The following is a 121896-nucleotide window of genomic DNA, read 5'->3' on the forward strand; positions in this document are numbered from 1 at the left end:
TGTAGCGTGAACTTCATGCATGAGCTCATGCAGGTCTTTCTTGTCCTTTTTTAGGGATGCTCAAAGACCCTTAAATTGGAGAGGGTTTTACTGTGCGTCCTTCTCAACAACCTAAAAACACGCATAACTGAACATGACTTGGTTGGAATATAATATTTTAACAGCAAAAATACAGCCCTCCATTCTACTCAAAAACAATTTATTCCACCTAATGCCTCTCACCTTTCCCTAATTGGGCTCTGAGAGCACAATCTTCCAGAGTAATACACTGCTTTCCAGTGATATACTGTAGTGGTGTTAGTACCTGGTTTAAACCAAGATATGTGAAACATTTCTTTACTTCTACCTCTCAATACCAACACACTGGTATCATTCCCATTCCTGTTTTTTGCTGTTTAATCATATTTTTTTATGTTGATAGACGTTAGCTGACATTTTTTCTAGTTATGAACCGTTTCTGATGATCACTGACAAGCACGACCGTCCTCTGTTTGAATTGGAATGAAAGAAGCTAGCTGTTGTCTCGCGTGTACAGGTATGTGTTCATCTTAAAGTCAAAGTGCTAATGACAAGCTAACTGGATGGCTATTAACATAACACAGCAACTCTGATTACATCGGACACAGAGAGTGGGAGGAACAAAAAGACGATTTTATTTTATTTTTGTCTGACTTTGATCCAGGCAGTGTGGGTTCAGTTTGCATTGACTGATGGTGTATACTGTATGTGCCCTGTGACTGACTGGCAACCAGTTCAGGGTAAAATCTGTCTTTTGCCCAAAGTTAGCCAAGACAGGCTCAGGCAATTCCCAGGCCCTAGGGAGGATAAGTGGCTTGGGAAATGGATGGATGGATAGATGGATAGTTTCAGCTCCATTTTTTCTATTTTTAGTAGTCATAGGGAGCTATTTTCATCACAAGCAAGTTGCACGGGGTAGGACCCAAATGCAGGATTCTGAGGCAGTGACTTGACTAGACTTGGCTGTGGTGGCATAGGAATGTTGGGATGTGGTAATGAAGCAAATCACTCACAAGGAGCTTGTAAACTCAGGCTGACTCACACAACGAATTGGAAACTAGTGACACCACACATGAGTCTTAAATACGTGGCATAATAAATACCAATGAGGGCACAGGTGAGGACCTGCTGCCAGAACCAGCTGGGCGCATGACAGTTGCGACGACAACGCTTGTGACCGGGCCGCGGTGGCTCATTGTGGTGCCGGGCCGCAGCGTTGTCGCCGCTCCGGCTACGGTTATACATACTGTCGGGGACTCTGTCATTAGTTAGAAGTGATCCGCATATCATCTAAATATGACTCGAAACAATAGGGTAATATTGCCCCGATCACTTCACTCAATTGTGAGATGTTCTCTTCTTCAAAAAGAGCTTCTGTGTCAGAAGGGGGGTCGGAAAAATCCAGAAATCTATGTTGTTCGTCTCCCATAGAAGGTGGCACAGCATCTTCTCAATGGCCGTAAATGACATAGCAGGCAATTTGGCTACTACTTGGATGTCGAGCGAGACTTCCGCAACTTTGCGCATGAATGACCTGCTCTCTGCTCATATTTATTTTTTCATATAGACATTGAAGTGAATAATATCATATGTAATTTTCATAACAACATCTATTTTGCAATGTATATAGGGATCTCAGTGGGACTTTAAATGAGAAGCTTGAAGAATTGAGGATCATACATTAAGGACATGCCCTGCGATTGGCTGGCAACCAGTTCAAGGTGTATCACGCCTCCTACCCAATGACAGCTGGGATTAACTCCTGCACTCCCGCAACCCTTGTGAGGATAAGCAGCTAAGAAAACGGATGGATGGATGGAAGCTGTTTGTGAAATGTGTGCTCGAATGCTATGTTTACAGACATCCTGTGACACAGTTTATCCCAAATCTTTTGTGAGTCACTGTAACAAAGTAAATTTTGCGCTTTGCCACTTTTACTTTAGAGACGTTTGTGATTGGGGATTTACGTCATATAATTTCATTGCATTAATTGAGAAGCTTTTAAAAGCATTTTTTCTGACTGGAAATGCTGTAATAAGGCGTTTTAGGACACATACATGAATATGATGTAACAAATATTTTTTCTGTATTTTTCAGCATGATCCCAAGCGTCCACTTCAATCTCGATGTAATAATCAAACAAGATGCAGGAAATTGAACATTGTATGACATAACAGCACTCTATTTGCTTTAATGACATTTTTTTTCCTTCTCCATTCTTCATAAATGATTCATCTTTGCCAAATGGAAAGCGTTTGCCATGAAGCCCCCATTTTTCCCTGCGTCTGTGTTTCTGTTCGCCATTTAGTTGCAATCATGTCAGACTTTTTGGTGTCCTGCCGCATTTGATTGGCGTCGAGCGAAACACCGAGACGCCACACCTCCTCCAAGAAAGGTCAGACGAGTGAGGCTGCCGTCGCAACGCTAGGTTTGAAAGCTGGCCAACGGAGGCTATAGGAGGTAATCAGAGCAAAAATATCTCCTCCTCCTCCTCTTCCTCCTCTTTCTCTTCAAACCTCCATTAGACCAACCAGCATCTCTATGGGAAAATTGATTTTCCCTTTCCACTCCTTTTTTCATCTTCCAAGGTTCCATTTTAAGAGCAGTTGGAGAAAATGAGAATAGTTAGGTCACACTTCACTTTTAGTACTTCCCCACATTGGTCGAGATCCCATCTCCAGCATTAGCGAACATTCACAGAGGTCTGCAGGATTTTTTTTCCCAATTTAGTTTTGTCCTTTTCTTTCTTTCTTCTTCTTCTTTATTTTTTTACACAGCTGCCTAATCCTTTCTTTCCTCATTTTTCATTCACACTCTCCTCCCGCTTGTAGACCCCCACCGCTAGAACCCAGTTCTGGATCAATGTGCCATTGATTTTCCTATCAATGAACATTAGTATGGATCAGACTGCAGCTTGCTACCCCAAGTTACTAACGCACACACACATACCCACACACACACACACACACACACACACTAAAAAAGTCTGATTTTTTTGCCATTTTTACTTTTATTTTCTTTTTGAACACCTGCAACACAAAACAAAGATAATTACCATATAATCCAAGCATTAAATTTAAAAAAAAAAATTAAAAATGGCCTATTTTTGCCCTTTTTTAACATTAAAACATTACAACATAAGATACAAGATAAATAGATAATGTCCTATATATTTTTTCAGTTAACTAATTGATTAATCAGATCAGTTTTTTTATCCTGCCAATTATCGGACTGAGCATCAACCTTAAAAAAAATCCATACCAGTCGGGCCCTGATATACACATATACATATTCACATACATGCATACACAAGTCTGTTACCCCCCTAGACTGCATCACTGCACGGTACAACAAAGAGCCCAAGATATAAAACAGGGTGGTCTTGACAAAGGAGAGGTTCTGGTTGAAAGAACAGCAGCCAATCAATAGAAGCCATGACAGAGCGGCTACGAAATGAAATCAGACTTTCTGTTTGTTTCTACGCACAGGTAAAAACTCTCGGGTCAAGCGGCAGCGTGTCGATTCACCGTGGAATAATCCGGCGTGATGGCTGCGCAGCCTCGATAATGGCGGCTAATCATGACAGTGATTGGGATGTGCGGCGCCCTCTCGTTACGTTCCTTACTGACTCTCGCACACATTTTGTGTTTCTTCTGTCACCCTATAATGGGCTCTCAGTCAGGTGAAGAGTGGCACTTCTTTTGTATGGTCACTCCACACCAGTTGACCATTTTTGTGTTATAGTCTTCCTTTAGTGCAACATTTAATGAAGAATCATACAATAATTCTACACTGTTATAGTCACTAGTAGAAAACAGAGTTACACACATTTGTAGAGTGGCCCTCTTGAGGATGGAATAAGATTCCATACAAAAGGAACATTATAATTAGTAAACAAAGCCATTCTTATGAGATTTTTTTTTCATACAAAATGAAAATTGTTGTAATTATAACTACATTTAGAATTGATTGATCCATTTGGGTGTGTTCTTTTATAGCGTTTTATATAAACCCTATTTCCATTGCACTTGGGACATCAATAAAAACAGATTACAATGATTTGAAATCCTTTTTAAACAATGCTCAATTCATCAATATCATAAACTGATAGTTATTATATATGTATTCAATCATTTTAAAATTGATGCCTGCAACATGTTCCAAAAACCTACGATGGACACGTTGGCCACCGTGTTGTTACCTTTGACTCAATAAACATTTGGAAATTGAGCGCAGTAATTGCTGAAGCGTTATAAATGGAATTCTTTCCCATTCGTGTACTATGTATAATTTCATTTGCTCAACAGTTCAGGGTCTCCATTGTCATATTTTGAGCTTCATAACATGCCGCACATTATCAGTTGACCAATCTGGTGCTGTTTTTTACTACAAAGTCACGCTGTTGTAATGCATGCGGAATGTGGCTTGGGGTTGTCATTGGTGAAACAAGCAGAGACATCTGAAACCTGTATGTATATTTCAGCATTAATGGTGCCTTCACTGACGTGCAAGTTAGCCCTTCCGTGGGCATGAGCGTACCATCACAGCTGCTGGTTTTTGAATATTGCACCGATAACAATTCTTTTCCTCTTTGACCCGGAGGACATGACATACTATATATGATTTCCAAAAACAAGTTGAAACGTGGGCTCGTCAAACCACAGCACACTTTTTTCACTCTGTGTCAGTGCTGATCAGAGGAGTTCAGGCCTCGAGATGTCTCCGGGTGTTTTTTGTAAATTTGCATGGTAGAGCTTTAACCTGCATTTGTAATGTAGATACAGCGAAGAACTATGTTAACGGGCAATGGTTTTCTGAAATGTTCCTGAGCCAATGTGGCAAGATCCTTTACACAATTATGGCAGATTTTTAGCGCAGTTCCGCTTCATGAATCGAAGATCACGGGCATTCAGCCTTCCCGTTTTCATACAGAAATTTTTCCAGATTCTCTGAAATCTTTTGATAATACGTATCATGGAGCACAGATGATAATATGCCGAAAGTCCTCGAATGTATACGGATGCATTCATTGCACCACACGCCATCCGTGCTTGTGAACAACTGAGCCTTTCTGGGATGCTCCTTTTATTCCCATTCGTGACACCTGTTTTCAATTAACCCCCTCACCTGTCTAATTTGTTGGTGTTTTTGTGGTATTCTTCTCCTTTCTTCACCAGCCTATTGGCTCTGTCCCAGCTTTTTTGGAACATGTTGTAGGCATCAAATTTAAAATGACAAAATATTGGAGGGGGGGAGGTTGGGGTTGATGACAGTTATGAGTTTTAACATTAAATATCTTTATGTTGTTTATTCAATTGAATATTAATTGAAAAGGATATTCAAATGATTGGGATGTATGTATTCTATTTTCATTTTAGGTTTTATACAAAGTTCTTCCTTCATAGAAATTGAGCTTTATACAAAAGTAATTCATTGTAGTTTGTAAAACATCATTTTTCTTTTAGAGCATGCATGTTATTATACTTTAATTTGGTTTCTCACTAAACGTAATTGGGAAAATTGTGGAGGATTTATTTATTTGAAAGGATTTTTTTTCTCATTTGAACCAAATGTAACTTTTGGGACAGAGTCCTGTTGGAAGTAGGCATGGGTTGGTCCTTTTGAGCGTCTTGAAGAATTTCATTGAAAAGTAAAAACAAATTGTGATTGGTAGAAAACAGACCTTTGTAGAAATGGACTTCTTGAGATGAAGAGTTGAGAGGGATTCATACAAAATGAACCACACTAATTAGCACACAATATAGCTTTATTTTCAAACAATTTGCTAGATAAAATCCATTCCACTCTTTTCTTTATACAATCAGAATTATAGTAACACTTTCACAATGCGTATTCATTCACACCTCAGAAAAAAATTTCATTTTGCTGTCTCCCATTGTGTGAATATAAAATGGCTGCCTCACCTGGCAGATCAGCTCACCGATCCCTCTGGTGTGTTGCAACAGAATAATGGGGCTCTCTGCAGCTTGAGTGACAAACATGAGCCAAAAAAAAAAAAAAACAAACTCACAGATGCTCTGATCCATTTGTGTTAGTTTTCTTGGAAAGGCCAAATTGAGCAATAGAAAAAAAATCCTGTGTATCCCAAAATGTCAGAATCCTCAGAAAATATGTAATAAATAATGAGAACTAATTTGTGACATATAATATGAAATATATTTTTGCATTGTAAGTTTGAAAAACATTACAATGCTTTTTTCTGTTGAAAATAGATATTACCTTTTTAATGGATGCCAACTGCCAGTAATTCAAATGCTCATGCCAGTAAAATTGATTTTATAAAGGAAATTCTGTGGCTCATGTCTTCATTGTTGTTGATCAAACATGATAAAAAAATGACCTGTAAACATACTATCTAGGATTAGTCCTTTTCAGCTTGTTCACATGGCAGTTTACCCTAATTTGATAAAACTGAATAAAATGAAATATACCACAAACAGTCCAAAACACACTCCCTGAGATTGCTGCTTTTGAGATCGTCTGTACGAGAATTTAAAAGGATTTCATGCCAGAAGTCAGGATTTGTAATTTGCTAAAAAAAAAAAAAACAGATGTGCATTATAGAAAATTAATCCTTTTGATTTAATTCTGCCTAAAATGGTGTTGTTTTGAGAAACCCAAGTGAATTGGTGGGAAAGTAACGCAGGCACTTTCCACCTAACATTGTTTTCTCGAAAACCTGACAGGATTTTTTTATGTTTAAAAAAGTAATTTACTTAAAATTGATTATGTGGAATCCTCCCTTTGAGTCTATTCTTATGAACGTTTTTAATTATTTTATAACAGTGTGGTTACTTGATAACATCCCCCCTAAACCCTAACCCCATCCCGCACAAGGCACTCTCAACACAAACCTAATATGACCTTAATTTTTTCCACATGATTTCTTCCTAAATTGTCACAATGTCTCAGCGTCCTCTTGGAGGCGTAGCTGCCCCAAATGGTCATGTGACGTCAATTTGCTGCTTACGTCGAGCCAAGGAAGGCATTGATGGAACAAAGGAACATCCTTCTTTGGGAGTGCACTCATGGAAGTTGATCCAGTTTTAAAAACGCCTCCCACCCAAAACCCCTCCTTTAGTAGAAAGAAACCAGGAAGCCTCGGGCCGTCCGTCGCAGTGCCTGAATGTAAACTGTTCAGAATTTGGGTTTGGTGATCGTTCACTCGGTGTAATGGCCTGTGTGTGTGCGTGTGAGAGAGAAGTGATAAAAAACAACCACACTGCAAAACTGCAACGTTTATCCCGAGTCTTCGAAGCCTTAACATACCTGGTAGTAAATCATCTTAAATATAAAATTGTATAAATTTTTGAGTGTATACGCCACAATAATAAAAAAGTGTTCATTGTGTAATTGTCACAGGGGTAAATGTGTCAGCGACATCTACTTCAAATATGAAGGGAGGTTATACAATTATAAAGTTGGAAAGTCAGAAATTAAGTGTATGAAAAATGTGTATAAATAGTTCCACGGGAGAAAACATCTCAGATAAGTGGTTGTCAAAGTTTGTACTGTACCACTTAAAAAATGTGAATCTGTCAAATTACCAACATAATGGCCGACATTAAAATGCACTCGAGACAAAATACAGAAGTTTAAGTCTAAAAAGGACGTTGACTGTAATTAAAATATTATATCGATGACATAGTATCCTAACATACAAACATAAATCATCATGTTAATCACACACTGAAACATTGCACATGAATCGAATTACTTTTTAAAGTTCCACTTTGCATTCTAGCGAAGGTTATCACGCGTGGAGGGGAAGTAGTTGAACAAAGCAGCTGTTAGAATTTCATAATCTTAATCATTAGAACACTTTTACCGACTGAATTTAACTTTAGCTTCATCAAGACTACACAAACCGTAAACTAATAAATAAATAAATAAATGCGTGCAACATGCTGCCAGCTGCAGGCAAAGTGAGAAACATCACATGGCGTCTACCCGGTAAAAATAAATAAATAAATAAATAAAAATAAACGAGCAAACACTCGTGACAGACTGAACATTTATTCCGGGGATGCAAACCACAGCGGCGGCGTGTCGTTCCGCTGGCACTCGGTCGCTCTCAGTGGGGACAACAACCGAGGCTTCGTTGAGTGTGTGGCCGAGACTCGAGTTGCTTTCGGCGGCCGCGGGGGACAGCAGCGGCCGGCAGGAAGCTGCTTTTCCCCGGCAGAGAGTTACAGGAACAGCCGCTGCCTCTGCTCTGCTGCGGGCTCCGGGAAAAACACGGACACTCTCACTCACTCACACACACACACACACACACACACACACACACACACACACACCACACACACACACACACACACACACACACACACGCGCGCGCGCGCAACCAATATTATATATAAAAAACCTATATATAGAATATGTCACCAGCGCCCCCCCCCTCCAACCGTCATATAATTTTGAAACCTTAAAAATGGACTGTAGTAAAACTGTAGACTACCTAACAAACCTGAAATTTCGGCGTGCTAGAATATATATGCAGTAAATTCTTGAATAATTCATAACGTAAATGTAATGTACAAAACAATATACATGTATTTCATATACATATTGGACAGCGTAAATAGTAGGTTTTATCGTGCACAAAGACTTGACAGGTTAGATACAGCCTTATAATTATGATGACTTTCTCAGCGACATCATTTCCACTTTTAAAACATTTTCACCATTGATGATTTATTTGAGAGTCTGACAAAATGTCCTGTTTGTTAATACTGTTTGTTAATAGCAATCGCATTGGACCCAAAAGGCTATGGTCTCCACGGGGCAATTTCTTGTTGAGTGACTTCATCTAGAATTATTGTGCCCCATTTTAATAATCCCAAACTTAAACAGAATAAACATGAACCTTGCATGTGTCTTTCATCAACTCAAAAAAAAAAAAAAAAAAAAGAAGGAATGGGGGTCGGGGTGTTGGCAAATTTACAATAATAGACAAGCCACAGAGTACTTCCAGTACTCCTCATCCACAAAGCTTCACACGGTTTATTCGTTGCGGGCTTTCTTTGTTCCCTGTGAGCTCATCGCGCGCCCCAACACTTCCACCAAGCGGCCGCGGAGCTGAACTGCACGTCACCGCGCGCGAATTGAACCCCCCCCCTCAACCTCCAAAAAGCCACACACAATTCCTTATGCAACTTTGAACATCAAAAGTTGATACGAAAGTATTCACACACGAACACAGGGAAATCTTTTTAAAAATATTTCAGCTCCACTCATTTTTATTTATATTAATATACACGATAAACTGTTAAACTGTATTTATATTCTAAAGTGTGATAACGGCTCCCCATTCTACATTCACAGTTCAAATATTACTATCCATACATACTATGAATACGAAGAAGATATTCACACAGTTCATACTTGATGTATCATAAATTCATCAACATGTCGTTATTCGCCAATTAGATTTTATGAGTTGTTTTCATATCTTTTCATCAATAACGCGGCTGGGTCACTGAAATTCCATTTGGAAATCAATTTATTTTACTAATGTGATTATTTCAATTTGTACCAGTCGAGATGGATCATAAGGTCATAATTGTTCCTAAAAGTAAAAAAAATGTCAAGTCATGTTTTTCCAAACGTTCAATTCCAAACTCTCTTTGCAGTTTGGTGTCCCAATTGAAGTTTAGGATTTGCAACATGTTTACTGAAGACACTAATGACATTTTTGGGTGTATATGATTTTTTAACCTGATGTTTAATGTCTTTTTCCTTGAAAACTTAAACAAATGCATCTTAGTGTTATCAGAGTTCTTTTCTTTTTCGAGCGTTTCCCAAAGTTCCTTTTTTTTTCTCTTTTTCTGTTGTTCTGTCTCCGTCACCGAATGGAATCTGTGAGCTGAAGTGCCAGAATGTGGCCGAGATTTTGCATTCCCACAAAACAGACAAAAAAAAATATTTCCTGAAAAGTCAAGAAATAATAAATACGTATTTTTCAAATGTGTATGAATTCGTTAAAGTGTCACAAGTCTCTACCGTTATTACAATAATATGAGTGTAATATGGATTTACGTTAATGAGCATACTTGGGGTCATTTGTGCACGTGTACCTTCAGAGTCTGAAGGGTAGCACGAGTTTTCTGAACTACAGTAATTTTTCTTTACCATTATGCAAAACATATCTTTCAGTTTGCAGCCACCATTTGCTCTGTGCCAATCGGGACTGATTTAATATGAAGCCCTTAAATGCCCACATATCAATAAAATTTTGAAAATAGGATTTGAACTGTTTCAGCATGGCAGACACATGGCAGACAGACTCTTGTAAAACCGAAGCGACATGGAAAAAGATCCTAAATCACGTTTTTATAAACAATTCTCGTCCGGCGTTCATCTTATTGTGTGAAAATAACTCATATGGTTGTACAAATATTGTATCATAACTGCAGTACACTTACATTTGATCAGACAGCAACAACTTTGCCTCTTTTTTTCTCCCTGCTTTGATTAAATTTAAATGTCCTTCTTTTCCTCTCGAATGATGTTGCTTGTTTTTGTCTATTATCTATTTGTCCATTTGCGTGTCCTTGAGCAAGACACTGACCCACACGTGACCTCCGGCAGGGTGTCCCCGTGCCATAATCCCATTATGACGTAGAATGTCGCCGAACCCCACCCGAAAGGCTCGCAGTCCCCGCCGAACCCCACCCGAAAGGCTCGCAGTCCCCCAAAGCACCACAAAGAGACGTTTTAATTAGTCCTAACCTCGTTAATGAGGCCTTGACAGACAAGATGGTAATTACGACGTCATAATCACTGGCCCTGCTCGACTCTTTCAAAATCACGTTTCATGCAGCGAGCGCTTTGCACTCAATGCAGCGCGCCCCCGCACACGCGCGCGCACACACACGCACACACACACACACACACACACACACACACACACACACACACAAATGTTGCACTTTCTTTACCAATTTTTTTTTCTTTTGGCCGATATGATGGAATTATTTCCGTGGCGTATTAGTATATGTGTCAGTTTATCTTACTTCCGGGATTGTTCTCATGGGTTCTCATGTTCTCATTTATTGAATAAGAACTAAATCTGACAGATTGTTTCTCTTAATTCGGTTACTCTTAGAGGTATAAAATATTAGAAACACAACCGGTACGCTTAAATAATACACTGAAAAGATATGTATTTTGGAAATTAAGATTTTTTTTTAATCATTGTTGACAAGAGTAGCTTTTGTGGTTAATCTGTCTGATCAAAAATGAAATGGGTACAATACAACTGATAGAGGATTTTTTTTATTCAACGTGACACAGTATAGTTGATTCTATTATGTAGTTGGTGGAAACAATTTGCTCTTTTTTTTGCAATTGCACTTTACCTTCATCATCAGGGGACACAATAGGCTTGCATCTCATTTTTGGGTGTGAGAGTTGGCCAGTCATATTTTTTTCATCAATTGTGTCTTTTGCACTCACAACACGGTTTTAAGTATGATGAAGAACATTTCGACTTAAAATTGCGATGTAATGCATAGTAGGAACAATGTTATACCCGTGCCTGTTTATTTTTCTTCGACTGCCGGAGAAAAATTCCTCGTGTGTTTTTACATACTTGGACATTAAAGCTGATTATGATCCTGATTATTATTAATCAGTCATATTTGCGGGCGCGTTGGATCCGTAGAAAGCAGCCCGAGAGGACGTGGAAATAAAACACACGTACGCAGGCGAAAATTGGACTTTGGCCAAACCTCAGAGCTACAAAACACCAACAACAACTGTCAATCTTAAGAGTGGAATAAACCATCATTACATCCCGCACATTCTGTAAGTATTTCTATTTTCTCTCCAGCTGGTTAAACATGTGAAATACTCACCGGACTAGGGGATTTCCATTTTGAAGCTTGTCTTCGTGTTTTGCACATTTCACACTGAATGCTAAATGTAGGACATTTAGGCGAGTGGTGGCGGCTGCCGCAACCTGATTGGGCTCTGCATAGTGGATCAGTTCTTCTCCCGAGCCCTTTTATCATCACTTTTTGACAGCAAGACCCACCTCGTTCCTCACTGTCCTTCAACATATTACTTTTTTAAAAAAATTAAATACAAATCTTGTCAGGTCCAAAAGTACAATAGTTGCCTCCTGTCCAATCAAATGTCATGGACACAGGGGACGCCATTCACCACTCATCGGAGCCATTTAAGAAAATAGTATACTTTATGTATATATTTGCGTTTTTATTGGTTTTATACAGTATGTTCATTAACCTGGCTGCTGTCAACGCCATTGCACTGGCAGATACGTGTTTGTGTACCATCAATGAAACGGTGCAATGCCCATTAAAAAAACACGTTAAATTATTACCTCTATGATCGTGAAATATGACCATATACTCGTATACGTTCATCTTCAAAAGAAATACTTAAATGCAATTGATTCTTTCAAGCGGGGACCCAATCGACATTAGGTTTTAGATTTCTTGTGTTCAGGCAAATGTTTATTTTTTTCTTCTGTAAAGAGGACTTCTCTTTGACAGTTTTGGCTGAACTGTATATACCAACAAACAAACAAACAACGCAACAGACAAACAAAGGTGTCCGGATAAAAAAAATCAAAGATCTCATAATTTGATGATAATTTAAAACTACAGTACGGAGGCTACGTCCAAATCAAAGAGCATTTATAATCAAGATTTTGTCTGTTGCATTGCGGGTGTCCTTAATTAAGTGTCTTTTGTTTTTGTCGGTACTGTATACTCCATACTGTTTTTATCCCCCTGAAGAGTTGCAAGACTATGGCCTTCCCCTTTTCTTCGTCACTTCTCCTTAAACTCTCAAGTCCAGTATTGTCGTTTTTTTTTTTTTTTTTGCATGAAAGCTCTTGCAGCCTCGAATTCCCCGGCATGTGATCGCCCCCCATCAGCCCCACGCCCGCTCCCTGATGTCAGCTGATCCGTCACGTGTCCCAGTGGCCCCGCCCTCTTGCAAAATGGAGTTGTCGGCTTCAGTGCAGCTCGGGCTCCGCTCTCTCGGCGAAGCGTCCGCTGTGGACCACGTCGCCTTCCCGGCACTGGTGGACGTATGCTTCCGCTCTCTGCTCTCCTCCGGCCGGGACGCGGGCTTGCTGGGTGAGCTGCGCGACTCCCTTTGTGTCCCACCGGGAGCCCCCTCGATCACGTTCAGATGTGTGCCGAATCTGCATTGCGACCGACTTGCTTTGCGTTCACGTGTTTCCAACCAGGAAGTCGGTGTTAACAGCCACAATGTTAGGAGTCCAAACGAGCAACAGACCATTTTTAGTCGCTGGTAGCAAAATGTTTTCAATCCACACAAAGCACCACCTCCCCGTTCCCCCCTGCCATTTGGGCGATGCAGCTGAGGGCTCCATTCACATGCAAATCCTGATTGATTTCCATTCTCGACGTCGATCAGTACAAGGGGAGCTCCGACCTGCATTAATGCTGCACACCCGTCTGTTGTTGTTGACGGCAAGTCTACTTCTGGTTTGTGCCCCCTCTCCAGAAAAGCCCGAACTGACGCAGGTCGAGCCGGTCCTGCTGAAGGGGATCCACGCTGCGACCACCACATTCATCCTGGAAGCGGTCAGACAAAACGCAGATGAGTCCACAATAAGGTAAACAACACGCAGGGTGAGTCATACGAGAGCAGATACATTTATAAAATATGCCACACACACACAAAGGGGGCCAGCGACTCCACCTGATTTTTTTTTTTTTTTTTTTTTTGGTTGTGCAACTCGTTCTGGGAACCTGTTTTAATTTGTGTTGTCTGCAGGCATGTGCGTACACAAATCCTGAGTGGTGCTCAAGCACCTGCCCTTTTGCCCTTGCTAAAAAAGTGACCCAGTTTTCTTTATTCATCAGCATTTCAGAAACAACAAAAACCAAATAAACATGACCCTCTCTGTCATCAACTCTACTCCGTATTTTGATATTTGAGTTTCATTTATTTGAGTCCTTGGTCAGAATTGTACATATGGTCCCATTTTAATTTATTTGGGGTTAATCAGAAGCACTTTAAATGCTGGCAGGTGTGTGTTTACCAGTGATGAAAGTCCTCCGGATTTTCACAGAATTCTGGATTTTTACATTTTCATGAAAATTGCTGTGGAAAATTGAGGAAAAATTGCCTAAAATTAATCCGGATATTATTTGACAACATTGAACGAACATGCGTTTGAGTTCGTTTTACTTTCACGAGCGTAGCCATGTTGAGGCACTATCACTACTAACAGTAATGCCCCTCCCCTCGCATTCTGTCAAGACGCCCCAATTTTTTGTGGTCTTGACATTAATTTACGTTTATTTCATAAACGTTGTGAAACTAAACGACCCTGCTCCAAAACAACTGTTATTCACCCGGAAACAGGAAATGCAAGTTATCCGTACTGAGCATGTATGGAGCATGTTCAGAACTGCTTCACGTAATGCGAGTGCATTTACGTCGAAAGTCATCAATATCATGAGCCATGTCAAAGGAAATTCAGTTACACCAGGGGTGCACGTTGCGTCGATCGCGAGGCAGTGTGATGGCGTGCCCCCTGCCCAAAAAAGACACTGTCATCCACCTCGTTGCTTGATTCAGGTGTGGCCAATACGTCGAACGCATGCACATAAAGGCACGTTCTAGAAAGCCGGCCTCCTATTAACGGCAGTCTCATGGTGCCCCCCCCCCCCTCACAATACATCATGATTGCCGACAGGAATGTTCCAATGTATCGCGAGCTTGTTGCCACGAATGCCGATTATGTTGAACTAAACTTTCAGCATTTTCAAAACATTGCGAGTATAGACCGTTCGTGTTTATTCCTTGACTGGCCAGTCCATTTAACTTTTCTTCAGATAAAGTTTGTCAGATTTATTGATGAAAAATTTTAAATACCGTTTTATATCATGTTCTACTACTATCAGTTGAAATTGGAAATTATCATTTCTGAGTTTGAAATTTTAGTTTTCTATTCTAGTTATGTATTTGTTTATTTTATTTTAAATTTACAGTTATGTTACATTAATCCAGTAAGTTATTTTAAGGCCATCCCTAATCAGACCCGCAACTTAATCTGCGAGCATGACTGACCGCACCCGTACATTTTTCAAATGTGAGTGACTGTGTGTAAGTAAATTTCTTTCGGCTTGTCCCATTAGGGGTCGCCATAGTGCGTCATCTCAGATGAAACGCTCATATTTCTTTGGCACAATTTTTACCCCGGATGCCCTTCCTATATCTATATCTCCAAATATTAAAGGCAACTGATTATACTATTAGTATTACTAGATCTATATCTAAGATAGTGAGCAATGTGGTCAAGTGTATCAGTACAACGCGACGTAACAAGTTTGAGACTTAAACGTTAATAGTAATTATTACATATCAACTTCTTTAACTTGTTTTTCTGTATGGTGTAGAAATTCTAGGATATATTTTTGTGTATATTCTATATCTTTACTATAATCTGTATAATGTGGGGAAAAGGATACTTTTAGATGTGTTTTTACTGAATAGTTCACTTCATTCATTTGTCTTGAGATAAGATGTCATAATTTCATGACAAATGTGATTTTGTGCTATCCAGTGATAGGGGAATGGGGGGAAAAAAATCTGGGCTTGGCTTTGGGGAACTTCTGCCCAATATTTTTTTTTGTTCAGGACTTTGAAATTTTACTTTAAGTTTTTGTCTGAATTTTGTTCACAGATATCAACAGAATGCACCGCAGCCATCCATTTTTTTCAAAACTTTCCAGTGGGGGGGGCATGCCCCCGTACCCCCCTAGTGCTCGCATTTGTATTTTCAGGAATTTTCACCAAAGTCCACTTTCATCTCTAGTTGACCCTGTTTAACATGCCTTTGAATCCTTAATTCAGAACTATCAGATCTATAATGGCAGTGTGTGCATTTATCTCCACGCAATCTGTTTTTTTTTTTCTTCCTCTCAATTTTTTTTCAATTGTGTTGTACAGGTTATGTTATCTTGTAGTGAAAAAAGTTATAAAAGGATTTATCTTTGTCTGTGTTTTTTAATATCACAAAAACCTGCTATTTGAACTGGGGTGTGTAGACTTCTTTTATCCGCTGCAACTTCCCTACAATTCTTTTTTTCACAGTTGTATTATTGACAATGTTGATTGTGTCAACAACTAAATACACACGTAAAACTATAAGCTAGTGTTTTGTTGTTCTTAATTGTTTGAAAAGTCTTGGTGAAGGGGGCTTTTTTTTTTCTTGTGCACCTGATCCCCAAAATGTCTGTGCACTTGCCTGGTGGTGTGACTAGTCCATTTAACGTGAACCAGATTGTCACACTAAATGTACATTTTTTTCTGGCTGAAAGTGGTGAAAAACTGCGCTTTAAGATGTCAAGTACTGTATTCATTTTTTTTTTTTTAAATGTTGGTTCCGCCATTTGTAGCGCCTGCCTCGAGGAGCTGTCTTTCAGTTCAGAAAGAATAAAAATCTTCTATAGCTGCTATCAGGTGACGAGCACAACGCAAACATTTTCTCATCATGGCCTTGAAAAACTTCCATTTTATTGTTTTCTTTTATTCACAGGAACACAAAAAGGAGTTGGAGCATTTGTTAGCAAGGTAAGCCTTGGAAAGATCCATCCAGCGGTTTTTTTTTTATCATACTGCATATCCTCATTAATGGTCAGAGATGAGCTCCAGTTTGACCCGGTCAAAGTTGGGCGGGTGGCGCCGTGGACTCATCGCTGGTTTATCGCAGGATGGGACTGGCGGGACAAAAGAGCAAATGATTGCTTTGGTAAATAAATGGGGCAGAATTACAGCATCCAGATGGGAACACTGGTATCCTCCTTGTAATAGTGTAGCCTTGAAAATAACACAAAAAAAGTTGATTGCTGCTTAAATGTGCACCATTTTATCTGTCTGTCTCTTTCACTTAATCTGTCCGTCCAACCATTCACTCATATTTCCATCGAGCATAGCATACAAACCATCCCAGGACCAGGAGGAAAAAGCTAGTGAACCCTTGGATTCAATAACCTTTTGACCCTCCTTTGACAAAAATGTTGTGTAGTAGTTGCACATAAGATGTACACAACACTCAGGATGAATGTCGGACTATTCTTCTTTACAAAATAGTTGCAGATTCTCGGGATGTGTGCTGTGAATAGATCTCTTTCGGTCATATCATAGCATCTTAATCGGGTTTAGGTTCAGACTTTGACATGGCCACACCAAAATGCGGATCTTCTTCTTCTAGTTATTATGTTGTTTATTTGCATCTGTGTTTTTGGATCATTGTCTACTGCAAATGCCCATCCCCTTTTGAGCTTCAGCTGTAGGAGAGAGGGCCTGAAGTTTTTCTGCAAAATGTCTTTATAAACGTGTGAATGCATTTTCTCATTGATTATAACAAACTGTCCAGGGAGCAAAGAACGTCCATACAATGAACCTTCCTCCACCATGCTTCACAATCGGTGTAAAGTTTTGATGTTTCTGTGCCATTTTTACTCCGCAAAGCTGTTGTGTGTTCCTCCCAAACAATTCAACTTTGTTTTAATCTGTTTTTTTTTTTTTTTTACCCATTTCAACAATTTTACCAGTAGTGTTGTATAACATCCAAGTGCTCTTTAGCTAGCTTCATACATGATCAGTGTTGTTGTTTTTTTTTACAACAACTGTTTCCTCATTTGCTTTTTTCTCCCCTGACCTCCATTCTTGTTTCATTAAATGTGTGGTTTTTTTAATCTCACTGAAGATTCTGCGCCGGCTCTTGCAGTCATTTTTACAGGACGGCCACATTGTGCTAAACATATACATATATAGTTTAACTATGGTCTGATGAACATCAAGACTTTTAGAGATAGTTTTGTAACCGTTTCTATCTTTATACAAGTCAACAATCCTTAACTGAGGGCTTTCTGAGGGAGGCATGGTTAACATTGGACAAGAGAAAATTCTAGATTGGTGTGTGTTTACTAGTGGATATAGCACCTTAAAGACACCTCGAGTCTTGTCTCATTTGAGCGGACTCTAGTTTGGCTCACGCCTGATTGATTAGTTTTTGGAGAATCTGCAGCTGAGACGTTCACTTTCTTTTTCCTTCCATTCCTGTGTATGTCATTTTCCATAAAAATATGAAAACATGTCATTTTTGTGCTGTTAGTTTAAGCAGGGCTTTGTTCATCGATGTGATGTAGATCAAGCCATCTTTTATGACATTTATGCAGAAATGTATATTATACGTTTTCCTCAATTTGTAGCTTGATTGAAATGTGAGGGGAATTGTTTCAATATTTTCTATGTTGTATCATCCCCATTTACCCCATTATTAAATCTTTTTTAATTATGTCTATAGGTGGCATCAATCAATAAGAATACAAGTACTGCTCAGTAATACAAATGGAGTGTGACCGCATATTATGTATTTGTATATTTTCATAGCATTGGAAGGCAACCGGCTCACATTACGGACGTGTCATGGCGCCTGCAATATCACGTGAAGGTACACGACGACATACTTTGACTCATCGCTCAAGAAAAAGAATTTGAAGTCATTATATGCTTGAAATCTATCGTGACGGTTTTTTTTTTCAACTGCAGAACGGACAGGTCGATAAGGTCAATGAGCCTTTCTACTTATTGTCCCTCAACACGGAGGTAAAAACTTCCATCTAGTGTGTTTTGCTTATTTTGACGTGAATAATGTGATGTTGATGTTTCTCTCTTTTTTTTTTTTAAGAATGTAGGTGGTCGCGAGGATATCAACTTTACCTGCACAATGGAACAGTTACAGGTAGACGTGAAAGAACAAAGCAGTCCACCTTAAACCTTGGACTTGTCACGTCCCTGATTGCACCTTTGTTGCCGATTTCCGTCGCTTCTCGTCAACCTTTCACACGTCAAGTGATGCATCAGCGTATTATTATTTTTTTACAGGACATGGTTGGTAAACTGAAGGACGCAGCTAAGAGCGCTGAGAAAGCCAGTCAGATGTGAGGAAGAGGAGGATCAAGTGTTTGAGTTTTTTTTCCACAAGAAATAAAATCAATAATTGTGACGTGTCTCCGTGTGATTTCATCTGAATTTGTGCTTTGAGAAAACCGAAACAATGGCGGTGGAGGGGAAAGTTTGACAAACTTGGATTTGTGGAAGATATTTAACCTCCTTCGTCCTTTTTCAATCGTCATTCTCTTGCTGTCTGTGGAAGTTGGTGCGCAAGGTTCAGCAGCAAACGGCACTGCGGTTGTCCGAACCTGAGACCAAATCCTGCAAAAACACTGCAACAATACACTCGGACCTTGTTGCGCAAAGTGGATCCCCAGCTCCAATTGATTCGTATTGCGGAATATTAAAAATATTTCGGCAGATCGGCCTGGTCACTAAAAAGTGCGTCACGCGCCCGACTGCAAACCATTTCAAACGCCCTTAAATGTGTCACGCGGGAGTTAAATAACACACAAAATGCCCAATGATTCGTTCACAAGCGTGCTATAACTAGCGCATAGTTTTTTAAAAAAAATCTCGCTCTTGGGAAAAAAAAAAAAGAACCAGCCGACAGTAATTTCCGAGCCTCCTTAAGCAGGAGATCACGTGAGCCAGGCGGGGCGGTCCGAGTGCAAGCCATTTTGGGGACGGTGTCGGTTTCTACGGAGCGCGCGCGCGCACGTAAACGCGGACACGCCGCTTGCCACTCAGGAGGAGGCTCTAAGTGGGCTTTTGGAGGCAAAGTTGTGGGGGCCAAGTGTCGGACCGGAGCGAGCCCACGCCGGAGGACTTTGGGCCGCGGTGCCAGTGGCGATCGGACACACTCGCGAAGTGCCACGGGCGCCCACGGAAGGCGGCGTCGGCGTCCCCCCAGTGTGAAATGCGCTCGCCTCGGCCACTGACAGCGTCTGCAGCCTGCTTCAAGATGGCGGCTGGGCTGCGATTCATTCGCTGCTGATTCGCCTCCCAACTTTCATTGTCTGTCCGCCCCCAGCCGCAGCCAGCCGAGCCCGGCACGCAGGTACGTGCTCCCGGCATCACTGAGGCTGCGAAGCGGTGCCGGCTGCGGTTCTACCGTGGCTCTTTGTGTGACTCTTCCTCCCCGAGCTCCGCTGCAATCTAGCGGCGGATGTTGAGCTTTCGCCCCGACGTGGAGCTCCTGTGTGTCTGTGCACTTTCTCGCGATCTCTCGGTGGAAAGGGGTTCCCGGCTCGGGTTCCGAATCTACCGAAGCCCGACGCACACACAGGCTTCCTCGGCGGGTCGCTGAGCTTTGCGTCCGTGCGGCCGGATAGCGGCTCGGGCTTTTTGTGTGTTTTTTTTTGTTCGACTAACGTGGCCGCTTGCGGGTGAAGCACCGCGGAGTCGGCGGAGAAGTGAGCACGAGCAAGAGGTCCGGAGGCTTGGAAGCATCCGAATTTGCTCGGAGCCTCCTCATTTTATAGAATCGTCACGTTATGGAGCTTATTCACGCGGTGTGGTCACCTTTGAGCATGTTTGTGACATTTTTGGAGAGTTATGAACTTAACTTGAATGGCTCGCCTGTGCACGCCAGGCTGCACGGTTCGTTCCGTTTGGAGCTTCGAACGTTTCGGATCCAAGTGCTTTTGGGTTATTAACCCCCAAGCTACAGACGCCTCATGTACCGATAGGTCGGCTTATCTTTGGATTTTGGAAACTAAAGGAATAAAATTGCTTGCGTGTGTTTTCCCCATTTGGAGTTGTGTAACTCGGACGCACCAAGCGCGTCTCGTTAGTTGCTGTTCGGTGTGTTTCGGAAAAAGTCACTTTTAATCTCTTCTGCTGCTCCTGGAGACATGAAAGGTGAAGCTTCTTGCCATTGCGGTCGTGGAGGCTGTCACGCACAACTACTGTATATATTACTCGTGGATCAGCACAGCAATTGTCTTTGCTTTTTTCTTGCTCCCAATCCTTGATTTTTGTGCTTTTTGTCTGCTCTTTTTGAGAGGACAAGAAAACTTACAAGCCTGCAGTCGGTCCAGTCTAAATGCTTTCTAAATTTCGCAACGCACTATTTTTTTTATTCGTTGTGTTCACCCAAACCTAGGATCAAGTCCACGCGTGACTCTTTAGAAATGCCAATGTAAAAAAACAAATGTCAATATAATTTGCTGTCGACAAATATGGTCTGCATCTTTTTTTTTTTTTTTTTAATTTTTCGCACAATATAACAGATTTTCCCTCAAGTGATTTCTTGGTTGTCAAACAGGCAGGCAGGCTTTTGAGTGAACGTTTATGTCTTTGTTCTTTATCTGTCTCGATCTGAAAAAGTTGTGAAATTAGAGGGTTCCTTGGATTGGACTGTGTACGTCATATGTGTATAACCTACTTTATAACCAATACGCCAAAAACGTTCCTCTCTTATGAGACTTACTAAAGAATCGTTTTACTGTTTTTCTTTTAATTTTCGTTGTTCGGCAAAACGTGCGAAAATAGATTTAATTTACTTAACGAGCACAGCAGCAGCAACGACAACAATAAAATGCGCCTCCTGTCATTTGCAAGTCTTCCTAAAAATGACGCTCGTCCATATATGCGTCAAACGCAGCGTTTAGGAGACAACGTGGGTTCTCTTTTTTTTTTTTTTTTTTTTTTTTCCCCCCCCATTCCCCCTGTACAAAATGGCAGCCGCGTAGTCTGCGTGCTGCGCACGGAGTCCACGTCGGAGCTTCAGTGGATGAGTGCGCGGGGAGGGACCACTGCGCCCCACTCGCATTCCCCCATCGCTCCTATCCATCTTTTATTTTATTTTGACCAGAACGTCCTCTACGTTGTTATTCCACCCATGCGGGAATAGTGGTTGCCATAGAAACACAGAGCCCCCCCACACACCTGACGTGGGAAGCGCCCTCTTTCACGCTACGTATTGCATTATATAAAAAAGCGACTGCATAGACTTGAGGTCGGGTTAGTAGTTCGACATTTATTTCCCTCACGTTCTGATTGCAAATCAGGTTTTAAAAAAAATCTATTTGCCTTGAAATTTTGACGTTTCGTTTTTTGAAATAAAAAAAAACCAATACATGCACTTCCAGAAAGTGTATTTTACTCGTGTTACATTTGACCGCTTGTCCTTCCACACTTAAAAAAAAAAAAAAAAAAAAAAGTTGCCGTAAATGAATGACGCGCCGATGCCTTTGAGCTCGAGATTTATGACGTTTCTGATCAAATTAGCATAAAAGATGATGTTGCTTTAACACAAGTTAAGCAAACAGCTGCAGCATTCCTTCCAAATGGCGCGCTGACTGCTGTTGTTGTTCTCATCGTCGTCTTTTCATCAGCCCCCCTTTTGCTCATCATGCATCGGACGACCAGGATCAAGATCACTGAGCTAAACCCTCACCTCATGTGCGTCCTGTGCGGGGGTTACTTCATAGATGCCACCACCATCATCGAATGTCTGCACTCATGTGAGCACCGCGCGCACTATCAATTCCTTTTGAATCGGAAACTACAAGACGTGGGGGTTGTTTTTTTTTTTTTTTTTGTATGTGTGTCTTGTAGTTTGCAAAATGTGCATTGTCCGTTACCTTGAAACCAGCAAATATTGTCCCATCTGCGACGTGCAAGTCCACAAAACCAAACCTCTGCTCAACATTAGGTGAGAAGAATCTTCACAATCCGCTTTAGATTCGTTTGAAATGAGAAAAAATACGTCAGTCTGTTGATTTCTTGTGTGCAGGTCAGACAAAACTCTCCAAGACATCGTTTATAAACTGGTCCCAGGCCTGTTTAAAAGTAAGAACGTCATGTTGAACTCGCTCTGCAGGTTGCTTTTTATTTTTTAAATAAAAAAAAAAAAGCTCTTGTCTTGATGCTGTTCTGTGTTTATTTGTAATTAGGATGTTGCAATGTTTTGTTCTAATTGCTACAACATCACAGGAATTTGATTGAACAAATTGTAACTTATTTTTCCTTGTGTAGATGAAATGAAGAGGAGAAGAGACTTTTATGCTGAACACCCTGTTGAAGGTGAGAGACTTGTGTTGAAAATCAACAACAGCAAAAAAAAAAAAAAAAGTGACGGCCTAACTGGAGACATTTCTGAGAATATGATTGGCTAATATTTCCTTCACATGGGCTCCTATTTTTTATTTATTTTCAGCATTGTTTTATAGCTTCAAACTCTTTCGTTTGTGTGTGTGTGTGTGTGTGTGTGTCAAATTGAATTTATTGGAAGATCAGTTGCTCACAATTAAAATGCTACAGTAACATTTCTTACTTTGGAGATGTTTCCCTGTTTTTATTATGTGTAACCATCTGACATGATCACATTTAGTACTTATTTTTCATAGTGCCCCGACAACAGTCCTTTAGACTGACTTAAGTCAAATGTGTTAAAATAACATGTTGTATTGTTTTTGAGGAGGAGATGGGAAAATTATGGAAGTTTACCACATTTTGATCATGTTAAAATGGTTTGCATGCACAATGAAATGAAGTCGTTATTTTTTTCAGTCCTAACACTTAGTGCATTGTTTTGCCATTCCAGTATTATTACCATCCTTAGATTTTGTGATCCTGTCATCATAATCTTGGATGACTTTGCCATCACTGCAAAATTTTGATGAAGCAAAAACTTGCAATTTTTCCCAAGAAAACAAATCCAGATCTTTTTGGCTCCCAAGCAAATTAAACTTCCCAATTTTTGTGTCTGACTTTTCGCTTGGCAGGTTCAAACGGCTCCAACGAAGACCGAGGTGAAGTCGCAGATGAGGACAAGAGAATCATCACGGACGACGAAATCATCAGCCTCTCCATTGAGTTCTCTGACCAGAGTGCCAGGCAAGCCGCTTTTGAAATCTCCCTCTGCAGTTGTTCATGTTGACCACATTTAATCTCACGCTGGATCCGGACAAGGCAATTTAGGCTGTCCAAACAGAAAAGTCTGTTTATAAAATGGTGGGGAGCGATTCTAAATGTGAACATTTGTGTGCAGACTGACAGGCGGACTTGAAGACAAGCATTCAAGCAAAGATCAGGTATGTGAATATCTCTCCAGTTTCCCACTTGGCAGTGAATTTGTTGACTGTTTTTGTTCCCATCATTAACTGGACCCTCCAAAATAGTGAATAAAAACCCAAACATTATTTTTTTGGTTAGAATCAGAAATCAAGTAAGAAATGATGAAATTTAAATACATTTTTTTTTTTTGGTACAGTATGTGGGAACACCACAATGTTGAGGTAATGACAAATGTTGACACTTTTATAGATTACAACTTTATTCAAAAATCCTGATAAATGAATCCCGTGTTAAAATGTTCAAAAGTCATTATACTTTTATGTATGCAAATGTGTCACTATGAGTCTAACCTTTTTTTCCCCTCCAAAATCTCAAACAAACTGACAAGTTAGCATTTTGAGGTTGTATATCGCCAATTATGTCACGTTTGAGACTAAAATGGCACAATTCCGTCATCTCTCCGTGTCATTGCCCAGATGGCAAATAAAAGGTATTTGCAGTGTCCGGCAGCAATGACCATCATGCATCTGCGGAAGTTCCTGCGCAGCAAAATGGACATCCCCAATGCTTACCAGGTCTTTGAGTTCATTCACTTTTCGAAAAGCTTCGCCACTGTTGAAAAGATGACAATCATAATTTCTTCTTTGTTTCTAGGTAGAGGTCATGTATGAAGATGAACCCCTGAAGGATTACTACACGTTAATGGACATAGCGTACATCTACACTTGGAGAAGGGTGAGAGAAATTCATCCAATTTGCAGCCCCTTTTTGATCTCTATTTGCTTTTGGGAATATCAAAAAGGGATTTTGTTAGGAATGTTTATTTGCTGCCAAGTTCCAAAGTCACAGTTGACTTGCATGGAAGGTTGTAAATTTAATCCAATAATAACAACAACAACAACAAAAACAACAGAAATAACTGGGAGAGGAAAAGAAATTTGGTCTTTTTAAGCTTACATTTCAGGAATAATAATAAATATACATTTCACTTATGTAGGACATTTTTGGTGTCAGCTTGCAATGATCAATGATTAATAATTCTATTTTGTAAAGTCTAATTACAATGTGGTGTAAAGCGCCAATTTAATGTTTGTACGAATAAAAAAAAAAAAATGTCCCAAATGTTACTTAAAACTACCCCCTGTCCCCACTGAATCTTTCTGGTGTGTTTGTATGTTATATAATTCTCGTGTATCTGTGCATTTTGTAGTTATTTGTCTAAAGTGCCAACACACACACACACCACACACACACACAATTTGAGATTATATATATATATATATATTATATATATATATATATTATTATAAGAAAAAATATTTACATGGAGCAAAAGCACCTCCCCATCAATTAAATGGCGTGTCTATATAAGAAAACATTTATGCGTAACCAACTATTTGTTTCCAATTATTTAAATATAAATCAAACATTTAAAAGTAATTTAAATTGTTCTTTCCCCCCAGCACACACTTAAGTTTGTGATGTTATGGTTTTGCACCATTTAGGATTTTAAGGTCTGTATTTAAAAAGAAGCTGTTTTGAATGAATGTCATGGGACTTTCACCCTGGAAGAAAATGATGAACAGAAAAAAAATCCACTCCTTTGATTATTTTTTTTTTTTTTAGGACACTTGAAACTCGTTTTCAAAATTGTTTTGGTGTTTTAGTTTGTGGTAGTACAGTTCTTCTGTGACATTTTATAGTTAAAAAATGATTTCAAATAATTGTCATCCTAAATTTAAGTCTGAAGATAAAAAATGCCAAAAGGGAATAAAAATAACGCTTTCAAATATTGTCTATTAGATTTTCTTTCGAATAAATTGTTTTAATTTGAATGACAGCACTTTCAGTATATTTTTTCATTTAAAAAGTGTATTGAAATAACTGTGCCAGTTAAGTTTTAACCCCAAAGGGGAAATCTATTCTGCGCTGAAATAAATTAATTCCAACTTTTTAGCTGATTTAAAATGTGTGAAACAATTATTTTCATGAAGAGGGAAAAATACCCCACATTGTAATCATCTGCATCTGTTTTATCTAATCAAATTATTTTTTGACATTCATTTGTCACATAATTGGAATTTCTGATTTCAGATTTTCTCTTGTCCCTCAGCTCATTTTCTCCTGTTTTGCCAAAAATAAAACTTAAGTCTGGAATTTCTTTATATTGTGTTTTTGTGGACTCGTAAAAATCTGCTGATTATTAGATTGCCTTTTTTTTGGGGGGGGGGGGCTTACCTTTGGAGCAAGTTGCAGAAACTTGTCTCTCTGATGAAACGTGTTGTGCGGTCCACAGACGGGCCCACTCCCTCTCCAGTACAGGGTCCGCCCCAACTGTAAGAAGCTGAAGGCGAGCCATGCCCAGCAAGGGGCCCCCCAGCGGCCCGGACAGGAGAGCGACTCGGCCAGCGACAAAGCCGGGAGCCCCACGGGGGCCGCGTCCACGTCCAAGTGGTCGTCCTTGCCAAGCCCTGGCGACCAGGCGCTGAGGTCCTCTCGGGGCCCCCCCAGCAGCGTCAACTGCAGCCAGGCCCCGCAGGCCCCGTCGACATCCAGCCGCCCTTTCGCGCAGCCCCGCAAGATCTCACTGAACGGCTCAGCGACGTCGTCAGGATAACGCAGCATCATACCAAGCCAACGTAGCTCTATTGCATCCTGTCTCCGTTTTGAAGTTTTATGATTGTCATTTGTGTAGCACACTGAAGGCATTTCAAAATGTAAAAGTATCCAGGAAGTTGCGTTAAACATTATTCAAAAATGTTGAAGATTGAGAGGACAACGTCAAGCATTTACTCCACTTTTTTCGATGTATTTTTATTTACAACGAAAACAAAAGTGTAATTTTATTTGAGTCCTTGTCCCCAAACCAAACTATTTTCAATGCATGCTCATGTCTTTTTTCATCTTCTGGAGCAGACGTCACATTTCGTTATTTTTACGAGGACAATTGACACTTTTGAAGCGTTTTCTAGAAGCTACGTGTACATAGAAAAATACAGTAATGCCTTTTCAATCAAAAAGAAAAAAAAAACGCGCTCCGGTTCTGCCACGTTTCATGCTCAATGAGGTCACGTCTCCCGTGTTTTCCGTTCGTGTTGATTGGCTCGATTGTAAGGACAACTTATTGTATTGTTACTGTTGCACAGTATAAAACATCTAAATAAAACTTTTACACTTAATCATTGGGTCGTCATTGTTTTGCTTAACGTATTTTTTTAAACTTGTTTTTTTGTCACATCCGTTGAGCACTTATTTTCTTAAAATATTTCGTTTTGTAATGACTCGTGGGAGTCATGAAAAAAAGCAATTGTTAACGTTTATTAAACTCTGTATTTTGCAATCTCTTTCGTTAAAGCAATATCGGAAAAAACTGAATTCAAAATAACAAAAATGTCAAGTTGAATTTTGCAATTTTTTTTTGCTGTTCTGGACTAAAACGTTTCCTATCCTGCACGATTACTGTCATCATGCAGCGACAAGACAAACTAGCTTTGATCGACGTTAACATACTAGTTAACAAAGAAAAGTGGAGCTAAATTAAAGCCATAAATTCAGCAGGAGCAAAACGTTGCTGTGGTACGATTTTGTCTTCAAGTCGACTTGGCTTTTCTTGCAGCATTCGTGTTGCGGTTGGCTCTGAAATGACAAAAAAAAAACAAAAACAAAACAGCATTCAATTGTTAAGTTATCCTTGTTCGAATGAAGCATTTATATACTTTTTGTTCATAGGGAGACGTTTGCAAATCTCACGTCAAGTACTGTGGGCTGGTGTTCACGTGGTTTCGGCGATGACGTCTGCTCTTTGGCAGGCATCTTTTTATTCCTCCTTGTTGTGCCTGCTGGTCGTCGTGCTGTCGGTAGAGGGCGCCCGCGCGTTCTCGTCAAGCTCTGCCTTCAAAACAAACAGAATCCAAAATAGTTTCCCCGCAACTGGCTTGCTGCCATTGTGGATTGCAAACATGCACGTCGTAAACGAAATGTGTATTTTTTGGTGCTGTTGAATAACTTAAAATATTATTCTAAAACTTATTTAGGTATGTAAATGGGAGTCCTATTAGGAAAATGCAATTACATTATCTATTTTAGTCAGCGATCACAAGAGGCGAAATAACCCCCGAAACGCCTCAAATTATGAAATTGAAGGATAATACAAGTTGTGGTGTGCACACATATTATTATCTTGCATTAAGACTTATTAAAGTAGTATTTACCCCGAAATCAAACACACACACACCACACACACACACACACACACAACACACACACACACACACACAGAGCAAGAGCAACAACTTTGTGCAAATGGGCGACCTTTGGAGAGGCGTTCTAGCGTTGCCATGGGAACACTTGCCAACAAACAGCAGCTCCTCGATGTGCAGACTCACCTCCGTGTCAACCGAAAAGATCCCCAAGAAAAGCCGTCGGAGACTTGTTTGTGTGAGTTTTTCGTTTGACTAAAGAGCCCAAAAACACACACGCAAAAAATTTTTGTCTTCACGCTTGACAAGCATACGCTCGACATGCCGACGCGTGGTGGCTTTTCTCTTTGTCATAAAATCAAAAAAGTGTGCTGACGCTAAGCACCAGTGGACTTGTTGCGCTTCGACGTCGCGTTCGTCAACCGTTTTCAAACCACGAGCCAGCAATTGAGGCATAAAAAAAAGTAAAAGCGAGCAAGGCGAGCTGCTCAATAACGTCACTCATGTTTGGATCAGTGCACACAGGTTTGAAAACTGTTGTGGAAATCCTCCTGGTTGGCGGCTGGCACGATGACTCAAAGGCAGATCGTCCAAGGTGAGACGCCCCCCCCCCCCCCCTGTCGTAAAATTATTGTGTTTCCGATTGTGTTTGTGTGCCGCAGTTTTTGAGCAGTATAATAAATCAAGAATGCAGTTCGTACAAACAGTTGCAGATCTGGCTGACCGGCCCCAAAACATTGAAATCCTCCAAAGAGCAGGTAGGGAGCTGTGTTCCTGTGCAACATGAGAGCAGTGACTGAGTCCGCAGCACTGCCCCCCTCGTTCCGCCTCCCCCGCAGGCGTCATGTCCATGCTGCGGCCACTGATGCTGGATGTGGTTCCTGGCATCCAGCAGAAAGCGGCCTTGGCCCTGGGACGCCTGGCGGTGCACAACGCTGACCTGGCCGACAATTTGGTCAAGGAAGACATCCTGCCGCAGCTCATCCGCTCGCTTACCATCCAGAATGTGAGTTGGGTCAGATTCTCAAATGCATAGCTTGCTGGCAACGACCTGAAAGGTCCTGCACATCACCCCACTCAATGTCACCTCACACACTTTTTACATTTGCCAAGGTCAAATTTAAATTGAAAAAGAAAAAATGCAAGTCACCTAATTGTTAGAATGCCCTTACTACATTGACAGAGATTGATTAAAATTTGCAAGAAATTTCAAAATGCTGAAAAAAATACCAAAGGTACTTGTAAACTTAACTTATTTTATATAATTGCTGAATTAGCATTTGTGAGACAGTCATTTAATCTTACACTCGTTGGATAAAACATGAGAAAGATAACAAAATATGTGAGCCAATTGTAGAAAAAAATACAAGTAATGCAGCAAAAGATTAGAGCACAATTTTATTGTCATTAAAAAATAAAAGGGCAGTAAATTTGGGGGGTTCAAAAAGAAAAAGATATTTTGAGTACTCAAGAGTAACTACTCAAATTGGTATTGATCTGAAAAAAAAAATGTTTTCGAACATCCCTAGCCCTATATTTATTCTGTGCATTTTGTAATGCTGAAAGCCTTATTTTATATATCTGTGTTTATTTACAGAGATTGTACAAGAAAGCAGCTGCGTTTGTGCTGCGTGCGGTGTCCAAACACTCTCCCGAGCTGGCCCAGGCAGTGGTCGCCAGCGGAGGGGTGGACGCACTCGTTCTGTGCCTGGAGGACTTTGACCCCGGAGTGAAGGAAGCTGCCGCATTGGCCCTGGGCTTCATTGCGCGACATAACGACGGTAAAGATTACAATTTAAGTCATGAGGCTGAGAAATCATTTTAACGTTGCCTGTGCATCGGTTTCTAGCCTTGTCCCAGTCCATCGTGGATGCAGGCGCAGTCCCCATGCTTGTGTTATGCCTCTTGGAGCCTGAGATCGCCCTAAAACGCACCGCGGCCTCTGTGCTCAGCGATATCTCCAAACACACACCAGAACTGGCCCAAATTGTTGTGGAAGCTGGCGCCATTGCACATTTGGCGCAGATGATCCTCAACCCAGACACCAAACTCAGGGTAAGGACCTTGGAGGAATCTTCTTATTCTTCTTCTTTTCCTTTCGGCTTGTCCCAATTAGGAGTCGCCACAGCATATCATCTTTTTCCATCCAAGCCTCTCTAACACCCAGAGTCTTCATGTCCTCCCTCACAACATCCATCAACCTTTTCTTTGGACATCCTTCAACCTTTTCTTTGTTCTTCCTCTCGCTCTTTTGCCTGGGAGCTCCGTCCTCAGCACCCCTCTACCAATATCCTCACTCTCTCACCTCTAGGGATGCTTGTTTGTAAAACTCTTGATGATGTTCTCTTGCCCTGGTGGGCACATCTTCTGAACAAACTAAACTTGAAAACCAACATTTTATGAACATATCTAAAATCATTGAAAAATGAAAAAGAGGTAAATAAAGCACTTTTTATGTGTAGGCCAACAAAATGAGACGGTGAACTAGTTTTCAGTCTCAGTGTTTTTTTGCAGGTGTGCAAGACCCAAAAATAAACACATTGGCCTTATGAAACAGAATACTACAGTTTCCAACATATTATACAGTGGTAACATTAAACCGGAACCTCAGAGTTTGAACGTTTCGGTTATTGTAGAAATGTAAATAGTAGGTAGTGTTGCCAAAGGAGTGACGAGCATCACAAAACAAAGGCCACAAATAATAAAAGAAATGGAGAAGCTATTGGATGATTATGCAATCAAATCACGCAGGGTGAGTTTGGAATAACACTCACTTCTTCCTTCTCAAGTCATCGCACCGCCACCAAAAAGCGAAATGATGCACATTTAAGTTGTTTTAAGTTTGTGCATTTTTTATTGTTTAAATGCAGGCTGTACATGATTTTACATAAATAGGAATTAACACGGGAATGTATTATTCAATTGTTGTGAACGGATCAAACCAATTTACATTATTTCCTTTGGAAAAAATGTTTCAGAGGTTGTACAACTCTTTCATTATAACACCAATGACAGTTTCAACTTAAAATACTGTGTAACAAGACACAGAACATCTAACATTAAAATTATTAGGATGAATACGCTGATCACATCTTTTGCAAATAAGAACACTTCCCAGTGGCGAGTATTCCAAATATGACATGACGCAAATTATGTTCTTAATGGCCCGCGCCTGGCGGCCATACTGCGATTTCTGTGTAGCACTAGCATATATGTAGTATTACTTATGTGTGCACTTAAGTGTATTGATCCAAATATCGGTATTATTGATACCAAGTCAGGATCAGTATCAGATCAATACTAGCATGAAAATATCAATACAGTAGACTTAGTTTCGGGCTTGTAAGGAGTATTTACTGTTACGCACTTATCGTTTCTGTCTCAGCATGGAGCAGGTCCAATTTGCTCCTCACCCCGCTTGCATTTTGATGTTGTGCAGGCATAATATAATGTTGGGACCTTGATGTTGAGTGATACATTAATCTAATTGAAATTGTTTCTAAATTAATAAAGTTACTGGAAATGTTTAAGAGAAAAAATCCAGGCATGACATTGAATAGGGAAAAATGGTCTTGTTACTGTTTTCTTAGTTTCATCAAAAACGTATTTTATCCTTGCCAATATACTTTCTCTTAATTCTGCCCTAGGTTTCAGGGATTTTAATAATAGTAATAATCATAACCCTAAAATAAAAGTAAGAAAAAGTAAGAAAAATAATGAAGAAAATCTCACAAAAATACTTAAAGGATGTAAAATTTGAGATTCAGCAGTTTGACAATGCATGTACCTTTAAAAAGTATCAGTATTGGTGATAATGGTCATGTCTTTACTTTGTATCGAATCGATACCAAAATATGCAGTGTATCACACCATCAGACAAGAGGGTGCAGTTTCTGTTACTTTTACAAAGTCAATTCCAATGACGTTGCCACATTGTGTTAAACATAAATAAAATCAGAATACAATGATTTGCAAATCAACCCAATATTAATTAGTTACAGTACAAAGATGAGATATTTAATGTTAAAATTGGTAAACTTTGTTGTTTTTATCAAATAATCATTCACTCAGAATTTTATGGTTGCAACACATTCCAAAAAAGCTGTAACAGGTGGCAACAACGACTGAGAAAGTTGAGGATTGATCAGGAATATCCCACAGGTGAACGGGCTTATTGGGAACAGGTAGGGGCCATCATTGGGCATAAAATTGGACATGTATTTCTTGTGGATTCTGAGGAAGCACAGCCTTCCACAAGAGCTGCTGAAACAGTTCTACAGAGCAGTCATCCAATCAGTACTCTGTACCTCCATCAGTCTGGTTTGGGGCTGCCAAAAAAAAAGGACAAACTCTAACTTCAACGGACAATCAAAATCGCTGAACGGATTGATCACCTATCTCTCAAGTGACACTGCATCAAAAAATGAAAGGATATCACCACATGGGCTCAAGAGCACTTCAGAAAACAAATGTCAGTAATTAAAGTTCAGCGCTTCATGCGTTACCGCAACTTAAAACTCAACTATGCAAACCAAAAGCCATTTATCAACAACATTCAGAAATGGCACGAGCTTCTCTGGGTCTGAGGTCATCTAAGATGGAATGATGCAAAGTGGAAAAGTGTTCTGTGGTCCAACAAGTCCACATTTCAAATTGATTTCGGAAATCGGGGACGTCAGGTTCTCCGGATCCAAGAGGAAAAGAACAATCCAGACTGTTTAGGACGCAAAGTTCAGAAGCTAGCATCTGTGATGGTAAGAGGCTATGTTAGTGCCAATGGTATGGGTAACTTAGACATCTGTCAGGGCACCATTAATGCTACAGGCTTTGGAGAAACACATGCTGCCATCCAAGCAGCATCTTTTTCATGAACACCCCTGGTTATTTCAGAGACGATGCCAAACCACATCCTGCACATGTTAAAACTGTGGCTTTGTACAAAAAGTCTGCAGTCCAGACCTGTCTCCTATTTAAAACGCGGCGCATTATGAAGCGCAACACAGACCCTGGACAGTTGGAACAGCTGAAGTTGTACATCAAGCAAGAATGAAAGAATTCCACCTACAAAGCTTCAACAATTAGTGTCGTCAGTTCTCAAATGTTTATTTGAATGTTGTAAAAGAAAGGTGATGGAACAGAGTAGTACATATGACCCCAGCCCAGTTTTTTTTCAAACGTGTTACTGCCAGAAAATCTGATGATTATTTGCTAAAAACAATCAGTTTGAACATTAAATACCTTGTCAGTGTAGCGTATTCAATTAAATATAGGTGGAAAATGATTTGCAAATCATTGTGTAGTATCATGTTTTTATTTAACACAAGGTTCTAACGTCATTTGAATTGGGTTTGTACAAATTGTAACTGGACGTGGAGGAGAAAATGTCGACTCTTATTGGGAGTTTGTGACATGTAGCCTGACTGATTAGCACATCCGCCCATAAAGTTCTGAGGACCGGCTTCAAGTCCACAATTCCTTGTGTGGAGTTTGCATGTTCTCCCCATGCTTGTGTGTGTTTTCTCCTCCCGTTACTGCGGTTTTCCACCCACACCCCCACCTCTCGCCCAAAGATAGCTAGGATAGCCTCCAGCATGCCCGTAACCGTAGTTAGCTTTTTTTGGTTTGTTCTTTAATGTTTGGGAACCAACACTTAGGACCAAGGATATGCACAGACATTTTTGGGGACAGGTGGGTCAAGTCCAAAAAAACCCATAACAAAGCGGAAAAAAAAAACCTCCGATTGCCAAAATGAATCACACAATTAAAACAAGATGAACACAATTGACACAGTCAATAAATCTACTTACAAAACAGGTAAAGGTAAAGTAGAGTGTCTGCACACACCTGATGAAATGGCAACAACTTGCACTGTGGATCAGCGAGGGCCGGAATTCTCACAAGAAGTCAAAATACCAATCTGATTTGAAAATCATTTTGGGGGAATTCATGAAAAATTGGGTAGGTTCTGTTAACGTTTTAAATATGGATGACGAAAGGGGCTCCAAGGTAAAAGGGTGCTGTTTTTCATCCAGGCCCACGGGAGCTGGTGCTGCAGCACCACTACGGGTTTTATCTCTCCATGTGCCTGATGAGGCCCACATCCAAGCCTGAACCAACTATGTCTCCAATGTATGTTGCCAGGTTTTTATTATGAGAGTGAGCAACTCAAGTCAGAGGCTGTGTTACGGGAAACAGTTGGACTTCTCATTCTGACTTGGAAAGAAGTAGACTGCCCCAAATGAGATGATGGGAGGTAAATGAGTTGCCGCCCTCATTAAGAAAAAACTGTTTTTGTCTCTACAGAGGCAGGTATTCTCTGCTCTAGGTCAAATTAGCAAACACTCGGTCTGCCTGGCAGAAATGGTGATCGAGGCTGACGTCTTCCCCGCAGCCATGATGTGCCTCAGGGATCCAGACGAGTGTGTGAAAAATAATGTCACCATTCTGATGAGAGAGGTGGTCAAACATACTCCTGAGGTACTGCACACTGTTGGCACTCAAGCACCAACACATACAAAAACCCCACACGAACTAGACGTTTCACTGTTTTTGTAGCTGTCCCAGGTCATCGTAAACTGCGGCGGCACATCTGAAGTGATCACCTACCTTGGCGAGTGCCGTGGAAGTCTGAGGTTGCCTGGGATCATGATGCTGGGATATGTGGCAGCCCACAGTGAGAACCTGGCTATGGCTGTCATTCTCTCCCAAGTACGTGTGCTGTGTTTCGTTGGGCTCTGAGTGCGAGTCACAGAGCAGCTGAGTAATGGTTTGTTTCCTGCCACCCTTGCAGGGATTGTTGCAGCTGGCTCTTTGTCTGTCGGAGGAGACACAACATCACATCAAGGCCGTCACAGCCTGGTGCATAGGCCAGATAGGACATCACACGCCGGTGCATGCCAAGGCTGTCGCAACCGCCAACCTGTTGCCCAAGTTGCTGCAACTCTACATGGATGCCAACAGCTCAGAAGACCTGCAGAACAAAGTCTGGTTTTAAGAAATGTTCCTATCCTTTGGTGCTCTCCTTATCAACTTTTAGATTTGAATACACAAAAATCCTTTGCTTTAGAGTAAGAAAGCTCTGAAGATGATCCTACAGAAGTGTACCTTCCTGCCGGCGCTTGAATCACTCCTCTACGATGCACCGAGCAACATCATCAAACATGTCGTCTGCCAGTTCAGCAAGGTGAGTCGGCCAAAGCCACTGGAAACCAGCTATTACCGAGGCCCACGACTATGGAATCTCATTTCTGTGCTTCTCTAATATCGTAGGTGCTACCTCATGACAGTCAGGCTCGCCGTCAATTCGTGACCAGCGGAGGGTTAAAGAAAGTGCAAGAGATCCAGGCGGAGCCAGGATCTGTCCTGCAGGAACACATTAATTCCATCAATAGCTGCTTCCCAGAGGAGATAGTCAGGTACTCACACTTGTCCTTTAGGAGAGTTCAAACTAAACTAAAATGCACAGTGCACAAATAAAGTTACATATTTCAATTTATATATGAAGGGTTCAGACGCAAAAGAAGATATATCCATTTTTATTTCTGTAGATTCTTTGATTTCTATAATATCTAAATGTATATTGTATTTATATAATATATAAGTATATATTTTTATAAATGTATTTTTGTTGTTTCTGTGATTCTTTGATTCTTTAATTAATATAATATCAAATTGTATATTTTATGTACATGATATATAAATCAAAGAATCAACAGAAACAAAAATGGATACATCTGCTTTTGCGTCTGAACTCTTCATATGATATTGTGAATGGTTGTTTGTTTCTCTGTGGCCTATGATTCGCTGGATAGTGTTATAATCGAGTGGTCTTGGTTAAGTGTTTCTGTACATCTGGATTGTTCTTTGTTCAAATCACCAGCTACAAATTAATATTTGGTGAGAGACATTGACGATGCAAAACTTCCTGTGTTGGTTTGAAGAAAGAACTCATTTAATAACTTTCCAGGAAAAGGTAATATTCATTTGGTTGTTACTCAATCCGGTGACTGTCACTAAAGATGAAAACACACACGGGAACAGATGACTGAGATGATACTTTTATTTGTTTTGAAATACTGATGAAAAAAAAAGGCAGCACCATAAAAACCCAACAAAATCCTTGAGCAACACCTGGGATCTGTGTGCGCATTTACCTTAAGGAATTGAGAAATCATGCTAAAATGCGTATATAAACAAAGATGTTTTTCAAAAAATATATTTTTTGTTTGCTTTTGCAGGTACTACTCTCCTGGCTACTCAGAGGTGTTGTTGGAACGCTTGGAGAACTTTAAATTATCCTGAGACCGCTGGAATCCCAATGCAATGTTACTTTAATTATGCTTCAAATGTTCAGTATCTCGCTGGATGTATTATGAATAACAATGAAGACTACCATGAAAATGTCGTAGACCTGCATGGACATGACAATCTTGTAAATTTATACCTGTAGAGTAGGATAAATGTTAAATAACAAATAAAATGTTGCCATCAATTCGCATTAATTGAACAACATTAGAAATGTTCCCTTCATGATGTTTGCAAAGGTTGTGCGGCTTTCAGGCACTGTGATTAAGCAATGCAGTGCCTCCAGGCGGTCGGGATTGCTCAATGCAGCTCGGGTGCTCTGCGCCAGTGCGCGTGCACAGCAGCTGTGGGACACATGGCGAGCTGCTCTTTGTCAATTGTCTCGCATCCAGATCCACGCTTGCTCCCCACTTTGTTTCGTCGTCCTGGCCCACGGAGCCGACCAGCTGGCATCTCCGCCTCTGCTTTAAACAAGATATTTTAAAATCCTCATTCATTCACAACCATCTCTTGAAACGTGCTCTATGAAACGATCACGCTTGGCATGGCTGTGTTGAATGATAAAAATAATAATTGGGATATATTTCTCAACAATCACAAGGATAAGCGGACAAGAAAACGCACGGATGGATTGAAATTATAGACTGGTTTAATCTAGTTAAATGAGACCATGGTAACTGAACCCATTGACACTAAATAAAAAAATGTTTATTGGCGTTACAGTATTTGAAAAAATAAACTTATTGGTCTGAGCCTCTCAGGGAACACAAAGTACACCACCATCATGCAATGCATTTATAGTTATACTGAAATCTACACAATAATGAAAAAAAAACAACCCCTCCTCCCCCCATCTTAATCACTATCCATCCATTTTCTTAGCCGCTTATCCTCAACAAGGGACACGGAGTGCTGGAACTTATCCCAGCTGTCAACGGGCAGGAGGTTGGGTACACCCTGCACTGGTTGCCAGCCCATCATAGGGAACTCTTAATGACTAATGCAGTCAAATTTAGTAAAATTTATCTCCCTGACTAACGAGTGACACTATTTTCGAAAGAGGATAGTACAGTATAGCGTAGTAAGTAGTATATAGCCTACTAGAAAGTCAGTATCTTTACTGTTAGATTTTGAGTTAAAGAAGTCGATTTATACAGTATATATATATATATATATATATATATATATATATATATATATACATATATATATATATGTATGTATACAGAGAGAGAGAAAGAGAGAGAGAGAGAGAGAGAGACGGTGATACTGGTCACAGTATGCTATAACTAAGTTAGAATACTTTGAACGTATATCACCAATTTCGTAATGTTTGGTTTCTAGCCATCCATTTTCTGAGGCGTTTATCTTTACAAGGGTTGCGGGAGGGCAAGAGGCGGAATATACTCTGAACCGGTTGCCAGCCAATCGCAGGGCACATTGAGACATTCACAATCACACTTAATAGCGATTTTAGAGTCTCAAATCGATGCATGTTTTTTGTAAATGGGAGGAAACCGGAGTGCCCCGAGAAAACCCACGCACGCAGGCACGGGGAGAACATGCAAATTCCACACAGGCGGCGCCGGGATTTGAAACCCGGTCTTCAGAACGGTGAGGTCAACGCTCCAACAGTTGCGCAACGTGCTGCCATCATGTTTGGTTTCCCATTATTACGATTATCAGTATCTTACAACAGTAATTTTATTTTCCATATCGGGATAAGTATTATTTTAAAGCGTTTAAGAAAAAAAAAAGGACCCACTGGAAACCGCACAAAAGACGTAAATTTCTGTGATATATAGTTTATTAGTAGTACGGACCGCCACGGCCCCAAAAACGCAACCAAAAAACAAAACATGTTTTTTGTCAATTAATATTTTCCAAAAATAGACCCCCGCCCCCACAACACACTTTATTTACTACTCAGAATTGACCTAAAATGGGCGACGGAGGGAGACACGGTGACCCAACTGGCGTTGGCCTCACAGTGATGAGGACCGGGATACAAATCCCATCCCGCTTGTGTGGAGTTGGCATGTTCTCCCCGTGCTTGCGTGGATTTTGTCTGGGCACTCCGGTTTCCTCCCACATCCCAAAAACATGAATTCATTAGAGACTCTAAATTACCCCAAGGTGTGATTGTACCCAATACTGCCTCCTGTCCGATGACGGATGGGATAGGCTCCAGCACTCCCAAGACCCTAGTGAGGATAAGCGGCTCAGAAAATGGATGGATGGGTGGGTGTAGGAGTATATTAAAAAAAAATATCTTTGAATTGGCTCTATTTGCTGTTTGTGTAATTACTGGGTAGTTTACTTTGTTTTTCTTTTCAGAGCACTGCTGCTCACAGTCATTCGCATTTACTGAAAAGCTAAACAATTACAAAATATACTGTATACACAACGAACGCTGTCCAACACCAATGAAGATTTTTAGGGGGTGGTAAAATAACACCAGTTCTCCAAACCTGTTAAAACGTCAAGACTGGCTTTTTGTATTATTATTGTATTATAGTAGCATTGACTGCGTGGACCTGTGCACAAAGTTCAGGTTTTGACCTCTCCTCAATTTGAATTGTGACAGAATAAATAAACCAATACCATCAGATGATAAATATCCCAAATACATTTTGGAAAGGATTTTCATGTCTTCCGATGAAGAAAATCAGTTTAATGATGAGTATGCACAAGACTAAATTTGCAGTTTTAGTTTGTATCCAAATTGAGTGAAAAAAAATGAAGAATGGAAATTGCACAATATTAGTCAAGCAGAACAAGTGCTTTAATTGGTTTAAGTGAATGCTTAATGGAATGCAGATTGTATCATCACCACGAAATGTTAACAATAAACAATTTTTTTAGGGGGGGGCATGATGCCACTGAAATTTCACAGACCACTGACAGCACCGATCACATTCACACAATCACACACACACACACACACACACACACACACACCACACACACACACACACACACAACACACACACACACACACCACACACACACACACACACACACACACACAATGTACGGACAAATAGCAGCAAGTTGCCTGGGCCTGCTTTTCATATTTTTGCACCAAGCTGGTTGAATTTGTATTTGACTCCTCAAAAATGTGCAATCTCGAAGCCAAAAGAATAAAGGACTATTGAGGTCTCTCACTTGCCTGAGCTTCAGTTATTTGAATCTTTTGAAAAATTTGAAACACTGAAACTCAACTCTTACATAATCTGCCAATTTAAGACAGGTCACATGATGTAACTTGTTTTTTTTTTTTTAAAAAAAAAAAACACTTCTGGCAGGTGTAGAAGAGCATCCACAGGAATAGGAAAAAAAATTGCATTTGAAGTTGCAGCAACAGACTGCTGAAGCATGACACGGACGTTAATATAGTTAATAATAAACTACAAAAACTTAATCGTCTCCCAGCATGCACCGTTATCTTCACCGGTTTAAAAGGCAGCCTCCAGTGCCAAGAGCAGACTTAAAGGTGATTTTCCTCCCATTCTCCATTCATTTTGAGGAAACCTCATTTGACAACAAATTTATGCATAACAAGCTTATAGGAGGGCATTTAAAACTTCAAACTAAATACACATTTTCCTGCATGAAACGCTTTGGGGGGGAAAAAAATAGAAAACAGAAGTCAGTGTGAGAAACAAAAAGCCCACACAACAATGTGATGTAAATGGCTGACAAGCCTCCTGAGAAGGGCAAAACTGCCTGTAAGAAGCACATCCTCGCCCATGCACACAGGTCAAAGGGCACAGCCACCAGAGGAGGGAGACAATCACAAGGACCAGGAGGACTTAACCACCGTTGCAAATGTCAACAGTTTGTTTTTGTTTCTTGAACATCATCATCATCATCGAAATGGTTTTACAATTCAAAACATGAACAAGAAGACTACACAATGAGCGCATTGGGAAGGTTGTGGATACAGGGCAGTCATCAATGGCAAACACCCTACTATGAAAATGACATTTGACATTTATTTAAAAAAAAAAAAAAAAAAAAGATTACAAAATATAAAATTAAATAATTTTCAGAGTATAAAGGCACACATCTTGCACAGTGTAATAATGAAAACAGTTAAAGCATGGTGAGGTACTACATGACATAATGACAGAGAACAGCTCACACATCAAAAGTGTTGGGACACAAAAAGAAACCTAACCAGACAACACTAACTAGAGAAAAGGAAATTTAGTCCTGTGACATGCAATTTTTAAATTCCTTTTTAGCACAGAGTATTTTACAAATTCAAGCATAATTATTCATTTACCACAGCACCATCATTCGTCCCTGTGGATGACTTTTTTTTTTTTTTTTTTAAATACAACTATGTTTCATGACTAAAATTGAATGTAAAAATATAAATGTTAATATAATCTGATATCTACACAAACTTATTGTGATGGAAACCTTTTCCCACACAGGTTAAAATGGATCGAAGAGGATTTTACTTGCTTTAGTTATACAGAAGTACTACACGTCACGCGCAAAACCACTTGTCTCAATTAAACACAAACACATAACACATGTATATTGCATTTCCCTTCTTAAGATCGCATCAAATAATTGGGGTTGATGTTCGTAACATTTGGTTCCTTTCCCTGTGTCCAAAATATACAAAAACTCTCCAACACAAATGGGACTGGCTCCGACATCATTTTGCCACAACGATGTTGAAGAAACGGGGTTATTGTACCACAAATATGGGGCTGCTACACTCTTCAGCGTACTTAGACACAAGTGGGCATCCAGTATTGGCCACCATTGGATGCAGGAAGTACAGTAAATGTTCATCTTGCAACTACTGACTGGGCAAGGTTCCTTTTTAAGATATTTTGTAAACAAAATGCGTCAGATATTGCAGTAACACTTTTTCTCTGGCTGCAGCTCATGTCAAAGCAAGAGTAAGGGGAACAATCTATTTTCAGATCATGATTCTGTTTTGTCGAGAAATCTGAAAGTCTGCCTGAAAATGGTGAGTAAAAACAAAGGAAAAAAGGAGAAATGTGACAGTGCTGCACAAATGACTAGAGAGCACTGAAAAAGTGAAAGTGTGTGCGTGTGCGACCCATAAAGACAACTGGTTGTTTGTCATCTTTACAAACCAACCTCTAATTCCGTCAATTGAATGTTTTTGTTGCATTAAAAAAAGACCATTTGGAAGCAATGCTACAACCAATGATCAAAGAAGCCTTCATGGAAAAAGTTGCATTTACCTTGAGGATGCAACCAGAGCAAGCTTGATTTTTTATTCCAATAGATGCTAGGCAGCATTGTGGTATACTGTATATAAATCTACGATCACAGCAGGAAAAGTTATTTTCTCCATCCTTTGTTTCAGTTTAATACTTTTGTGGTTGATCTCCAATTGGAGGCAAGTCCCTGCAGGTTTTCCACACATTTAAAGGATTATTCTTAATTTAAACAAATGTAATAAAACATCAAATGTTTGTTACGGACTGTAATGACCAGAAAGTGCAGTAATTCTCTCTCTCACTCTCTCTCTCTCTCTCTCTCTCTCTCATTCTCTCTTTTTTTTTAAATTTTATTTTAATTTTCTTAAACGTAAGGTGCTGATGGCAAAAGCCTGTTCGTGGATGCTGCTGACTCTGAAGAGTCTGCTACAGCAAAAGTTACTTTTACGATGTGGATAGACGCACACGACACCTGTATCATTCCCTGTCCCCATAACGTTAAAGATAGTTCCCTAGGTCAAAATTTATTCAGTCCTGGACAACAAAAATGACAAAAGAGGGCGTGGCATGGGGAGAAGTGCTATATCAATGTATGACAAGAGCATGAAGTAAAAGGGCATCCATTGACCAAAAGAATGTAGGACTCAGCAGGAATGTGGGGGCTGGTGGCTGTTTTCACTGAATACCTACTGGAAGACTTGTTCCCTACTCTCTAAAGCACAGCATAACACTTCATGCTTCATATTACCTTGCTTGTAGCTCTCACCTGAGTTCTGTGCTGCATTAGACTGCCCAATCTCACCATAAGTGACACCCCCTATGGCCCCCAACCCCAGCTGATATAAGGGTGAGTCTAACACAAGCACTGAAATGAACTGTACGAGGTGCAAGGAGCAATACAAAAGCCACATTTCTACCAAAATGACAAGGCAGAGGACTAAATACACATTTGGGAGGAGGGGAAACGCTTGCTTTTGACAAGTGTAGTCAAAAGGCAAACAAGAAAACAAAAGTAAAACTCAAGGAGAGGGTGAATTTAAACGAACAATGTTTTAGCTGCTGCAGGGTGTAGCACCCCAATGTAAGAGGAAGGCAAAACAGGGAGAGGTTAGGAGATGGGTAAGGGCGAGCCATCCAAAGACATCACAGCACCGTCACTCTCTCCATTATGGTTCGTATCCACCCAACAACCCACTGCACAAATCCTCTTCCCGTGAGCTTTAGCACCTCCACTTCCCGGTGCTTGTAGGGGCTATGACAGAATAGTTGCGATGAAGTCATAAAACCTCTTGGAGTACTGCTCAGGATTCACTGTCGAAATTTCGGCTCCTGCCTGCACAGACAAAATAACGCATTTCGCATCCATCAGCTTCATTTGGGATTGCTTTGCATTCACCTATAAGCATTGTTTTGCTTTTCCACACATTTCTGAAATAAAGTTCATCTTCTTGTAACAAGCATACGATAAAAAAAAAATGCAGCTTCTTACGCCATGTTTGACTGTTTTTGCGGCATGGGCAGCCTTCTTCTTGGCATCATAATGTTGCAGGATGTCAATGATGGCCATGAAGTAAACCTCTTTCCTGGGAGCACCTGGAGGAAAAAAAAACAAGTCCTGATCAGTCCATGTCCACCAGAGGGAGCTCGAGCTACGGTATTGTCACAGAACAGCACACTGGGCCTTACTTTCACTGCTTTTGATGGCGTACACGTCAATATTGGGATCAAACTCTCCTGGGGAGAGGGGCTTAGTGCTGTCCAAGGTGTTGCTCGGACTGTCAGGAGGGGTACCGATGGCCCCCCCGTCACTCTCACCGCCCTCATCCTCAACCTCATTGTCCTCGCTCTCCACCTCTTCCTGCTCTGCTCGTTCCACATCGTGGATCCCCACCAGCAGACTGTAATCCATGAGTTTCAGCTGTGCCAGGAACTGGAGAAGTTGGAAAGGGGGTGGTCAAAGCAAGCAAGAAGTGAAAGGAGGCAGTAGCGGTTCGGGAGGGAGAATGTTTTCACTAAGAGGATGACAGTGTTTTATCAGACAATATTACAGTATTACCCCCTGGCACAAACGAAGGAATCACTATGTTTGACCATGATCATTTAGAGATATAATTTTGGAGAAAAAAAGGGAAATCACAGAAACTCCAATCCCCCCCCAAAAATAGCACCCTTGTTCCTTAAGAACAAGGGCAAGAGTGAGAGACTACACAAAAAAAAAGAAAATCGTGAGTCAAAATATCCTTTCGAACATCTAAAAGAAAAAAATATGGAAGCGCTTACCTCTGACAAAAAATATATGGGCTCAGCTTGTAATTTTCAGTTCTAAAACAAACACCTACGTCACACAATCTATTAGTCAACTCTTATATAAGAGTACACATTGGCGAGCTGTGAATGAATTATGACTCCAACATGAGAGATGTCAGATGAAATGAGACTACTGTACAGTGGAACCTTTGAGTTCATACAAAATTCGTTCTTGTGTTCAGTCAGATTTGTTCAACCTCCAAAACATTTTTTCCATGGGAAATAATGTAAATGAGTTTAATCTGTTCTAACCTTCAAATAGTAAATTCATGTTTTAACTTTAATTTATGAAAAACACGCACACCCTGTATTTATATAATAAAAAATGCAATCAAATGTGCATCATTTACCTTCTGGGTCACGGTGTGTTGGCATAAGTGGATACATGTGGAGAGAGGGAATAAGGAAGTGTTACACCGAAGTCACCTGCCATGACTTTACAGGGTAATTCTCCAGTGGCTTCGCCATTTCTTCTATTATCTGTGACCTTTGCTTTGTAATGCCAGTCACACCTTTAGCAAAACTAGCTACCTTTAATTACATTTTTTTCTTTCGGCTAGTTGAAATAGTCAATGCAACCCTATCCGGGCACAAGCCAGTGCAATCTGTAGGTCGGTCCCAAGCCCGGATAAATGCAGAGAGTTGCGTCAGGAAGGGCATCCAGCATAAAACTGTGCCTAACAAATATGAGCATTCATCTAAAGCAGGGGTCACCAACGCGGTGTCCACAGGCGAATGGTAGCCCGCGAGGACCATATAAGGCGCCTGCGAGGTATGTTCTAAAAATGGGACTATGACAGGAAAAGCTCAGGAGTTGGTTGACATGATGATGAGGGGAAAGGTTGATATATTGTGCATCCAAGAGTGTAGCTGGAAAGGTAGTAAGGCTAGAGGTTTAGGAGCAGGCTTTATTTCATTTTACGATGGTGTAGATTGGAAGAGAAATGGAATCGGAGTTATTTTAAAAGAACAGCTGGCTAAGCATGTCTTGAAGTTGAAAAGAGTATCAGATCAAATGAGGCTGAAATTTGAAATTGAGGGTGTTATGTATAATGTGATTAGCGGCTATGCCCCACAGGTAGGATGTGACCTAGAGTTGAAAGAGAAATTCTGTAAGGAACTAGATGAATTAGTTCTAAGCATCCCAGACACAGAGACAGAAAGAGTTGCGATTGGTGCAGATTGTAATGGACATGTTGGTGAAGGAAACAGGGGTGGTGAAGAAGTGATGGGTAAGTACGGCATCCAGGAAAGGAACTTTGAGGGACAGATGGTGGTGGACTTTGCAAAAAGGATGGAAATGGCAGTAGTGAACACTTTTTTTCCAGAAGAGGCAGGAACATAGAGTGACCTACAAGAGCAGAGGTTGAAGCACGCAGGCGGCCGATATTTTATGCAGACCAGGTAATTTGAAGGAGATTACTGACTGTAGGGTGGTGGTAGGGGAAAGTGTAGCTCAACAGCATATGATGGTGATGAGTAGGATGACTCTGGTGGTGGGTAGGAAGATTAAGAGGACAAAGGTGGAGCAGAGAATATAATTATCATATATGTGCTTCCAATAAACAAATGCTTTGCTCTGCTCTAGATAACTTGGGAGCCGCCTATCAGGAGATAGCAAGAACAAAAACATCTAATCATCAGAACTGTTAAAACCAGGGGCAGCTGCTGCCTGTTAAAGAAATTATGACCACACATGTACTCAGCATTTCTTCCACACACATGCACACACATGGACAAACGAGTACACTTTGTTTCCAACTGTTTTGCTTGCCGTTGGTAATTGCTTTTCTTTGGGCTGGACCAACATCGCCAATGAACCCAGATTTTTTGTTTGGGGCCATCATGTGTAAAAAGTTGGGCAAAAAAGGCAAAGATACTCCCGGTGCACAAACACAGATCACCAATATGCATCAGCTAAGCAGAAACAATATGGTGCAGGGAACAAAACACGGGCGTAGTAAAGTCAAAATGTCGTAGGTTGAGTACATTGTAACTTGAGGACTTGCTGTAGTACATATGGGCAGAAACGGGAGTCAAAATCTGTGGCTAAACTGTAAGAATCCACCAAAAGGAAACAGGATTTAGATATAGATAAGCCTAAAGAAAGCTGACCTTAACATTTTTACAAAAAAGGTTACAGTGGGCTAAGGAAAAAATATCATAGAGTATGGATGACAGGATAATCATGACACTGCACTAGGCTGGTACTTCTGTGTGCCGTTATTCCAAAGAGCTTTGTTAAGATTTATGAAGAAGCTTTATGAAAACATGCCAATTTCCACAGTCATCTATGATATTCGGCTGTGTATCCAGTAAAGGAACAGAAGAGATGAAGTCTTTACATCTTCAATGCAGAAGTTTCCATGAAATTTTAAAGACTGGTCTGATTACATCAATTGAAAGGATGGCTGGCGAAGACATTTTGGAAGACAATAAAGGATCATGCCATTGAGCAAAAACCGTAAAAAAGGTGTTCAAGACAATGTCAGCGTCATGGTGTGCAAATAGTGAAGATCTCAACTGAACTGAAAATCTGTGGTGAAAATGAAAGAAAATGGCATGGCAGTGAAAGCTTAGCTAGTAGAAGCAGCAATCAGAGGAAGTTGAAGCCAGATTGACGAAGAATACTCTGTCACTGGTTCAGTCCACACCTCAGAGACTGCAAGCTGTTATAAAAGTCAGAGGTGGTGCAACTTAGTCCTGTATTATTTATTTTTATGATTCCAGAATGTTTTCTTCAAAATCGAGCAATTCTATATATCGCTTCCCCTCTAATTGTACAAAAGAGAAACAATTGACAACTATTCTTTTTTTGTTTCTTAAAGCCAGAAGGGCAACATTTTGAATACCAACTTTTTTGTGGCACACCTGTGGTCTTTTTTCCCCTCCAAATGAATGAACATCCTCCAGGAAATGTGATTCCATATATTTTTTTAGTTTTTACTGCCAATGAAAATACCAGGTTATATCACATGATCAAAGAAAGGCAGGATGAGTTGATCAAATTATAGTGTACATGGCAGCATTTGAGTAAATAAAGTGTTGAGGGGTTCTTAATTAGCAATTAAAAACCATAAGGCGAAATCACTTGGGTGGAAATTTCCAGAGCATGCGTGATACAATGGGTAATTTGTTCTATTATGAATAATACTAAATACATACAATATACCAGTACATACACTACATTACATTACATTTCAAAACATTGTTTCTCCAATAGGAATGCCAGGAGTAACATTTGCTTTTCATTGCACTGAGTCCAGGATTGCCAGCTGCTGTGCAAAAGGGTCAGTGGCTGACTAATTTTTCCACAGTTGTCCAGTACAGCATTGTGTAACAGTGGAGATTAGGCCTCAACAAGTTCCTGGTTCGCTAACATTCAGTAAGTGGAAGACATACCTCAACATCTTTCCGAAGCTTCTCCAAAAACATTTTCTTATTCTCATCATTGACGCAGATCTTCTGACCATCATTGATGAAGTCATTATCCTTGTAGGTAGGGAGCTCTTTAGCCTAAACATTACAATGGGAGATTAGTAGTCATATTGGCAACAGTTTGAATCAGGCAGTGGAGAAAACTGGGCAAAAACATGCCAGAATATTGGTGCTATGAAATGGGTCTCTTTTTTGGAAGTGACACAGATACGGTGCCTTGATATGTATATATACTCTTCAGACTTTTAACCACTTTACAACCACAAATTCAAATGTTTTTTCAATAGAAATTTTGGATGTACGAACACAAAGTGGCACATAATTGTAAAGTGTCAGGGAAAGTATACAGTTTCCAAAATTTCAAGTGAATATGAATCTGAAATAAGTGGTATGCATTTGTGTTCAGCTCCTCCAGCGTCAATGTCATGTAGATGCACCTTTTGGCACAAGTCTAGCTCCAAGTTTGTATGTCTCTACCATCTTTGCACATTTAGACACTGGAACTTCATCAATTTTCAAGTCTTGCCACAGATGCTCAAAAGGATTTAGGTCTCGACTTTGACATATGAATATTCACGGATCATTCTAAACCGTTCCATTTGTAGCTATGGCTTTTTGTTTACGGTAATTATCTTGCTGTAAGATGAATCTCCTTCCCAGTATGAAAACCTTTGCAGTCTTGGCAACAAGTTTTCTTCCAGGATTGTCCTGTATTTAGCTCCTTCCTTCTTTTCATCAACTCTGACCAGCTTCTATGTCCCTGATGAAGAAAACCGTCCATAGTATGATGTTGCCAGCACCATGTTTCACAATTGGGGATGGTCTGGTTATATTTCTGGCCCCAGTAGCACTTTGCAATCACGGTCCAAAAATCAATTTTGGTCTCATTTGACAAAAGCACCTTCTTGCACAGGTTTGTGGTTCCTCCTACATGTCTTGAATTTCTGCATTTTATCCAGCGCGAGCTTGGACCTCTTGGCTCTTGCTGTGACTAATGCTCTTTTCCCTCAGTCTGTCAATTTAGAACAGCCATGTATTTGTAGCTTTGCACTTGAGCAATACCTTTTTTCGTTTGTGAATAATAGATTGAAAAGTGCAGTGTGTCCTCAGTTTGGGGTTTATTTATTTTTGAATAAACTGTTTAAAACTTCTCCACTAATACCTCCCTGATATGTCTTGTGAGTTCCTTGGTCTTCATGATGCTGTTGTTCACTTGTGTTCTCTAACTCACCACTGAGGCCTTCACAAAACAAAATACATACTGAGAGGAAATTATAAATCTATTTACTAGTTTGGTAATTTCGGCAATGATTACAGTGGAGCATTGTTTTTAGGGATATAGGTGTCCAGGGGGATGAATACTAATCGCCACAGTACATTTCAGATATACTGTATATTTGCCTAGAATTTGAGGGAAAAAAAAACATTTTTGTTCCACTTCACAATTATGTGCTACTTTGTGTTGGTCTATCACTTCAAATCAATAAAACACATTCTAGTCTGTCATAAAATCTGAAAAGATTCAAGGCGTATTAATTATTAAAGATATTATAAAAGTAATGATTGATTTAAAAGTCATCATATGAACTTAAAATAAATTATTAAATTAGACACCAGCATCACTATTACTGTTTTGTTTTCCCCAGTTTATGAAAGACAGCACCGTCTATAGAATACTGAAGAGGACATTCCATACTTAACATGGGTATTTTAAGATATACATTTCTTTTTGAAACACTGTTAAGTCAAAACAGAATTTAAAATCTATCCGCAGCATGTTGAAACACCCAGTATCAGTATAACTGAGGCGTTTGAACCAGAGGATTGTGAGATTTGCCCATCAGTCTAGGTAACAAGTACAGGCAGTCTGTCCAAACCAAGCCCAACCTCTTTTCAAGACACACTATTATCAATTGTGTAATTGAGTGCATAAAGCATGCTGCATGCACACAGGAATGTACAGACCCATCTGATGCAGTATTGAGATGGGATCAGATTTCCCGTCTTTTTTCATTTAAAATAAACATGAAAGACAGGTCTCTTCATATATTACCATCATAGTTTTGTGTTTTAAGATTTTTAAAGCATCTGGTAGATCCATACATTGTTTTTCTTATTAAACTCAAAGCCAAGAAACGCCTTTGTCTTCAGTGGGCTGGAGTAATTATAACAGCTGATTTTAAACATAACTCCTAAGTCAGCATTTAAGATAACCACTCATTAAGGGCTGAAATATTGGGGTAATGATATTCAAAATCAAGGAGAGCAGTGATCAGCGATCAATGAGGAAAGGAAGCGGGGCGGGTGGGGGGGGAAATCAGCAGCAGTTTGGCTACTACAGTGTTTCTATGACAGCAGAAGAAGAGAAGCAACAGTCAACAATGAAGCAGACTTTGTAGTCGTAGAAATTGCTCAGACGTGACACACATACATACAATTATAGACTATATACAATTATAAATTATACCTTTACACAGAATAGCACAGAAAACATCTTACGAAAAGGACATCTGAACACACATATGCAGACATGGACATCAAATGGGCAATTAAAAAAATGGCTGCATACTTGACAATGTGTGTCATTTGTTCGCTCCCTAGCACATTATCAATGCGTCTAATTTTAGTCTGTAGCCTGAACCTCATATTAAGAGCTAATACTGTTTGTACTGCAGACATAAAAGTATCATAGAGATTTAAAAAATACTTTGTACATTAGTATCATTTACCTATAAAAATCCGAGTTCCGTGTAGCACATAGACTCACACTAGTCACAATGTAGTGCATTAAAACGTAAGTCAAGCTCTTACTATATTAACTCCGTATTATTTCATTTGATCACTGAGTGTTTGCATATAAAATGCATACAGTGGAACCTCTAAAATCAAAGGCATCTGGAGTGAAATTGGAAAATGATCTAAATTTTTAAGAAAAATGTCATACACCTTTAAAACTGTGCAAAACTTATTAGACCCACGATAACACAAAACATTTACATCTTATGAAAACATCAGTACCTGAGCATCAAAAGGATTCATTCTGAGCATTTAGCAAAAAAAAGACCACCTTCAACAAGGGGTATTAAGAGAAGAAACAGAGAAAAAGTAGTTGAGGCATGCCACTGCAAATGCATTTGTATTGTAATTTGGATTATAGGTTTTATGAATAGCAGAGTAAGCGCTTTCATACTTATATACCTTATTAATGGTTAATCCGTAACCCTTACCCCAACTCTAAACCCTCACCCTAACATTGAATCAAAACACGTGTGTTAATGGCACATTGACCCTGAAACAGGTTTCCTATTCAAACAAAGTAGAACCTTGGAATTCAAAAGTTGTGGTAGTTGTACAAATTAGTTTTTGACCAAAATAGCAGCGAAGGAGCAAACCAGAGCGGATCTAAGTACACAAGCTATGGAAATACGGTGCATGTTTGTTGCGGCTCTTGCTAGCAAGCATTGTAAGCCAAGTCAACTATTTCGATGATCCTAAAGAATTAAAATGTAATAAAAGGCAGCTATCGTTTCCAAAGGAGTGACTAGCATTACAAAGGAAAGGCCACAGATGATAAAATAAAAGGAGACCCTACCAGAGAATTACACTGTCAAATAATGGAGGGGTGACTTCGACACTTCCTCCTTCCCTCGAGTCCCTCCGATGCCATCGCACCGCCACCAAAAAGGTAAATGATACACATTTAAGTTGCTTTAGGTTTCTGCATTTTTTTGTCTAAATGCAGGATGTACATGTTTTTGCATAAATAGAAATTTACCATTTGGAGGTTGGGAATGGATTAAACTCATTCCATCTCACTCATCTCATAGGAAAAAAATGTTTCGGAAGTTGAATAATTTCTGCCAACTTGTGTTAAAATTCCAAGGATCCACTTTATTTCCCCATCTACAATGTAGTTTGACCTCAGAGGTTCCACTATATTGCTCTTGAGCTCATACAAACTCAGCATGGGAAAAAAAAAAATGTTTCTTACTAGCAGCACGTTCGGAACCATTTCATAAAACTGTATGCTGTTCTGTATTCTCTCAAACTGTGAGGTGGTAAACAGTGCCTTTAGTCCTGAGAAGGTAGAGGACATACAGAATACAATCCAGAGTCTCTGCATTTTGGTCAGATGAACAGCACATGCTGTACTTAGAAGAAAACTTGTCTACTTTGAATCATCTCTTGAATATCCTTTTAACTACACTACTAAAGGCAGCTACTTGTCGAGTGCCAATCTTTCTCCCCCATGGAGCAAAGTGGTTGGGCAACAGAGGCACTGATCTCGTAAATCTCATCAGTGCTTTAATGCTTTTAAGGCACATTTTCTGCACCCTAGCATCATCTCTATGACTCTCTAAGACAGACAACACATTTCTGTGTCGTCTGAATGAAAAAAAAAAAAAAACTTTTGTCTGCAATGTAGTCTACATGCTTATCTCATTCAAGATATATCACACCATACAGTTTGACCTAACTGTGGGCATACTATTCATACTTTTTCTCTTCCATATTACAATTGGTGCCATTGATTGAATGAGCTCACTGAAAAACTGGAAAAAGGAAATGTGAGCAACGTATGACCTTTTAAAACCAGTACACCAAGGCAAAAAAAAGGAATTTTGGTCAGGAAAAAAACTACAAAGGAAAACTGGTTAGATAGATCATGCCTGGTATATCAGCCCTGGTTGTCTTACATCTCTTACGTGTTTCATGGCGCAGTAAAAGCGCGTAGCGATCCGCAGTGTTTGCAACCTTTGCTGAACGTTACCAGATTTGGGCCGCAGGGGCACATCCTCTGGTGGGGGCGGCTGCTAGAAAGAAGGGGAGCGAGGAAGGGGCGGTCAGGGTGGAGGAAAGGAGAGAAGAAAGGAGAGAGGAAGGAAGTTGGAAGTAAAGGCCAAGTATTTCAAATGTAAATGAACACAAGTTCTTTTTTCCCTTTAAAAATTGGAATAAAGTTGGAGAAGGTATGAATGTGACAAACCTTTTTGGCCAGTCAAACGTTAGGGAGTTTTAGACAGCTGGCTCGGCCACAATGCATCAAATTCCATTTCATTCTATCCATCAATAATAATAACCTGTAGTAAAAATCTGTAATCCCCCACTTAACATGTTGAGAATCATCATTACTCCTTTCCAATGCACAATTGTTTTGTTGAAAAAGGCTCCTTTCAGAAGCTGACCAAGAAAGGAGTCAGAATGGCAGGGCTGCTCTCAGGAGATGTGAATTGAAGCAAAGCAGAGCAATCAAAAAACTAGAAAATCTTCAGGTTTGCTTGTGGGTGTACAATTAAGCTTAAAGGTGGTCATATATTGTCAAGACAGTCCACTCAGCAGTCACATCTTATCCAAGGCAAACCTATGCTAAGATATCAGGCACTGCAAGAGTGAAGTGAGGGCATAGAGATAGAGGTGTTCCAAATACAAATATTGCGATTTTAATTAATTACCGTAATTTCCAGCCTATAACCCATGACTTTTTTTCCACATGCTTTCAACCCTGCGGTTTTAGCGGTGATACGGGTAATTTGTGCATTTTTTCTAACGCCCACACGGGGGCACTCGAGCGGAAAAAGTAAGAGTGAGACCGGTGTAATAAATGTGCCGAGGAAGTGACTTTTACAAGTCCGGCTCTGTTAGCGCTGTGCTAGCATGTTACTGCCGTGTCTTGGTGATTTTTACCGGTATGTTTTTTTTTTTTTTTTTTAAATCACCCCTGTTAGCGTGGCACTAGCGTTAAACTCTGTGTCTTTCTTTGTAAATATCTTGTTTAAATGTGGGCGTATGTATGTACCAAATGGTATTTCCTTTACAAATGTACTGGGTGAGGTTTAAACCAGGTGCGCTCTGTAGGCCGGGAATTACGAGACTGTCACTGACAAAATGCTGTCATGACCTACTCCGTCAAGGATAGGTTAAGCGAAATCTACGTGATATAAGGGGTGAAAAACATTGTGAACGGAATGAGCCTGGTGTTCACAAGTTGAAATGTGTTACAATTACAAAAAGATGCAGAAGAACTTAGTATATACCATGCAAATGCATGCACGAAAGGGAGACAGTCATGCAGTAAGAAAAGATCCCTGCCATGCTTGCTGTATGAGTATTTGAAGCCATGTTAAAATGCACACTGCAACTGTTTAGATTTCATTAGTTGCACACAATAAGAGTGTGTAGGTGTCCACACTTGAAAGGTTCTGATGTTAAAACTCTCACACACAACCAAGAGTGCTTGAGTGAGTACCTGGACCAGGGTGAACCACCACGTGGTGGTTCCATTCTTTAGTATGAAAAGACATGTAACATAAAATTAAACAGTAAAACTAAAGTCAAGTAAAAGTACAAATGCAGAGTCTCAGAGGACCAGAAACTATCTTCAGCTTTATGTGTAGGAACTAGTTTGACCCCCCCTCCCATATTGAATGAAGGAGGCCAAAAAGAGAAAAAAAATGAAGTACATTACATTCCTGACCACTGCTGAGACCTCAAATAGTTATACAAATTCTGACAAATAAAACAATCCAGTACTTTACAAACAAAACACTGTAGCTGTAGCAGCAGCAGTGGACAAAATATATCCTTCACCTGGGTGGATACTCTTGCAGGCTTTTATGGCTTGACGTTGTACAAGAGCACTGTAATCCAAGTGCCAATGGGTGCTTAAGTAGAATGTATTAAAAGGTAAAACAAATACAGTACTACATTCCCCTCAAAGATGCAAGGGTGCTATTTGGTTACTAAAACAGTTGTGGTCAAAACATGTTGATTCACGATAAATCCTCAGAAGTGTATTTTATCTGACAAGGCTAAATTTAGCTCATGGAGTCCCCAAAGTCTGACACACCTCACTGCATCTCATCCAACTCCATAATGCACTGCAATTCAGACACAATAAATCCAAATACCAAGTCTAAAATCAGTAAACACGGCCTTAAACAAACATCTCTATTTAAACTTTCTGAAACTGTTGGTAAGGCCCTCCCGTGGATAAATGCTGCAGCAATTAATATTATACGAGGTTCTACTCAAGAGTGGCTAAAATTGGTCTGCATCAAGCAGAGGTTGGTGATAATGCATTACATTTACTTGGGTAACATTTTGGATAAATTGTACTTGAGTAGTTTGAATACAATAGTTTTTGCATTTAAAGTATTTGAGCATTCATGTGAAGAATTGCCCCTCCTCGACCGGGTCACCTTAACGTGGTGGAGGGTTTTGAGTGTCCCAATGATCCTAGGAGCTGAGTTGTCTGGGGCTTCATTCCCCTGGTAGGGTCACCCATGGCAAAATGTTCCTAGGTGAGCGACCAGACAAAGTATGACTCCAAAACCCCAATGACTAGTACAAAAATTGGATCTTGGTTTCCCTTGCCCGGACGCGGGAGGTGGGGCTCGAAGGCGAGCGCATGGTGGCCAGGCCTGCACCCATGGGGCTCGGTTGGGCACAGCCCGAAAGGGTAACATGGGTCCCCCTTCCCATGGGCTCACCACCTGTCAGAGGAGTCATACGGGTCAGGTGAGATGTGAGCTAGGCGATGGCCAAAGGCAGGGACTTTGGCGATCTGATCCCCGGCCACAGAAGGTAGCTCTCGGGACATGCAATGTCACCTCTTTGGCAGGGAAGGAGCCCAAGTTAGTGCGTGTTCCGACGAGAATTAGTCGGACTCTCCTCTGCGCACTGCTTGGGCTCTGGCACCACTCCTCTTGAGAGGGGTTGGACTCCACTCTGGAGTTGCCCACGGGGAGAGACGGTGAGTAGCCGTGGGTATACTTGTTGCTCTCTGGCTCTGGGCCTGTAGTTGGAGTTTACCCAGGTGGATGAGAGGGTAGCCTCCCTCCGCCTGTAGGTAGTGGGACGGGTCCTGACTGTTTGTGCTTATGCACCAAACAGCAGTTCAGAGTACCCACCCTTTTTGGAGTCCTTAGAGGGAGCGCTGGAGAGTGCCCCCTCTGGGTACTCCATCATTCTGCTGGGGGACTTCAATGCCCATGTGGGTAATGACAGTGACACCTGGAAGGGATTGGGAAGAATGGACCCCCCTGATCGGACCCCGAGTGGTGTTCTATTAATGGACTTCTGTGCTCATTACGGATTGTCCATAACAAACATCATGTTCAGGTATAAGGGTGTCCACATGCCCACCTGGGACCAGGTCAACCTAGGTCACAGTTCGATGATCATCGGACTTGTGCATGTCTTGGACACTCAGGTGAAGAGAGGGGCGGAGCTGTCAACGGATCACCTCCTGGTGGTGAGTTGACTCCGATGGTGGGAGAAGATGCCAGTCCGACGTGGCAGGGCAAAACGTATTGTGAGGGTCTGCTGGGAACGGCTGGCAGATTGCCTTGTCAAAAGGAATTTCATCTCTCAGCTCCAAAAGAATTTTGCTGACGTCCTGGAGGAGGCAGGGGACATTGAGTCTGCGCGCCTCCATTGCTGAGGCGGCCGACTGGAGCTGTGGCCGTAAGGTGGTCTGTGCCTGTCATGGCGGCAACCCACCAACACATTAGTGAACACCAACAGTGAGGGATGCTTTCAAATTGAAGAAGGAGTCCTATCGGGAATTTTTGGCCTGTGGGACTCCCGAGGCAGCTGATAGGTACTGGCTGGCCAAGCGGAATGCAGCTTAGGTGGTCATTAAGGAAAAAACCCAGGCATGGGAGGAGTTCGGTGAGGCCATGGAGAACAACTTCAGGACAGCTTCAAGGAAATTCTGGTCCAACGCCCGGCGTCTCAGGGGGGGGAAGCAGTGCACTGTCAACACTGTGTATAGTGGGGATGGGGCGCTCCTGACCCCAACTTGGGATGTAGTGAGTCGGTGGGAAGAAAACTTGGAAGACCTCAATTCCACCAACACACCTTCCCATGATGAAGCTGAGTGTGGGTGCTCTGAGGCGGGCTCTTCTATCTCTGGGGTTGAGCTCATCGAGGTGGTTAAAAAGCTCCTTGGTGGCAGGGTCCCGGGGATGGATGAGATCCGCCCGGAGTTCCAAAAGGCTGTGGATGCTGTGAGGCTGCGCTGGATGACATGCCTCTGGAACATCGTGTGGACATCAGGGACAGTGCCTCTGGATTGGCAGACTGGGGTGGTGGTCCCGCTTTTCAAGAAGGGTGGCCGGAGGGTGTTTTCTAACTATAGGGGGATTACACTCATCAGCCTCCCTGGTAAGGTCTACTCAGGGTTACTGGAGAGGACGGCCCGTCGGGAAGTCGAATTTTGGATTCAGGAGGAGCAATGTGGTTTTTGTTCTAGCCGTGGAACAGCAGACCAGCTCTACATCTTCAGCAGGATTCTTGAGAGTGCATGGGAGTTCGCCCAACCAGTCTACATGTGTTTTGTGGACTTGGAGAAAGCGTTTGATTGTGTCCCTCGGGGAGTCCTGTGGGTGGTTTTGCGGGAGTATGGGTTACCGAACCCTCTGATACGAGCTGTTCGGTCCCTGCATGTTCGCTGTCAGAGTTTAGTCCGCATTGCCAGCAATAAGTCGGACTCGTTTCCAGTGAGAATTGGACTCCGCCAAAGATGCCCTTTGTCACCGGTTTTGTTCAGAACTTTTATGGACAGAATCTCGAGGCGCAGCCAAGGCATAGTGTGTGTCCGGTTTGGTGGCCTCAGCATTGCATCTCTGCTCTCTGCAGATGATGTCATTCTGTTGGCTTCATCAAGACGTGCTCTCCAGCTTTCACTGGAGCGGTTCGCAGCAGTGTGAAGCAGCTGGGTTGAGAATCAGCACCTCCAAATCCGAGACCACGGTCCTCAGTTGGAAAAGTGAGGAGTGCCCTCTCCGGGTCATGGATGAGATCCTTCCCCAAGTGGAGGAGTTCAAGTATCTCGGGGTGTTGTTTACAAGTGAGGGATGAATGGAGCGGAAGATCGAGAGATGGATTGGGTGCAGCGTCTGCAGTGATGCAGACTTTGTATCGGTCCATTGTGGCAAAGAGGGAGCTAAGTTGAATGGCAAAGCTCTCAATTTACCAGACAATCTACGTTACTACCCTCACCTATGGGCACAAGCTGTGGGTCGTGACCAAAAGAGCAAGATCCCAGATGCAAGCGATCGAAATGAGTTTCCTCCGCAGAGTGTCCAGGCTCTCTCAGAGAGATAGGGTGACAAGCTCGGTCAACTGGGAGGGGCTCAGTGTCGAGCTGCTGCTCCTCCACATTCAGAGGAGCCAGATTTATTGGCTGAGGCATCTGATCCAGATGCCTCCTGGACGCCTACCTGGTGATGTGTTCCGGGCATGTCCCACCGGAAAGAGACCCCGGGGACGACCCAGGACACGCTGGAGAGACTGTGTCTCTCGGCTAGCTTGGGAACGACTTGGGATCCCTCCGGAAGAGCTGGAAGTGGCTGGGGAAAGGGAAGTCTGGGTATCCCTGCTGAATCTACTTCCCCCATGACCAGACCTGGAAAAGCAGTAGAAAATGGATGGATGTGAAGAATTGATGCTTTTACTACGTTATAGTGATCAACATGCTGCTTGGATTTTTATCCAGCCATTCTCATGTGTGCAATTTATTGAGTTCATTATGGCAGGTGTGTGGACTTTTTGTAAATTTTATTTGACATTCATGCTGATTTTATTTTTTTAATCATAAGTTACTTAAGTAATCAGTGAATAAAAACAATTGATGTAAATATTTGGAGAACTACTTTTTACTTTTGAGTCATATTATTCTAAAATAACAGTAGTCTTTAGACGAACATTTGGCAACTTGACCCAGAAGTGGGCCATGTGCGTGTGTTTGTGAATTGTATAATTCACAAACACACACATACAGATCGATTTACATCAAGGGAACTAGTGGGATAACTAACACCAAAGAGTGGCGCATTAAAGTATAAAATAAAATAATTTTCACATACACAACATGGAGAGAACAGCTCTATCACCACCATTCACAAAAGCCTTTGCTTTTCAGTGGAAAGTGAAGATTGGACTCTGGAGCAATGGAAAAAAACTCATTTGGTGTGATGAGATCATAATTACTCTTTTCTAGAGTTATGGAAACATCAGGAAAAGATGGATTCAGTAAACGAATCCAGTAATACAAGACTACGGGGTATTATTTTTACCTGGTCAGGTCTTGGCCCAGCAATGATAATGTACTAAAATGATCTGAGCAGCTTTAACTGTTTTTGTTCATACCCCGATGGCATCACCATATTTAAAAATAAAAGTTATTGGGTTCAAAGTGTGAAAAGTTACTCAGAGTATTTCCACACTGATTAGCCACCACAAAGCCCAACCTAATAATCTTTTGGAAAGACCTCTAACTGATTTTCCCATCATTAATACAAGCCCTTGGCCAAACATTTACACAACACAGAACGTTTAATATCTATAAGGCTATATTGGAAAAATTGCCAATGCTTGTTGCAAACAAACCAGTGTAAAAGTGTGACGTAAAGGGACATTTTTTACCCCCACAGACGATGTCTTTCCATGTTCCAACAATTTTCCAGTGCAAGTGTAATTGTAAAGAAACAAGGTCAGCAATTTTCCTCCAAGTGTTGCAGAGTAAACAAGCCATAAAAAAAAGGAAAACAAGTATTAAAGCGTTTAGAAATCTGAAAGTTTCCTCCACTCATAAGATCAATGCACTGTCACACAAATATTGTGTAACAGGGAAGATTTTAATGAGTGACTTGGGCTCAAAAACCACAAACCTCATATCAAACATTTATCACACACGTAAACAGCAGGAAAGTATTAAAGGGAAGTCTGGGTATCCTTGGTGAAACTACTTCCCGAGACCTGACCTGAAAAAGCGGTAGATAATGGATGGATGGATGGTAAACAGTCATAGCCAAAGGTTATTAGAATGACAATTTCTGGTTTTCACAAAGTTTGCCGATTCAGTGCTTTTGGATTTTTTTGTGAGATGTTACTATCATATACTTTAGTATAATTACAAGAATGTCATGAGTGTCAGAGGCATTTATTGACAAATTAAATTTATGCAAAGTCAATATTTGCAGTGTTGACCCTTCCTTTTCAAAACAACAGCAATTCGCCCTGGCATGGTGTCAATGAACCGTTCCGATTTGTCAATCACTTGTACAACAACAGCCAATCAGATAGTCGCATTGCCTTAACCCCTGGCTTGACCTGGCCCTCTTGTAGTCAGGACACACAAGCAATGCTGGTTATCGGTCACGTGTGGTTGGAAAAGTTAATGTTATGAACAAAATGGTCCTCAGATGCGCTTGAGGAATATGCAATTCTGATGAAAGATATCCGGCTAAGTTACAAGGGGCCCGGTTGATTCATTTTCCAAAGCCTAAAACAAAATTGAGGAAGTGTCTAGAGCGTGCGTTTTACAACTTAGTGTGGACAATAACAAACAAGGCTGTATGTTTGAAGGTAAGTGAGGGAGAAGTATCTTCTCTTAGTTTGATTTAATTATTGTCAGTGCTTTACACATTGCAAGAGAACAATTTTAACTTTGTTAGTGTATCACTGACCTGCTGAATGAAGTGTGGAATGTTTTATGTCAAAGAGTTGGGTTAGTGATACGTAAATGCACCAGGTCATGCAAGAGAAATGTCTATTTGCCTATTTGTATCACATCGGACTTTTAAAACCGAGCACTGAGTTCCATTATGGGCCAAGTCAAATGAATACACTCACTTATAAAGGCTGCAATGATATTACTCGTGATCTTTCCAAGTAAAACATACTCACCTTGCTTTACACGTGCAGTACAATTCCACAATTTTATCCTGTTGGATTTTAATCGGAAGTTTATGAGGTGTCAAACGTTTTTCCATCGATCGCCAATATTTCGCTGTAACTCTGACAATGCGTCCTGCTCCATCCAAAATCTTAATTCTGTATACATATCCTTGCGTGAAATAGTTGAGACCTCTCTGTAGAACTCTCTTGGACAAGTCCGATGCATTTGCCAAAAAACATACCCCAATATTATCTGGAATATGCGATAGAGTATCCAGTTCAAACTTGTTCTGTTCAGTAACCCTTGCATAATCAATGCTTGGAGTTTGTCAGAATTTGTCAGACTTTGTCTGTCTACCCACCTCTTGAAGTTTGAATACAAATCCTCAATGGGATTAAGGTCTGGGGAGTTTCCTGCCCATGGACCCAAAATTAAATGCTTTTTACTCTGAGCCACGTAGTTATCACTTTTGTCATATGGAAAGGCACACCATCATGTTAGAAGAGGAATTGTTCGGCACCAAATTGTTTTCATTAAAATTTACTGTTGGCATGACACAGAACAGAAGGTAGCACTCACCTTTTCTACAATGAACAAGCTTTACCCAGATGCCCCAAACAACTGGAAAAGGGATTCATCAGAAAAAAAGAAGACGTTACCGCAGTCCTCAGCAGTACAATCCATGTGCCTCTGGCAGAATATCAGTCTGACCCTGATGTTTTTCTTGCCCTTCTTAATACCAGGCCATCCTCCAAAAGTCTTTGCCTCACTGTGCATGCAGATGCCCTCACATCTGCTTGCTGCTATTCCTGAGCATATCTATACAGTGATGAAAATGAGTATTTGTACACCCTGCTATATTGAAAGTTCTCCCACTTAGAAATCATGGAGGGGTCTGAAATTTTAATCGTACGTGCATGTCCACCGTGAGAGAGATTATATAAAAAGAAAAATCTGGAAATCCCAATGTATGATTTGTATGACGATGTATGATACAACTGCAAATAAGTATTTGAACACCTGCCTATCAGCTAGAATTCTGATCCTCAAAGACCTGTTAGTTCGCCTTTAAAAGTACACCTCCACTCCATGTATTACCCTGAATCAGATGTACCTGTGTGAGGTCGTTAGCTGCATAGACTACTCCATATAATCAGTAAGACTCAAACTTGTAACATGGCTAAGACCAAAGAGCTATCCAAAGACACCAGAGACGAAATTGTACTTGATTGTGTGATGTTCTCTTGTTTGAAAAGAGCTTCCGTGTCAGAAGGGGCGTGTTCGTCTCCCATAGTAGGGTCCACCGCGTGTTTTCAATGGCAAATGTCTGGGGTGACGTCACGGACAGGCAATGCAGCCAATATGGCGACCACTTGGATGTCGTCGAATGACACTTCCTCAACTCTGCTCATGGATGACACGCTCTCCGCTCATATTTATTTTTTCGTATAGACATACAAGTGAATAATGTTATATGTATTTTTCATTATAATATCTACTTTAGAATGTTTATAGGGATGACACTTGACCTTTAAGTTTGCTAATGACTCTCTTGATGATACAGAGGAGCCATGGGACAAGGTTTTGTGGTCAAATGAGACAAAAATTTAACTTTTTGTTCATAATTCCACTAACCGTGTTTGGAGGATGAGGAATGATATGTGTAATTGCAAACAAAGGCTACTGTACAAAATAACATTGTTTTTTAGCAGGTGTTAAAATATTTATTTGCAGCTGTATCACACAAATAACTAATTTAAAAAAATCATACATTATGATTTCTGGATTTTTCTTTTTAGAATATCTCTCTCACAGTGGACATGCACCTACGATGAAAATTTCAGACCCCTCCATGATTTCTAAGGGGGAGAACTTACAATATAGCATGGTGTTCAAATACTCATTTTCTTCACTGTGTATGTTTATATATATTATCCATCCATCCACCCATCCATCCATCGTCTTAGCCGCTTCTCCTCACAAGGATCGTGGGGAGTGCTGGAACCTATCCCAGCTGTCAACGGGCAAGAGGCGGGGGACACCCTGAACTGGTTGCCAGCCAATCGCAGGGCACATGGAAACAGACAACAGTCGCACTCACAATCACACCTAGGGGCAATTTAGAGTGTTCCATTATTGTTACATGTCTTTGGAATGTGGGAGGAAACCAGAGTGCCTGGAGGAAACCCACGCAGGCACAGGGAGAACATCCACACAGGCGGATCTGAGATTGAACCCGGGTCCTCAGTTGTGGTAAAATATCACAGCACTTGTGTATGGCGAAATGTTAAAAAAAAAAAAAAAAAAAAAGCTGCACAACACTCTTCCTTTCTCATCTTACACCACATAGTTCTCTGCTCTACCTTTGTCTTAATATTCCTCCCCACCACCAGAGTCATCCTACACAACACACCATCCCATGCTGTCTAGCATCGCTCTACCCTACCACTACCACAGTCAGTAACTTCCTTCAGATTACATTGTCTGCACAAAATGTAATTCACCTCTGTGCTTCTACCACTGCTCTTATAGGTCACCCTATATTCCTGCCTCTTCAACTGTTCAATACAGCCATTTCCATTTCTTTTGCAAAGTCCAACACAATCTGTCCCTCAAAGTTCCTTTACTGGATGGCTTTCTTACCCATAAGGTCTTGATCTCCAATGTTTCCTTTATCAACGTCCATTTTTATCTGCACCCACCACAACTCTCCCTGAGCCTGTGATGCCCACAACTTCTTCATCTAGTTCCTTCAAAAAATTCTCTGTCACCCCAAGGTCACATCCAACCTGTAGGGAATAGCTACTAATCACATTTTACCTAACATCCTAAATTTCAACTTTCAGCCTCATCACTAACTTAATCTGATACTCTATTCTCCTCCAAGACATTGTCATCCTTTAAAATAATCCCTACTGCATTTCTTTTCCCATCTACACCATGGTAAAATAATTTAAAACTTGCCCTAAACTTGTAGTCTTATTACTGCCTTTCCACCTGCTCTCTTGGATGCACAATATATCAACTTTTTTCCTAATCATCATTTCAATCAACTCCTGACCTTTTCCTGTCAGAGTCCCAACGTTGAAAGTCCCCACACTCAGTTGTCGGCTATGTGCTGTCCTCTTCTCTTTCTGCCGAATAACCCACCTTCCACTTTTCTTCATCTTAAAACCAAAGTAGCTGAATTTCTATTGCCGACCTGCAGGTTAATGGTGCTGGGGGCGGATGTTGTTAACCCAGGCCACGACAGATTCTTTAGACGTCATATTTGTTTGGCAAAGATTTAAATCGGACTGCCTGACGCAACCCTCTGCATTTATCCGGGCTTGGACCAGCGTACAGATTGCATTGCAATGTATAGCTCACATCACCCATGCACGCAGGCACTCACACACAAATCTTTCACAAAGACAGCAAGCAGGGGGACTAATGGAGCAGTAGAAGCAAGGTTCTGAGAGGTTGAAGCAAACCAAGAAACACACACAGCATGCAGCGGACAAGATGAGAATGGAATAGGTCCTAACTGTTTAGGTGCTGGGAGTTGTATTTGAATCGGTTGAAACTGTGTTGGGCACTAAAATCAATGGAATTACACAATCTTAGCTGTAGTCTCTTCTTGTTCCTATATCATTTCAAATAGAATTTTGTTGCATAAAATGAATGTTTAAATAAAGGACAAAATACAAAAGAAACTATCTCCCTTAAGGAGATATCGGTGCTAATTTACATAAATTACCCTGATAATAGGGGCAGGCATTTGATACTTTTATTTCTGTGCTTTCTGGTATCCACAACATACTGTATATGGGTTAGAGTGGATTGATGAATTTGTAGCAGTCCGATGTGGTAAGGATGATTAAAAAGAAAAAGAAAGAAAAAAGACTAACATGCCAGCAATTGTGTATTTTTTGTTAGATGGTATTAGCCAAACACTAACCTTGTCAAACTACTGTTAATTATATAGAGTAACAGGTAAAATATCCTAAATAATGTTGAAAGGAGGATGGTTTAATAGCCAAACCAAATCTGCCCGATGACTGTACCTTCTCCTTGTCACTGGCATCTCGTGCCACAGTGGAACCCTGGAAAAAAAAAAGCAATGTTTACTGGAATTACCTGAGTTTATTTTTCTGTTTCCCCGTGTACCTTGAGATCATATTTTTTAAACACAGAAAGGCGGTGCGAGAAGACGTTTCGTGTAACAATCATGTAAGTTGCATCCCCGTCCACGGTGAGCCGGTACATCCCCAAAAACTGAGGCAACAGTGTGTTGCCATGGCACTCCACGATAAACTGCAAAATAAGTTAGAAATAATGAAATGTGTTAAAGACCACACACACACACAGTCTTGTATGTCCCAAAATTGTAGCAGTCACTTTGAATTAAACCAAGGCTAATCATTTTATTATGATGCTTATGTTACCTGATGGTACTTCTTTAGAATGTTGTGCATTTCTGCAACATCTTCACTGCTGATGGTTTTGATAACGTAGCGTTTGTCATACGAGGTATGGAAACGAGCCCCACTTCGTCCCTGGGCCTCACTGTTCAAGGGAGCACTACGAGTCAGGGAATTCTGCAATTTAGGAAAAAAAATAATTCATCATATTTGTCCCGAAATAGTCAGAGAACAACAGTAAGTGTATTGAGTGTGTAAATGTACTGTTAACAGTTATTCTTTTTGATGTGAAATTGTTCGCTAATATAATTGGTGTGGTAAAAAAAAAAAAAAAAGTGCTGTCAGTGTAATACTGGATCTTTAATAAGGTTTGTATTTTTACTGACACTTATCATCTACTCCTTGGCATAAATGGCATAACACTGTAGACTGATTACAAATAAAACAAAAAACACGTTCACTATGACAGCAAATGAGAAGGTATTTACATTACAAATTGTATCTTTGTTCATTTTTAACTTGTCAAAGTTTGAGTAAAAGGGATAAATACAGTAATACTGAGTACTCCATATGATGAAATTTTTTTCAAATGTCATTTTTTTGCTGCTTATTCAAACATTCTCCCATTTAACCATGTGGCTTTCTGACCCCCCACACATTGCATCTGACCAAAAACTATTACACGGACAAAAGCAGCTGCTCTCCAGACTTTTCTCAAAGTAACATGATCCCATCAGCTAGTCTCTGTGCCTCATTCTTCAAGAATTTGTCATGTCCCATTACTCTTGGTTACCTCTACCCTCTTCAAACTCTTAACATCTTTTGCTGCGGAAAAATAATCTTTGAGGCACATGTGCCATATCACATACATCAAAAATGGGCCATGAAAGTGGTGCCCTATACTGCAATTCAGCTTGTTTGAATGTGTTTGTAGTCGTAATAAGAAGGAGGAAAAAAAAAGCAGCAGCACTGAAACTGATACAAAAACCTGGCTGTAATGATGGATATTATCATATAGTCTTTAAAACTCCCAGCTGTTTACTTACAGCAAGTAAAACACTAATATAAACATTTAAGATGGACAGCTGCACTGAGGTGGGACACAATGACCTCCAAGCTCTGCCAACTCACGGCATTAGCAGTGGGGGTTGTCTTGGAGGGACTGGGGGAAGTGGGGCAGAAAGAGAGAGAGAGAGAGAGAGAGAGAGAGAGGAGAGAGAGAGAGAGGAGAGAGAGAGAGAGAGAGAGAGAGAGAGACAGAGAGAGAGAGAAAGAAAAGCAAAGAAATCTGAGATGTGACAATACATTCTACTTCTCAAAACCTTTGTTTTTGTAGTTAATTGTGATTTTAGTAGCAATTAATTGTATTCTTGGAATTTGGGTACATTTTCCTACCAAAAAATCCTGGTCATCGATGCCAAATCTCTCCCTGAGGTTTCTAAACACCAGGGGGCAGTACTCCTTGAATTTGAAATGACTGGGCATATTTTCTCTGCACAAGGAAGAACACAAACCACAAAGTTATGAAATGAACTTTTGGACCTAATACTAAAATGGACAATGCAAACGGGGTGCAAATATACACACACAAAACAAAGATCTTACTTATTGAATAGATGGTTATCCACTTTAATCTTAGAATAGGCCTTGAAGTCATCTGGCATGAGCATGATGGGAATCTGAACATGGCTCAACTCATTTATCTGCAGGAAAAACAAAGGAGAGACTGGTGATAATACAAGATACTTCAAAGTTGCAATGATTACATCCATAATGATCTGTGCGGAAATCTGCAAACACCATCAATGTATTACATTTTACAACCTAGTGGCAGAAATCATCTTACATCATTTGCACTTTTATAACAGAATCGGCTTCGGCAGTTGGTGCTGCCCTGGTACGACATTCAGAACAACAAAATAACAAAAACAAAGAACAAGAGACATTTCTGTTCATGGGAACTATTTCTTATAAGAGTCGTGCAAGATCTAAAGCAAGTAACCCATTCGATGCAACCCCCTTCGCATCGTCTCCAACGCCAAAGGTAAATGAAAATATTTTTTTTAATTATTGTTTACATTATGTACTTTGAATGCTTATTTTTGGCAGGGGAGGTTGGGGGTCTTGGAACGGATTATGCTATTTACATGTAAAATGTGCTTCTACTTAAAAAAAAAAAAATTAAATAAAAATAAAATAATCATGTTATGAAACGACTTCCAGAACGGATTAATTTCGTAAAATGAGGTACCACTGTTTATCTGCAGTGGGCAACCAGTTCAGGTGTACCCTGCCTTCTGTCCAATGATAGCTGGGATTGGCTCAAGCGTTCCTGCGATCCCTGTGAGGATAAGAGGCTCGGAAAAAGGATGTGTGTCTGTATATACAGGTAGACACAGTATATCATGCGCATGGTCTGGCCACCGCCGTGGGCGGCGCTTCCTGTGAGGGGCGTGGTCAGGCCACTCCTCTGGGCGGTGCCACCTCGGTCAGCTCTCACAGCTGTGTCACATTTGGGACAATAATGAACTAAGTACTTGGCAAAGTGTCATTGGCATTTCCCAGTTCATTGCGTATGCTTCACTGCATCATGGGTTACTCTGCTACTGTGCGTACGTTGCAAGTTTAGTGAAGAGCAACTCTTTGTCACAGCGAGCCTGTGCCACCATAGTCAAGTCACGTTTTTGTTCATGTTTCCAAGTTTTGCCTCGTAGCCATCGAACCTCGTTTCATGTTTTTGTACCTTGCCTCTAGCCTAGCATTTTTGTGCCTCTGCCTTCTTGGACTGCTTAAAGTGTGCATGACCTTAGTTGGGAATAAAACCACTCCGAACATTAAGCCTTTGCCTGGGAGTCCTACATTTGGGTATATAAAACTGACCTCAGTTTAAATGTTTTTGGTCCAGCCCAGTCATGCCTTATTGGTACAATGAAAGTGGTGATGATACGACTTGTGCTTTCTCACTGTCTGCAATTCTTGGTCACGCCATTGTGTTTTAAACTTCTCTCGGTAGGACTTTGGGTTGGAGTGATTTGGACAGGGAACCCTTTATGATAGTTGTGTTATATGAGTCTTGTGTTTTGACATTTCATTTTCCTCCAGAGGGGAAAATGTCTAGTTTGCTGGCCAGATTATAAAAAAAAAAAAAAAAAAAAAAAAAAAAAAAAAAAATCAACATTTTCAGATTTTCAAGGTTGAGATATAATCTTAAAATCTTTTTGAGGTACGAATGGTCATTCAGCTGATTTTTTTGTTGTTGTTGCTTTTATTTACAAGTACATTAGGATAGCAGAATAACTATCAGACCAATAATTAGGTATAGAAAAAAAAAAGCTTGTTCTTCCGATTTCACAACCGATGCTAAAAATTTCCGCCAACCCTAACATTTTTACACCACGTAATAAATATGCCAGGGACATGGTTTTCCACGGCCAGGCACGTGCAGTCTGCATGCTGCTGCGGAAGCACAAGAGTTAAGTCGGGTGTTAAGACAGCAGCTGTAGCGAGCGGCAGCATGGCTGTGTGGCACTTCCTCCTACGCACTGCTGCATGTCATTTCACCCTGTTTACGTTGTGGATTTTGGTCTTGTTTTTCATGCCACCTGTTGCTAGATCGTTGTGCGTATATGCACGTGTGTTCATGAGCATCAGTTCGCGTAACTGCCTCGTCCCATGTCATAGTATTACTGAGCCATATCAAGTCAAGTTACGTTTCCATGTTATGCCATGTCCAATTTTTTACATTGTTTCATCTTTTTTAGCCAAGTGATTTTTGTACTGTCGCCCTGTTGTACTGCCGTCCCGTGTATTACCCACACATGTGATTTGACTGAATGAAAAAAGACTGAAAAATACCCGGGGGTCTGGGGCTTGGAAGCATGATAAAAGGATGATCCCAATTTTAACAAGTTTTATAAATAGTATTATGAATGCAATACATCTGGTACCCCAAAAAAATTCAAACACAAATGCAACTAAGTCAGGGCTCAGCAACCGTGTTGAGGCTGAGGGCTACTTCGTGAGCACTGATTGTATGAAGGGCTATGCGACCTGTTTGCGGCAAATTTCAGACTCAGTTCATTACACGTACATAAATATTTTTGTTTTAATTTATTGTAGTAAATGACATTACAGGTATTTTAAAATTGTAATTCACTTAAAGTCATATTCAGAATTTAAAGCACAAATAATAGTAACAATTTGTGGCCTATGGTATTTTTAGAACACACCTCGCGGGCCCCTTATATGGTGTTTGCGGGCTACCATTTGCCGCCGCATTGGTGACCCCTGAACTAAGTAAACTACTAAATTGAATTCAGATTTGCATCATGCCATGCAAACGTTGCAAGAGTTGTTTGACGTGTTTTTGTCGTTTCGCATGAACTTCCAATGCCTTGAATCCTCATGATCCATAGTCAATAGTATCCTGATCCCATGTGCACAATGCTTTACTAGGTCAATCAATTTTGTGAATGAAGTTGCTTAACAGAGTGGCAAATTCCTTCTTTCCAACTGTATCAACAATTTCTCGTTCCATCCAATCCCATCGGAACTTATTTTTGACATATCAATTTCTTTCACTCGAGAGGCGTCTTTACTCTTGAGCACTGCCATCGTGTTGACTTGAAAATGGCCCCATGAACCGCCTCGTATACAACAAGCAGTTTCATTGGTCAGGAAGAACACATTTGACCAATCAACTGACGCGTACATAATCTTCCACCTCGTTTCCAAAAATCAGACTGGAAAATGAACGGGTCTTGATTCTGGCAAGGGTTATGGTCGGAATATTGCAGAAATAGAGAATTTTTTTTTTTTTTTTTAATCAATGCAATTTAAAAAGATGGAATTCCGCCTTTAAATGGGAAAATCACGTCTGATTACCTCTGCCTGGCAATAAACCTTCCTAAAATCCCCGCTTATGTCTCAGTTTCCTGCATCTCGGTCCTACGCTCCTCCTCATTCGTGGCAAAATCAAGTCCATCCATCCATCCATCCATCCATCCATCCATCTTCTTAGCTGCTTTTCCTCACAAGGGTCGTGGGAGTGCTGCAGCCTATCCCAGCTGTCAACGGGCAGGAGGTGGGGTACACCCTGAACTGGTTTCCAGCCAATTGCAGGCAATATGGAGACAGAAAACATTCACAATCACATTTAGAGTGTCCAATTAATGCTGCACGTTTTGCAGATGTGAGAAGAAACCAGAGTGCCCGGAGAAAACCCACGCAGCCACAGAGAGAACATGCAAACTCCACACTGGACCTCAGAACTGTAAGGCCAACGATTTACAGCTGCACCATTATCATCTCTGGTAAAATTCCTGTATTTTGCAATGAGAGACACGATCATGAATTTTGATCTCGTTATGTACAAAAGAACGTGAATTAACAAGAACTGACAAGAAAATGGCGGCACATGGTGCTGGAGACAGAGTAAAAATATTTTGTAAAAAAAAAAAAAAAAAAAAATATCTACCGACCTTAGTTCTGAAATGTAGGAAATTGGAATCACATTTTTTGGACCTTACTGGCCTGATATTTGAGAAAAAAAATACATCACACTCATTGGTCTGATACAAAAAAATACTGGACCAATAAGAGCTGTATGAGTCCGTGGCGTGCTAGTAGTCAGCAGGTGCTGTTTGTATTGGTTTGCGAGTCATTGATATTTTCACAGAACCTCTTCATCTACAACACCAAATACAATCAATATCTGCAGTAAATTAGCATGTTATCACCAGCACTTTTCTGCAATTACGAGAATGCAGGGTCTATGAGTTCATAACTACGCTCTTGACCTTCTGAAAGCAGCTCTCAGCAAGACCTGACAGCCTCTGAAGCAGCAGACTCGCTTACCAGCTGAAGCTGACAGAATGTTGTTTGGCTGCATGCAGATGCATGGTTGTCGCAGTGGCTTCACAGCTCATCTAACCCCTGCAGAGCACAGTTCCTACACAACTTCCTTTACAATGTTTGCTCACTAGATAAATTAGATAAATCTACAAAATGAATTCACATGAAAACATGCATCAGCCCTAACTTGAATCTGTATCAACAAATGACAACTTCTGCCTGGTTCCTCAGCATCAACACCTCCTGTCCCTAGCACTCTCCAGACATCCACAATTTTAAATGTTTTGAAGTAAACATTAACATGAATGATTATCCATGTGTGAATATTTGAATGTGTATGAGTCAAGCTTGAGTACAAAAATAGAAGTTCATTAAATTACCAAATATTGATTGCACAAAAAAAATATGGATTCCATCGCATCTTAATCTCATTTTACTTGTGTATTGTTACAACAAAAAGGTACTCTGATTATATGACATAGATTGAATACATGATACATGATAAATATTGGCTGGCAACTACGTGGGTCATTGATGTTGCCTCCATGTGACGGTGATTTATTATCTACTCTTTATAAGAGTAGAGGGAGAGCATCATGGCTGCAGTGTTAACTTTCAGGAGTAGAAAACAAAGTGTTTGGAGTCTTGGAGTATACTATTTTTGAAAAAGTATTTTTATTTTTTTTTGTCAAGCCGCTCATCTTTGCCAACAGATTTAGAACGACAAAGCAAACACATTCTGTGGCTCATGAAACATACTTGCCTACGATGAGTACTGTATGTCAACAATGCCACAATGACCAATCACATCAGCATTTAAAGTTTGGATAAAACATGTACCTTTCAAACATTTTCAAAGCTTTTAAAGAATTACTTACAAAACTTACAGAAAGAAGTGGCAAAAAACAATGCGGAAGAACAACACAGAAAGATATGCCTGTACCCAAGTGGCAATGGCAAACAGAAGTCTGTCCTAACTTTATTAAAATGAAATACCATGAATGCCTCAGTGCAACACTTAGAATAAGATTATATTGAATAAAGGAGGCTTTCACGATGTGTAGCGTCCTACGTGCCTCCAAGCCTCAAGCTATACAGCACACAGCTTCAATGATGTCAACACTCAGTCACTTGGGTGAGAGAAACAAAACACGTGAGACAACAAGGTAAACTGTTGGTTGGACTTTTGCACTAATGGCTTTGTTTCTTAGTCTTCAAACCATCATGAGACCCAACGACAGAATAAAAATGCTTAATATTTAGGTAAACTTTTCAACACAATGATTTTGGACAAAATTCACATACTCCACAGCATCAAAAACAAATTAAGTTGCATCAAACATCACAAAAAGTAAAGACTTTTCTGGCAGTTTATTAAGGAGTGTATGGCGGATGCAGCTGTTCTGATAAGCCCATAGAGAATGCGAGCATTTGAGGATGTGCCCCTCTCCTGATGCACTGCTGGAACATTTATTAGGGCAGATGTTTGGCACTTTTGGTGCATATCAGCATCAATATAAAAACAACAAAAAAAAAACCCTATGACATCCAATATTTTACTATTGGATTATTTTAAATAAAAATAACTAAGTCCACTTGGATTACATTTCTGTGATATTTTGATTTGTTTGATGATATTAAAGAGCAACTGACAGTGAAATATACATTTTAAAATTTGTATTAAAAAAAGCTACATATATTATTCAATTTGATGATAATACAAGTCCAAAAAAGTGAGCGGAGAGCGTTTTGTCAAAGCACAAATTTGCAAAAGTCTCACTTGACATCAGAGTGGCGACATCATTTGCAGATGTCACACTGGAACAGCCGTCACAGAAAACACGTTGGGCCACCTGCTATGGGAGATGAACAAGAGACATTTTCTGATTATTCTGGACACCCCTTCTGAAACTAAAGCTCTTTTTGAAGAACAGAACATCTCAGAAGCAAGTGAAGTGACCGTGGCCATATTTTACCCTATCGTTTCCAGCCATACTAGAAGAAATGCGGATCACTTCTGACAGACTCTGCGACAAACAGACGAGGACAAGGAACCCGATCAAATATTCAAAATGACTCGCCCATAATTGTTTGATTTCCTAATGCTTTTAAAAGTCTTATGTATGAGGAGGACCCATGCTGAGCGGAGTACGTATGTCAGGGTTGCCCACACACCGGTGGCCGGTGGTGGAGGTTGAGCTCCTTTCTCCTCCCCAAATGCGCTCGACTCACCTCCGCACCACCGGCCAAAGCCGGCCCGTGAACATCAACACATTTAGCACCCTTGATTTACATACTTTATTAAGTTATTGTGATGCAGATCTTTTATGTTCAGAGAGAGGGATTACATCGTCGGAGGGGGACTTTTTATTAATACTGGTGCTTTCGGACAAGTACAGGGTTACCACACTGCCTTCCTGGAACAGTCGCTAGAAATAATATTTGTTTGAATTTGGTGACTTTGGTATATTTTGCTGGTTTGACCAAGGGGATTTATTCCAAATTATCATGTAACATGTAATAAACTGAAAAAAATTAGTCCCCCCAGCTATTTTTTTAATAGCTATGTACACACCTACCTGTCATTTGGAACACGCAAAGCACTTGTCCTTTGCACATGTGCAATAAATTCTTCACGGCAAATCGGGTCTTTTGGAAACATGTGTAGAGAGAATCCATCCTCCCGAGTGTTCAAGCAACATCCAGCAATACAATGAGCTGGCATTTTTGCTAACACGCAGAAAAGACAGGTAATTTCTCACAGGTGTGACCACTCGACTAAGCTAAAGCAAAAAAAAAAAAAAAAAAAAAAAAAAAAAATCATCACTTCCTGGTTCTTCTTCAACACAAAATCCAAGAGATTTTTCATGGCGGGAGATGTATAAATAAATAAATAAATAAATAAATAAATAAATAACTAAATAAATAAATGAATGAGTAAATAAATAAATAAATAGCAACATTCTGATGTGGACTGAACAAATGGATAAGTCCATTCCGGCTGATTTGTTTTGGGTTAACAACGTACAAAATTTTGTGTTTTAGGTGTCAGTCGCACTTTAACAATTAAAGCGGGGAAATTAACCAAAAATATAAGAACTTCAGAAGTGAACCAATACATTTTAATGGCATGGTCCATGTGATGATTGGACTTGCACAGCAACTAACCTGTACTTCACAAATCACCTCTCATTTCAGGTTTAACAAGTGAAAAGTAGTGTCAAATGCTCTGACTGTATAGCACTGTAAGGAAGAAACAAAGGAATCACACACTGTTGAAAGTACCGGAAACTGTTACACTGCTGCAAACATGCTCCTAATGCGTCATTATTTTGAAGGGGGGGGAGGAGGAGTTTCTAATGCAATATTTTTGTCGTTCCATCTCTCTGTATGGGGAACCATAAAGACAATTGATTTGTTAAATATTGTGTACCATTAGGGCCCATTATTCCTCAAAGGAACAGTTTTTTTCTCCTGCTATAAATTTCCAGGTCAAGTAATTTTAAATAACTAATTGTAACCTAAATATGAGCTCCACTTTTTTGTGTGGTTTTCCAAAGCATTAATATCTGCATGATGAGTGCTCAGTCCAGGGTCTCTGCTGTCGTACTTTACATTTCATAATGTCCCACACATTTTTAATGGGAGACAGGTCTTGACTGCAGGCAGGCCAGTATAGTACCTACACTCTTTTAATACAAAGCCACATTGTTGTAATGTGCAGAATGTGGTTCGGCATTGTCTTTCTGAAATAAGCAAGGGCATCCATGAAAAAGATGTTGCTTGGATGGCAGGATATGTTTCTATAATACGTACCTTTCAGCATTTAAGGTGGTTTCACAGTTGTGTAAGTTACCCATGCAATTAGTACTAACATAGCCCATACCATCCCAGATGCTGGCTTCTGAACTTTGCCTCTAAAACAGTGTGGATAGTTTTTTCTTTTTGTCCTGGAGGACATGATGTCCACCATTTCAAAAAACAATTTGAAATATGGACTCATCGGACAACAGAACACTTTTCAACTTTGCATCATTCTATCTTCGATGAGCTCGGGCCCAGAGAAGCCGGTTGATACTCACAATTACATCTCTGTGTGGATGTCTGGAATGGATCCAGCTGCCAGTGTTCAAGGAGTATGAACAGCCTATGACAACAGCGACCTTCCAGGAAAAATTCATTGGCTCTATTTGATTCACGTAAATGGCCTATTTTGAGTTCAAAATGGTGAATTTTGTCTAAATGTATTTTTTAGAATGTATAAAAGTATTCTATTATATGAATAGCAACAGTTGGATACCCTAACAACAATAGTACCAGTGCGGGCAGGATCCTTTTGGATCCTCCACATCCTGGCCACCAACTCTTCCAGCTTCTTCTGTTGGGTAGGCGCTCTTGATCAATGCAAATCGAATCTAGCAGGCATTAAACTGTTTTTCCCCTCTTGCAATTCAGTCAAACTCTTGAACAGTGCAGCTACTATTTTCTGCCTTTTGCCGTTGTTGGACACAACTGCACATCCTGCTGGTCCAATCAGTATTAATATTATATACTATAGACTATAGCACGATTCGTTACTTTAAACTCCACCCTTTGCAAAATTCTCATTGCACTGGCCAATAACTGAACCGTGAACGGGTAAGGGCACACTGTATAGGCTGAACAAAATGTGTAGGTGTGTGTGTGTGTGTGTGTGTGTGTGTGGTTGGGTTGGACACACTAATTGCTCTAAATGTTAGAAGACTGCATCTTTGAGCTTTATAAGAAATAGTTCCCTATTAATTGAATGTCTATTGTTCTTTGTTCTTGCATGTTTGTTCTTCTCATTACTCAACATGGTGGCGCCAATTGTAGGAGACAAATTCCTTGTATTATTACATAAAATTAAATTAATTAAACCCGATGCTGAATCTGATAACTATATACTTCATCTGCTACGGTCGCAGTCTGCCATGAACATCCGTGCAGCTCTTCACGGCCATCTGACACTTCGTTAAGAAGAGAATATCGTCCTGGGGGGAGAGCTGCTCCATGATCCATGTGATCGCTGCAAATTTATTTAATTAATTTTAATTTCATTACCATCAGGTTTCATTGGAATGTGAAAATTATGATTTGGGAGTCATTTTTCCCAAGTTCAATTTTCACGATCATTCATTTGTTCGTTGCTCTACATTTGAGGCTCTAAAAAGTACATTTTTCAATCTAAGTTGAATAAAGAAAACCCTTATTGTGAGAAGCTGAAGAAAAATTGGCATCAAGTCCTTACAGTTCTTTTTGTGGAGTGCAGGCTTTAACACCGGTTTCAGATATAAAGTGCCTTGAGATAACGTCTGTTGTTTTGATCCACTGTATTAATACAATTTATTTGATTGTGCCCATAATGCTTTGCATTCCATCACTTGCATTGGCATGACTTTTGTTTGAAAAGAATAAAAAAATAATTGAAAAAATTGAACTTCTGGAGTTGAGATATTTACAAAATAGATGTTTTTTTAAATAATCAACCACATTGTAGGTTTGGGAAAAGATTTTTTTTTTTCCTCAGAAATAGTAAAATGGATTTGACTACTGACTATTGATTTGGCAAGGAGGATATATTGCCAATGGTCAACTGATCATCATTTTTCCCCCCAACATATTGCGCAAATAAAACACCTGGGTTAGAGACATGTTGTTAGGTTGAAAGTAATAAGAACGGAGAATGTTCCAAGAGAACTTCATTTTATCACAAACTGATTATTTCTATTTGGCTGTATGCTCCTACATTTTGCCTCAAGGATTATTAAAACACTTCAAAAGGTATTTCACAAGAGTCCACAGATGCCACGTCTACATTTCTGTATACTGGAATGTAAATGTGACAGTATGTCTTTGTAGATTCTCTGGCACCCCGCTCACGGTCATCTGCAAAGGTTGAATTGGGGAAACTGGATTCATCTTTGTTGAAATATGTAGTTACCTCGATTTAAGCTTTGCAGACTCGCGTGACAGGCACTGACAATGTGATGGTATTCCATCAGATGCATCCTGGGGAATGAGTGCAGCGACGTCACACAGCTGCACACAATGCCTCCTCTTATTCAATAAGCGCACACATCTATAAGGACACTCGAGCAATGAATGCTTGTCTAGGCTCTTGAAAGCAGAACGGAACTATGGATGAAAAAAAAAATACATTTTCAAATTATAATTACCTCTGATGGCTCCCTGAAATAAAATTCTTACCCACGTTTTTTTATTGATGGTACTAAAATTGAACTAGAAAACACATTTATGCCAATGACTATAAGTTTTAATAGTACTGTATTGCCGTTGCGCTACTGTTGCCGCGTTTGTAAGGTTTTCCTCTGGATTGTATTTTACATACAGTATTAGCCAGCAGTCTCTCAGCGTCAAATTACAGCAATTGTTTGAGTCAAGTTTTTCATATTCTTAATTCATATGAACTTTGTTTTAATTAAATGGCTCCGGCATAGTTTATTGTCCTGCAAGTCCAACACTTGCAGACAAATTTCATACCACCACGTCCTGTTTGTCTCCATGGTAATGCAAACTAGTTTTCCGGCCCAGAGTGAAGAAAGTATGTGGTATTGCTACACTGGAGAGGAAGCAAGTGAGGCAGAGTGCTCTGTCAGCAGCAGCATGACCCTGTGCTATCTCTGAAGTTTGTCAAACTAATGACTCACTCTTAACTGATGACAAGATATAAGTTGTGTTGAAAGAAGAAAAAGTTAAAATAGTGTAATAGCTATAAATTGGTGAAAAAAATTTGAAGTTTGTAAACTTCTGTAATATCTGACAGTGTATAGGCGTTATAGTAGGACATTGTGAATACATACGAATCAAATATTAGCAGGAGAGATGTTTACCACAGAAATGAAGAAATACAACTTTTCTGGTATGTTCTAGCTTGAAGAATCAAAATGCATATTCACAAATGTTGCTCTACATTTAACACAAAACCCACATGATATAGCATATGCTCTCCGATGAAATAACCTGTGTAAGCATACCAACATGTTTCAAACTTTCTTCAAATATTTCCCAACATATTTAATACAAAGACTAAAAACGCTTTATCAGCGTTATGTGCACCCATCCGCAGTTCTCCTCTGGATGACAGATGACATTCATACAACACAATGATAATCACATTTAACATATGTATAGCCTACTAATTGGAGATCTGACCTTTTCCCAGCCTGCATTAAAAGGTTACAGGGTAATGGCATTTAATGGCGGGTGTGAGGACTTAACATTACACTGACTATTTATATGGTTATTACATCATTATACAGATGGTTATGAATTACAAACCCAGTAATCATACATAAGCACACAACAGTTGTCGCTGTTTTTATTAGGTTTTCATTGGCTATCGAGAAGAAAACAAGTTTGAAAAAAAGTGTCTATTGATAGTAAAGCTGCTATATTTGAAGTGTGTTTATCATGAGAATTTGTCACAACTAGTGTTTTTAATTAGGCATGAATAACTTTTGATTTAGGTGTTTATTTTTCAAATTAACACTTGTTCTCTTGAAACCACTTTACCCTAGGGCCTGCATAATCAGTGTGCATCCGCAAACTATTGCTACTCATCTCGGCAGTAATGTTAACAGGTTGAAGCAGCTCACAGAAGCTCTAGGAGAAAGAATTGTCATTTAAGCCCAATACTACTACAATACTGCATTAATGGACAGCATTAATTAGGTCATTCAATGAGTACAAGAATGCACATTTGTGGGCCATACCATGTGGACAATATTAGGTTTTATTTTTAAAATGAGATCAGTTTGTGGTGGCTTCTAGTTCAGTACTTTTTCTTTTGTGACTCATCTCTCACTTTCAATATGGCTCTCCACTACTGGATTATATAACAAGCATAACTGCTCAAACAAATCACATCTAAGATGGACTGAATTTGGCAACTGACTTTCCATATGCAGCCATTTTTAACCTGTAGAAATACTGTTGTCAGTGGGGATTTTTGCATCCTTCTGTTCATAACCACAGGGTTCAGACATAATGAGGACACAGATAAAAATAGAGTAGTAGCACATGTAGACGTACAACTGATGGTAGTCTCTGTCATCTGAATTGAAGAGAAATGAAGAGACTATTCCACACAGAAGTAAGTAAGTGCTAGCAGTAAGAAGACACGAAAATGTGAGTGAAAGATGCACCACATGATGACTGTGCAGAGACTATATTTCATTTCTCTAATATCCAATTAGTTTTGTTTCTCTTTATGAGTAATTTTTTACTTCTAGTAACTTTGCTTTCTAGTTCAAATTACAGTAGTCATAACTAGTAGAACAAATGGGTGGAGAGGCTTGATATCTTTTCTAAGGTGCCAAAGGTAGAGTAGAGAAAGGTGGACAAAGTCATAAGAAGGTAATCAGCCTAAGAAAACGATCAAATTTAAGACAATAGTTTGAACAAATACATTTTTTAACTTGTGCAGGATGGTTGGTTGGTGAAGTTACGCCACGTTGTGACTATGCTTGTTGATTTAAAATCAATTTGCTATGCATAAATTAATACATGATCTAAACTAGACTGGCATTCAAGCAACATCAGCGATTGCAGATCTCTGTCTTAACTAACTTTTATTGTGAAAAAGTCTCTGATTGTTAAGTAAATCATTTACTTGTTATTAGTAGACCAATAGGGCGGCACGGTGGCACAGCTGGAAAGCATTGGCCTCACAGTTCTGAGGACCCAGGTTTAATCCGGTGCGGAGTTTGCAAGTTCTCCCCATGCTTGCATGGGTTTTCTCCAGGCACTCCGGTTTCCTCCGACATCCCAATGACAAGCAAGATTAATTGGACAGTCTTAAATTGCCCCCAGGTGGGATTGTGAGTGCGGCTGTTTGTCTCTGCGTGCCCTGCGATTGGCTGGCAACCAGTTCAGGGTGTAGACCACCTCCTGCCCGTTTACAGCTGGGAAAGGGTCCAGCACTTACGCGCGGCCCTTGTAAGGATATGTGGCTAAGAAAATGGATGAATGGATGGATGAATGGATAGTAGACCAATAGTAAAATACACTCCTTGATCACTACATTGAATGGGATCTGCACCAACATGTGGCTTCCTGTTGCAGAAGTAATAATGCCAAATCAAACAAATGAACAGGGACTCTCACTCTCAATTTGTATAATTTCAAAACCTAATGTAGTGAATTCTGCACATGCAACACATACACACCATAAACAAACAACGAAAGCAATCCATGAAAAGACCATAAAGACTTGAGTCCCTTGACACACCATTAACAAAGACGGCAATCCATGTAGACACCATTAACACAGGTGATTGCATTGCATTTTAAAGAGATTTGTATAATTTTAATAATAATAAATGTAAGAACAGCCAACAGCTCTTGATATTAAACAACTTACAGGTCACATTTTTGACCATTAAGAGTCTAGCTGGGCAGTGTTGCAAATTTTCCCTACACAAGTATCCAATTTATGATTTATTATTTTGCCTTGGCTTCTATATAATGCAAATCACAATGACACTCCAGTTTTCTCTTATTTAACACGGGATGTGTGTTCCAAAATATACCCCCCACCAAAAAAACACCCCCATTAAATGAAATCCTTGTAGTAGAAGTGGATTTTTTTGCTATTTTTTAAATGTTTTTTCTATATTGACAGGATGTTTTTTTTTTTCATTTACGGTACATATTTTTTTCATTTAGTTTTTTTCCATTTACAAAAATTTTTATATATGTTTTAAGGCTGTTAAATCCCTAACCACACACGTTATACACGTTTCTCAGACAGGATTAACATTTTCTCCCATTTCTTTCAAACCTTTGTAGATTAAAAGAAAAGTGCATGACTGTATTCTAGAATCAAACCAAAGATCAAAACCTATTTGGGACAAGGAGAGGGGCAATCTAAGTGTCCAATTAATACTGCATGTTTTGGGATGTGGGATAAACCCCACGCAGGCACAGGGAGAACATGCAAACTCCACACAGGTGGGTAAGGGATTGAACCCGAGACCTCAGAACTGTGAAGCCAAGGCTTTCCCGCTGATCCACCGTGCTACCGAAAAGGGGATCATTGATTTTATTTTGTATACTTTTCATTATTCATTCATGAAGGAGAAAATGTTTGCAACTACCAAATCATAAATATTCCCAAAGCGCAAGTCTATCATTGGGAAACGACCGGAGCCTGCAAAACTAGTATAAGATGTTACAACGAAGACAGCCATATTCATGTAAAATCACCTGAAGATGTACTGTAATATCAAGAGCCATTTCTTGTATCACGTTACTGAGATCAGCAACTCTGTTCCGCTCCTTTACCAAACAAAACAATGCTACATAGCAATCAAGGGGCGAGTTCAAGCACTTGTGTTTCTGTATTTGCTTCGTGAAGAGGAAGATAGTACTTTGTGTTTCATAGCCGAAATATAAAGTGTTCACAGGGTTCGTTTATATTAGCACCAACTAGCTAGCTTTGATGCATAAATGATCGCCAGTCATGCCAAAAGTTTGATAGTGGGTCGGGTGTTTGCTGTCTAAGCTAAGTGTTGCAGACAGATGGAATTGCATTAGGCTTTGTTCGGTTTGAGTCAAATAATTATCATTTTATGTTGATGAGGTGATTGGTTTTAACGTCATAACTCGTCGATCCTCGAAAAAATATATATTGAAACACGTTTATTTTGTGTAGTCTTGACATTAAAATACGTGTTTATTTCATAAACGTTGGTAAAAAAAACAAGCCTGATCCTAAACAATAAGTATTCACCCGGAAACAGGAAATGCAAGTTAACCGTACCGAGCATGTTCGGAAGTGATGCCAATAGCATATGTTCCGAGCTGCTTCACGTACTGCGAACGCATTTACGTCGAAAGTCAACATAATGAGCCATGTCAAAGGGAATTCATTACACCAGGGGTGCTCAATGCGTCAATTGCGAGGCAGTTTTGGTTGATTGTGTGACGACCCCCCCCCCCCCCTTGATTCAGGTGTTGTAAATAAGTCGAGCGCACGCACATAAAGGCGTGTTCTAGCAAGCCGGCCTCCTATTTACGGTAGTCCCAGCAATGCGTGCGTGTAATTCCACCCCGGCCCCCACTGCCCCGCTGGCCAATCGTGTAAGTCTGGCTGCTTGAAAAATAGCTCTTGGGAAGAAAAAAATCTGGGAACCCCTGAGTTCTATTGAAAACATTTCTGGGATATATCACAGGTAATGTTTCAGTATCTAACTATAATAAGTAGGAGATTGTTATTTATTTTACCTTCATCTAAGTTCTAATATTAGACTAGTCTGTCCACATCTAAATGCGAACAGTCATTTTCCCCTGTAGTGCCACGTTATCTTGAAGTCAAAAACTTTTCCCCTCTATATGCTTTAGGAAGCTATAGCTCATCTACTGCTAGCTTTCATCAATGGATTGACAATAGATATCGTCGTAAATTACGCGAGATTTGAACAATATATCATGATGAAATAAAATGATTTGATTATATGAATATTTAGCTTTGAAATTGAATGTCTATTGACGTCTTTAAAATGTCTGCCTCAGTCTGTGCAGTGTCAATAAATTATGGTTATGGTATTAGGTAACAACTACATACTCAGGTATAACAACTCAGTAAATTATTTTCAGATCTTGAGATTCCAATCCCTAATTACACCCGCAACTTTATACACGCGGGCATGACTGGTGTTCCACACCCGTAACTTTATATCTCCGGGCATGACTGACCAAATCCATACATTTTTCAAATGTTAGTAACTGTAATTACAATACAGAAATTTAGGCAGCATGCTGGATAGCATGTCATCCTCACAGTTCTGAGGACCAAGGTTCAAATGGGTTCAGCTATGTGGGGTTTACATGTTTTCTCTATGCCGCTGTTGGTTTTCTCTGGGTACTCTGGTTTTCTCCCACATCCCCAAAACATGCGTAGTAGATTAATTGAAAACTCTAAATGACCCAAAAGTGTGAATGTGAAAGGTTTTTTTGTTTCGGTGTCCCCTACGGATGACTGGTAAACAGTTCAGGGTGTACTCTGCTTTTCACCAGTTAGTTGGGATAAACTCCAGCACATCCATGGCCCTGGTGAGGATAAGTGGTAAGGAAGATGAATGGATGCATATATACACAGTCACTCACGTTTGAAAAATGTACGGGTGTGGTCAGTCATTTTCGCAGATAAAGTTGCGGGTGTGATTAGGGATGGCCTTAAAATAACTTACTGGATTAATATAACCTAACTGTAAATTAAAAACTAAATAAAGAAATACATAAGTAAAATAGAAAACTACAATATAAAACTCAGAAATTATAATTTTCAATTTCAACTGATATTAGTAGAACATGATATAAAACGGTATTTAAAATGTTTCATCAATAAAAATTCTTGATCTGACAAACTACCTGAAGAAAAGTTAAATGCACTGGCCTGTCAAGGAATAATCACGAACAGTCTATAATCGCAATATTTTCAAAATGCTGAAAGTTTAGTTCAACATAATCGGCGTTTATGGAAACAAGCCGGCGATACATTGGAACAAACATTCCTGTCGGCAATCATGACGTATTGTTGAGGGAGCACGCACCACGTGTCTGCCGTAAATAGAAGGCAGGCTTGCTAGAATCCGCCTTTATGTGCATGCACTCGACGTATTGGCCACACCTGAATCAAGCGGCGAGGTGGATGATAGTCTGTTTTGTTTTTTTTTTAATGCCATCACACTGGCTCACGATGGACGGAATGAGCACCCCTGGTGTAACTGAATTTCCTTTGACATGCCTCATGATGTTGATGATTGTCGACTTAAATGCGCTCACATTACGTGAAGCAGTTCTGAACATGAACTTTCGTACTTAATCCGTACATGCTTTGTACGGTTAACTTGCATTTCCTGTTTCCGGGTCAATAATGGTTGTTTCTGAGTAGACTTGTTTAGTTAACAACGTTTATGAAATAAACATGTAAATTAATGTCAAGACCACACAAAATAAGCGACGTGTTGAGAGAATGCGAGGGGAGGGGCGTTACTGTTACTAGTGTTAGTGCCTCAACATGGGTACGCTCGTGAAAGCAAAACAACAAACTCAAACACATGCTCGTTCAATGTTGTCAACTAATATCCGGATTAATTTTAGACAATTTTTCCTCAATTTTCCAGAGCAATTTTCATGAAAATTTAAAAATCCGGAATTCCGGGAAATTACGGAGGACTTTCACCACTGCTTCTTACTGATTTAAACAGTTAGTTACACCATACTTGTTTGGCAGAATTTTGTTTGACATTGTCGTGGCGAACGCTTACAAAAATCAAGTTAAAGCAGATAGAACGTTTACAACTATGGTTGAAGTAGATAAACCATCTTCCATTTCAATTCATGTTTTATTTGCCTGTATCATTGCATAAGCCTGACTGATAAAGAAAAAAAAATACAGATAAAACTAATATTGATTATTAGAATACACTATTGCTTGTTTGTGGAAAAATATGTAAAAGGACCTTGAAGAAAATAATCAATCTGTATTAGAAATCACAATTGCATCTACGAGGGGAAAAAGCAACAACATTCCAATTAGATTAATTTGCAAAATCAATCAACCTTATTAAAATCTACCTGTCATGTAAACATAATTGCTCCCTGCGCGGTAGGTAAAATGAATGAATGAATGCTCACCTAAACGCTGGAAGGCATTATATCAATTAGTGTTCTGTACTTTGTACAGTGAGCTTCCTACTGCCAGTGAAAATTTGGCAGAACGTGACATAACAGCAGATGCTGGTTGCACCAGTTTAAAACAAATTACACGCGTTGGTGCTCGGATACCAGACAAGCCAAACTAGAAATATATGCTATGAAGGTATGAAAAACGACACTACTAATTAATGTGTGACAAAACCATTAGACCTAAAAGCCATGATGCTTAAGGTCTTGATTTTGTAGTTATACTGGCCTTTTCATTAGGTCTAAGGAAAATTTTTAATTTTAAAACAACCTGTGTCAAAGCCTATCGTTTATTGAAAATATTCACGGATAAGCAGTGCACACACCAACAGTTCAACACAAATTTTTGTCAAATAATCCAAAATGTAATTTGTAAAACAAACGTAAAATTATCGAGCTCTGAAGAAGCCCATCTTTCTCACTATGCTAGCCAACCACTGCCCCATATGACAAAAACAGAGTGATGGGCTGAAATGGAAACCGTCTGAATCGTGATTTCACAATTTGGTAGCAGACACACTACATGCAGCAAACACCACAAAGCAATCTTGCATGTCAAAATGGTGGCCATAAACTTAAATTATGGTTTCATCACACCAGAAGACCTGAAAACTTGGCCAAATTCCAAGCATACAGAGGAAAATTGAAGTTTCATGAAGGCCCATCAAAAGCCTAAAACCAATTCTCATTGAAAACATCTGTTGGGTGAGCCAACGAGGACAGCAAAAGAGAAACCCTACGTCTCACATATTTTGAACACTTTTGTATGGAAGGTAGGAAACTCTTACCCAAAACAACTGACTGATGTAATTTAAGCAAACGTTGCTTCAACAATGTATTTGTTTTAGTGTGTGCTCATGCAACCTGTTAATTGTGCATTATTCTTCAATCACTTACAGTACATGTTTTCAAGAAATGACTCGTAAAGGAAAAGTCTTTTTTTTTAAAAAAAAAAAAAATCTTGCATCAGTGATGGCCAAGTTCATTCACATGTTTATTTTTCAACAAACGTGTATTTTTACATTGTATTCCAATTGTTCCGTTTGCACAGTGAATGAAGAAGCAGAACCAGACAAGATCGAACACTGAAATAGAAATTCTCATGACATCGAGCCCTACAGCTTATCCTCCATGTGCACAACAGGAAACCACGAGTATTATCTTCTCAAAACACACGGCCTATATACGATAAGGGTATATGAGAAATTTGCCCAATATAATCTGTGCTGTTTTTCACGAAACAATTTTTAAAAACGTAGCCATTGATTAATTTAGGTGTCATAGATGGAAGAACAATAAAATGAGCAACTCGACGTAAAATATGATGAGACTTACCGAATGGTTGACTCCCCACATCACCACACTGAGTTGAGGATCGCTGGCACGGAAGAGCTTCACTTTTTGGGCAACGAAGTGCTTTTTTTTTGTCTTGGTTTTGCTCGCAATGGCTGCAGCAATACTGCTCGCCGAAGCCATCGTTTTGCAAGCTGGTTATGGTATTGCAGTCCGCGGGTTAAGCTTCCGAATCTATCCTGTTAACTGGCACAGAGGCCACCACCTCACGACTCAGTGGATAACAGTGCTATTCATTTAGTCAGATCTCCGGTCAAAATGTCCTAATCCTTGTCTTCATCAAATATCCTCCACAGCCTGGCTAAAACCATATGGCCCAATCTCACCAAGGACTAAAGGAGGGCGGGAGGGAAAAGCGATGTTGAAGCTAAAAATGTGGTTCTCCTTCGGCTGACACTCCACCAAGTCCCTCAGTGTGCATTCTAGAGCACGCCTCTTCCCCCCTCGTAGAACTCCGCAGCCCTGCGACGACTTAAAGCCTTACTGGGATTCCATTAGCATAGCCGTAGCAGGCTAGTTAGCATTGATATGAGTTGTCTTGATCAAAGTGTAAGGGGGGATGACAACACTGCATAAAATGGCATAGGAGGTTTTCGCGTTGTCTTGCGAAAACTACTCCATTGGCAAGTTTATTATGGTCAACCAAAGAGGGATAGTCTTGACCGGCAGCTAACATTAGCTTATCCGACCTTCGTTCGCCAGCTAAATGCAGCACAGGGCTGCCGAACACCTGGTATCAGTCCGCAAGCTAGCTGGCTAGCCCTTAGAATTAGCAGCGAAAACCTTCGTCCTGCGCTTTCGTGCTCCGCCCGTGGAGATGGCAAAGCCGTCGTCCTTTAATGTCGCTGTCCTGTTGGAAACGCAACCAAGGCGACGCCTTTAACGTAAAGCGGTAGGGGATCTCAATCCGTGCGTGGCACTCTGGTTCATGTATGCTGCTGCTGTCAAGTGACAGCTCGACAGAGGGAGGGGAGTTGACACCCAGGCAGCCTCACTCTGGGCTTTGCTTTGCAGGGGCTGCGTGCTGATTCGTTACCCCACCAGCAGCGGGTTTCTCCCTGCTTTCCGCTTGTACTGCCTTTATTTACACATCGTAGCAAATATCATTCATTTGGTTCGCTGATATTTTTGGGGCCTGCAGGTAAAATGTGGCCATCATTTTTTTTTTGTGTGCATACGACTGCACTTCATGATGTATACAGTGTTATTTATGTAAAGCGACGCTGAATCACGTTAAAGTGCATGGTTGACAATACGTAAAGACACACACTGGGAAATTACATTCGAAGAATTGGCCTTTGTATTTTCCGCATTTAGTACAACAATTGAAGCCGATTGTTGGAATGCAACGAGCATAGACCCTCTAGTGGTCCAACTGATTGATTACAATGTTTTAATATTCTGGGATCACCAAACCTTAGAAGATAGGAGCCAGGGCGGAGTGATGAGCCTGTCCATTTGTAGATCATCTTAAAAAGATCTCTATGTAGTTCATTTTAATCAGCAAATACTAATTCCTTGTCATTTAAAATTATATTTACAGTATAACCAATTATTGAACAGGTTAAGTAAAATATTAAATTAACAGAATGTGTACATTTGTTGATTTTACGACTTTTACGTAACTCAATCAGGAAGTGATTTAATGAGATAAATGAAAAAAAAAAAACAATTTAAGGGAAAACGGCTAAATTATAACAACAATCACACGATTACTGAGAAAACAACATTGTATGAAATAGACGAGGTAATTAGTGTACAAAACTTGCTGGCATTATGCAGAAATCACAGTACAGTACATCATGTTTTTACATTCCAGGATGTCAATAGGTACGGTTTTTTTTTGACCGTACAAATTACATTTTGTTGTATTCAATCAAGCAAGCTGATTTCACAAAATTGAACACTCACCTCGTACGTTGTCCCAGTAACCTAGGTTACGTCACGCCAATTTTGTTGTCATGGTGCTGTTTGGACTACGTCCTCGACGTGAGCACTTCAACCAAGGGACAATCGGAAACTAAGCCGATAGGATTCCAATCCTAAACCACGCAAATGTGAAACTAAAGGTTTTGAAAAATGTGACCTTTCTCAAACTTATGTGCCTTTGCAGGTGACAGAATGGGAAGGAGGGATAAAAAAAACGTGACAAGTCAGGCGTCCTTGCATAACGACACGGTGAGTGACGTCTTCGTCTACTTTTACTTCGTAAAATGTAGCTGCTGGCTCCAATATCACTTTGCCATCTCACAGATTGAAACACGTCGCGTGGCGTTCAAAACACCAGCAACTGCAGTTCTTCTCCTCAGAGCTCCCGAAGAGGACATTTTAATTAAAGCATGTCAAGCAATCTACGAATTTGCGGAAGAAGGTGAGGGGACACTAAACTGTTCGTCCGTCGATCAGTTTTAATCTACTTTGCATTTTGTGTCCCCCAGGAGATTTGAGCAAGGTTTATCTGATGGAGCATGGGGCATTGGAGCCTCTCAGCCAGCTCATCACTCACTCAAACAACAAGATCAGACGCAATGCTCTCATTGGACTAGGTGTCATGGCTACCAATGGTACGTCACAAGCACATGTGACTCAATGCATATGAATTAAATGAGTTAAAGCAGAGCCAAGGATTTTTCAGAGAGTGGGGTCCAGACAATTTGAATTTTAAGGAGTGGGCACAAAATCAAATTGTCAACAAGGGGTTTGGAGAAGTAATTGAGTTTTTTTTTCCTCGACAGGAAATTATTTTCCTCATTATTCCCAACACTCATGGCCAGCCCTTAGCTCGGCCTCTGCACAGCACCCACCACAGCTGAATCCAAGTGTACCAACAATACTGTTGCCGCTGAATCTTGTGCTTGGTTTTTGTTTTATAATAAGGATGATTAAGAAGTGTGATCCAAGTGAAGCATCTATGCACAGGTCTTATCCTATATTTTTATTTTAAGATATCGCTTAAAATCTCACTGAAGTGGGCCATATATTTTCTTTAAAACACAAAGTGTTTAAATTCAGAATCCAAAATAATGAAAAACAGAAATATCCCCTCAGCTGTAAGTGTTTGTGTGAATGCGCTGAAAAAACACGTCACTCAAGCTTCACCTGACCTCAAATAGAATGGACTCCCTCATATTCGAGGCTCATCATCCACAGATTCACTTGTTTGTGGAGTTACTTTTTTATCTGTGTGAGAGGTCTTGGAATTTTTTTTTTTCAATATTTGGAATATTTTGGGAGAGAGCGTTTCATGGAAGTACCATGGTAACCCCCTACTCATTCAATACTTTTCATGGCTTAAATTCATTTTTATTTTGCAATACAATGTTTCCATTTTTTATATAAATGTACACAAATGTCTGAAAATATGTTTTTACTTTGTCTTCTACTTTGTCTTAATGGGATATTGTATGTTGATTAAAAAAAAAAACTACACTCAAATCAGCCGTGTAGTAAGTCTGTAACAGCAAAATGTGGAAAGTATGAAGGGGTGTGAATACCTTCTGGTGGCATTGTATGTGCTCGACATGCCCCCCATCCCCTTCACCCGTTAGCCTCACTAAGGTTTGGTTCAAGCCAGCCCCCAAAATAAGAAATACATGGTGTTCTGTTGTGGCACCCTCACAACCCATACTGTGTACATACAACAATGGACTGCAATCTGCTCAGTACACTGTGAAAAAGCCTTAAGAGCTTGGGACAATGGGACAGCGCAGTTATATATTTTTATCCGTCGTGTTTTCACTGTACATGTTGTCACTTGGCCGAAATCTCTTGTCGTAACCCGGGAACCACTCTGCCATCTCCTGTCCTATTAGCTGCACAAAAGGCCATCACACCGGCACTGCGTCCAAATTTAAATGCACCGGTCGCAAACTCCAACTTTGCATGCATTCACTCGTTGCTGCGCCATGGTAGCACATACAGTACACAATGAATGGGTTGTTTGACAGCACACTTATTTCTGAGTCCTAAGTGCAATGTAAAAGGCTTTAAATTTTAAATGTGTCTTCACTTAAAGGTACAGCCAGGACTGCTCTACAAAACATGGATGTTATTCCATCGATCATTGACAAACTATCCCTTGATGGTAAGTGTTTATATTCAAATGACAAATCAATATTCTCTTATCTTTATATGAAATGTACTATATTGTTCATCAAGTATTAGGCTGTCAAGTATTAAATTATTTTTTTCCCTGTCTTCAGACATCATTGTCCATGAGTTTGGCACCCTGTGCCTGTCCTGTCTGTCAACGGAGTCATGCTGCAAAGTGCAGATCATTGACAACAATGGTCTGCCAGTATTAATCAACCTCCTCTCTAGTTCTGACCCAGATGTTCAGAAGAACTCTTTGGATACCATCTACAACTTGGTTCAGGTGATCCAAAACACGTAAAAACAAAGAGACAAAGATTGTGTATCAACATGGTTAATTATATAGCTGCTTTAAAAAGTTGTAATAGTCTTATGTGTACGTAGGACACACAAATTTGCCCGGCTGTTATCGACTTAGATGGGCTGCGTCAACTCCTCACACTGCTGAAGTCAGTCTTCAATTCCATTCAGCAACTGGCTTTAAAAACACTGCAGACAATCGCTATTAGTAAAGAATCACAAAGCGCCTTCAGGGAACAACGGGTATTTGATGAGCTAATTGAGATCCTCAATAATAAGGTTGGTAAGTGTATAACGTTTAACAATATTTGAAATGTACTACATGGACCAAAGTACTGAGACACCATTGATAGGAACAAGGTTCCCCTCTAGATCTTAAGAGAATTTCCATTCTACACCTTTCCGAGACATTTCTGACAACTACAGTGGAACATTTTGGGGAGTGAAACAGCAGAAAATCTTGTAGAATGTTTGCCAATAGACTGCGACATGCTAGGCGAGCAAAAGAAGCACAAAATGTATACTCATTATTGTGCTCATTTTTAAAGCGCTAAAGGACTAGTGTCCCACTAGTTTTGTGTGTATCATTTCTTTGTAAATCACTATATTAAGTGGTATACAACTAAGAGTATTTCTATTTCTCACAGGATTTAATTGACCTTCATATGGAGACCTTGATGGTTTTTTCCAACTGTATGAGTGACCTTGACAGTTTCCGGGTCATACAAAATGGAGGAGGCCTTTCTACGCTGATGGACCTTCTTCTTACGCCAAAAGTGTCTGAAAGCCAGGCAGCTTTGCTTAAAAACAGCAATATTGAAATACAAGCCGTTGCTGTTAAGTGCATTGCGAATGCTGCTCAGAACTGTAAGCACAAAACACCAAAAAAAAAAAACTAAATGCAACATTGAAGTCAGGTGTTTGAATGGGTACATTGTACTTAGTTGCACATTTTGTTAGAATTCCATTTATCTGTTTTTGCATCTTACTGTATGTGTACAGCTGACCTTCACCCATTTCTGCATGAGCAGAAGATTGAGAAGGTTCTGGTAGATGTTCTGTCGGGAGGCAGCGATAATGTGAAAGCATATGGTTGCCAAGCCTTTGCCGCTTTGAGCTCCTTCTCGCCCAGTAAACACCTCTTCAGAGATTTAGGTATTTGCACTAATTCACCACCGAAATCCGCAAATGCACATTTGATTATATTTCTCTGATTCAGGTGGCATACCTGTTGTGGTTCGGTTACTGAAGAGTAAGATTCCAGAGATTATAGAGTATGCTACCCAGGGTCTTGCCAAACTCACATCTGGAGTCCAGCTCAATACTATGTAAGCGCTAGACAAGATTACTTAACACCACCACCAACCCACGGTCCACAGAATATAAACATAACATTCATCCATCCATTTTCTGAGGCGCTTATCCTCAGGATAGTCACAGGAGTGCTGGAGCCAATCCCAGCTGTCATCAGGCAAGAGGCAGGGTACACCCTGAACTGGTTGCCAACCAATTACATAACATTCAATTCTATGAATATGTTCAGTAGTTGTAATAGTGAAGCATTCATTTACTCAGCTAAGTGAAACACATTTAGTATTTGCCTTATATTTACAAAAACTGAGCAATGGTTAGAGTATACATTGCTTGTGGTTGCATCTCCTGTTCACAATACTTAATTTCATTGATCGTTTATTATTGAAAGAACACATATTAAAGATATTTTTGCACACTTCTTTCTTGCCACTTTATTAGTTTCCTCCAAATTCTTACATTTCAGCAATCACAAAAAAAATGCCACCAAGTATGAACATTAAACGGGTAACTTAAGTATATTTGCATTAATGGGACTGTTCTTTATATTGTTATGGTACCACCAGGGCAGTATTTTATGCAAGAGGACCTGAGATACTTGTGCAGAGGCTACAAGACACTTGTCCTAAGGTGTTGGCAAATTCAATAACCATACTCGGCAGGATGGCAGGACAGGAAGCCATCCGGTGTAAAGTGGTATCAGAGGGACTCATGCGAGCCCTGGTGGAACCTTTGAAATCCGCAGACATCCAGGTCCTGATCAGTGCCTTGCTTTGCATTTGCGAACTGGCATTTGAGGAAGACGCCAGAGCCAAAGTTAGTCGAATGACATCCAATACATATAATGGAATGCTACATACAGTAATATAAAAAGACGACAACAGAAGCAGCAAACATATATGTTGTTGGCTGAGACACGGTTTCGCTTAGCTTTTCCTGGTACTGTATATTGGTCACTACTTTTCAGAAGAAACATGAAACAAAGATTGGAGTCAAGAAGGGCAACATTCAATAACACCTGCATAAATAACACAAAAAATGAACAAATATATTCTGAAGTGCTTAATAACTAAGAAATCTTGTCTTAAAGGCAGGCATGTTTGATCTGGCCCTCATTAAATTGTTCTTGTGGACATAAAGATGTCTGGAATGGTTAAATTAGGTAAATTTAGGTAGTTTTCCCATTCTAAACGTTTTGTTTTTGTTATTATAAGTGTTATTATTCATTAGACCATACAGTGTTCAAAATACAACAGTTGCTCATGAAGTTGGAATAAAATATTTGCCTTGTTTTTTTACTGTGCCAAACAAATCTCATGCACGAATTATGCCATTTTTCCTGGGTAATTGCGACACATAATGTAACCACCTGCACCTTGTCAAAAGTGACAAAAATACTGATACAATTTAACAGGATTGTTACTGAAAACCAAATGACTCAGACTTTATGGGCAACAGTGTATAAAATAATTGAGGAACCTAATATTAAAGTCTCTTTCAACATAGCTGCGAGGCGCTGATGGTCTTGAACCATTGGTCAGTTTGCTGCGTTCCAGTCATATGGAGGTGTTGCGGTGCACATGTATGGCAATCAGTGTTTGTGCAAAGGATGAGCCCACTGCATTGGAGATGTGTAAATTTGGGTGAGATGCTGAGCTAGCAGTGATACAATATACATTACCTAGGTGTTTTAGTCAACAAAAAAATGTCTTGTTTTCACATAATAACTGAATAGCATAAGGATGTTTTTAATGGTTTCATTGAGGCAGTATTTTGTGGATTTCAAAAATAAAACGTAGAACTGACAGGAGAGGGCAGTGTAGCACAGGCTTATCAATGGTTCAATAAAAAGTGCATGCTGAAGATCCCATTATGTTTGTGTATTTCAGAGCCTTGGAAATCCTTCAAGATATCACCCAGTCAATAAACCGTCGAAGCAAGTTCACTGAGTTTGCCTTGATCAGTCTGCTCAAATACAACCTGTCTCTCAAGTATGGTCTCCTAGGTTATTTAGCCACTACTGATCTCATTACAAATGGCCTCTACGATGCTGGGAAGGTGTGTTGTATTACTATTGGTGTGCATTAGAGGACTAATTTTTTATATATATTTTTTGTACTTGTTGACAATACTAAGCACATTATCTCTATCAGGTTGGTTTTTGTCAGAAACTTTTGACCTTAGAAGAACTGTGTAAGGAACCAATAAACCAACGGCGACCTGTCATTGTTGTCAACGCAATCGAGTATGAGTTGCAAAACACAATCATGCATGTTTGTCTGATTCATATTCCAGTCCAGTAAAGTTTGGCTCAGACATTTGTAAAGGTATCCCACAAAACTGCGCTATGATTTACATTCTTATGATTTAGGATGAGTGATGATGGGCAACAGAAAGATGAGGCTCAGTCAGAGTGCAGTCAAGAGAGAAATCGTATACTGATGGATGACATCTCATTGCCGCTTCTGGTGAAAGAGGTCAAAGAGTCAATTGAGCCTTTGATTGAAGAACAAGAACAATATATTGCGTTGGCCAGGTAACTCTCATACCACTGGCACATTATATCGACAAGAAGTCATTTTCACCTGCTGTAGATGTGTTTAGATGTGCAGAAAGTAGCATACAGTGAACACAATGCAGAGATGTAAAGAAACATTAAATATTATAAAAATGTTAACGCAATTTGTGGTCATCTCCTCGAGTACCAGGTTTGTCTCTGAAATCATGGGTGGAGCCATTGAAAAGGAAGAGCTGGACACATTTGCTTGGTTGCAGCACCTTGATGAGCTCAGGTGTAAACTGCAGCGTAATGTAATCCCTATTGGCATGATTAGCAAAGGATTTCTTTGCCACAGAGCACTTCTTTTCAAGGTACTTCCACTTACCAAAGATACAAAATAATTTCCATTTTATTCATAGATGTTGCCATGCAACGCTCATCCAATATCTTCTAATTGTGAACATGTTTTTTTTCATACAGTACTTGTCTGATAGCATTGGCCTGAGGTGTACTCTGGTTCGAGGTGACTACAATCGTGCTTGGAATGAAGTACTCCTCCACAAGGGAGAACCTTGTAGCAATGAAAACTTTTCACAGCCATGTTGCTACATTGTTGACCTCATGCACCAGCCTGGAACCTTACTGGAGGCTGACAGCTCTGCTGCTCTCGAATATGAAAGCCTATAGAGACTGGAGCGTAGGAACTGTAACTGCCAGATAAATGTAATCATTTCCTCAAGATGTTCTGGAGGTGAAACGATAATGTAATCATAACTATTGAACCGAGAATGGAACGTGGAACATATACGAGAAGGTCTGTCTGCTTGGTACAATATGAGTAATACTGTCCCTGTAAATAAGTATCAAGTACACTCAAATAGGTTTAAATAGGCAGATTTCATACGCAACATCCAATAACTGATAACTTATGGAAAACAACATCACACAAAAACCTCAAGATATGTGGGTTAGGGTTAGCGCCTACAAAGTTGAAGGTGTGCTCTTATTCTGCTTTCCAACAGACATGCACTTATTTTTTTCCAAAATGACTTTATAAAATGTCACTGGATCCCAGTATCAGTTTGCAAATACCCATTTCCCTCTCTTATGTCATGGGCCTTTAATGTGTCAGTCAGTATTATATGATTTTCTCTTATTATGGAGTGGCTACCTCTCTAAACTTGTGTGAAAGCAAAGTTGCCTGAACAGTTAATAAAGGCTTTACAACGTTGACTCTGAGTGTTTACTCATTCCCCTATGGTAACAGTTTTTTTGAATTAAATAATGGAAACCCATCTTTCCTACAATGTACTTCATTCTATTGGGCAAACAAATCAGCCTGTCTCGCTTAATGCAGGCTGCTTAAATGTCATAAATGTAATGCCCAAAATAAGATCGGATGCCTCTATTTCAAATGTTTTGAGTGCAGGCAAAAATACTTCCAAAACTTAATTCATGCGTTAGTTTTAGTTTAACATTTAACCTTCCGGATTGGGAAAGTAAACAATTGAACCATGTGACAAGTTGAGCATAACGCTGTTTTTCTATCTTACTGAAAATACCTGTACCAAAAACTTCTCTCCAAACGTGTTATGGTTTGTTTTACCGACACTTTCAGGCATGACAACTGCCCGAAGAAACATTGTTGCCTTCGTGTGATCTAAATTTATGCCCAAACTTGGCAAAACACGCTATCGTCTAAAGGAAGCTTGGTTTCAAATTCATCTTGAACTGTAAATGTTTATTTTTCGACCATATTATGTTTACTGTTTGATACTTTTCGCCCCTTGTCTTTGTTGTTATTTATTCACCTTCAAAGACCACGCAAATTTATTCATCTGAAAAGCACCACGCAAACACATTCAGCTTGAAGGACCGCACAAATTAAAATGTTGATTATTTGTATGAATTAACTCATTTGGGACGTGCCCTCATATTCATAATCAATGCAGTTCAGTGCAGGTTTCAGCTTCCCCAAAACCACATCATCTACGTGAAACATGGACCCAAATTGGTAGTAAATTCTGATTAATAATCGCGGAATTTACGTTTCGCTTTTTTGTTTTTGTCATTAGGTCACTAGAAGAGTTGATCTATATGACGTGATGACGTAGGTTGCGTCACCTTGACTGTACACATTTTAGTAACGTCGCAGTTGATAACTGCCCAGCGAAACAATGTCGCCTTCGTGCAATATAATTTTTGCCCAAACTTGGCAAAACACGCTATCATCTAAAGGGAGCTCGGTTTTGAATTCATCTTTAATTGTGAATGTTTGTTTATGCAAAGAAAACTAAAATGCCCCCAAACTCCATTACTTTTCTGTACTCACAGGCTCAAAATATATTCATGAGGTTGTACAAAAACGGGGATGCTGTGCAAATACCTTCGCAATGGACAAGAAAGATAAGAAAGAAAGAAAATCCAAGTGTTCAACTCCTTGCAAGGAGACGGTGAGATCTATGTCTGCACTGAAAAAAAAAATCAAACAAAAAAACAATCACGCATGTTTTGTCATAGAATATCGCAATTGCCGTACAGTTTGAACCACTTCGCGTCGACGTCAAAACGACAGCGACCGCAGTCCTTCTGCTGAGCTCGCCCGAAGAGGATATTGTAGTTGTTGCATGTGAAGCGATCCTCCAATTTGCAGAGGAAGGTGCAGAGGATCTTTTGCAATACGCTTGTGTTGCACTTAGCAGTTTATTCAACTGCTTTTACAACTACTATACTCATGAACTTTGTTGTCTTTTGTTTCCCCTGTTGTCAGATATGAACAAGGTTTATCTGATGGAACTTGGAGCATTGCAGCCTCTCAGTCACCTCATCACACACACCAATGAGCTGGTCAGGCGAAATGCATTTATGATTTTGGGCACCATGGCTTCCCACAGTATGTTGATACAGTGCATACACTGTGTTTAAACCACATAAGTTATTAGTTCGTAGGCATATTAATATATTGACAATCACTTGACTGCTGTCACGTTGCATAACTTCTCTTGTAAGGAGTTAAGTAGCTCAAACTTATGAGTGTGCTTAATGAACTGATGAATTTAATATCTGTTGCTTAAAGGTGCTGTAGGGAATGTCCTACAACAAATGGATGTAATTCCAACAATTATTGACAAACTCTCCCTTGACGGTTAGTTTGCTGTCATATTATGTATTTGGTTATTTTGTACTTTGCACTTGATCATTCATACTGTACATTTTCCTTAAAAAAAGATTTGGTTGTTCAAGAGTATGGAACCCTGTGCCTATCCTATCTGTCCCTGGCTCCCAGCTGCAAGGCTCAGATCTTTGACAGCAAAGGCCTGCCAGCATTAATCAAGCTACTTTCCAGTTCAGAACCAGATGTTCAGAAGAACTCTCTGGAGACCATCTACAACTTGATTCAAGTGAGTACCAATATCTTGAGCACAATAGCAGTGGAACCTCTTAACTTCTGTAAAATTGGTGTAGCTAATTGTTTATTTAAAAAAAAAGGCATTTGTTCCAAGCTCAAAACTCACACCAACATAAAACCTTAACCCCTAACCACGCTGAAAAATGGCCAAAGAGGCCCGAAGATTGTCTTGTATATTTGACAGACAACAAAGCAGTGTGCTTTTTAAAAAGTCTGTCAAATTAAAAGGAATAAAAACATCATTTGTGTAAAGCAAGGCTCTGAAATCATGAAAAAAATAAGACCTGCAGGACTATGTGGCCGCGTCTGCGCGGGTGGAGGGCAGGGGGTGGTGTCACCCCAACAGAAACATTAGCCCTAAAAACAAAACATTTTAAGGAAGATGCATTCGTGGGGTTGGAGGCATAGCTTAATGGCTAACTCCACAATGCAGTGGTGCTAGAAATCAGCCAAGGTATTATTTTGAAGTACAGTAACTGGTAATTCCGGTGAATAGGCAAAGACTGGGCTTGTAAAGAAATTAGCAAATCCTAAGAACCTCTGTACGTCCTTCCTGCTGGCGGGGGTAGGCCACCGCAGCACCGCGTCGACCTTCCCGGAGTCCATACGTATCTCTCCCTCCGCCAGTACGAAGCCCAGGAAGGACACGGATGCTCGGTGGAACTCACATTTGTCCATATTTACGAACAGCTGGTGCTGCAAAAGACACCGGAGCACCTCTCTGACCTGTTGGATGTGAGAGGTCAGGTCTGCTGAAAAGATAAGAATGTCATCAAGGTATACAAATACAGTTTTATTCAGGAACTCCCGAAGCACGTCATTAATGAAGTTTTGAAAGACGGCCGGGGCATTGGTCAGTCCGAAGGGCATCACGAGATACTCGTAATGCCCCGTGGGAGTGTTGAAAGCCGTCTTCCATTCGTCGCCCTCCCGAATCTGCACCAGATGATACGCGCTGCGCAAGTCCAGTTTGGTGAAGATCCAGGCTCCTTGGAGGAGTTCAAAAGCCGTAGCGATCAGGGGCAAGGGGTACCTGTTCTTGACCGTGATGTCATTCAATCCTCGGTAGTCGATACAGGGTCGCAAAGTGGAATCCTTAATGAAAAAAAAACCCTGCACCGGCTAGTGAGGACGACGGGTGAATGAGTCCGGTTGCCAGGGACTTCTCGACGTACTCCCTCATTGCCTGGTGCTCTGGTCCTGTCAAAGAGAACAGTTTCCCTATGGGGGGTGAGGTACCTGGGAGGAGTTGGATAGCACAGTCATAAGGCCGATGCGGCGGCAGAGATTTTGCCTTGGACTCAGAAAAAACCTTTAAATCATGGTAGCAAGAGGGCACCGTGGCTAATTCGGAGGCGGTACTAAGTTCAGCAACTTGAACCCCTCCATCCTCCCCGGTGGCGAGACACTGCTTGTGACAGTCTTCACTCCATGCCATTAACCGACCCGTGACCCAGTCAATGTGGGGGTTGTGTCTCTTGAGCCACGGGCTCCCCAGGATTATATCACTGCTGCTAGAGTTAAAAACGTGGAAACTAATGCGCTCCGTGTGCGTGTCCGGAAAGTCCATACATAAGGTTTGTGTGCGGTGTGTAACCCGGCAGAGGAACTTGCCGTTGGCGGCGTAAGCAATACGAGGATGCTGTGTGGGGAAGGTCGCAGCACGCAACGCTTCGACCACCCGAGGATTTATAAGGTTAGCATCTGAACCGGAGTCAATGAACACGGTCACTAAGCACGAGTGAGAGTCTGTCCCTACGGTGAGTTGCAAAAGCGACCGCCCCGACTTAGGGCCAGTATACCGCACACTCACCGGCGTCGAGATCCCAAGGTCGGTGCGCTTCGGCCGAGCCGGACAGCGGGCGATTGAGTGTCCAAGACAACCGCTATAGAAACAGCGGCCTTCTCGTTGCCGGCATAAGCGTTCCTCCGCTGGGCTGCAGAGCCCCTCCACTTGCATGGGTTCCGTAGAAGGCAACGTGGGCGGCCGGGAAGCGAGCGGGCTGCCCCTCTCCGTCTCCTCCATCATGCCGTCCATCTGCCTCTGCACGGTCACGCGCTGATCCACCTTGAGGGCCAGTGCGATGAGGGCGTCCAGCGAAGGCGGAAGATCCATGGCCACGAGGTGGCCACGGATCTGTGGGGAAAGTCCCTGGTAGAAGGCGTCATGGAGGGCCTCCTCGTTCCACCGGCTCTCGGCGGCCCGGATCCGGAATTCAATGGCGTAGTCTGACACGCGGCGATGGCCTTGGCGAATTGTCATGAGAGAGGCCGCCGCCTTGCGTTCCGGAGCCGCGTACTGGAATACTTGGGTGAGCGCGCAGACAAACGTCATCCATGAATGGCAGATCTCCGAGTTGCGACTCCACTCTGCAGTGGCCCACGCCTCCGCCCTCCCCGTCATGTTGGAAATGACGAAGGCGATTCGGGAGCGGTCCGTGGGGAAAGCGGAAGCCTGCAGTTCAAAATGGAGATCGCACTGCGCCAGGAGGGGCTTGACGTTGCCGGAGTCGCCTGAGAAACGTTCTGGTCGGGAGAGCGGAGTTATGCCGGCATGGGAGGGCTCTGTAACAGGCGGAACGGGTGGACTCGGAGCGACAGGCGGAATGACCATCGTCGGCGTAGCAGCCGCGCTAGCTTGGGATGCTAGCCACGGTTCCAGCCAGGCACAGATCTCATGGATACGTTGATTAGTTAACTAGATAGCAGCCTCCTGCTCGACCAGGCGTCTGCCCTGGACTTGCAGCGAGCGGCAGATGGCCTCAGAGTCGGCTGGGTCCATGTTTTGGGCCAGATCGTTCTGTCACGACAAGGCTCGAGGGCAGACCCAAATGCACGACTCCAGAGGCAACCAGGTGGAGTACAAAACCCTTTATTCTAAGAGACACAGGGGCTGCAGTTGCCTCCTCAGCCTGCCACCATTGTGGCTTGGTAGAAGTTTATACGAGACTGATAGAGTGCACAGGGACTCGAGAAGGAGAACTAGGAAACACAGAACGAGGTGACTCAGAAGCTGGTTTGGTTTGACATGACTTCGGAGAAGGGACCTGAAAAAAAAAATCAGAATCTGTCAGAGTCAGTCAGGTGGTCAAATAAATCAAGGTCCTCTTAAAAAAAAAATCAGAAAAAACAGTCTAATAGAACGTTGAGGTGAAATAGTCAGGTGTGGTGAATAATTATGACAAGTGAGGGACACTGGTGAAATGGAAGGAGGGAGCAAAAATACAGCGCTTACTCAGCTCGAACAGGCATGGCTGTCAGAATGAAAATGCTTGGAGGCAGACTGGCGGCGTGACTGGCGACACCTTGTTGTTCTCGTTGGGTCCTGTCCCAGTTGGTTCATTCTGTCCCGCTGCAAACATTATTAATGTATTCAAAACAAAACATGAGCATGACGTTGAATTAACATTAAGGAACAGTTTAAACATTTGTAACAGACACATTAAAATAACAGGTAACCAGTGTAAAAATTGAACCAAGATAAATTCCAACTATTCACTTGTTTAGGGCACCAGACATCAAAAATCCCAAGGGAACAATAAGATAATAACAATGCATGTGATGCTTTGGACTTTCGAAGCATGTTTTTCCCAAGAAATTTGGGGTAAAATCCAATTTTTGGGGTACTCAAACTTATAGGTTCCAACTGTACATAGGAAATTATAGAACTTTAATATCAGTAAAGTTTGTCACTTTTCTTCTTTTCCTACTTATTGTCCACGATGTCAATGAAGAACAGTCAATTCTGCCCGTATTTACTGGAACTCAGCGGGATCCCTTTAGTTCTGGAGCTGCTGAATTCCGACTATGCTGTCATTCAGCTGTTAGCTTTAAAAACTTTGCAGAAAGTCACAGCTGATAAGGAGTCACACAGCACGATAAGGAAAGAGCAGGGATTTGAGAAGCTCATCAATATAATCAAAAATGCGGTTGGTATTTTGTTAACCTCTCAGTAGCACATCTTTATATCAACATTTTTGAAATATCTTGAAATGCTTAGCTCTCAATGCATTTTTTCTTACAGGATTTCTGTGACCTCCATGTTGAGGCTTTGCAGGTTCTTGTTAATTGTGTGAGTGATAGTGACAATTTCCAGTTGATACAGAATGGAGGATTAACTATACTGTTGGAGCTTGTCGTTACCCGTAAATTGTCTGAACCCGGGTCACGTCCTGTAAAATGCAATCACAATGAAGTCCAGTCCAGTGCTGTTCAATGCATCTCCAGAGCTGCTCAGAACCGTAAGTATAGAACAACACATAGAAGCAACACATTCGTAGTTATTTGTCCTAACAAGTCATAGTTTTTCTCCTTGTGTGTTTGTGTATATTGATGCATATATATGTGCAGCTGACAATCACAAAGTTCTCCATGATTTCAAAGTTGAGGAAATTCTGGTTGATCTTCTTTCTGGGAACAGCGATTGTGTGAAAACATTCGTCTGCCAAGCTATGACTGGCATGAGCTCCTTCATGTCCAGCAAAGAACACTTTAGAGATTTAGGTATTTACACAAAATATGTAACAATCATTTCAATGTAACAAATAGATTGGTAAATTTTGTGGATTTTTTCCCCAGGTGTTTTCCCTGCTTTGATACGTTTACTGAGCAGTGGGAATTTGCTGGTGAGAGTGGAAGCAATCCAGGCCCTCGCCAACCTTACAGCTGGACACAAACAAAACTCAATGTAAGATAGACAAGAGAAACATCAACTGTTAGTTTGTGTACATGTGTCTAGTTTATTCACCCAACACATTTTACATAAACATCGGACTTTGTGTGTGCAATTTTGTTGACAAGACTTGCATTGTTGCTGTTTATCTCTGTTGCATCCTAAGAACACTATATGAAGAAGGGGGACATAAAATCCTTGTGCAGCGTCTCCGTGACAGCTGTCCCAGAATAGTGGCCAATGCTGCAGCCATACTTTGCAGGATAATGGGTGAGGAAGCCATTCGATATGATGTGCTATCTCTGGGGGCCATACCTGCACTGGTGGAGCCCTTAAGATCAACAGACTCTCAGGTCCAGATCAATGCTACGTTGTGCATCTGTGAACTGGCATTCGATGCCAATGCCAGGGCAGAGGTTGGTGTTTATGTGGGTCAACTAACTTTGTTCCCATGTACTGTGAACCCTCAAAAGTTTGAAAAGGTCCATTACATGAAGTGGCTTGTTTAGAAAGTTTTAAAGAGTTAAAATTGAGTTTAAAGATTTGTCAGCCAGTGCTGAATAAAAGGAAATTAAATGAAAAACTTGGTGATATTGTGGAAAAACCACTACTTTTAGTACTATAATTTAATTGAGGTTGGGGCCTCGTGGTAAGCAGGTCAGGCTAACAGTTCAGAAGTTTAGGGTTCTGATCTATGGTGTTTGCATACAATAAATTAAATTTTCTACAATATTCAAATTAATTGATATCCATCTTTTATTTCTGATGGGCTGATAGTGTACAGAGAAAGGGTAACACTGGGCTCTATTTTTTTAGATGGCACAAATGCTGTCGTATACAGATTTTCATGCAAGCGCAAGGCTTGCTTAGTGTGTGTGGGCCAAGCTGGGTGCAGTGAGGGATTGTCTAAATTTATGCTTTGTCTAGGCGCAAGGTAGACTGCTGGTCTAAATCGATTTTGGTGAATATGAATGGGGGACAGGCAGACAGATACTGACCACTCACCAGCTCAACTTATACACCCCTCCACAGTGTTTGTTGCAATACAAGCCAAAGCAGTGACAGTGCTCCACTCACTCACTTAACTGTGATTATGCATCTGCTTCTTCTGCATAGAAATATCTGTTGTCATTTGCACCACATTTAAAGGGAATGAGAGGAGCTGCTTTGCTTGGCGGCGAATTAAGTCAGCTATAAACACACCCACAGAGGAGCAGCTCGCTCACATTTAGATTTGCCCGGTTACCTTTTTCTATAATGTTAGTAACACCGTCTTAACTGGTGGACAGTTGCGCCTCCTGCCGCAGAGGATTTATGCTGGTCATGAAAATAAGGTGTCACCTGGTGGCTGTTCAATTTTTAAGTTTAGTTTGACTTTTGAGGCACATTTTGTTAACTCTAAATTCCCACTTTGACTTTCCGAACAAATATTGTATTATTGACTATACCAGGTCATAAACAGACGACTAATATCCAGGCCTTTTCCATCATAGCTGCAGAGCGCTGGTGGTCTTGAACCTTTGGTCAATTTACTGCGTTCCACTCACATGGAAGTCTTGCGTTCCACATGCATGGCGATCAGCGTTTGTGCCAAGGATGAGCCCACCTCTATGGAGATGTGCCAATTTGGGTGAGGTGTTCAAACAAATACATACTTTCAGTTAAAATATTTTGGGTGTCCGAGTAATTGAATTTTGGGGCTACAAGAAGTGGCAACAATATACCCACATAACAGTATGATGGATCAATGGTTCAAATGGCATGACAAATCAGTGGCAGACAGTGCATTTGGTATCTGGCCTTTCGTAGTAACTTACCAGACTTAATCGACCTCAACATTACCACTTTTACCTGCTAGAAACCGTGTAAACATGCAAAAATGCAATACTTTAGCATGTAACTGCCACATAGAGTAAATTGTCTTGAGAAATTCAGACTCAACATTTATCTGATTACAAAAAATGGGAAACATCAAACAGACAATAGATTGTAAACTTCTGGCTTATGTATATAGTCACTGATGGTGTAGTGCTACACTCGGCTGCCTTTGATGCAGACGACATGGGTTCAGTTCCCACTCAGTGACAGTGTGTATATATGCACTGTGACCAGTGTGGTGTGTGATATGCCTTTTCACCTGAAGTTAACTGGGATAGGCTGTGCGAGGAACGTGCGATCCTTGTGAGGATTAGCTGCTAAGAAAATGAATATATATCTTTCAATATATAGTCCTTGAAGCAGTGCTGTCAGTCCAACTCAAAAAGAAAATAAAATGTTGGGAATGAATGATTACAGTTTTATGGAACAAATGTAAGAGTTTAGGTCGAAAATAATTGGTTGAAAATGAAGGTCAGTGCTAGGGTTAGGGTTGAATTGACAAACAAATTGAGGAATCCATTATATTATATATGTCTTATCATATTTTATTAGTTTTCACTGAGACTACTGTAAACTAACTATCCATGGTTTTGTGTTTGTTTTGTAGTGCCCTGGAAATGCTTAATGAAATCAACCAGGCAGACAATAGCAAGAGTAGGTTCAGCGAGTTTGCATTAAACAGTCTGATGCAATCCTGCCTGTCTCTCAAATATGGTTTGACAGATCATTTGGCCGCAACTGATATTATCATTGATGGCTTCTATGATGCTGGGAAGGTGTGTGCAATGTTTTTGTTTATTCTATAGAATTAGTCTCAAACTGGTGGCTGGCGCGCCATTTGCGGCCCACAAAATGATGTTTTGTGGCCCGCACCCCAATATGAAAGTTCAATGTTAGTGCGGTCAAGTTTTATAAGAATTGCACCTTTGCAGTGTTGTGTGCAAAGCTCACAAATCTACTAATCACGATAGGATACAGGAGTGTTCAAAATAATAGCAGTTCGAAGTGACTAGATTAATCCACATTTTCAGTATATTTTTCAAGTCAAGGTGTACCCTCTCTCCTGTCCGCTGACAGCTGGGCTAGGCTCCAACACTCCCGCAACCCTTGTGAGGATAAGCAGCTAAGAAATATATGGAGGGATGTTTGAGAAGATTGGATTAAAAAAAAAATCAAATTTAAATTGCGCGTGTGTGCATGTGCATCGAGGCTGCAGCCCAGCCTCTGTCAGACTCGGTAAATTGAGTTTGAGACCCCTGTTCTATAGCTTTTATATTCGTGACACAAAAATAAAATAGTCATGATTTGACACTTTGGAACCTTACTATCTGTGTCTTTCAGTTGTGTTTTGGTCAGAAGGTCTTGAGTTTAGCAGAACTTTCCATGGAGCCTGTGAACCAAAGCCTGCCCATTGTGGTTGTAAATGCAGCAATCGAGTATGTGGACTCTTCTGCATATATTTTATAGCGAAACCTTGAGAACTCATTTATATTTTGACTCTAGGGTGTTTCTACATAAGAAGAGTGTGGAGGATGGGCAACAAACCGAGAGATATTTGAAAGTGATGAATGATGTCGCTCTGAGGTTTTTAGTTAAAGAGGTCAAAGAATCCATCGGCCTTTTGAATGATGAACAGGAGCAATATGTTGCGTTGGCTAGGTAACTAGCTAGTATTGTATTGCTTTTTTTTATTATAACAACGGCATTACATTAATGCAAATGTTTTGGGATTTCAAACAGGCAAGTAAGCACCGTCATGGGTGGAGCAATTGAGAAAGAAGATTTGCACACTTTTGGATGGTTACTGCATGTCTGCCTGCTCAAATGTAAAGTCCAGTGTAACGTGGTCCCGATTGGCATGATCAGCAAGGGATTCTATTGCCACAGGGCACTTCTCTTCAAGGTAAGCACTCCTACACTCATCTAATGTCTTGTTTCAAATGCTCCTTCACACATTTATATGTGTCTCCTTTACTAGTACTTGGCTGATTCCATTGGCCTAAATTGTACTCTGGTGAGAGGTGACTACAACCGAGCTTGGAATGAAGTACTGCTGTGCAATGAACAATCGTCTCGCCCATGCCGCTACATTGTGGACCTCATGCACCAGCCTGGAAGCTTCCTGAGGACGCATACACCTGCTGCATTTCGATATCACAGTATATAAAGCATCGTTTGGATTTTAGAAATACTGTTGGATGTTGTCCATTAAACATTTATTTAATTTTTTGCTTTAACCTGAACTCCAGTGAGCCCCATTTATTATACCATTTTCTAAGCAGGTGCATGATGATTGAATAACAAGTTATGATTGATGTATCAGCTACACTGTCTCCTACTTATTGATCTCATAAAATAAGATGCTGTGAGTTACCAATCTTTATGTGTTGTTTTTCCATGTATCACTTTCCCCAAATACCATTGTGTAAACGTTTTAGTAGATAAGCAGTCTCAAATCAGGTGTTGTGAAATCTGGGCCAAGGTTTATTGCACAAAAAATGGGCAGTCAAACTTGTGTAAATTACCACAAACAGTATGCGAAATTTGCAGAACAATTATGACTATCCAAAAAGTTTAAATTGCTAAAATGCCAAACGTGACCCCAAATTAAAAAAAAAGTAAAGAAATATGTTGAAAAATGTATGTCCTCAATTTTCTACTCTAACCCATGGAAGGCCCACTAGGCTAGATTTGAAAAGATTTTTTTCCCCCAGCTACTTCAATGCAAATCTGAATTTTAAAATAATCAATGAGGATTTATATAAGCAGAAAAGATAGTGAAAAAGTACAGTATATGCAAGATATGAATACTGGCAATTGGCAGAAAACAAGGGTCACGTTACCCTAAGTATAAAGAGAAAACGAATAGTTAAGTCTCTGGCAGCCATCCCCATTTCGAAAACGTCTGTCCATAAACCTGCTTCAGTTGCTTTGGACATTGGCCAGCAATTTAAAGGAGTGAACCCAATCCACTTTGTCCTAGATTGTAGCAGTTTTTTTTTTTGGTCAAGACTCAGCACTGCCTGTGCACTTTGAAGATTGCAGACTGCAAGCATGTCTCGTCTAGTCACTCGGATCGTCCTTTCAAAGCGCTTGCGAGCCACTCTGTCATTGTTACCACGGAGCATCTCGCCCTTCCGCCCAGTGCACACAAGTCCAGGTAAATCGAATCTTTTCACATTTAGGATGTTTGTGAAGGACCACTTCGGTATACATATATACATATATATACATGCTCAGTGATTTAATAAAAACTATGATAATGCTTAGAACAAAATAGTCTTAAGTAATAAGTGACTCTTCAGGCCTGAAATCTCTCACCCGCTATGACGAGACTACAGACTGGCAAAAGAAGCTCTCTCCTGAACAATATGTGGTCACAAGGGAAAGGGGGACTGAGGTGGTGAGTAAAACTTGTGGCTTGTATAATTCCTATTAACTCATCTACTATAGGGGATGATGACATGGTTAGATGTGTGACAAATGGGTAATTTTCACAACTGGAATAGTCTTGATGAGATGGGCACTGTGCTATTTGACACACTTCTGCAATTGTATGTGGACTTTGTTCTTTCCTGTATCTTTGACCTATGCCACATTCAGCTGACACAACAACATAGCTTTGGTTAACTCAGTGGTTCCCAAACTTTTTTTGGAGCACCCTCGTTTTGAAGAGGAAATGATCGCCACCCACACAGACACAGACACAGACACAGACACAGACACACACACACACACACACACACACACACACACACACACACACACACACACACACACACACACACACACACACACACACACACACACGCGCACAAAGTCTTTCTATAAATACGCATAGGCTTACCTTGGAATCATCAATAATGACTGCAGTGATCACTTTTACTGTTGAAAATTTGTACTGGCTAATTTATTAAGCCACCAAGAATAAAATAAAAAAAATTCAAACTTAAGTTTCAGCAAAAATTTAATGTCATTCATCATTTAATTTGAAATAATTGCCTGGTGTGGGGTGATGTAAAATTTGCTCCATCTGCTAGGTTAACTTAATAATGAAAAGTCTTAATTTATCAACACAGTTCAAAGCTATATTTTACCAAAACAAAATAATAATCATTATACATTTATTACTGTGTAATTATATAATAATTGTTGTGTCATACTTATATAATTATTGCACAAAAATTAATATTTTAGCATAATTATTATGACTTGGGTGGCATGGTGGGTCAGCTGTAAGGTGTTGGCCTCACAGTTGAGAGGTCCAGGGTTCGATCCCGGCCCCGGGTGTGTGGAGTTTGCATGATCTTCCTGTGCCTGTGTGGGTTTTCTCTGGGCACTCCGGTTTCCTCCCACATCCCCAAAACATGCAACATTAATTGGACACTCTAAATTGCCCCCAGGTGTGATTGTGAGTGCAGCTGTTTGTCCGTATGTGCCCAGCCATTGGCTAGCAACCAGTTCAGGGTGTACCCTGCCTCCTGCCCGTTGACAGCTGGGATAGGCTCCAGCACTCCCGCGACCCTTGTGAGGATAAGCAGCGAAGTAATCGGATGATGACGGGGCATGTGCACACATAGACCACAAGTGGTGCTTAAGAATGAGCCCTTTTGCTGATGATGATAAAAGTGCTGTATTTGCTGGTCCTTTTTTTTTTTTTTACTTCATTCATCAATATTTAAAAAATAAATTACCCTCTCTGTCATCAATTCCACTTAAATTGTTACTGTAAAGAAGAGTATTTTGTACTTCACCTCTAATTTTAATTTCATGGAGGTGTACAGGTTACAGATTAACGATTTTTCTAATAAAGGTTTTGATGTGTCTTTAGATGCTAGAGCTGTAATATACTTAAGAAGTGTCCAGAGAGTCTAATTTGAAAACTTTTCTCAGTATTTCCATTAGTCCTTATGTTTTCTTTGTTTTTGTGTTGTCATAAATGCATTTGCCTGCGGTTTGGGGTTGTTCTCAGCCCTTTAGTGGCATCTACCTGAACCACAACGAAATCGGAATGTATCACTGTGTCTGCTGTGATTCACCACTCTTCAGGTAACTCTTGGTTGTTTAAAAACAAAAATACTAGATGCGGCATGTCTCATTTACCTTTAAATTCAGCCTTCCAGGTCAGACTGAACAGGCCAATGCAGAGTTAATTGCATGCAAGATGTCCACACACACACATCAAAGATTTTATGATCATTGTACAGGATAACTACACTTTCTTACGACGTTCCCCTTACGTGTGCTATATTTTTCGGTGTTCGTCACTGTCCCGATAGCTCAGAAGCTAAATATGACTCTGGAACGGGCTGGCCAGCTTTCAAAGAGGCTCATGGGACATGGGAGCGAGACGAGAGCCACGCCTCCATCATTCGTCGTCCTGACAACAGCCTAGGGAGCGCGAGCATTGAGGTCCTTTGTAAAAACGTTAGTTCTGCTTCACCCTTGGAAGTCTGCTTTTTGTGTGCTCTACATATTGTTTCATACATGTGTTGTTTTTCTTGCAGTGTGATGCCCACTTGGGTCATGTATTTGAGGATGGGCCCGATCCGATTGGTCAGCGGTTCTGCATTAACAGCGCGGCCCTCAACTTTAAACCGAGAGATGACAACAAACCTGACAACACTGAAGAAAAATAATATTTTATCTGTACTTGTATGTCACTAACAGTACCATTGCCTTTTATTTGTCATTTCATTTGTTCATTGTTTGTTTCATTTTCATTATATTTGGCCGACTGAACTATGTACATGATCTTATAATTTAATAAACTGTCAGTCACTGTCACATACATAGAGCAAGGTTCAAAATAAATGCAGTCCAACGTGACTAACCAGATTAATCCACTTTTTCAGTATACAGTATTTCTTATTGCTACATGTCAAACAAGTTACCGGTAGGTGCATTTGATTATCAGAGAACTAACAAGACCCAACATTCATGATATACACACTCTTAAGACTGTGTTATTGGGCTATTTGTTGAAAGGGGTGGGGGTGTAAGAAATAGCAGTCTGGCATTCAATCAGTGTGGTCATCAATTTTGTGAACAACAGGTTTGAGTGAGGTGGCCCTGATTTAAGGATGAAGCCAGCACCTGTCAAAAATACATTTCTCCTTGAAAGTCTGAGGAAAATGGGTTGTTCAATACATTATTCAAAAGAACCGCATACTTTGATTAAAAGTTTGATTGGAGAGGGTAAACTTTATAAATAGGTGCAAAAAAAATTATCGGCTTCTCAGCTAAAATTATCTCTAATGCCTTAAAATGGACAACAAAACCAGAGATCTGTCACAAAAAAATGGAAGACACCCATCAAAATGCATTACAGGATGGTAACCAGAGTAACCAGAATGGCAAAGGGTCAGCCTATGTATGATCAGCTCTACGATGATCAAAGACAGTCTGTAAGTACTGTTGACAGTGAGGAGATGGCTGTGTGAAGCTAATCAATTTACAAGAATTCCTCACAATGTCCCTCTGATAAATAAAAAACATGTGAAGAAGAGGCAGTAATTTGCCAAAGAACACATCTTGTTCTTTGCCTTTCTTCTTGTCCCATTAGGGGTCGCCACAACGCGTCATCTTTTCCAATGTAAGCCCATTTCCTGCATCTTCTTCTCTAACACAAACGACCCTCATGTCTTCCTTCACAACATCAATCAACCTGCTCTTTGGTCTTCCTCTCTCTCTTTTGCCCGGCAGCTTCGTCCTCAGCTTCCTTCTACCAATATACTCACTTTCTCGCCTCTGGATATGTCCAAACCATTGAAGTCTGCTCTCTCTAACCTAGTCTCCAAAACATCCAACTTTGGCTCTCCCTCTAATTAGCTAATTTCTAATCTTAGCTAACCTGTTCACACCTAGGGAGAACCTCAACATCTTAATTTCTGCCAGTTTCTTCCAGTTTGTTTCCTGTTGTCTCTTCAGTGCCACCATCTCTAATCTGTACGTCATGGCTGGCCTCACCACTATTTCATAAACTTTGCCCTTCATTCTAGCAGAGACTCTTCTGTCACATAGCACACCAGACACCTTCCGCCAGCTGTTCCAACCTGCTTGGACCCGTTTCTTCACTTCCTTACCACACTCACCATTGCTCTGGATTGTTGACCCCAAGTATTTGAAGTCGTCAACCCTCGGTATCTCTTCTCCCTGTAGCTTCACTCTTCCCCCTCCACCCCTCTCATTCACGCACATGTATTTTATTTTAATTCCTCTCCTTTCCAGTGTATGCCTCCAACTTTCTAATTGTTCCGCCACCTGCTCCCTGCTTTCACTGCATATAACAATATCATCTGCGAACATCATTCTCCAAGGGGATTCCGTCTAACCTCATCTGTCATTCTATCCATTACTACAGCAAACCCGAAAGGGCTCAGATCTGATCCGTCATGTAGTCCCACCTCCACATTAGAAAAAAATCCCAAACCAAAAAGAAATCCATTCCAAAGCCCCAAAAATCGGCTGAAATGGAATCATGCATTTGTTCACAGCACATCAGAATGTTGCCATTTATATATATTTTTAATCTCGCACCATGAAAAATCTCTGGACTGTGGGGGGGGGGGCTGAAGAAGAAGCCAGAAGTGACGAATTACACAGACAACTTTAGCTGCAGAATCAAGTGTATTTACCCCATGTACAGGTGAGAAATTAGCAGTTTTTTTCTGCGTTTTTGCCCAAATGCTGGCTAGTTGTGTTGCTGGATCTTGCTTCAATACTCGGGAGGATTCATTCAGTCTTCACATGTTTCCAAAAACCCAATTCGTTGTGAAAAATGGATTGCAAAGGTGCAAAGCACAAGAGCTTTTGTGGGTTCCAAATGACAGGTAGGTGTGTGTAGTGCTATTAAAAAAAATAGTTGTGGGGGGCTAGTTTGTCTCACAGTTTATAGCATATGTTATGTGTGAGTTTAGAATAAATCCCCTTTGTCAAACCAGCAAAATTTAACAAAGCAGTTGTATTGCTTTAAGACAATTTAATCACACACACAATACAATACAACACAAATAACAAAATAGAAGTACAAAGACAGTTTAGTAATATGCAACACGAGCTAACTATCCACATGATGTATAGTCATCAAAGTTGAACGAATGTTTCAAATAGGTGAATATTATTTCCAGCGAATTTTCCAAGTAGGCAAATTTTCCGGTAATGTCCAAAAGATGAAAGGCAGAAGGCAGTGTGGCGTCCATGTACTTGTCCGGAAGCATCAATGGTAGGAAGAAGCTTCGTCGACAGCCATCCTTTTCCTTAATAGGCACTTCTCGAACATTCCAGACATCCGCGTCCGACAACGTAATGGAGTCCTACTCTCAGAATGTAACAAAAGATCCGCGTCACAATAACTTAATAAAGTACGTAACAAATGAAAATAAAGAGAAGAATAAAGAATGAAAAACTAAAATAAAAATATAGACACATAACCTCATAGCACTTGATTAATTTCGATAACATCCATGGTATTTATTTCACCCCGGATGGGTCCTCCTGAGTACGCTACATACACAAGACTTGTAAAAGGGTTAGGAAATCGAACAATTATGGGCCAGTCATTTTGAATATTTCATCAGGTATGTTGTCCTCCTTGTCTGTGTCTGTCAGGGAGTCTGTTGTTAGTGAAGAAGTGATCTGCATATCGTCTAAATATGGCTCGAAATGATATGGTAAAACGGCCCCAGTCGCTTCACTCGCTTCACAGATGTCAGAAAAATCTGAAAATCACTCTCGTTCATCTGCCATTGCATTTTGCAGTGTGTTTTCAATGCCAAGGGCCAAGGTCTCCAGTGTGATATCTGCACATGACGTCACATAAAAATATGGCCACCAGTGTGATGCGCATTGTATGAGTCAGACTGACGTAACTTTGCGCTTTTATGAACTGCTCCCAGCTCACTTTTCCCAAGTGCTATTATCATCAAAGTGATAAATAGTATTTGTAGTTTTGATAACAATACCTATTTTAACCTTTAATTTTTGTGTCACGAACACTTTAAATTCTTTTGTCACACGTACGGCATAGATCACCACTGTTCTGCTGCCCTCATACATGTCATGTACTATTCTGACATATTTCTCCCCCACACCAGACGTATGCATACGCTAACATAGTTCATCTCTTGGTACTCTGTCCTAGGCTTTCTCGAGATTCACAAACACACAATGTAGCTCCTTCTGACATTCTCTGTGCTTTTCCACTAGCATCCTCAATGCAAATAATGCATCTGTGGTACACTTTGTAAGCATGAACCCATACTGTTGCTCACAGATACTTACTTCTGTCCTGAGTCTCGCCTCCATGACGCTTTCCCATAACTTCCTTACGTGGCTCATCAATTTTATTCCTCTATAGTTCCCACAGCTCTGCACACTGTCTTTGTTCTTAAAAATGGGAAATACCACATTTTTCTTCCATTCCTCAGGTATCTTCTCACCTGTTAGTATTCTGTTGAATAAGCTGGTCAAAAACTCCACAGCCATCTCTCCAAATTGCTTCCATACCTCCACGGGTATGTCATCAGGACCAACTGACTTTCCATTTCTCATCATATTTAGTGGTTTTCTAAGTTCCCCCTCACTAATCATTGCCGCTTCCTGGTCCTTCACACTTGCCTCTTCTACTCCTCCTTCTCTCTCATTTTCTTCATCAATTTCTCAAAATATTCTTTCCATCAATTTAGCACACTACTGGCACCAGTCAACACATTTCCATCTCTATCCTTAATTACCCTTACCTGCTGCACACCCTTCCTATCTCTATCCCTCTGCATGGGCCACCTGTGGGGATCCTTTTCTCCTTCTTTTGTGTCCAACATGGTGTACATGATGTCATTTGCTTCATTTAGCCTTTACCTTTGCTCTCCTGTCCTCTCAGTTTCCCATTTCTTCTTCGCTAACCTCTTTCACACACCAAGTACTCTCTTGCCTGTTACTCTGATCACCTTGGCTGGAGTAGTCCAGTCTTCTGGGAGCTCCTATCCATCGAGGGCCTATCTCACCTCTTTCCGAAAGGGTGCACAACATTCTTCCTTTCTCAGCTACCACCACATAGTTTTCTGCTCTACCTTTGTCTTCTTAATCTTCCTCCCCACCACCAGAGTCATCCTACACACCACCATCCTATGCTGTCGAGCTACACTCTCCCTACAACTACATTACAGTCAGTAACCTTGAGATGACATCGTCTGCACAAGATATAATCCACCTGCTTGCTTCTACCGCCTGTCTTATAGGTCATTCTATGGTCCTGCCTCTTCAGTGTTCACTACAGCCATTTCCATCCTTTTTGCAAAGTCCACCACCATCTGTCCCTCAAAGTTCCTTTCCTGGATGCTGTGCTTACCCATTACTTCTTCATCACCTCTGTTTCCTTCACCATGTCCATTACAATCTGCACCAATTACAACTCTCTCTGTGTCTGAGATTGCTCAGGACCACTTCATCTAGTTCTCTTTCAATTCTAGGTAACATCCTACCTGTGGGGCCTAGCCACTACTCACATTATACCTAACACCCTCAGTTTTGAGTTTCAGCCTCATCACTCGATCTGATACTCTGTTCACCTCCAAAACATTCTTCGACAGTTCCTTCTGTAAAATAATCCCGACTCAATTTCTCTTCCCATCTACTCCATGGTAAAATAATTAAAACCCTACTTCTAAACTTCTAGCCTTCCTACCATTCCACCTGCTCTCTTGGATGCACAATATATCAACCTTTCTCCTAATCATTGTGTCAACCAACTCCTGAGCTATTCCTGTCATAGTCCCAACATTCAAAGTCCCCACACTCAATTGTAGGCTCTGTGCATTCCTCTTCTTCTCCTGGCGACAAATCCGCTTTCCTCCTCTTCTTTGTCTTTGATCCATAGGAGCTAAATTATCACCGACTCAGTGCAGGTTAACGGTGCCAGGGGCGAGCATTATTAAGTTGCTGCATGACTGATCCGATATGGGATTCCTTTGATGACTGCTCATATTTGTTTGGGAAAGTTTGAAGACGGATCCCTTCTCTGACACACCCCTCTACATTTTTTCGGGCTTGGGACCGGCCTACAGATTGCACTGGCCACTACCATCACAAGGCTCCATTTGCCAAAGTAGACATCAGCTTGCTGAAAGAGAAATGGAGGAACATTTTGTGGAGTTTGAGAGTAAAATTGCTGAGGTACAGTGACAACAGTTTGCGAGACTCTGAAACTCTGAATTCAAGCCACAGTACACAGTGAAGACAGTGAAGCATAGTGGTGCAAGCATCATGAGATGGGCACATTTCTCCTTCCATGGTGTTGGGCCTATTTATCACATACCAGGGATCATGGATCAGTTTTCAAATGTCCAAATACTTTAAGAGGTCATGTTGCCTCATATTGTAGAGGACATGCCCTTGAATTGAGTGTTTCAACAAGCCAATGACCCTAAAAACACTAGAAAACAAGCAAAGTCTTGGTTCCAAACCAACAAAGTTAATGTCATGGAGTGGCCAGCTCTATCCCTGGACGTTAATTCGATGGAGAACTTGTTGGGTGACATTAAAAATGCAACTTCTGATGCAAAACCAAGAAATGTAAATGAATTGTGGAATGTTGTTAAGGAATCTTGGAGTGGAATAACAGCTCAAAGGTGACAGGAGTTGGTTGACTCCATGCCACACGGATGTGAAGCAGTTATAAAAGAACTGTGGTCACACAACTAAATATTAGTTTAGTGATTCAAATGACCTGTGTTGAGTTAGCATGTTCTCCTTGTACCTGCGTGGGTTTTTTTTCTGGGCACTCCAGTTCCCTCCCCCATCGCAAAAACATACAACATTAATTGGACACTCTAAATTGGCCCTAGGTGTGATTGTGAGTGCAGCTGTTTGTCCCCATGTACACTGCGATTGGCTGGCAACCAGTTCAGGGTCTACCATGCCTCCTGCCCATTGACAGCTGGGAAAGGCTCCAGCACTCCCCATGACCCTTGTTAGGATAAACGGCTAAGAAAATGGATGGATGGATGGATGATTCAAATGATTGATAAATCCTAGAAACAAAAACGTTTTTACAAAATAGTTTGTAAAGTTAACACCCGACTGCTATTTTTTTTTTTTTTACACACCCCTTTCAACAAATTGCCCAATTGCACAGCCTTAAGAATGTGTACTGTATATTATGAATGCAAGTTCTTGTTGATCTTCTGAGAATCTAATGCACCTACTGGTAACTTGTTTGACATGTAGCAAGAAAAAATACACAGAAAACGTGGATTAATTATGTGGATTCAAACATTGGACTGCTATTATTTTGAACACTAATACCATTCAATTTAGTTGGGGTTTTTGATGCATTTTTTGTCAAGAACTGCACAGACCTGCGTTCTAGTGCCAAGAACTGCACACAGCAGGATTCCATCCCGGTTAATCTTTAACCTAATGTCATCCTTTTTTGCAACACTGTTTGTCTCTTGCATTATGCGTTATATTCTTTTTCTGTGTCTGAGTGTGGACACCACTGGCAAGACAGAGTAAGGGGACGATAAAGGCAGTAAAAACAAAGAAGACGAGGATGGCAGGAGTATGGAAATGTATGCTAACGCTGTTGTTGTTGATATTTGTGTGTCTCTGGGGAGCTACTGAGGCTGTAGGTGGGGCAAAGAGTCGACCTAGACCCAAAAGACCACCTCGCAAGAAGCCCAAGGTCGAACCTCTCGATCTGACGTCAGCTCAGAAGAATATAGACATTCAACAGGTATGGTACTAGTGGAAGAGAGAGTGGAGATTCAAATGTTAAGATATCTGATGGTATAGACTGTAAAAAATAATATAACCCAGTGACAAGACCCAATGTCGAGATTTGATTGATACTCCCAATGTTCAGACCTTTGTCTTTTACTTGATGTTTTTTCAGCAATCCTCCCTCCTCCTCAGTACTCAAATGCCTCCGTTGAGGGAAAAAAAAAAAAATCAACGAAATAGAAAATCCGTTAAACATCACTCCTAAAACTGTCATTTATGAGCTATTCGAACTTGGCAGCTGGTAAACCTCAATTGGAGTACCAGTAGCGGGTAACAAAACATTGAAAGAAGCCAATGGCTCAAATGCAGACATTTTCTTCATCAGGGGTCAACATGGGTTCTGGCAAAAAGAACAAGCTTGTGTAACCAGTGTCAATTGGGTCCATGGGATTTTTTTTTTTTTTTAACCTAAACACATCAATCAAACGTGCATAAGAACATTTATTTTGTGGACGTGTGTGAGTTTAAAATGGATCTCAATGCACTGTAAGAGTATAAAAAAGTATAACCAAGCTGTCATTCATTAAATGTTTTTTTTTTATTGCAATGGTTGAAAAATATTGGCCTTTTCATTAAGTCAATTTTCAAATCTATATTGATGGGCTAAGGTTTCTTTTGAAATGTATTATTTTGTGTAATGTAAATTTACAGCGGTGCACAAAATTGAAATGTTTCATATATATATTTTTTTAAATTAGGTTATAATTACGCAGCCTTTAGACCATTGGCTTCACAGTTCAGAGGACCGGGGTTCAAATCCTGGCCCTGCCTCTGTGGAATTTGCATGTTCTCCCCGTGGCTGCATGGATTTTCTCTAGGCACTCGGGTTTCCTTCAACGTCCCCAAAACATTAATTTATTATTTCGAGACTCTAACATTGCCCTGCTATAGTTGCCTTTACCATAGTTTTTTTCAAATTGGTCTAGTCTATTCTATTGTTGAAACTGAATACTGTCACCCCTATGTCAAAACAATGCTTCAAATAGAATTTCTAATCCAGTGCTTGTATTGGATCTTGCTGGGTTGGGTGCAAGCGGGACGGTGATTGCGTGGTAAGTGCATCCCTATCACACAGCATTCCATGTATTTTTTTTGCTTGTGTGTTTCAGATGACAGGGATGTGGTATTTGCTCAACATTGCTTCCAAATGCTCTTATCTAATCAATCATGGCACCAAAGTGGAACCTACAGTCATGAGTCTCACATTACCCCCCACCTCTGACCAATCACTGTTGGTTAGCACTAAAACACGTCAGTAAGTACGAGAGGAATACAACAGCTTTCTGCATGATTCCCAAGTGAAATGGGTAAAATGTATCATTTGCCACCAGGGCTTAACATTAACTTTTTTACTCACCAGCCACTGTGGCTCTCGCTTTCCCAGAGTTACTTGTCAGCATTTTAACTCGCCACAATTTTGTTGTTGGATAATTAAGTTTAACACTGCAGAACAGTGGATGACTGGTTAGGAAATCTGCCTCACAGTTCTGAGATCCAGGGTCAAATCTGGCTTCCCTGTTTGAAGTGTCATGTTATACCCTGTGTCATCATGGATTTTCTCTCGGTAATCTGTTTTCCTCCCACATTCCAAAATCATGCATTAATTGGAGACTCTAAATTGCCCCTGGATGTCATTGTGAGTGCGAATGTTGTCTGTCTCCCTGTCCCCTGCGACTGGATGGCAACCAATTAAGGGTGTACCCTGCCCGATGACAGCTAGGATAGGCTCCAGCACTCCCGAGACCCTCGTGAGGATAAGCGGGTCAAAAATGGATGGAAATTGATTCCAAAAACATGCATAGTGGCTTAATTGAAGCTTCGAAATTGTCCGTAGGTGTGAATGTGAGTCCTTATGGTTGTTTGTTTATATGTGTCCTACAATTGGCTAGTGACAAATTCAGGGTGTACACCACCTTTCACCTGAAGTCAGCGTAGAGAGACCCTATTATGCAAATAAATCATTCATATACACAGGATACATGCTGTACAAGAACACACTACACAAAATATAATTTAAGACAAAAAAGCAGAACATTTCTTCATTATTCATTCAGAAAAAAACATCTAACCAATATTTCTTATTCAGTCTTATTTACGAGCTATTGAAAAGTTCAATTTATAGCCACTGGGTATCTGCAAACAGCTCAAAAGTCAACCCTGAAGTAGACATTAAAAAGCAAAAATGAGAGTTGACCCAAAAAAAAGAAAAATTGAAATGATCAGAACATGGATCACATTACTATATAACATAATACTTACAAGAGTCTAAGATACAATTTAATATATTGCTTTCAAAATACCAATGCATGAAATTGCAGCTAAATATATTAGTTGGAAGCATTTCAACATTTTTTAATGATGGTATTAACTCAAACCTGTAATATGAATTGAAATTGGGTGCTAGTCCTGGAACATAAGTTATATGAGCGACATTGCTGTTCAGGAATGATTGCGAATGTACTTTTCATGAAACGAGTTGGTAATGTATTGCTATTAGTTCACAGACATCCCACATACTGGTGCTTTATTTTTACTAGGTCTCATTTTCCTCATCTAATATTCATGTTTCCAACTTATAAGTGAAGACACCATTCGTACACTGATTTTCTCGTGTATTTCTTGAATGTAACTCAGGTTGAAGGACACAGCCGAGGCATGCTTAAGTCATTGTACGGATCTATATACTGGACTGTACATTTTTTGGCTTTAAAAATAAAAGACAACTCCTTGTAGCAACAACAGATACAGAATCTTTTTTTTTTCCACAAAAACAATTTAACACAAAAGCTAAAAAAAGTGTCTTGTGTTTGATCATGGGCGGACGTGGGTGATAAAATGTTGCATATATTATATATTTGGTAAGTTTGAAAAGGTACACACTACAAGATGGTACATGCTGTCTAAAATGTGCCTTTCCATCTCTCTGCTATCATGCAGCCAGTGTGTGAGCGGGGGACGGGTGATATTTCACAATTGCTGTATGAATGAGTGAATGGGAGACTTTGCAAAGTGTTTTAGGCTATCTGATGGTGTTGATAAGGTTTGTGAGGCTGGGCACAGATGGAGTGGGTGAGACAGATAGAGGAGGAGAATTATAGCCTCACTCCGCACACCAAAAAAATAAAGGATAATATTCCACATGCCCAAGTGGTTCGTGAGAGTGGCGGCCGGGAGTTACCCACCACTACAGGTGTTAATATCAAGCCCTGTTTTGTCATGCAACAAAGCAATAGATCGTCTTCCTTGGCGTGCTGCTGAGGGATAAACATCAGTTCTGTGAATCAAGCTGTCCAAACAAAAGTGATGCAATCTGACCAAACTGCCTTTGTTATTATACAGTAATCATCAGTGTTGGGAGATTTTGCAGAAGTACAATCTAACCCCGACGCCAGGACGGTTGACACTTCCAGGTCTTTCTTGTATTACCTTACTGTCAAAATAATGTATCGCTAATATAAAATCCTGGATCAACTATTGTTCCTTCCATAGGGTCTCGACCTGAGCTGAACACTGACATTGTGATTGGAGAGACAGACTACAACTCCTATGCCATCCTGTATTATCAGAAACAAGGCAGAACCACCATGAAACTCTATGGTTAGATGCACAAGACAATTTTACAATACAAAGACAATAATTAGTTCTATGACTTTCATGTTCTTTTCAATGCTGTTTTTTCTGTGCCTTATATTCAGGAAGGTCAATTGACAAGCTAGAAGAACCATTGCTAACCAAGTTTGAGCAACTTGCTGAAAAACAAGCTTTGGGACTGGCATTTCTCTTCCCGTTCCCGACCTACAGTACGTTCACATGCTAAAATTGTTCATCATCATGACACAATATTGAAGGTGTATTGTTTTTTGTGTCTCATGACAACACAGTTAACAAAAAAAAAAAAAAAACTAAAAATAGCTAGCATCATAAAAAAATGAAACAGAGCATTGATGCTGCTGCCATTTCAGAAAATACAATTTCCTTTTTTAGGTCACTGTGGGGATGTGGACCAGCATCACAAAATCAGTAAGTTGTGTTATTAATGTGTAAAAGAACGTGACATTTAAGACCTTTTTTTCCCCAGATAGATTTTTATATTACAAAGTTATCTAAAACGTTTTATTGTGCTTTTTCAGATAGAATAAAATTCTTAAAAACTCTTCACTTGCAAATCACAAGAAATATAGCATATGTAAGTGTTAAAAAAATAGTTATATCATAGATATTGATTGGGAGAGAGCTTTCCTGTTGTGCTGACCTTTCCCTTATCCCCAAACCTCAAAAGAACAGTCACAGTCAACATGTTTTGGCTTGCATTGCGCAACAATCATCAATTTCACTTTGGTCGACATGTTATTTGAGCTCTGCTGATGAATATATCAGCACAGAATGGAATTTAACCCGTCTCTCTTTGTTACAGACTGTGTCCCCATGTGCTGAAGAAACAGAACATGCGTCCAGCTGTGCAGCCATTCGTTGTCCTGATCAGTAGTTCTCGGCTTCACTAAGCATGAATAGAAATAAATGCAATCATGCATTACAACACTATCCAACGATAATGGTATTCGAACAAACTAAAATGCAGAAATTTAGGGAGTAAACCAATAATAGCACCAATGCCACTTATGAGGAACATAATTCTGCAATTACCGTGTAACTCGGGAAATCCCAATACTGTACTCCTTTGGCAATGCAAATGGGAAACTGTACAGGGAATTTTACTTGGAGGAGCCAAAATCACACAATCTAAAGTCTCATTGTAATGAAAACACACAGAGCAACATATATCAGCCATAAATGTGATGGTTAAATAAGATATATAATTGACCAAGTATTGGCAACGTTTACAGACATGAATGGCACGACTTAACATCCATGTTGCTGTGGTAGTTCAAAATTGCATAGCTCAGTCCTTTCTCAGATCACAGAATTTTTTTTATGGCCTCTGGACATTTCTCTTTCATTTTTTTTTATCTTTTTTTGTGTTCTCTAGAAAATAATGTTATGAACAAAATGCCATTGATTTTATATAATTTAAGAGAAAAATTAGGTTATTTTATTCATCATATATATATATATATATTTAAAGCCTAACATTTAATTGGTCGTCAAGATTGTTTTCCCCCCTATCAAATGTCGGATTGGCATCATCCTTAAAGAAAAAAAAAATCTTTGCAATCGGGTCCTTATACTGAAGTTATATGTAAATTTCACTGTGATTTTTAAAAAAATATCCTTCCATATCCATTTTCCAAGCTGCTTAGCCTCACAAGAGTCACGGGAGTGCTGGAGCCTATCCCAGGTAGCAACGGGCAAAAGGCAGACTACACCTTAAACTGGTCACCAGTCACCCAGGAACACATATTAACACAATAAGGGAGTGGGAACCGATCCCCCACACCAAAGTCAGGTGTGTGTACCACTACACCACCTGTGACCCGTTAGATATAAATAATTGAAATAAATATTAATAAAAACTGCAACAGATTGAA

The 121896-nt window shown here is 40.4% G+C and overlaps 7 protein-coding genes and 1 long non-coding RNA gene across 21 annotated transcripts in view; 7 read left to right on the top strand and 1 right to left on the bottom strand.

Annotated features, from left to right (window-relative positions):
- LOC133492607 (uncharacterized) overlaps positions 1-6012 on the top strand; it is a 24332-nt gene extending 18320 nt beyond the window's left edge. Inside the window, exons 2-5 of the long non-coding RNA XR_009792705.1 lie at positions 1649-1799; positions 2116-2181; positions 2327-2478; positions 3507-6012. This is a non-coding gene — a long non-coding RNA (uncharacterized LOC133492607). The remainder of the gene's footprint in view (positions 1-1648; positions 1800-2115; positions 2182-2326; positions 2479-3506) is intronic.
- A 6903-nt stretch (positions 6013-12915) lies between these two features.
- bmi1a (bmi1 polycomb ring finger oncogene 1a) lies at positions 12916-27158 on the top strand. The gene is given in 18 exon segments (XM_061805951.1): positions 12916-13151; positions 13546-13657; positions 16452-16568; positions 16570-16626; positions 18451-18511; positions 18610-18666; positions 18749-18802; positions 18946-19001; positions 19875-20014; positions 22296-22424; positions 22519-22615; positions 22697-22752; positions 22939-22986; positions 23688-23799; positions 23954-23996; positions 24456-24554; positions 24634-24714; positions 26276-27158. Coding segments are annotated over 18 exon segments (1827 nt in total). The 5' UTR covers positions 12916-12964; the 3' UTR covers positions 26597-27158.
- Positions 27159-28285: 1127 nt separating this feature from the next.
- Positions 28286-36903, top strand: spag6 (sperm associated antigen 6). 3 transcript variants are annotated; one of them, XM_061805299.1, is made up of 12 exons: positions 28286-28416; positions 28695-28773; positions 28841-28936; positions 29018-29184; positions 29776-29959; positions 30028-30233; positions 34482-34655; positions 34734-34886; positions 34969-35160; positions 35245-35361; positions 35448-35593; positions 36416-36903. In XM_061805299.1, exons 2-12 carry the CDS (start codon positions 28749-28751, stop codon positions 36477-36479), a joined length of 1524 nt encoding a protein of 507 aa, XP_061661283.1. In that variant the 5' UTR covers positions 28286-28416; positions 28695-28748; the 3' UTR covers positions 36480-36903. The 3 variants fall into 3 exon arrangements, with proteins under 3 accessions (XP_061661283.1, XP_061661285.1, XP_061661284.1); XM_061805301.1 differs by lacking the exon at positions 28841-28936 and having other exon boundaries at positions 28358-28416; positions 28937-29184; XM_061805300.1 differs by lacking the exon at positions 28286-28416 and having other exon boundaries at positions 28636-28773; positions 28932-29184.
- A 2887-nt stretch (positions 36904-39790) lies between these two features.
- Positions 39791-87578, bottom strand: pip4k2aa (phosphatidylinositol-5-phosphate 4-kinase, type II, alpha a). Of its 3 annotated transcripts, none has more exons than XM_061804858.1 (11): positions 87380-87578; positions 66137-66234; positions 65927-66023; positions 64556-64708; positions 64278-64424; positions 64175-64213; positions 52141-52254; positions 47408-47521; positions 43385-43628; positions 43188-43291; positions 39791-43031 (listed from the first exon to the last, which is right to left on the bottom strand). In XM_061804858.1, the coding sequence occupies exons 2-11, from the start codon at positions 66199-66201 to the stop codon at positions 42951-42953; spliced, it is 1158 nt and encodes a 385-aa protein (XP_061660842.1). In that variant the 5' UTR covers positions 66202-66234; positions 87380-87578; the 3' UTR covers positions 39791-42950. The 3 variants fall into 3 exon arrangements, with proteins under 3 accessions (XP_061660842.1, XP_061660840.1, XP_061660841.1); XM_061804856.1 differs by lacking the exon at positions 87380-87578 and adding an exon at positions 85451-86450; XM_061804857.1 differs by lacking the exons at positions 52141-52254; positions 87380-87578 and adding an exon at positions 85451-86441.
- On the top strand, positions 84833-94856 carry LOC133492536 (armadillo repeat-containing protein 3-like). 8 transcript variants are annotated; one of them, XM_061804849.1, is made up of 17 exons: positions 84833-84888; positions 87582-87646; positions 87722-87839; positions 87907-88032; positions 89484-89552; positions 89671-89843; positions 89945-90139; positions 90508-90727; positions 90863-91015; positions 91080-91188; positions 91738-91987; positions 92678-92814; positions 93061-93229; positions 93325-93416; positions 93543-93707; positions 93874-94042; positions 94152-94856. In XM_061804849.1, exons 1-17 carry the CDS (start codon positions 84882-84884, stop codon positions 94356-94358), a joined length of 2424 nt encoding a protein of 807 aa, XP_061660833.1. In that variant the 5' UTR covers positions 84833-84881; the 3' UTR covers positions 94359-94856. The 8 variants fall into 8 exon arrangements, with proteins under 8 accessions (XP_061660833.1, XP_061660835.1, XP_061660834.1 ...); XM_061804851.1 differs by lacking the exon at positions 84833-84888 and adding an exon at positions 86241-86360; XM_061804850.1 differs by lacking the exon at positions 84833-84888 and adding an exon at positions 86488-86609.
- A 948-nt stretch (positions 94857-95804) lies between these two features.
- Positions 95805-105908, top strand: LOC133492710 (armadillo repeat-containing protein 3-like). 3 transcript variants are annotated; one of them, XM_061805288.1, is made up of 17 exons: positions 95805-96124; positions 96192-96330; positions 96442-96564; positions 96748-96816; positions 96900-97072; positions 100815-101009; positions 101105-101321; positions 101431-101583; positions 101659-101767; positions 101919-102168; positions 103246-103382; positions 104238-104284; positions 104354-104406; positions 104972-105066; positions 105134-105289; positions 105371-105533; positions 105609-105908. In XM_061805288.1, the coding sequence occupies exons 1-17, from the start codon at positions 96065-96067 to the stop codon at positions 105795-105797; spliced, it is 2328 nt and encodes a 775-aa protein (XP_061661272.1). In that variant the 5' UTR covers positions 95805-96064; the 3' UTR covers positions 105798-105908. The 3 variants fall into 3 exon arrangements, with proteins under 3 accessions (XP_061661272.1, XP_061661270.1, XP_061661271.1); XM_061805286.1 differs by having other exon boundaries at positions 104238-104406; XM_061805287.1 differs by having other exon boundaries at positions 96213-96330; positions 104238-104406.
- Positions 105909-106612: 704 nt separating this feature from the next.
- On the top strand, positions 106613-109419 carry msrb2 (methionine sulfoxide reductase B2). The gene is made up of 5 exons (XM_061805406.1): positions 106613-106790; positions 106936-107033; positions 108603-108679; positions 108910-109057; positions 109138-109419. The coding sequence occupies exons 1-5, from the start codon at positions 106685-106687 to the stop codon at positions 109267-109269; spliced, it is 561 nt and encodes a 186-aa protein (XP_061661390.1). The 5' UTR covers positions 106613-106684; the 3' UTR covers positions 109270-109419.
- Positions 109420-115940: 6521 nt separating this feature from the next.
- Positions 115941-120844, top strand: c8g (complement component 8, gamma polypeptide). The gene is made up of 7 exons (XM_061805952.1): positions 115941-116363; positions 117520-117665; positions 119750-119820; positions 119900-120007; positions 120106-120210; positions 120395-120430; positions 120825-120844. The coding sequence occupies exons 1-7, from the start codon at positions 116181-116183 to the stop codon at positions 120842-120844; spliced, it is 669 nt and encodes a 222-aa protein (XP_061661936.1). The 5' UTR covers positions 115941-116180.
- The last annotated feature ends 1052 nt before the right edge of the window (positions 120845-121896 follow it).

Source organism: Syngnathoides biaculeatus, chromosome 19, assembly GCF_019802595.1.
Source record: "Syngnathoides biaculeatus isolate LvHL_M chromosome 19, ASM1980259v1, whole genome shotgun sequence".
NCBI lineage: Eukaryota > Metazoa > Chordata > Actinopteri > Syngnathiformes > Syngnathidae > Syngnathoides > Syngnathoides biaculeatus.

Bases quoted from the DNA above. Each gene is read 5' to 3' on its own strand.
- spag6 (XM_061805299.1), top strand. From the start codon at position 28,749: ATGACTCAAAGGCAGATCGTCCAAG. The intron at 28,937-29,017 runs GTAGGGAGCTGT...CCTCCCCCGCAG, and splicing joins TGAAATCCTCCAAAGAGCAG to GCGTCATGTCCATGCTGCGG. The intron at 29,960-30,027 runs GTAAAGATTACA...ATCGGTTTCTAG, and splicing joins CATTGCGCGACATAACGACG to CCTTGTCCCAGTCCATCGTG.
- pip4k2aa (XM_061804856.1), bottom strand. From the start codon at position 85,591: ATGGCTTCGGCGAGCAGTATTGCTGCAGCCATTGCGAGCAAAACCAAG. The intron at 66,235-85,450 runs GTAAGTCTCATC...TTTTTCCTGCAG, and splicing joins TGTGGGGAGTCAACCATTCG to ATAAATGAGTTGAGCCATGT. The intron at 64,709-65,926 runs GTAGGAAAATGT...CCTAAATTGCAG, and splicing joins TCGATGACCAGGATTTTTTG to AATTCCCTGACTCGTAGTGC.
- LOC133492536 (XM_061804847.1), top strand. From the start codon at position 87,430: ATGGTGCTGTTTGGACTACGTCCTCGAC. The intron at 89,553-89,670 runs GTAAGTGTTTAT...CCCTGTCTTCAG, and splicing joins TGACAAACTATCCCTTGATG to ACATCATTGTCCATGAGTTT. The intron at 91,189-91,737 runs GTAAGCGCTAGA...TGGTACCACCAG, and splicing joins GGAGTCCAGCTCAATACTAT to GGCAGTATTTTATGCAAGAG.
- LOC133492710 (XM_061805286.1), top strand. From the start codon at position 96,065: ATGGACAAGAAAGATAAGAAAGAAAGAAAATCCAAGTGTTCAACTCCT. The intron at 96,565-96,747 runs GTATGTTGATAC...TGTTGCTTAAAG, and splicing joins GGGCACCATGGCTTCCCACA to GTGCTGTAGGGAATGTCCTA. The intron at 101,768-101,918 runs GTAAGATAGACA...TTGCATCCTAAG, and splicing joins GGACACAAACAAAACTCAAT to AACACTATATGAAGAAGGGG.
- msrb2 (XM_061805406.1), top strand. From the start codon at position 106,685: ATGTCTCGTCTAGTCACTCGGATCGTCCTTTCAAAGCGCTTGCGAGCC. The intron at 107,034-108,602 runs GTGAGTAAAACT...GGTTGTTCTCAG, and splicing joins GGGAAAGGGGGACTGAGGTG to CCCTTTAGTGGCATCTACCT. The intron at 109,058-109,137 runs GTTAGTTCTGCT...TTTTTCTTGCAG, and splicing joins TTGAGGTCCTTTGTAAAAAC to TGTGATGCCCACTTGGGTCA.
- c8g (XM_061805952.1), top strand. From the start codon at position 116,181: ATGGCAGGAGTATGGAAATGTATGCTAACGCTGTTGTTGTTGATATTT. The intron at 116,364-117,519 runs GTATGGTACTAG...TGTGTGTTTCAG, and splicing joins AGAATATAGACATTCAACAG to ATGACAGGGATGTGGTATTT. The intron at 120,008-120,105 runs GTTAGATGCACA...CCTTATATTCAG, and splicing joins AACCACCATGAAACTCTATG to GAAGGTCAATTGACAAGCTA.